At 46.2% G+C, this 121,896-nt stretch overlaps 1 protein-coding gene across 1 annotated transcript; it reads right to left on the reverse strand.

Annotated features, from left to right (window-relative positions):
• Positions 1–45,117: 45,117 nt before the first annotated feature.
• Positions 45,118–120,170, reverse strand: Plpp3 (phospholipid phosphatase 3). The gene is made up of 6 exons (XM_021160491.3): positions 119,493–120,170; positions 82,374–82,531; positions 68,876–69,156; positions 68,427–68,484; positions 58,264–58,440; positions 45,118–46,969 (listed from the first exon to the last, which is right to left on the reverse strand). The coding sequence occupies exons 1-6, from the start codon at positions 119,629–119,631 to the stop codon at positions 46,844–46,846; spliced, it is 939 nt and encodes a 312-aa protein (XP_021016150.1). The 5' UTR covers positions 119,632–120,170; the 3' UTR covers positions 45,118–46,843.
• Between the last annotated feature and the right edge of the window lie 1,726 nt (positions 120,171–121,896).

Genomic DNA, 121,896 nt, shown 5'->3' on the forward strand with positions numbered 1-121,896 from the left:
AGCATCGCCAACGCCATTGCTGGCCAATTGAGAGTCAATTGGCAATTGCAGCAATTGCCGGTAAAGTGCGAGCCAGGTATGGCAGCATAGAAAGAGAATGAAGATGGCTGCTCCATACCCCCACCTCTCTTTCTCTCTAACCTCCCACACACACTCTGTGTTCCCACAAAGTCTCTCTCTCTCTCCCTTCTCTCCCTTTCCCTTTCCCTCTCTCTCTTTCTCTCTCCCTCCGTCTGTGTCCCACCTTTCTCTGCCCTCCCTCCTCTGCCTCTACCCCCTTTCCAGGTCCCTGTTCCTTTCCCTTCCCCCACGATAAACTTCCTTATATCAGGTCTGTCGTGTGGTGTGATTTCTCAGAGGGACACCTTGGCTTGGGCACACCAAGTACTCCCGTAACCCCTCCTCTGTTGCCGCAGTTTTCTATTCCAAAAGGTAACTGAAAGCGATGAGTGCTAGATGCTGAGATGGCACTTTGACTCCCCACACCCCCAAGTAATGCTTAAAGACAGAGATAAAGGATTTTAAAGAGCATTAATTGCTCTCTAGGCCAATGAGGAGTTCCTTGCGCCCCTTTATGAGTGCCATATTTTTGCATTAATTTTCAAAACAACTCCTGCTCGTTATGGAATTGGGAAGTGGAAAGACAAACTGTGTGTGCTACTGGTGCTGGCTTGCTTTCCTCCAGTCTTCCTTCTTGGGAATCTGGGAGCATGCTAGAGTTAAAGTTTTTTTGTTTTTTTGTTTTTTTGTTTTTTTTTTTAATATTTTTATTACATATTTTCCTCAATTACATTTCCAATGCTATCCCAAAAGTCCCCCATAGCGCCCCCCACTTCCCTACCCACCCATTCCCATTCTTTTGGCCCTGGCATTCCCCTATATTGGGGCATATAAAGTTTGCAAGTCCAATGGGCCTCTCTTTCCATTGATGGCCGACTAGGCCATCTTTCGATACATATGCAGCTAGAGACAAGAGCTCCGGGGTTCTGGTTAGTACATCATGTTGTTCCAACAATAGGGTTGCAGATCCCTTTAGCTCCTTGGGTACTTTCTCTAGCTTCTCCATTGGCAGCCCTGTGATACATCCAATAGCTGACTGTGAGCATCCACTCCTGTGTTTGCTAGGCAGAGTTAAAGTTTTATATCTTTATTATCTGCATGGCATTCCGTTAAACTGATGTGCCTCCGTTAACTTAGCCATCCTGCCACTGTTAACTAAGCCATCCCCCTGTCACAGAAGCCTGCTGCTTCTGTTTTCTCTTTTGCTGTCGATATCTTTTGTATTTGCCTTATTTAATGTGCACTGTCCGGCCTGAGTCCTCGGCAAAGCTATTTCTGACACCCCGCTACTTTACCCACCTTTTACAATCTCATCCTTAGTGTCAGATGCTATCGTCTTAAAACAATGTGAGAGTAAAGGAGTCACCTTCAGTGAGAAGCGAGGACCGGCATGAGCCACCGCCATAAAGAGCTGAAGCACAGCCTGCTTGGCTTTGCCTGTTTGTCTGCAGCACTGGCGGTTGGACCTGGAGTCTTGTGTGTGCTAAGCCAGTGCTCTACCACTGAGCTACGTCTCCAAGCCCTCTTCTTGATTCTTTTATTTTTGAGATGGAACCTTGCTAGCTTGTCCAGTTTTGACCCCAAACCTGTGATTTTTTTTCTGCCACATCTCCCAGAACAGGCTGATATTACAGGCAGGAACCCACTTCTTCAGGTTCTAAGGCCCTTGCTCTTCCTGTCCATCTGTGCTCTGAGTTAGGAGGCAGGTGACAGGAGCTAGCACCATTTTCCAGCTGGGAACTCACCCATTGGACAAAGTTAGAAATGTTGTACCTTTCAAAACAAGACGTAGAGAGCACAAATGCCTCCCGGCATCTGCTGTGCTGACAAATGTGTGGAATGAAAATAAACAGATGTGCCGTGCACCGTCAGGGGGTGAGAATCGTAACATCTACACACAAACTAGAGTGGATTCCCACTCAACATAGAAAGCACCTGTTAAGGGCTTGGTAGGCACAGGAGATCCAATGTACCACAGACTTGAGTTAGATCCTTGCCCGACTGCTTACTGGCTGTGTGACCTTGGGGAAATCATGCGTGCCCTCGGGAATTCATTCCCTACAAATTCAAAGTTTTCCAAGTTGATCTGAAGATCAGAGCCCATGACTACTTAGCATATGAAGGAGTCAGTTAGCAAGTGTGCTCACAGAAAGACCTTGTGGGGTTTTTGTTTGTTTGTTTGTTTGTTTTAGTGCTAGATTACAGCAGTCTTACCCTGGCTGCACAGAATGAGCCAAGCTGGGAGGCTCACATGCCCAATAAGTGGAGGAGGCAGATTGAGAACAAAGATCCGCGATGCCTTTGAGGAAAGGGGGAAGGAGAGTTAGAGCTGCAGAAGACTTTGCCGGCCAGGGCTTATCTTCAGAGCAGTTATCAGCAAAGCTGCTTTGAACCGCCATCTGCTTTATCCACCTTGATTCATTAATTTGGATTCTCATTCAGTTCCTCAGCGAGATGACTCTCCTGGGAGCACGCGTACAAAATAAACGGTGCTTCTGATAAAATGGCTGTCATCAGCCTCTGCTGCCCTTAACAAGGGTCCCTGGAGTGTATGGTGTTTGAGAAGAGAGGCAGCCCGGATGGCAGGGCACTCTTGCGGCTCTCGGGGCTTAGGATACCATCTGTGGAATTAGCTTCCCTTCCCCAGGAATGTCCACAGTATTTACAGAGTAGGCTGCCTTGTCTCCAGGATGGTTTGTGAGCTAGGAGGGCCCTTCCCTGGCCCCCTCACCTCCAGCTATGGGACAGTCACGGGTTTCAGACAGTTGGCCATTGCGGTTGGAATGTTAGGAGTGCAGCTTGACACATCCTCCATCAACTTCCTTGAAAAGAAAGATCCCAGAAAAGCAGCCCGCCCTCCTCCTTTGACCTCATCAGCCCAGCATCTTAGGGACTTATCTCTTCATTGATCTCAACTCTGACTAGTGCCCTTCACTTGAATGCCAGTTACAACAGGCACACATTCCTAGTCTTCACTGAGCAGACTCCATTCCGCATGAAAGAAAGGACAGAATTGCTTTCAGGAGGAGGGGTGGCTTGAAGCAGCTTCACCTCGTAAATTCTGACTTGGGGATGTCTCAGCCAACTTTCCTTTTCCTCCACTGAACATTTCTGACTTGAGTTTCCTGAAAGTAGAACCAGGCAAATAATAGCTCTGAAGCTAGATAGCCCAGATCTGGCATTTATTATATACCTTAAAGGTCATGATATGTCAAAACCTTGTCCCATGCCCATGCCCAAGTGAACACGCTGCTAAAGTTAGCTGTCTGCATAACTGCATGACTGTAGGCAAGTTCCCTTTGCCTTTCTGGAGCCATTTCCTCATCTGGGAGAGGAGACAGCTATAAACGGTGCACGGGAAGAAAGCAAAATGTCTTTCCACTCACAGTGAGCCGGGCTCAGGCCTTACTTCTTTCACTTTATAAAACATGTGTCCTTAGCGTGTTATTTAATTGCTGCCCAGTTCAGAGCTAAAAAAAAAAAAAAAAAAAAAAAAACAAACAAAAAAAACATTCAAATAAAAATATCCATCTTCCAAAGATGCAGGGTGAAATAGAGATAACACCCAGAGAGTACCTAGCATGAAAAGCAGTGTGACCTTCACTGACAGTGCAACTGCCACCGTAAGTTTCCATGCCAGCCATATGTGTCATTATCAAGAGACATCTCCCTCTTCCCAGGTAGATAATCACTAGCCAACTCCGTCCCTGCCTGAGGCAGGCGTTGTGAGTATGACAGATGAGCTCCTCTCGTGAGATCAGAATCCGATTCCAGCCCCAGGAGCATCACTCCAAGCTCTTCAAATGCCGCTGTCCACCCGCCCAAGCATGCCTGCTCCCCGCCATGGATCAGGGTTTGATATTCCTCTCAAGTGGAATTCATAGATAGACTCCATGCTCTGGGTTTCTACCCCTCCCTACCTCTCTGCTTTCTCTGTGTCACATTATTACTCTTGCTGCCCAAAGTGCTTAACAAATTTCTAATCTTCAAAGCATATCATGAGGTCTTCTAGAATTCTCCACAGTTCATCCTGATAAGCAATCATGGCAAACTAGGAGCCGGGGCCTCCAGACTGGGTCTCATACACTCTCATTCAAGCCTGCTCCATGCTGTCTGCCTCCGGAGTACAGAGAACTCCAAGAAAAAGGGAGTTGAGGGCTAGTGGGATGGCTTAGTGGGTAAAGATGTTTGCCACCAAGAGTGACACCCTAAGTTTGACCCTCAGGACCCACATGGTGGGAGCAGAGAAAAGTGTTAAGTTGCGACCTCCATGTGTGCAACATGGCGTGTGTGCAGGCAAATACACACAAACACACCATACACACAAAATAAATTAGGTAGGTCACAATAATTCTTTTTAGTCCTCAAGCACTACAGAACAGAGCATGAGGCTGGGCACATCCACTTGTCATTTCCGTTCCTTCCCACAGCAAGCTCCCTGAAGGGGAAGCTCCTATCTTCTATGCTTTGTAGGAGAGAGACAGAGCCATGATCAAGCAGCCCAGGCCATCTTTGGGCTGCCTTTCTGCTTGTTCACTGAGGATGCTGAGCAGGCTCCTCCAGAAGTTTGAGGATCCCTCCTATTGTGAGCTTCAAGGTATTCCTGTATCACCGAAACTACGGTAGTACAGGCTACTACAAGTGGCCTCTTCATGCTTTCTTACAGGAAAGCCCCAGAGACCAGCATGGTGCCTGGATATAGCCCAGATTTGATAAAAATTTGCAAAGATTTTTGGAGCTGGGGACCCTCACATCACAGTAGAGTTCCATTGGTTCTGGGTGGGACGTGGCTTGATCGGTTACCTAATAGCTTCTAGATGGGAGGGTCAGTCTGCCATGTGGAATGTTGGGAAGCTGGGTGCCCTCATATGAGGTAAGGACTCAAGGTCACTGGGGTATGCTCTCAGAAGAGATTGCAGGACCCCTGTCTCTCTCTGGCTCCTTTCGCAGTGTGAGCTCCTCGTCCCACATGACTGTGGCGTCATTTGTCTCTGTTCCCTCACTGGGGGAAAAAACAAGATTCCCTTCCACTAAAGTACAATCCAGATGAACATTTTTTTCCCCTCTCTGATGTTCATTAGCCACAAGTATTTCACTGCGGTGATAAAATAAATGAGTGAATCTGTCACAGTGTGGTCATGGACTGGACACTTCCACCCAGCCTCCTTATTTCCCAAATGCATTTATTTCTCAACTCACGTATTAACACAGGTTAGGGGGGCAGGGGAGAGGGGGCGGGGAGAAAGACTGCAAAAATTGTCATGATGGTAAATACCATATCTCCTTAGCTCATCACCATCTCTTCTGCATTCTCTGAGGGAATAAAAGAATGACTAAGGCCACATTGCCTGGCAACAGTGCACACACCTGACTCCCAGTCAGAAAGAACAGCTGAGAAACATTAGCTTGGTACCCATGGATGAACTCAGGACCTGCTGTCCAGGATTTATCAAGTCAAGTAGCAACAAGCCTAAGATAAGATCAGGTACATTCTGGAGAGAAGACAAAGGTCTGAGTTCAAGTCCCACCTCTATCCCAACTCACACTGTCTGGCCTCACAGGAAGCGATCTTCTTCTGGAGACTCACACAAGCCAATGAGATAATTTATCTGGTCAGAGAAGAAAGGAAGCCATGATAGGGGGTGGGTTAGGAGCAAGGCTGTCATTTACTATTGTGTCTACTTGTCTACTGCCTGCTCTCTGGAGGCTGGATGCTTCTTTGGTCTAGCCTGGTCCACCTAAGTACAAAACATGGCTTCCTCAAACTCACTCAAGAGACCAATCATATCAGGTCTGTTAAATGCACATTTTCCAGCTTCCCCGTTGCCCTAGTTCCATGTCTGATGCTATGATAAAAGAGCCTGACCAAAATAATACTCGGAGAATGAAAGATTTATTCAGCTTACAACTCCATCATTGAGAGAAGTCAAGGCAAAAACATCAAGAGTATCCTGATTGCCATTCCACATAGCCAAGGAAGTACAGAGTGTCCTAGTTTGCTTTTATTGCTGTGTTAAACACCATGACAAGCTACCTGGGGAGGAAAAGGTTTATGTGTCTCATAGGTTACAGTCCATTGTGAGGGGAAGCCAAGGCAGGAACCTGCAAGAATGCTGCTTACTGGCTTGCTCCCCATGGCCTCTTCAACCTGCTTTCTCTTAACAGCTCTCTTAATGCTCTTAACAGCTAAGCCATTGATTCAGGCTATTGGCTAGGTTTTTGGTTTGTTTGTTTGTTTTTGGTTTTTGGGTTTTTTTTGGTTTTTTTTTTTTTTTTTTTTTTTTTGGTTTTTTGAGACAGGGTTTCTCTGTATAGCCCTGGCTGTCCTGGAACTCACTCTGTAGACCAGGCTGGCCTCGAACTCAGAAATCCGCCTGCCTCTGCCTCCCGAGTGCTGGGATTAAAGGCGTGTGCCACCACACCCGGCATTGGCTAGTTTTTACATAGCTCAGGTTCGCTATTGAGGGATGGTACCATAGGCTGGGCCCTCCTATATCAATTAATAATCAATAACCCTCTTATGTGTCCATAGGCCAGTCCGATTTAGACAATTCTTCAACCAAGTCTTTTGTCTGAGATAACTCTAGGTAGTGTCAAGTTGACAAGCAAAGCAGATAGACGTCCACAAAGCTGCTGAATGAGACCTTTTCACCCAGCTCTCACCATGCCAACCATTCCCTGTGTTTCATAACGTTTGAGGGACACTAAAATATGGCTCAATTTAGAACCTCTCCAACTAGGCTAGGCCTCTAGCGGCACAAAGAACCATATGAGATTTCTAGTAATCGAACCTTGGAGCCTCAATAATAGAGATTTCAGTGGCTCAACCTAATTCATCAAGTGCTTACTTTGAACCTCATCCCCACCTTCGAGGTGATATGATAGTTCAAATTTTACAGTAAAAAGACGAGGTTTCCAGGGCTTAGGCCGCTTGTGTGGGATACACACTTATTAAGAAACAGGTCATTTGAAGTGCCTGGTACGTACCGCCTTTGTCTGATTCCAAACAAGCAGCTGTATTCCTCAGGGGAGACAGGACAAATGGGTGTCATCTCAGGCAGGTCTGTGCCCTGGAGTCAGCCTCTGACTCCACACGGGGTCCTGAAGGTCTCTGGAGGCCTGAACTGTGTACAACAAGCTTCCCAAACGTTTCATTTCTTGTTGAAAACGGGTGTTTTTCCTGGAAGGGCTGTCAGGAGGCTGTTGGTTTGAAGAAAGTGCCTTAAACCTAAGTGTCTTTCTGAATTACGTCATGCTTACTCCTGCTCAGGAAGGCGTTGCCAAGGGCCCGCCTGGTTTAGCTATGACTTTCGCATAGCCTTTGGGCCTGATACCCCCAAGGGATCCGTGTCCTCAAGTGGCCTGAGGGCTGAGAGGGAGTGTCTCTGCCCCTAAAGTCCTTAGCTCTTCAGACTCACTCTTGGAGAGAGTCTCCATTCTGGGGCAGAAAAGGAGGCTGAACACAGATTCTTACTGGTGGCTGCTTAGCCAGCAGGGTGGGCCCTAGAGGAGAGAAGAGAAGGTCAGCACTGTCCAGAAGGTCTACGACACCAAGCCTGTGATCTCGTTGGCTTCCTCAAGGCACCCTTGATGTGCTCCTTCTTGTATAGAGACCATGAGTTTTCTATTTTGTCTGAAATATATTCTTGTGCTGCATCCTGAGCTGGCCTTGAACTTAGAACCTTCTTTGCTTCATTCTTTTGAATGCTGAAGTTATAGGCACGTGGCAGCCTGTCCAGCCATCACGACTTTATAAGTATGGAAACCAGGATGAAGTTAATGTTTCCTCCCAAGTTCTTAGAAGATTTGAGCCCAAGCCTGTCTGGTTCAGGAGTTCATTCTGTGAAAGGTGGGAGACAAAGGAAGGAAGCTTAGCTTTAGCCCAGAGCTGGCCTAGGCTCCTCCTTCTCCAATGTCTTTACTTGTTCTGCTTCCTATGGAGAAGGTATCATTATACCCATTGCACAGGTAAGAAAATTGAGGTCCAGACCATCAGGGGCTTGCCCAGCATCACTCAGGTAATAAGTGGCAGAATCAGACTGTAGCCCCGTCTAGTATATGGGTGCCACTCCTCAGGGTGCTTCTTGAACACCACATCCCAACGTCTGGGTCTTTCTCTTGCAGTGCCACTTCCCCGTGTGTGTGTGATTTGGAACAAATTTGTTATCCCTGTCCACTCCAGCTTCTCCTGTATTATCAAAGGTTTCAAGTAACCTCCAGGAGCCCATCTTCCTCCTGCTCCCCTTGAAGTAAATATTCCATTTACCAGCTGTAGAGACGCACATCCTAACAGACACCAGGGAGTTAACATCATTAAGAAGAGTTGAGGGAGGGCTGTAGGAATGAGGGTGTGTGGGAGAGGGACAAGAAGTCTGGAGAAATCCTTGAACCAGCCCTGAAGTGCAGTGACAGAGCAGTTAGGGTGCAGGGAGCTGGGGTCTGAGGTTGGCTCTGGGCTTCCTTCTCTCCACTGCCTGTAACAACTGTTCCCCCCCCCCCCCACCACCCCACCCCCCCCCCCCCCGTCTCCTCCTGTAACAACTGTTCCCCACCCCCAGTCTCCTCCCTGTTTGTTTTCTCTTCTCTTTCTCCTAGCTCTATGTCAGGGATGGGCCCAAAGTGTTGCACACGGGGGCCAGCATTTCCACTGCTGAGCTGCATCCTCTGGCTTCCCTTTTCTTTCTTCATTTCTCTCACATCGGCAAGAGTCCCCACTCTGTGAACCCTTTGCAGAACCTGGGGCAGCAGTGAGAACAGAGGTCAGACTAGACTATCCATCAGGAAAAGGGGAAAGCATCTGTGTGTCGGCCCCACTATGCGCCAGGCATATATGCAATAAAGAAACACACCGCAGCCTGGTTTTGTACACAATAATAAGAAAACAGCCAGGTGGTGGTGGTGGTGGTGGTGGTGGTGGTGGTGGTGGTGGTGGTGGTGGTAGTGGTGGTAGTGGTGGTACACAGCTTTAATCCCAGCACTTGGGAAACAGAGGTTGGAGGACCTCTGTAAGTTTGAAGCCAGCCTAATCTATAGATCAACTTCTAAGACAACTAAATTTACACAAAGAGACTCTGTCTCGAAAGAAAGAAAGAAAGAAAGAAAGAAAGAAAGAAAGAAAGAAAGAAAGAAAGAAAGAAAGAAGGAAGGAAGGAAGGAAGGAAGGAAGGAAGGAAGGAAGGAAGGAAGGAAGGAAGGAAGAGAGAGAGAAAGAAAGACAGACAAAAAGAAAACAAGACTAAGACCAACGTAGCTGCACATGAAGATGTTTTTGGTTGGTGCCCTGGTCTTGTCTTCATTGTAGTGATTGTTACAACTGCATAAGACATTTGCTATTACTGTACCTGGCAGGACAGTTTCTCAGGCACAGAGTAGTGGAGTAACACACAGGAAACCACCCAGCAAGTAGCTTGCAGATTGGGCTTATTAACCTGGGTCTGTTTGACTTGAACAGTTTGGCTCTTTATCTTTAAAATAGGAGACCTCTGGGAGGACTGGGTCCCTGAGCAGCATCTTGGTCAAGGTGCTTAGATGCTCTGAAACTTCTCATCCTCTTTTCTAAAGTAGAGTTGTGTGAGGACCAAAGCAGATCCATGCATGTCAGTGGGCAGCCAATCCATACCTTGGGGTAAGCATCCTTTGATGTGTCAGGCCCAAAGCTAAGTGAAACTCTGCACTGACCAGGACAAAAGGTAGGGATGTCCCATGAGAGGCCTCCAGGGCATGTCTGTCCGGACATCCAGAAGCCCTTGTGGTTTTTACAAACCTTGTGTAAATGGTTATTAGGGCTACTTTGTGCAACACGAAGGGCTCATTTCCCTTGGTACACTCACTTCCTGATGTCCCCCTCAGCCCCCTCATTCCTCACAGGGATGCCTGAGCCGATGGAACAATAATTTTGCTTTCTGAACTTGCAACATATTGGACTTTCTTTTTCTTTTAATCCTGCAGGAGTGTTGGCCTTGGAAAATCCCAAAGGTGACTCAGATTGTCAGGGAAAGTGGCCAAAGCTGAGACCATTGAGTCTCTGGGGCCAGCACACTCCAGCCTCTCGTGAACAGGGAGCCTAGTGAGGGGTCTTGGCTATTTGCCCTTGGGTACATACAGGGTTAGTCCAGGATGGGTCTCTTCAGCTTTGATGGTCTTTGTTTGTTTGTTTGTTTGTTTGTTTGTTTGAAGTGTGGGTAGAATTTTTCCCCTTGCTTCCTGCCAAAGCTGCTATAAACACAGAAAAAGGGAAGTGCAGCGTTGACAACGATTACCTACATAACAGAAGTCATTCATTCTCTATCAGCTGTTTGCTTTGTCTAAAAAACTAACAAGGTTGTGTTGGGGAGATGGCTCAGCAGTCATAAAGCACCTGCCACGGAAGCCTGACAACATGAGCTCAAAGTCCAGCACTGACACAAAGGTAGAAGGTGACAAGGAACTCCACAGAGCTATCCTCTGGCCTCCACACGCACACCATGGCATGCAGGCTCCCACTCACACTTCATGCATACACACATACACACAATAATAAGAACAACAAATTATCATTAGTTAAATTTAAATATATATACATAGGTATATATGTCAATATATTTAAGTATCTATAAATATATTTAATATATATTATATATGTGTATATACATACACAGAGAGAGAGAGAGAGACAGGTACACAGAGAGACACAGTACACACACACATACAGAGAGAAACAGTTACACACAGAGACAGACAGAGACAGTTATACACACATACAGAGAGAGACAGGTATACACGGGTACACACAGATACAAACACACAGAGAGATAGGTACACACACACACTCACACAGAGAGAGTGACAGGTACACACATACAGGCATAGAAAAACAGTTGCACACACATACAGACACAGACACAGACAGGTACACACACATACACATACAGAGAGACAGGTACACACATACAGACAGACAAAGAGAAACAGTTACACACACAGACAGAGAAACAGGTATACACACAAACACACACAGACAGAGAGAAACAGTTACACAGAGACAGAGACAGGTACACACATATACGGAGACAGGTATACACACAGACACAGAGAGAAACAGTTACATACACATACAGAGAGGGACAGGTTCACATACACATACAGAGAGAAACAGGTACACACACACACACACACACACACAAGCACCAACCAAATGATACCACCACCATTACCACCAATACAGTAACAGCAGTGGCTGACCTGACTGCCCTGGGCTGTCACAGGTTCCGTTGTTGTGATTCTGATCCAGCTAACTGCTCCTGAGTGATGACATGGAGACAGGTACAATGTCACTCACATTCTGCCTAGATCTGGGATGTGGTGCACTGGCTACTCTTATGTCAACTTGACAGAAGCTAGAGTCATCTGAAAGGAGGGAACCTCAAGTGAGAAAATGCCTCCATAAAACCTGGCTACCAAGCACTTTCTTAATTAATGATTAGTGGGTGACAACCCAGACCATTGTGGGTGATGCCATCCCTGGAATGATGACCATGGGTTCTAAAAGAAAACAGGAAGAGCAAGCCAGTAAGTAGCATGGCTTCCACATCAGCTCCTGCCTTCAGAGTCCTGCTCTGTTTGAGTTCCTGTCCTGAACTTCCTTCAGTGATGGACTTTGATGTAGAACTATAAGCCAAATAAAACCTTTCCTGCCCCAACTTGCATTTGATTGTGATCATGGTGTTTCGTCATAGCAACTGTAACCAACTAAGACACCTGGGCATTGTATTTTCATCTTTCCCAGAAGTGATGTGTAGGTCAGATGATTTAAGAGACTTAGCCCGTGTTCCTACAGCAAGGAGGCAACCCAGCCCAGTGCTACTCCATTTTCTGTTGCCGTATCAAAATACCTGAGGTTGGGCATAGCTTGTAAAGACAAGTAGTTTATGGGAGCTCACAGTGTTGAAAGTAGTGTGGCACTAGCTGTGACAACAGCTTCCTTATCTGTGTTACATCTTGGCAAATGACTTGGTGATGGGGCCAAATGTAAAACTGGGATTAGAAATTAGGGACTGGGGCAGAACTGATATGTGCTTTTTATACCAAACCTTTCTTGAGCGCTATCCAGGGTCTTTGGTGAACTCTTTAGCCTCTGGCAAGGGTGACATCCCAAAGAACCAAATCACTTTCCACTGGGCTCTACCCATTAAAGGTCAACCACACTGAGGACTCAGAGGGTCACATTCCAGCCACAGAAGCAAGTGTTTGCAGGTCTGCCAGGCCCTGACTGTTCTAAATGGCATCTTAGGTGTGTGTGAAGCTGGCCACCTCCTCTCCCTCCTTTTGTTCAGCATCTCCCTTCCCTGCCACCAGGGTTCCTAATCTTGGATTTTTAACAACCCCAGACCAGTTTCCTGAACTCAGGCATGTCAGGCATGTCCTGTGGGTGTTCCGTAAGCCAGGTTGAACATTAAAGCATCTTTCTACTCTACAGTAAGTTGGGGATACTTCTGGAGCCAGGGAACCTATACTTTTTCTCTAGGGCCCTGGGGGACACAGTCTGCTGTGGAATGGTTACCCTCAGAGCAAGCTGTCACTATACAGTTACCATGATGGCATAGACTTGTAGACTGACCTTTCTACCAGGCCCTGTTTTAATCGCATTCTGCCGAACTGTCACAAAACCCCACAACTTAAAGACTATTAGCACACACACACACACAACCCCTCAGTGAGCCTGGGGCTGGGCAGCAGCCCTAGTGTGCTTTAACCTCCTCAGATGCTCTTTGTCTGTACTGGAAAGCCCCCAAACACATCCAACACTGTCCTCATTTTAAATGTGAGGGAGAGGTGGTTGGTCTATCAGAAACAGGGGTAAGGCTGTGGAGCTAAAGGCACAGCTGGGCCCAAGCCTCCCTATCACCCCACTCAACTCTGCCCACAGCCTGAGTCTCTCACAGCTCCAGCATGCTGGGGTGAGCACTCCCCTCCAGGAAGCCAATTTGCAGGCCCTTTATGTGTCTTGCTGTTGACCTATATTCTCCTAATCCAAACTGGAGCTTGGCCACACTGCAAGCAGCTTCTCATCCGTGTCTCAAAGCTTTGGCTGGGAAACAAGCAAAGCCAACACCATTTCCAGAGGCAGGAAAGCCCCCGAGGGTTCCATTCCCTACTTCCCTTCAGCCCACAAGAAGTTTGCTCTAAAGCCAGTGAAAACTCTTGCCTTCCCTCCGACCGTCAGTATGAACCCTGGCTAGTCTAGGATTATGGCCGCCCCAATGAACCCTACCTTCATTCATTCATTCATTCATTCATTCATTTAACAGATTTTAAAATGGTTTGGGATGAGAAATTTAGTATGGGAGAGGCAGAGTGGAACTAGCTATATAAAACGGGAGTAACTTTAAACAGCTAATCCTCTTGCTCTACCTCCCCAATGCTGAGTGCTGGTGTGAGCCACTGTGTCCAATTTACATGTGCAAGAGACCAAGCCCAGGGTCCATAAAAGCTATGCAAGGAACTCTCCCAGCTGAGTTACCTCTGCATCCCAAGGGGGAAATAGCTTTCAAAACCATTCCTTGAACCACTGGGGAAAGGGGAAGCTTGGGAGGAAAGCAAGCCATGCTCTGAGCTGTGCAGTGGGGAGAGTCGGAGGTCACCACAGACAGGCAGGAAGCCAGGCCTGTCCAGTGAGCTCTAGTTCTCTCTAGCACACTTTGCACTTTAGTTTTCCTGACTAAATATCTTTCCAAAAGTGTTTCATATTATTCTCAAGATTCTGAGCACGTGGGGCCAGCGAGATGGTACATGATTGAAAGGTTCTTTGTGGGAGCCTGGTGACTTGAGTTCAAATCCTGGAGCCTAAAGTAGGAAGGAGAAAACCGACTCCATGGGTTGTCCTCTGGCCTCCATGTATGTGCTGTGATACACGTGTGCGCGCGCGCGCACACACACACACACACACTCTCGCGCGCGCACGCGCTCGCAATAATAATGAATAAAGTTTAAAACGAATTCTAAGTAACTATAGCTATCCTTTCAAAAACACATCTGTAGAAATCTTTTTTTTTTTTTTTTTTGGTTTTTCGAGACAGGGTTTCTCTGTATAGTCCTGGCTGTCCTGGCACTCACTCTGTAGACCAGGCTGGCCTCAAACTCAGAAATCCGCCTGCCTCTGCCTCCCAAGTGCTGAGATTAAAGGCGTGCGCCACCACGCCCTGCTTGTAGAAATCTTTTTTTAAAAAATCAACAGAGAATTACATGTCCACTTCTTTCATTACTTAATGTGTTTTACTGCTTAATCTGGTTTTCCTCAGAATGGCCTGGCCAAATCTAGCTTTCTCCTTCCCCTTGGGGGCTCGACAGAGGCATGCTTAGGACATAAAGGTTTCGTGAGCTGGTGGGTTCGGTGAGCTGGCGTGTGTGAATTGTGTCAGTTCACAGAGTATTTTCCATTACATGTGACAAGGGCAGTGTGAGGTAAACTACACCTGTGGGAGGGGCCAGGTAGCCTAGCTGTGATGCTGTTTGACCAGATACAGTGAGAGAATCCCAGAGCGGGATCTGGCCCCAGCACACACAAACTGAACTCAGTGCTGCCTCCTTTCTCCAAGCCTCAGTTTCCTTAGGCATACAGTGGGTATCACACAACTAAGGAGCCTAGCGCGCTACGACTCTCAGTATATGTCACTGGAAGTTATCGTTGTCTTCCTCCTGTCAGGGACTGCATTAGAAAAAGGGGAGCTCACCCCTGGGGTCTGTTATCCTACCACAGGGGACGCTGTGTCAGGAGTGGCTCGATAGATTTCAGATGACATATTCATAGTAGAAGCTAGGTACATTCATGCTACTGGCTAATTTAGTCAAAGGTCTTGTGGGGGAGCTACTAGGAAGATGTGTGATGTGTTTCTCTTGGATGTGAGCCGGCAGACTGCAGGCCTAGAGTTAGCGGGCATCATCTTACCATGAGATGGATATTCAGAAGGAAGCCAGTGTGAAGAAAGGGGCCTGGATGGGAGGGGCAGGTATCGTACATAATGACATACTGGAGCCCCAATCTCCTATACTACCCTCCCTGCTTCCCCCATCCTACCCCAGGTCATTGAAACCATGTGAAGTGACTCATTCCTTCACAGAGCATGGTCTATCTCGTGGTTTGTCATAGTTAATGAAGAAATCCCAATTACCACACAGTTGTTGAGAGGGCAGAAGTGAAACTGGAGTTTGGTCAGGATGGTGGAAAGATGCACTGGTGAGACCTACAGAGCAGCTCCTCGGGGCAGGGCAAGCTTCAACTTCTTTATTCAGACGATGGGTATTGAGTCATAGTTGAAAATACTTCTTATGCCTGGAAAGGGTTCACAGCGTATCTGTGACTGCGACCTAAAGAGCGTAGTGGGTATGTCCCTATGAGTAAAGAGTCAAGTCTAGAATAATGGGCACATAAGAATAGTTCCGTCTAGAAAGTGGAATTAGAAGGCGGTCTTTCACTTTCTGCTTCAGATCATAGTGAACTAATGAAGCTATCATCACCAAGTGTGCTAACACTTAATCCCAGCATTAGGGAGAGTGTGAGGCAGGAGGATTCATCCACAGTTTGAGGCCAGGCTTATCATAAAGGAAAACCTTTATAAAGGAAAGAGAGAGGAGAGAGGTGAGAGGAGAGAGGAGAGAGGAGAGAGGAGAGAGAGAGAGAGAACAGCAGAGGGAAGGTAAGAAAAAGAGAGAAGGGAAGAGAGAAACGGAGAGAAAAAAAGTTATTTTCAACCAATTCATATTATTTGAAAAACCAGAGCAAAGGCTATCTGAATTTTAAAGAGTAGGGAGATGGCGGTGCTAAAGTCTTCGGATGCCACACTTCAGAGCACACTATATAATTCCCGCACAGTATTTGATGCAGGGTCTGAGTGCATAAACAATAGTCACCTACAGCTAGCAAACATGCCCCGAATCTGCCCAGTATCCCAGGCACTGCCTAAGGAAAAGGACAGCTTCGCAGACGTGAGAAACCTATTAAGATCTAAAGAAACTAGAGTGAGCCGAAGTCTTCTCCCCCTGCCTTGCTGAGAACTTTCTCTTACAAACATCTTATCCCCTCATCCCAAAGATTCAGTCAGTGAACAGTAGACACACGCCAGCTCAGGCCATCCCGTGCACAGGACTGGCTTCATGTTGTCTTTCTTATTCTTTAACAGAACCTCAGTCAGCAAATCCTATACGTGAGGAGATCTGAGGGTAAAGAAGGAGGCCTCTGGGCCCCGCCATTTCCGATTGCTTTCAGAGCTCACCATTCTCTACTCTCCCAGGGAAGTCTTCCAGCTGACTCCGCCCACCCCAGCTCCTTCTCTGGAGAACAGCGGGTGATAAATGATGGACAATTCTCACCCAAGTTTCCACATTTCTTACCCCAGGAGCCTCGGTGTCTGGGACTTTCTAAAATTAAGCCGCTCGCTTCCTTCCCTACCTTGAGCCAGTTTTAAATATAGGCTCTCCTATCATCTTCCGTGTTCCCTGATTTCCTCTGTGCTTCGCGGACCATCAGATCCAGCAGTACTTTTCCTATTGCCCCTCACCACTTCCTTTGAGGATCTCACTCATTACTCATTTTGGATCCGTGGTCTCATAGACGTTCTTCCCTGATGCACGTTAGAAGATGCTTCTTGGGGTTTTAGTCCACCCTGACGGTTGGACTCCAGGATATCTTGAGACCTGTACAACTTGACCTTGAGTAAATTTCTTAGAGGCAGTGAGATGCGGAGAAAGGATAAGTAAGCTGTCACTCTTCCTTCTCCTAACATCCATGAGATGCTTAATACATTTTCCCCAAGCCAAATGTAAGGGTTAATTGAACAGTTTCAGTATAAAAGTTCTGACCTTAGCCGGGCGTGGTGGCGCACGACTTTAATCCCAGCACTTGGGAGGCAGAGGCAGGCGGATTTCTAAGTTCGAGGCCAGCTTGGTCTACAAAGTGAGTGCCAGGACAACCAGGGCTATACAGAGAAACCCTGTCTCGAAAAACAAAAAAATAAAAAATAATAAAAAAATAAAAAAAGTTCTGACCCCTGGTACCTGGAAATTTTAAGATAACTTCTGTTTAAACAATTTTACATTTTTATTTATGTATTCTGTCTCATTATTCATACTTATGTATTATTAAAATTGTATTATTGTAATTATGCATATAATTATATATAGAAACAGTGGAAGCTGTGAGCTTCCAGGGCAATGTTAACACTACCAGTAATTGCTATATAACTTTATATTGTTTCTTTAACTCAAAGTGAGTTTTTAGATCATACTGACCTCATGGGTTAAGTCACTTAAAGTAATCCTTGCCCCCTTGAACAGGCAGTGTCTGTGAGCTATTATAATTGCTACATTGGTATGCACTGGGCTTTTCCACGTGTCAGTCTCTGTGCTAAACTCCCTGCATTCTCTCTCATATTCACAGTCCCATCACCTCCATCCCTTGAGCTGGGTGAAGGTGACTCACAGAGAGAAGATGAATTGCCCCAAATCCCACAACTAGTTAGTGACAGAGGCTGGGTTAGTGTCAAGGCAGTCAACACCAGAGCCCCCCTTTCACCCACCGTGAGCTTATCACCCCTGGATTCAGCTACTTCCCCAAGGAACTCCTTGGCTCCTTCCTACCCAGATACCTCAGGGACATAGCGACATTAATCTTTGTTTCCTTCTGCTATTTATGGTCTGTTACCTTGCTGATACCGTATCACAAGAGTTGATTCATCAGAAATTATGTCTCCGTGGTTATGACCCTAAAGCTCCCAGAACATTCCGGAACCTCCACCAATATGTCCCATGACTGATTTCAAGTCATGAATGATAGAGCACTTATCACGAGGCAGGAGGCAGCCTACTGTGGGAAGAGGAAAGGAGAATGACTAGGTTAGAAGGCCTATCATACGCACATCTCAAGGACCTGCTGAATAAGCTGTGTACACACAGCCTACCATAAACAGGAGGGGTCAGCCCAAGCTGCCGACAGGCAGGGGCACTGCCGCAGAGACAGTAAGCCAAAAAATTAAAGCCACAGGAGCTACCCTTCTCTACAGATAAGGGAGGGGCTATTCATGGTTTCAGACTCCCAGGTCATCATCCTTGTCCCCAAACTTGCTCTATTTCTTCAATTTCATCTGCCCCAAAGAAATGCCTTCCATGTTACTCTGTCCTCTGTCTGTAGAGCAGAATGCACCTGTCATGGAAAACAATATTAATAAACCAAAGCAATAGCGTAAGATAACCAATACTTAGACAGAGCCTTAAACATCATTTTTGTATCAGAACTGAACTTTCTTTGTCAAAGCCACTTTCCCTTTAAGACCACAAACTTTCTGAGCTGGAGGAAGGTAGAATGATGATAAATCTACCAAACACAGCAGCCCCTTCCATCAACCCTGTAATGAGAAACACATGGAGGCGGAGGGGGCTGAGGGTGGGGTGGGCAGAGTTCAGGAAGCCCCACCCACTTCTGGGGTACATGGGGATTTGTGGTATATTTCAAATATCCCAGCATTCCTAGGGGGAAGTGACAGATAGCAGAAGTCCCTCTATAGTTGGCAGATGCGGGTCAGCAAAGATAACAAAGGCCTCCTGTGAGGAAAAGCCACAATCTGATGTTTTCCCTGCTTTCTGTGCCACAGCACACAGTTTGTGATGAGCCGCTGTTCCATCTTCAGCCTCAGTGCCCTCCAGACCTGTCATGTTTACAGATCACTTCAGGGGTACAGTACCTCAATACAGATATACCGGCTGGGTGTATAGTTCACATGCTAAAGTGCTTACTTAGCATATATGAAACCCTGAGTTCAATATCCTGCACAGCATAAACATCAGGTGTGGTACACACCTCTAATCCCAGCAAGTTGGAGATGGAGGCAGGCGGATCAGAAGTACAAGGTCATCCTTGCCTTCGTACTGAGTTCAAGCAACGCCTGGCATCAAAAACAAACAAACAAGCAAACAAGCAAACAATACTGATCTGAAATAGAAGGCACTTGCTTCATCTCCTAAACCGTTTCCACTTTGTGTTCTCAGTAAACGCCAATAAGAATCACCCAGGGATTCTTCAATCAGCCAGGGAAAACAACGGTAGACCTTCATTCTGTCTCAGTCATTTCCACACACAAATGATAACGAGAGGCAAATGGCTGTGCTGAGGAACATCTCCCCAGCGTCACCTCCAGACCGAAAGCACGTGCTCAGACCTCTTCACCTCTCCCTTGACCTTCATGTTGCTGTGGCCTGCTCTCTCCTCTCCACTTCTCTACTATCTATGGACATAATCTTCCTGCAAACTCCCCTGCTTAAGCAGCCCACTGTTCTGTGAGTTATCATTTCCTTTGGACCAGTCCATGCTCTTTAACAGGGAGCACAGGACCCTGACTAACCTGTCTACCCACCCCCACCCCCATTTCTCTCCCTAGCTGCTCTGAAGGCTGATACCTAAACTCTACACACTACCACCCATCAGCCCAGTCACTTCCTCACATAAACTCCAGCCCTCACCAGCTCCCATCATCTTCCTGAGGAAGTTTTGTCTGACCTCCCTGACCCAACCCTTCCCCAAGCTCCCACACTCATCTATTGCTGCACAGGTAGCCAGTGTGACAGTCACTCGAGCATGTGACATCCTTCTCATTTGGTTCTTAAGGACTAAGATTGCTTCATCTCTAAATTACCCACTATTAGCCAAAGCCAGCCCCAGTGGGACAGAAAGAACTGAATAAATGTTGGATGGATGGATGGATGGATGGATGGATGGATGGATGGATGGATGGGGGAAAGAGCCTAGGAGGACTTCAAGTTTCAAGACACAGTAAGTGCCTAGATGTAGATGCCTTTTGTAAACATAAGAAATGCCTAAGAAAGGTTCCAGGAGCAGGAGGCTGGCTGCCTTAAACAGGTGGAGCTATTTGGGAAATACCGGGTCTCTACTCTTTTGAAACAGAGCTATGGATGGGATGTCATTTGGGGTATCATCCAAAATTTGGAGAAACTTAAGACATGGGGTCCAGAGTGAGGAAAAGAATAGAAGGCAGCAGGAGAGACACTGGCACTAAAGCCACATGAGTAACAGACAGGAGCAGTTCCTACAGGCAGTGTCACCCATACCAAAGGGATGTGCTCTGAGAAGAGAGCTACTAGTTTCTCTAAAGGTGGCAGGGACCTTTGACATCTAGTCCCTGCCTACTAACAGGAAGATGCAAGCCTGTCTACAGATCTCAGGTCTGCATATCCCACACAATGTCACCTCCACATATCTACCTGTGCTGAGCCAGTCAGTCCATCTATCTGCAAGGTCCACATGCAAGCATCACCAAACCCATTATCCATTCACTGACATCTAGTGCTTACCCTCCTGGAAATCCTTCCTGCCCTGTCTTGCTCACTAGGCTTCCACACTTTGGTGGACTTGGCTCTTATACATCATCTGTATTATATTTATATTCCCATGTAACCTTCCAGTCACATCTGAGCTCTATGGGCACAAGCTGGCTTTTTTACCTCTACATAAGGTCTGGCATCAAGTCAAGTGTATACGTCACTAAGTGACACAGAAAGAATGAAGGATTTTGCTCAGCAATGTCACTCAGAGCATGAATCAACACAAGCATGTGTCTTACAAAGGTCAGTGGAAGTTTCTCTTCTACTGAGTTCTGATTCAGCTTCCTTTGGAGACGCCTGGGTTAACATACAGGAGGAGAGAGAAAGGTTGTCCTAGCCTATGAGCTCTGCATTGAGGTTCAAATGAACTAATCTCAGTGGGAGGGATCAGCCTCTGAGTGGAGTTATGTAGAAACATCCGTTTGTGTTGAGACTGCCAAATTGCCTTCCCCTTGCCCTTGCTACATGAAGGGTGTCTCATAAATGCTAAGTAATCATAATGACCATACTCAAGGGGGTGTCAGTAGCCATAAGTGCAAGTTTTTATGGATACTTCCCGAGTCTCCTGGTGGGCGGTTAGAAACTGCGTAGGCCTGATGGCCAGAGGTCTCCATACAGGCTGCATCTGAGAGATCTATAAGCTTGGGTGGCAAGAAGGCACTCCAGTCACAAACAGAGACGCCCAACCATTGATTGATAGTGGAAGGCCACCCACACCGTGCCTTCTGGAATCTATTGGTGAGTCATGGGCCAAAGGATTATGTCTTCAATCTGGGCCATTGGGCCTGATATTGAGGCATTTCCTGCTCACAGCTTAGGGGAGTTGTCCTGAGTGAAGGTGGTGACCTCTAAATCCAAGAAACAACCACGTGAGAAAAAGCGTCATCTCATTTACCTCTCAGGATGTGGCTTCCTAGGCCCCTTTGCACCAGAGTCTACATTCTCTGGGACCTTGGTGTATATTCATTCCACATTTACCCATTGCATTTATTTATTCTGTGGCCATTAATTGAGCACCTGTGCTGGATGCTAGGTATATAAAAGTCAATAAGAAATGGATCCTGGGCTGGAAAGATGACTCAGCAGTTAAGAGCACTGACTGCTCTTCCAGAGGTCCTGAGTTCAAATCCCAGCAACCACATGGTGGTTCACAACCATCTGTAATGAGATCTGACACCCTCTTCTGGTGTATCTGAAGACAACTACAGTGTACTTACATATAATAAATAAATAAATCTTTAAAAAATTGTTCAAAAAAAGAAATGGATCCCACTTTTATTGGATCAATAATAGAGAGATAGGTATTCCTTTGTGATATGCGAAGTATATACATATATATATATATACACACATATATAAACAAATACACATATACATACATATATGCATATGTGCATACATATATACACATATGCATATTCATACATATATGCATATATATATATACACACACACATATACACATACATATTAGAGATGTACAAAACAGGAAGAGCAGGTGACCAGTGGCATGGCATTTGCACAGTTTTGATAGAAGCCCATCAGGCAGTAAGGTGGTTTAAATATGCTTGGCCCAGGGAGTGGCACTATTAGGAGCTGTGGCCTTGTTGAAGTAGGTGTGACCTTGTTGGAGGAAGTGTATCACTTTGTAGGTGGATTTTGGACCCTTCTAGCTGCCTGTGAGACAGTCTGCTCCTGGCTTCCTTTGGATGAAGATGTAGAACTCTCAGCTCCTCCAGCACTGTGTCTGCCTGGACCTTGCCATGCTTCCCTCCATGATGATAATGGACTGAACCTCAAAACCTGAGGGCCAGCCTCAATGAAATGTTGTCCCAATCTCCCAAGAGTTGCCTTGGCTATGGGGTCTCTTAATAGCAATGGAAACCCTAACTAAAACAGTCAGGTACAAGGAAAGAAACCCACATGACAGAGTTTGAGGCATGTGGAAAGTTTCTTCTACACAATTCCAGGGGCACTACTCATGTGTGTTTTTAGAAGTTTACGAGGGCACATACTTGGGACCCTGTGTCCTTGGCAGCCCTCATTAGGAGTCCTGGGTTCTATTCCTGGCTGTGCTTCCTAACTAGCTGAATAACCTTGGACCAAGCCCCTCTCATTTCTCAGTTTCCTCAAGTGTAGCGTAAAGAAGCTAGGCTGGATAGTTTCCAGATATGTGCTTTCCTCTAGAGTCATCTCTGAGTCTATGTGTCTAGGGTGAGATGAACGACTTGTGGTTAAAACAAGTTATTCCAACTGGAGTAGAAATGAGACCTTAAATCTTCCACCTATTCTTGATTTTCCATACTTCTTTTTTTTTCCATGAGATGGTCAATTGCATCCAATGCATAGAGCATTAGCATTGAAAGGACTGTCTAATTCAAGTGATTAATTTTTCATAAACAGAAGCTGAGGCCCAGAGAGAATAAATAATTTGCTCAAAGATACACAAGTCAACTGAGGTCCCAGACTAGGGTCAAGACCAAAATGTTCTTTCCTCGACAGGCATGGGACAAACCTTTAATGTCAGCACTTGGGAGGCAGAGACAAGTGGATCTTTGGAGTTCAAAGCCAGCCTGTTGTACATAGTTAAGTTCCAGGTCAGCTAAGGCTCCATAACAAGACCCTGTATCCAAAAGTCAAAAGCTGTTCCTTCCCCCAAGGAAGAAGTTATCAATTCAATATGTCCTCCTCTGAGGCACTGTAGCCCCAGGGCCCTAAAGTTTCAAGCCTATGAACAAAAGCAGTTAGGAGGAAGGATCAGCATCCTTCTGTGGAGTTGGATGCTGATGAAGACTTCAGCATCCATTCTTTCCCTGACTGAGACCATCCTGTTTCCCAATGGCTGACCACCAAATTATTGCATGCAGTTGTCAAGCCTGGGAATAAAGGAGTGGTACTTTTTGGAAATATGACCGTCTAAGCACTTTTCCACAAAAGCAGGTTAAACCCCCGGATGTATTCAAGTCACTTTGAGCATAGCCAGAATATGCAAAGCACCACCCAGTCCCCAAGGCACCCAAATGAACAAACCACGTGTAACCCTGTTTCCCCTGCCTCTTTCTGCCTTTCTGTTAGTCCAGCTTACAAAACAAACAAACAAACACACAACAAAGCCTGTCCCTCTCTCTGCATTAGGGTCACACTCCTTTTCACCTGGCTACTACATCAGTCATCTAGCTCCTCCCTGCCACTCTATAGCTCCTTGACTTTGACCCTCTCCTGCCCAGCGCACACATACCTCATATAGCTCAGACTCTGCATAGGTGCTCACACTCCACAAGAATTCATTGCTGTTATTCACAGTTGGACACATTCACTGCACTCTCTCAGGCCCACGTACTCTAGGGTTATTTTCTGTCATAGGAACACTTCTCATCCTCAAATCCACCTACCCAGCACGTCCTTTTTTATTTCTATTTGGCTGGCCATAACAAATCCCCAGTCTAGTTGATTTAAAAGCAACCCTTTAGCCGGGCTTGGTGGCGCACGCCTTTAATCCCAGCACTCGGGGGGCAGAGGCAGGCGGATTTCTGAGTTCGAGGCCAGCCTGGTCTACAGAGTGAGTTCCAGGACAGCCAGGGCTACACAGAGAAACCCTGTCTCGAAAAACCAAAAAAAAAAAAAAAAAAAAAAAAGCAACCCTTTATTTTCTCCAGGACCATGAGCTCCACCCCGGTGGTGGTGGTGGGAACTGGTTCCTTGAGAGCATTCTGCACCACCTTTCAGCGGCTGCCTCCTCTGTATCCTTCCATGGTCTTTCCTCTCTAGGACTACATCTTTGGGGCTTCTTCTTTTTTCTTTGAGCAGGATTAAGGGTCACCCTTCAAAATCTCATTCCACTTTAACTATCTAAAACCTCTATTGTAAAATATAGTTGCACTATGAACTGGGGCACGTGATGGTGCAGGGATCTTAAGCCCTAACTCTTCTACCATAGTTGTTCGCTCTCTGTGTTAAGATCATGTATTTTCACACCTGATTTCCCTCCAGTGGTTTCTGAAGGCCTTGAGCTACTTCTGTCCCCAAAGTTCCCTATGCAATACTCCAGGTTTCGTGAGACCCTGAAATTAGAATGTACAGTGGGCTCCCATTAAGAAAATTATTAAAAATTAAGTATGGAATGAAATAATAGGGGGGAAATAGTGTGAAAAGGAAGACATGTGCAAGCAAGGGACCCTGGACTTTCGGTTTCAGATCCTCCTGGTTCTGCCTCTTGGCTTTAGGCTCATGAAAGAGTAACACTCCTTAACACCAGCAGCCTGTTGTTTCTGTTTTCTCTCCCTCTCCAAGTAATTTAACCAGTAAAGTCAGTCTTGCTTGAAAAGAAGAACAAAAGAAAACATTATGGAAAAGTACTATGCCTGTATACTGCTAATCGACAATCATACTGTACATTTACAGGAATCAGAATCACCTAGGAACGCTTGTGCCAAGTGGACAATATGAAAACCTCCCTCCTTCTTCTCCAGGGAGTGGGGAGCTGCTGGGCTCTGAGGGCCCCTGGTCAGCTGTTGAAGAGTGGTGCTGTCACCAAACAACCTCAAATCATGTCAGGCTTCAGTCCCCTCCAGCTTAAAGCTGAAGAGCCGGTCCTCTAGCATAGCTTGAACTGCTCACCCCAATCAATTAAGAGCACTCCCATCATAAACCCCAAATAAGTTTGCTTGGCCTGACCTTGGCAATCTAGTTAAAGAAACATCACTCCTCTTGAAGGGATCTATCATGTTTTCATGGCTCACACCGGGGCAGAGGAATTTAGAGTTGGGCTGTACCACAGCTCTGGAATGCCAGCACTGAGAGTCCAACCTACATGAGTGATGAGAAAACCAGGGGTCAGAGGGATTTGTCTCCAGATCCTGACTTTGTTATGACACTGTTTAGAAGAAGCCCTAACACCAGTCTGTGCACTGCCTTCCCACCCGCGGCAGTGTTGGTGGCTGACTGCAGAGGTTCATCGGGAGCTTGACCAGTTTCGATTTCACTTCCTATCTAATGTGTAACCAGTGACTTCATCTACCTGAGCCTCAGTTAGCTTCCTCTGGGCAAGATTCTAGCCTTCAGGTGATACAGGGATAGCATTTACATCTCTGCGTGTCTCCGAGATAAAGTGAGATGGTACTTTTAATATTTAATAATCCTTCCTGCCTGCCTGCCTTTCCTCCTTCCTTCCTTCCCTACTTCCTTCCCCACTCCTTTTCTTCCTAAATACTGAATAGTGACTCTGGCAATGAAAAGAAGCAAGCTTGGCAAAAGGTTCTCACCAAAAGGAAGCTAACCTCCAAATATGCTTCAAGATTTTCCTTAAAACAAGGAGGTGGGAACAGGATTTCTCCAGTTGTACCCCCCTGATCCATTCATTTCTTTGCAGTCACAGGTCTTGCTAGTACAGATTATTAAGCACCCCCTCTTGATCAGGTTCTCAGCAACCCTGCCTGATATACAGATGTACTGTTTTGCCCCCAAGGGACCTGTAGAAAACTGCTGTAAAGGCAAGGAGGAAAACACCCACCGCAAGCATGAAATATATGTAAATAATTAAAGCATTCAGAACACAGATATTTTCCTGGGGGGGGGCAAGGGAGAATTAAGGGGTGGAAAAGAAAGGAGAGAACACATAGGAAGAAATATATGGGGAGGACTGAAGTATATTGCCTCCAGTTGACTTGTAAATCCCAGTCTGGGTTCCTTCACTGAGAATATTCCCTGAGAAAGAAAAGAGGGCAGGGGAGAAGAGAGGAAGACAGCAGCATGCAGAGGGGATGAAGGAGAGGAGGCGGGCAAGGAGAGATGGAGTAGGGGATGAAGAAAAGGGAAGGGAGAAAGAAGGAAGATACTCCAAGGATGGTAAATACCTAGAGGATGGAATCCTGCCAAATGGGACAGAATAAGATGCAGCATCAGGATCTACAGGCAGCTGTGTCTGACTGCAATGATGCCCCTGCAATGAGTCCTCATCACCAGCTGGGCATCATGGGAACATGCATTCAAAGAGCCAAGGGTCTTTCCAGGTGCCCAGTGAGTCCCACCAGTCTGTGGGGTTATCTGCTCTAGATTAACTTCTGTTACTGTTGACCACATCACCATGGACCAATCACACCCTGCCTCTGTGTCCCGCGTTGCTTCTTCTGCCTAATGGGTTCATCATATCTTCACCAAACAAAAGAGACTGGGTTATCTTGACCTTTGAGCTGCTGTTGAACTTTAAAATTTTGGATTCTACTCACAGCATGTAATTTTCTACCTGGAATGCTCTCAAGGAAAGCAGGTTTCCCAAGCCTGAGAGAAAACTAGGTCTCAGTGGAGGAATTCCTGCTGGACTCCTTTGTCTATGTTTAACAAGAATTTTTAACAGGTCATGAGACTATCCTACTGAAGAGATTGTCAGGGGCGGGGAGCTTGAGGCTTCCCTCATAGATAGGTAGGTGTGGCCATAGGCCAGCGTATGGGATTTGAAAATAATGTATACCACTTGTCCTTAACCTATAAGAAAATGGTCAGTTCTCCCATTCTTTGTTCATGGCGGATAGAATACAGATTCACTGGCAGGAGTGCCTTCAGCAAGCCTGGTGGTGGTGGTGCACGTCTTTAATCCCAGCATCCGGGAGGCAGAGGCAGGTGGATATCTTTGAGTTCAAGGCTAGCCAGGTCTACAGAGTGAGTTCCTGGACTGCCAAGACTACAACACAGAGAAACCTTGTCTTAAAAACCAAAACCAAAACCAAAACCAAACCAAACCAAACCAAACACACCCAAAACCAAACAAACAAAAAACTTGCAAAGCCACAGAAAAGTCCAGAGCAATAGATAATCACGGGGCTGTCATTTCGTCTATGAGCCACCTGAGGAACAAACTCCTGGCTTCTAAAAAAAACACACCTCTTGTAAGGAAAAAACAGAGTTTGGGAAACACACAGTATGTGAATTTTAATGCTAATATTCTCCATATTTCTACTCTGTTGCTACAGGCATGCATGTGGGTTCAAATGGGGCCACAGAAACTTTATGGTTGAGTGAAGAGGTTGAGGGTTGACTAGACAGATAATCCAGAATATGTTCAGAATGAATGGGAAGAGGACAGGTAGTGGAGGAATTCCTGCTGGACTCCTTTGTCTATGTTTAACAAAAATTTTTAACAGGTCATGAGACTATCCTACTGAAGAGATTGTCAGGGGCGGGGAGCTTGAGGCTTAAACAAACATAAACAAAACTTTAAAATGTCACCAAATTTTTCATTTTTTATTTTGCCCCCTCCCCCTGAACTTGGGGCCAGAAGTGCTGAGTTGAAGAAAAAAAAATAACATCAAGTTATTTCAAACTGAATTCTCTGTGCATCTGGGGCAGCACTGGGATTGTCTGAATCTTAGAGAGACAGAGGTAGGACATGGAGGGAGATGGAATAAGCCACACCCCAAGTTCCCAAACTTGTCTCCACCATAGTGTCCGTCTTGATCTAGTTTATCGTTTGGGTTGAAGAATGCAAAGAAGTCTGCTGTTGTAGTTGATTTTCTCCATCTTCTGATGAATAGAGGAAGGAACAACGATCCACAGTCACACGGTCAGGGTTAGCAAGTTCCCCAAGCCTCTGTCACCGCATTAGATCTACTGCTCTGGCAAACCCAGGTTCTGCCTGGGACCCACATGAGAGGTCCTCGTGGACCTGCAGGAGATTGTGTCCTTCAGACAGAGCTCACCCTTTGTCTGTGGCTCTAGGGAACTCTCCTGTTCACTCATTTTAGCCAGAGGAGTCTTGGACGATGGTATAGCATGGCCCTGGATGACAAACTCCTAATCAGGGCCCATGAAGTCATGACCCAATAGCCTTTTCAGCTAACCTTAAGCAATCATCTCCTTAAGCATCAACAAGTGGGGTCGGGCAAGTGTCTGGTGACAGGAATTCCAGGACACTGAGGCTGGCTACTTACTCAGGATTAAGGTGATTCTGGAAATAAGCCAGCTTTTCCCGGTGTCCATGGGGCATTTGCACGCACACACTCATTAAATGGCTCAGGCAGCATTAGAACGAAAATGGGACAGAAACTTACATGATTTTCTGGTATACTAACATAAAGCTGGAGGCACATCAGGATCACAGCGGATGGGGACCTCTCAAGGGAAGGGAATTTTCTTAGTTTGCTGCCCTGTTACTTATAATACTTCACTTGGAATGGTGCCCAATAAATCCTTGCTTAATGAGTGACTAAGAAATGGTACCTACCAACTTTCCTAACCTCGCTTGTCTTAGCCTGGTTTTGATTACTTTCAATAAAATATCTCAGACTGGGTACTTTCTAAAGAATGGCAGTTTATTTGGCCCACTGTGGTGGTATGTGTGGTGGTGGCTGGGAAGCTCAGGGTGATGGCATGTGGTTGAGGGTCCCATGCTGCATTTTAACACAATGAAGGGCATCACACTATGAGACAGATTGAGCCTGCCAGCTCAGGGCACTGCTCCTCTTCTTACAAAGCCATGAATGCCACTAACAAAGCCGGAGGTTGTTTTCACATACAAACCTTTGCAGGATACATTGAAACCACTGCACCATCTTTTTACAGTCTTTAATACACTCCCCAGCATGCATTCTGGTCACCTTGGAAGGAGCACAATTGTGCCTGTGTAGGAAACTTTTGCCTAACCCTGGGAAGCCCATACTCTCTCTCTTCTTGCAGCTAGGGGTGTATTCTTCCCCCTTGGCCTCGTATTGGGCCTTTCCATCTCAATCTGCTGTGGCCTGTTCAGTAGACAGGAATTGATTAGCCTAGGGCAAAACTTAAGGGTGAAAATAATTTGTGTTCAGTTTATCAAGCTAGAACTCTGGCACTGTAAACTGGTCCAGAAAAAGGAGAGACTTGTTTGTTTGTTTGTTTGTTTTCTACATAGGGTCTTCCAGCTAGGATCACCTGGTTGACCTGAAACTTGTGTCCTGATTGACTTCCAACTCACAGGGGTCCTCTGGCCTCTGACTTTTGAGTGCCAGGATTAACGGTAGACACCAAAGTGCTCAACCTAGACATAACTATTTAAGTGTTCATAACAACTTTAGAAGGGCTAACTATGGTCCTGGCGAGGGAATCTTTGTTTAGACCCCAGCATACACTCTTAGTGTGTCTACACACACAATCCGTTGGTGTGACTCTTTCCCTGTCGAGGCTGAGTTCTTCCACAGCAAGGGCCCTGTTGTCAGAAGTGTCTCATCCCTCAGGCTCACAGGAGTCAACCCATGTTTATTGCGTAACAAAGTGAATGATGACTAAGGCTCAGAGAGAAGTAACTTCTTCAGTCACAGAGCCAGTCAGTGGCAAGCCTGGCTTGAGCCCCTGACCTCATGAAATCTCATCTGTCCCCAGTGGCAGGTCTCCTCCCAAATGTGCTCTCTAGAAGCCAAGCCCTCAGAAACACCTTGTCAGTGGTGAAGACAAGCCAGAGAAATTTCATTAATTCTGACCACGCTCATGCATCTTATTTGCCAGGTCACTGAGGGTTTCTGGCACACAGAAAGATTTGGGGAGATTCCTTTTGCATCCCCAATTCACAATTCTGCCTACTCACTGCTCGATCTTCCTCTTATTTAAGAGGTGTTAAGCAAGTTCATGCAACCCCAGATTTTCACAGCAGTTTCTGACCCAGAATCACACTTCCCATTCTGCCCCTGCAAACCTACAGTGGCTTTACCAAGCAGATTCTCCTTAAAGCACTTCACCCTACAGCCTTTTGAGATGATACCTGGACTCTCTCAGGACGTGCTCCACAGGAGAAAAAGCTAGGGGATGGGTGGGATAGGAAATGACCACAGGGTCAGTAGGGAGACCCAGGTTCTGAGCCCTGCCTTGCCATGCACTAAGGCAGGCACACAGCAGATAATTCCTAGCTGCAGAAATGAGGTCTGACCCACATCGGACTTGGCCTGCAAAGGTCAAGATTCCAAAGACAGAGTTGTCTTTGGAATATTTGAAAGACTATCAAAGACTATCAAGGAGTGTAGTAGAGTATAGTGTGTGTGTGTTGATATTTGTGGTATCTCTGTCTCTCTCTGTGGCATGTATGTATATATATATATATATATATATATATATATACATATATATATATGTATATATATGTATGAATGTATGCATGTATGTATGATGTGTATGATGTGTATGTGGCATGTATGTATGTATGGTGTGTATGATGTGTCTGTGTGTATGATGTTTTGTGTTGAGTATGTGGTGTGTGTGTATGTGTGGAGTAGGGGGTAGGGATATCTGTGGGGGAGTAAGAGGGTGGGGGGGCTCTCTGTGTATATGTCTTTCTCTATATTACCTATCTAACTATGTGCAACAGAGAAACATGGTCTTCAATGCCAGGCCTACCATTCTCTTACTTTGACTATCGCTGGTCATCTACACCCAGTTCCTTAGGTGAATACTAGAATTCAGATTTCTGTGCCCAGTGTTCAGCAATCCCTTGCTTTGTGATCTTAAGTCCTAAACGCCCTCTGAGACCCTTCCTTTCTTCACTTCCTTGGCTCTATAGCAGAGCAGGAACGCACAAGCTCTAGGCTCCAACGTGCAGATGGAGCTTAGGAAAGATGCTTCTCTGTGTCTGTTTTCTCCTCTGTAAATAGTGCCTGTTTAGTTGACTTATTACCACAAAGGACAAAGGATTCTAAAATACACGAAGGCCCATTTTTAAGTGCTAAGGGAAAATCACTTTCATAGGGGTGGCCATTATTAGTTAAAAAAAAAAGGAAACTTCTATATTCCCAATTCTCTTACAATTTCACACACATATATAATGGACTTTGATCATACTCACCCTCATTTTCCTCTCTTAACCCTCTCCACCTTCGATTGAACTTCTCAACAAGTTTGGTGTGTGTGTGTGTGTGTGTGTGTGAGAGAGAGAGAGAGAGAGAGAGAGAGAGAGAGAGGGAGGAAGAGAGAGGGGGAGGAAGGGGTTATTTACTCAAGCAAAGACAACTTTAAAAATCGAAAATTTTTTAAATTTAAAAATATAGAAAGTCAAGTCTTAATGAGATATCAAAAAAACAAACAAACACCACCAGACAGAGCCCAGAGGAAAGGGCAGTACATCTGACGCCCGAGGTCCAGCACCAGTCTCACGACAATCTTATGCTGTGACCTTAAATAATTAGTAAGCCTCGCTGGACTCCACTTATTTCTTAGTAAAATGAAGAGGTGAGCCCTCCCCAAGGGCCTTCTAGTTCCTATATTCTGTGGGTACTGGGACCTCTGCCCCTTTGCACCTGTTCCTTTTGGGGTTGAACCACCTGAGGCCAGGGAAAGTCGATTTCCTTAGTGGATTTCTCCGAATCATATACATACTTACCTTCCTACTTTGAGCTATCCTTTGTTTGTCTTGCTGTCTCCCTAATCCTCCACACTGGGCACTTCTAGAGGGCATGGCATGGATGGATTAATAGAAAAGGTTACCAGTAAGGAAGGCAGATGGGGTCCATTTTGAACTTTGGTTCCCACTATCTTGGTGATGTTGGATAAGCCGCTTCAAGTCTCCAAGTCTCGATTGCTTCGACTAAAAAGAGACAGCAATATGTGAATCACGGGCATCTGAGGAGGAACATTAATCCGATTGCTGGAACAGACACAGGAAAGGGCTGGAAGTTGTCTTTCCAGAAACGTGAGGTGTGGCTGAAAATAAGAATACCGTGTTGGTAAAATGCATGCAACGGAGTCGATCTGCTTGGAAATGCCAAACTCCACGGACCAGGCATACCCCCATGATAAACTACCAGGCACAACGATATTAAGCTTCAACAATCCTGGCAGCGGTTGAGGGACACCACTAGCTACCCCCATGGCCTTGGGCGGAGCCTGTTCCGCCCGCCCACTAGGCGGTCTCCACGCCCTGCCTTTCTCAAGCTGTGAAAAGGAGGAGCTGGATGGAGCTCTTGTGCAAAATCCCCTCAGCTGTGATTGCACCCCAGACAAAGACACAGCTACAAAAGCAGACTGCATTTGCATTCTAAAGTCACGCGGCCGAACTCAGAAGCCCAGGATGAGATCCAAGCAGTCTAGGACAATAAAGGCTTCTCTGTCCACCTGGCAGCCTGGCAGGACACAGGCCTAGGACAGACAGGCACTCAGGGCAACGGGAGGATCCCTGCAGCCCAGGGATCCCAGCGGTCTTCCTAGGGAAAGAGAGGTTCTCTAGGTGGGAGCAGGCAGAGAGCCAAGGCGTCAGGAACTGCCCGAAACGCTGGGTCCTCACACAGTAAGAGGTGCCACCGGAGCCTACAGCAGGGAAAAGAAAACAAAAGGAAAGTCAGATGTTCTTGGGGGAATCTGTGTTTATTAAAACCGACGAGAGAGAAATAAGTACTCTGCCCAGGGCCTCAGAATCAGACCTGTCACCACCTCTTTCCATCCCTCCATCCCTCTCCTTTTGCAGCTTCAGGTCCACCCACTGCCACAATCTAATGGGCGAGTGTACCTGTCACACACAAAGCTGGTCAGTCCAGTTCCTCCATCCACTGTCACCTGAACCTGAAGGACAACGAGCAGGAGGCACACGGATTTGCCGACTATTACCAACAGATTCTCCATACCCACTGGTCCTCATGCTACCAAATAGTCTAACTTTACAGAGCTTTCTCTCTTGCTACTCAGGGCTACTGTGTTGTTCTCAACCTCCAAACCCACCCCTCTTCTCTGCCGTTGCCTCATCTTGTTCTTGTTTGATTGTAGACATGGATGCAATCAATTAGACCAGAACTTCAGACACTCTTCCTCACCCACTCCAAACCTGCCCTCCCCCCCACCCCACTCCTGGAACCCCCTGCTTTCCTCTGGTGCAATCTCAGCGTTATTTTCAAGGGTGGAATAGCCATAGGGCTTTTAAACATTACTTTCCCATCTCTGAGTCAGTTTGCTCAGCAGACAAATATTATCTCGTCCCCCTCGTCTTTAAGAGGAAATTGAAACAAGAAGGAAACCAAGGCGAACCGTCTCTTGACTCGCCATGTCTCTTTTCCCAGTGACTTCGCAGCTCTCAATCCCTGTGTTTTGGATAACCATGCCAATAATCTTCATCCACCTTCAGAGGAACAATTCTGTAAAAATGGTGCAATATTAGCCCATTCTTATGTTGGCCAAAGCCTTCATTATTAGTTTAAGTTATTGCAAAGAATGAATTCAGTGCCAACTGTGAGCGCTGTTTACAGCATTGCTTGTCCGCTATGTGGTTGGCACCATTCTAAGACATAAGGCAATAGCAAAGAATGAGAAAAGTGTGGTCTGTGTTTCTGGACACCTTATCTGGAGAGTAGGAGAAGCAACTGAGACCAGGAGAGGAACCCGGGGGGGGGGGGGGGGGCGGGGTGACTATAGAGCCAGTCTTATAGGCTAGGTCTCACACTGTGTTGGAACACAATGCATACTTCCTTGCCCTGCACCAGAATCAAAGGCGTCAGGACCTTATCAGTGATAAGGATTTTTCTCCATCTGTAAGCAAGCAAGAAGTCTGAAGCACCACTGGGAGTCCTTTAATTGAATTGTCTAGACACTGTCTTCCAACTCACAATGCCAGATCCAACAAATGGAGGGCTCGGTACCAACGATTATCGGCCTAAAGCCCCAGTCCCAAGTCCAGGACCTCCTGAGGAGCTGTTATGCAGGATCGCTGTTCCCACAGCCGCCTCCTCTGGTTGGATTAACTCGTCAAATGGCTCATAGAACTCAGGATAATACTTGTAGTTCTCTCTGGACGTGCCACCCTCCACAAACCTCCCATGTTCAGCAATCTGAAGGCCTTCAGGCACGTCCTTTGGTTTATTTTATGGAGGCCTTATTGCACAGGCGTGGCAGAAGCAGAGACAGCCCAGGCCAGATGTGACTGGACATGAACAACATCTAAAAGTAACAAGCAGAGGAGGGAGACCCAGCACGGCCTGGCTGCTTGAGCAATCTCTGGGTCTTATGCTGCATTCCTCCTTTCAGAGTATAGTGCAGAATCCATCTAGGGCAGTGGGTCTCAACCTTCCTAATACTGAGACCCTATAATATGGCGACCCCCTAACCATAAAATTATTTTCATTATTACTTTATATCTGTAATTTTGCTACTGTTATGAGTCATAATATAAATATTTGTATTTTCTGATGGTCTTAGACTATATCCCTGGGACAAGATTATTCCAACTCCCAAAGGGGTCAAGACCCAAAGTTTGAGAACGGCTGTTGTAGGTTGAGGGGGGAAGACTTCATGAGCTATTGCCACATTAGGTGGGTGTCTTAGTTAGGGTTTTACTGCTGTGAACAGACACCATGGTCAAGGCAAGTCTTATAAAGGACAACATTTAATTGGGGCTGACTTACAGGTTCAGAGGTTCAGTCCATTATCATTAAGCTGGGAGCTTGGCAGCATCCAGGCAGACATGGTGCAGGCAGAGATGAGAGTCCTACATCTTCATCTAGCAGAGTACTGACTTCCAGGCAGCTAGGATGAGGGTCTTAAAGTCCATACCCACAATGACACACCTACTCCAACAAGGCCACACCTACTCCAACAGGGCCACACCTACTCCAACAGGGCCACACCTTCTAATGGTGCCACTTCCTAGGCCAAGCATATACAAACCATCACAGTGGGCATGCATACATGTCCCCACACCTGTAGAGTTCAGATTTTCAGTGTTTTACTCAATGGCAATCTACGTTATTTTTTGAAGCAGAGTCTCTTGCTCAAGCTGGAGCTCGCTGATTGGCTAGACTAGATAGCTAGAGGGCTCCAGGTATCCTCTGGTCTCTGCACCCTGCACTGGGGCTGCACACACAGCTGCACCTGGCCTTCTATGTCAATATTGGAGATTTGAACTCAAGTTCTCACCTAGTTTGCCTTCTATGATGAAAACAAAGAAAACAAGACCCCACCGTGATCAAAAGCAACGTAGAGGAGGAGGAAAGGGTTGATGTATTCTTAGATTTTTATAGTTCACCATTAGGGAAAGCCAAGTCAGAGCTCAAGCAGGCTAGCAGCCCAGAGGCAGGAACTGAAGGAAAGATGGTGGAGGAACCAATCTCACTGGCTCGCTTCCCATGGCTTGCTCAGCCTGCTTTCTTACACAACCCAGTATCACTTACCCAGGAATGGCACTGCCCACAGTGAGCATCCCCTACCCCTCATCAATCACCAATCAAGATCATTCTCCCCCAGGTTTACCCACAGAGTAATCTGATGGAGGTATTTTCTCAACTGAAGTTCCTGCTTCTTAGATGACCCTACCTTATGACAAGTTGACCGAAAACGAACACAGCTTTATACCAGACGATCAAAGAATTCCTCCTTCAGAAGGGTGAGGTAAGCTGGGATCTTAATGACAAGGAGGATCAAGGACTGGAAGGACAGAGGGAAGAACATTCCAATCTCTGAGGAAGGAAAGAGATCAAAGCAGGTTAAAACTTCATCACCACTGTTTCGGAAAACCAAGTCCAGGAGAGGTACGGGGATCTGCCAGTCTCCCGGGGGGTTGGACAGAGTTAGAAAGTAATTATCATGGGTAAAAGCCATTTTCTGACAAGTGTCAGAGTAGTAAGGTTCTCTGCTCCACAGAAAAGCAATAGCCTTACTGAAGCAGCCCTTCTCCCCCTTCCTGCCTTACTCCGGAGCACGTCTCACTCACATCTCCCAGGGTTTCCACCCACCACCTCCAGGTGTTAAGTCCTAATGTTTATCTCCAGCACAGATGTCTATTGTAACCATCTCCTGCCTGTTGACTCTGGAAGTCTGCCTCCAGCCCAGATGTCTATACTGAGCTTAAAGCATCTAGTCCCCAACTGGAACAAAAGCTCTGCTTTGTTGTATATGTTGTTGTGTGTGTAAGCCAGACATTTGGGAGAACACTGTAGATGATCAGGAAGTAGGTACCAGTGAATTATACAACTGCATACACAACTTTCATTGACCGGACTTGTCCATCTCAGTATCCCATGAATAGCTCAAACAATGCCTCCCAGAGTGATCATTAAAAAAATATATTTCTAGGTTGTCAAAGCTAGTGTCCTTGCTAGGCTCGCTATCGCGGACCCCACGGAACCAACGTGGGACAGGCATAGGGCCTCATAGGCCACAGGACTCCACTGGGGGGGGGGGGGGAGGGGGAAGCGCAGTCTCAGCCTCGACTCATGAGCACCACAGAGGAGAGCCAGTTTTGGAGTCCCTGGGCCGTCCGGGGGCAGGGACGGACAACAGGTTCTCGTTCTTGGACATCCCAGACCACTGTATGTCTTGGAAGAGCTGAGAACAGAACCTCGGGCAGACTCTGGCCTGGAGGCGGAAGGGGAGGAGGTTACACGCTGGGCTCGGTACAGGGAAGCCTGTCCTATTGCTCCAGTAAGGTGGATCTTGATGAGCAGATACGGTCCATGGTTTGAAGGCATTTATTGTAGAAAGACAGAGAGAGAGAAGGGGAGAGAAGTAGAGGGCATGGCCACATGGAGAGAGGGGGAACGGGAAGGGGAGAAGGAGAGGAGAGCGAGAGGTAAGAGAGGAAGAGAGAGCAAAAGCTTAAGAGAGAGAGGAGGGGCCGAGCAGCCCCTTTTATTTGTGGGCTGGGCTACCTTGCTGTTGCCAGGTAACTGTGGGGCGGAGCTATAGCCAAAATACCAGGAGCTTGGGACATTGTCTACATGACTGATAGTCACAGGATTATGGAGTTGAAGAGTGGACGTTGTGTCAGGCGCTTGTGTCTGGGAGCATAGCTTAAGGTTCAGTCCCTTGTAGATTTTTCTACTGGGTCTCCCGAGTAAGCCTCATTCGACAAGAACACAGACTGCCTTTCGCAGTCCTACAGAGGCCTTTTTCTGAATTGAGATTCCCTCTTTTCAGATGACTCTAGCTTTTGCCATGTTGACATAAAATTAGCCAGCACAGCTATGAGTTCATTCTACATTTATGGAGACTATGTATGTGTGTGTATTATATATAGTATACACACACACACACATATATATACACATATATACATATATATAACATACTTTTATAATATAACACTAATATATATACACATATATACATATATATAATATACTTTTAATATATTTTAGGTTTTGACTTTTTTTGCTATTAGTAAAATAGACTATTGTAGAAAGGCAGAGAGAGAGAGAGAGAGAGAAGGGGAGAGAAGTAGAGGGCATGCCACATGAAGAGAGGGGGTAAGGCAAGGGGAGAAGGAGAGCACATATCTAGAAATTTTACAAATAAGCAACTGTATCATTAAAAAAGAGAACTTGGAAAAAAGGAAATTACTAATGCCCGCTATGCAAAAGTCAGTGCAGTTTGAATTTGAGGGGTCAGAGTTCAAGTTCTACTATTTAGTCTGCATCGTTCTCCTTTACTCTTAAAATAGAAACAATTCACTGCATTGCTGATTGTGATTTGTCTTGGTTTTGTTTTGTTTGAGACAGAATCTCATGTAGCCCATAGTAGCCTCCATGTATATAGTTGAAGCTGGCCTTGATCTCCTGGTTGGCTAGACACTATCTCCCAAGTTCTAGAACTATAGACATGTTTCACCATGTCCATGCAAATCACAGTTTTTAAAGTTTGAATTGTTTTTAGTTGAACTTTATTGTGAATGCTTTTGTGTACCTTTAAAGACACTTTGAAAATCCATATTTATTTTAGGGAGGGCTGACACAGCCTGCGTGCACCTGGAGGTCAGAGGACAGCTTTTGAGAGTTGGCTGAGGCACAGGATCTTTCATTTCTACTGCAGTGCTGGCCTCCAGGCTAGCTGGCCCATGAACTTCCCGGCCATTCTTCTGCCTCTTTCTCTCATCTCACTGCAAGAGTGCTGACATCACAGAGGAGGACCACTACGTCAGCCGGGTTCTAGGCTTGAACCTGGGGAGTCAGATATTCATGGCAAGCATTTTTAAGGGCTTGAGCCATCTCCCCAGTCCTTCCCTGTATCTTTAAATGTTATTGGATGCATTCATTTACAACAATCTAGCTGCTGAGCATATCATAATTTTTCTGATCATTGTTAATTACTTAGCATGTAGTGTCATAATGAACACACTTCAAAGTACAGTCTTGCACATACATAATTTTGTCTCTGATTATCCCTTTTAAAAATTTCTGCACTTAAAATTATTAGTTCAAACTACATAGGACTCCTTGATGTGCTTGCAAAGCCATGTCAACACTACTTATTTAAAAATATTCATCAAGCCGGGCAGTGCTGGTGCACACCTTTAATCCTAGCACTGTAAAGCAGAGGCAGGTAAATCTCCGTGAGTTCAGGGCATACCTGGTCTACAGAGAAGAGAGTTCCAGGACAGTTCCAGGATTTGGAGAAATCCTGTCTTGAAAAACCAATCCAAAACCAAACCAAACCAAAAAGCTAGTCAAATCATATTATTCTCTTTCTAAAGAAGCTCTAAAGATGGATTGTGGAGAACAGTTGCGATGTCTGAGGTGCGGCATTCTGCGGATTTATTCTCAGCTTACCTCTTTGTCTCCGGCTCCTGCTCCTGCACATGAGCCCCTTCCTCAACCCCTGCACATGAGCCCCTTCCTCAACCACATAAATTGAATTTGCCTGGAGATCTTGCTTCCTCTTCTGCAATCTGGCTGACTTTGTTCGCTTTGAAATTCAGCAGTAGTCATCACTCATAAAATACAGTAGGTCTTCCACTTAAGTGCTTGACGGGAGCCAGACTTGGCTTTTAAAATCATGTCATTTTAACCATAAGGTTTCTGCATAAGGCATGCCACGCCTGAATCTGGCTAAGTATATAAATGCTAATTAATGAGAGGCTTACATGGAGATTCAAGGCCAAAGTGTTCTGTTTTGTTTAAACTGTAAGCCCACATTCTTTATCAGTATTATTGGCTTCCTATATAATCTTCCTATCCTTTAGATTCCTCTTCTTTGGGCTTTCTGAAACATGTCGGCTTTTGTCTTTCTCTTTGTCCACAGTTTCAACGGCAGCTCCCTGACTTACGCAGCAGTGGACTGGATGGTGGATGGCAGGCAAACCTTGGTAGTGCTTTTCCAACTCTGCCTCAGTTTCCCTCATCTCCTCTACTGTCGCTGGCGGTGACTTCACAAGGCAGTCTCTCTTTGGGGACTGCCACTCATTTCCTAGGATGTCTTGATTCATTCTGGGGTCTTCCAACTGAGCAAGTGACATCGTGGTCCTGAAACCTCTCTACCGATAAATGTGGGCCCCAGACAGCATTCCCTGAAGCAAGTGCAAAGAGAACAAGACTGAAAGCGCCAGGAGAAAGCTTCTGCTTATGTGCGTGTGCTACAGAGTGAGAGGAATGGTACCTCAGGCACAAGACAGATGCTTGGTAAGATGGAAAGAACCAGTCTCAAATGAAAAAGAAAAGGAGAGCTGACACTTGGCATGCAAGCCCTACCTATGGGGACCGCTGCCCACTGAGGCTATCCTGTAAGGTGAGACTTACCTACCTCCTCCCAACACTCTGAACTCACAAAAAGCTTGCCATTCAATTGTTTTGATACATGGGACTCTACCCCTCCCCCTCCCCACCCCCACCTCCCGATACATAACAGGCACCTTCCCTAGCAAGACATTCTTACTGAGAACTGCCTGGACCACATATTTCACAACTTGCTATTCAAAATACTAGTTGCTTATTGTAGTCATTTAAATCATCTAACATTTATATCAATAAAGACAAGGGAGGCATGAACTGAGATAAAAACCTGGTAGCTCAGTCAGGTAACTTTATTTTCTTAACTATATACAAAATATCTATTTACAAGCCTGACTCTACAACTAAAGTGTCCTTGCTCTAGAAATCTCTTTCTCTCAGGCTATTGAGCTAGTCTACTTTTGTCTTGAGCTCCTCCAAACCCAAGAGGGCTCCTTCAGCTCTCTTTCCTAGAATACTGTGTCCTTGTTCCTGCAAGCCCAAAGAGAAAATCCCTACCTCCTACCAGGAATTCCTCCCATAAAGTTTTTTGCAAGACGAGGGAGAGAGAGAGGGAGAGAGAGAGAGCGAGCTCTATTAAAGGTCCAATACACCTTTGGCAGGAACTTTGTCACCATCATGGTGGGGGGCTCCAAGCCAAGTCAGTAGGTCCTGAAGGATTTCACCTTTATGGTGGGGTAGCTGAGTCCACCCAGATGACCTTGAGTCATAGAGCCAAGAACACAAGACCTTTCTCTCCCAAGCAACTTGCCTTAAGGAACTTCCCATTCTTCTGCATTCTTTTTTTTTTTTTTAAGATTTATTTATTATATGTAAGTACACTGTAGCTGTCTTCAGACACTCCAGAAGAGGGCGCCAGATCTCGTTGCGGATGGTTGTGAGCCACCATGTGGTTGCTGGGATTTGAACTCTGGACCTTCGGAAGAGCAGTCGGGTGCTCTTACCCACTGAGCCATCTCACCAGCCCTCTTCTGCATTCTTATCTCTGGAGGCTTTTAGAGGCACACTCAAATGGCATCTCTTCGGGACACACCCAACTGCATCTGACAAAGGCAGTACTTATTTGAGTTTTTATATTTTGCTCACAATTGGGTTCTCTATGTACAATAACCAAATATCTTGTAACGGTTTGTCTATTTTTTTTTTTTTTATTCCTGACTATTCTCAACTGCGAACACAGCAGCATCTTTACAAATCTCACCTAATGGTTTGTGTTACCCATGCTGGGGAAGTAGAATGAGCATGCCCATATCCAACCACACATTCAATCATACATGTGAAAACACATAAACTTACATACATATATATGTTGATGTACCCACATTAATACATATTCATCAAATAAAGACTGCAGCTCTATCCTAAGAAAAAGATTCAGCATCCCTCTCTAGGAGGCTTACTATCAATAGATGAGACAGTGGACACATAAGTAGTCACCTATAGAGAAAGGAGGCAAAGCCATCCAGCCTCGCAGCATCCGTAGCTTTCAAAATGAAGGTGGGGGGTGAATCTGCAAGGTGAATGCCAAGCCAAGGCAAAGTTTATTCAAAGAGGATAGTTTTATTTATTGTTTAAAAAGAACCCACCCCCGGGGCAGGTGGAGGTGAATCTCAGTACCTGTCTGGAGGAGGAAAATGGAGAAGGCCTGCTGTTTAAGGTCAGCCAGCATGGAGACCAGCAACATGGTACAGAGCTTTAGAGAAAGAATAATGAAGCTCAAAGTCCTAGAGAAATCATACTTTAGTTCTGGCCAGCACCTGAAAGAAAGAGACATAGGAGCCCGGCATGGTGGCGAACGCCTTTAATCCCAGCACTTGGGAGGCAGAGGCAGGCGGATTTCTGAGTTCGAGGCCAGCCTGGTCTACAGAGTGAGTTCCAGGACAGCCAGGGCTATACAGAGAAACCCTGTCTTGAAAAACCAGAAAAGAGAGAGAGAGAGAGAGAGAGAGAGAGAGAGAGAGAGAGAGGAGACAAAGCCAACAAAAGCAAACCAAAGAAAATAAATAAATAAATAAATAAATAAATAAAGGTTTCTGACTCAAGATGGAAAGGCAGACAGAGCAAGCTGACCCTCAGGACAGCATGTTGGGAAGGAGGTAGGGACCTTGACTTTGGGAAGGAAAAGTATAGCATCTCATATAAGGGAGAGAAATCCCTTAGCAAGACTCTTTAGCAAGGCTTGAGGTGAGCCTGCACTCCTAGAGGTGGCTCCCTAGCCAGGCGATTGACAAGCCCAACTGGATTAGTTCTTCCATTTGGAGTAGCTGGGAGGGTTAGTTCTCTGCTCAGGCTAGACATTCATCCTCTTGACCAGAAGGAACTAATTTTTCCTAATGAACCTTTATTGCTCCCGGGCCACATTGATGTCTTTATCTGGGATTTAGGAAGTAATTAGTAAATACTTAACCAGTGACTAACTGAAATAGTTTGAGTCTGAATCCCGGTTTTATCCCATGTTTGAGGTGTCAACTAAGAAAAGACTAACTGAGCCTCAGTTTCTCTCTCAGTAAAGTGAACCAGACTAACTTTAACAGCATTTGGAGGACTCCAATGGAGCTAACCAAATGAAATACTGTGGTTATTTTGGCTGTGGGAAGTATTTAGGACTAAGCTAATGAATACCGAAGCTCACTTAAACTGGGAGAAAGGGCACTCAGGCTCGGGGCTGGCAAAGTTTGTTGTCCGTACTTCAGAAAAACATGATGTCTTCAATAATTCCTAAAGCGAAGGGCCGTGTCTTAAGCTTTTCTGAATCTGAAACTTGTTTAATTGGTGGTTACCAATGGTCACGTGGCTTTGTTACCTGGATGCTTGGTTAACTGGTTCAACAGAGACTATGTAATCCCAGACAGGAAGGGAGGATGCAGGTAGGGTGAGGCACGCTTTTGACCCAAAGAATCCCAGACTTGTTACAGAGAGTCCCTTGGCTAGTTCTGGTTCATAAAGCTTTGAGGTTACTGATGTCTGGCCCAGCACGCACTGAAGTGAGCCTCAGAGAGACACAGTGGGGGCAGTGTACACAGCAGGATCTGGTTTAGGAGACAAAACTTGTTGTACAGATGAGTTACCTATAGGAAGAGTCCTATTCTATAGGTTAAGGTTAAGGGGCATCTTCTACCTCAGTATTTCTACCATGTTCCTCGAGGGTGCAGACATCGTAGCTCTATAGACTACACTTTGAGAAGCAGGGTCGAAGCCTGGGCTATTTCTTTAGTGCTGTTCAACACTTTGGGAGAGGAAATGAAGGTCTCGTCATCTCAGATGTCTTAGATTCTGGAAGCGCCAACTCTTCCCCTCCCCCACACCAGCGAGTTCTCTTGTCTCTCTGAACATTTGTTCTTCAGACTTGAAGTGAAAATTTGGACTGCATCCTAGGTACTAGGTTGCAAAAATATGTCAAAATGTTGCTGGCTCTTGGGGGTGGTGGTGGCTGAGGGCAGCAAATGGCAGACTGATCTTGGAGGCGCTGCAAGGTAGGAGCTGCAAGATACATGCATGCATGGGCATGTGTGTGTGTAGACACTAGGGGTTAAAACCATGTATGCGGGGCTGGAGAGATGGCTCAGCGGTTAAGAGCACTGACTGGTCTTCCAGAGGTTCTGAGTTCAATTCCCAGTACCCACATGGTGGCTCACAACCATCTGTAATGGGATCTGATGCCCTCTTCTGGTGTGTCTGAAGACAGTGACAGTGTACTCATATAAATAAGTAAATATTAAAAAAAAAAAAAAAACAAAACCCATGCATGCTAAGTGTTGTAACCCCGAGCCATCCCTAGGTTCCTCTTCCCTTTAATATAAATTCCTGTACTGCTTTCCTATGAGTACTGGCTAGTTTTGTGTCAACTTGACACAGCTGGAGTTATCACAGAGAAAGGAGCTTCAGTTGAGGAAATGCCTCCATGAGATCCAACTGTAAGGCATTTTCTCAATTAGTGATCAAGGGGGAAAGGCCCCTTGTGGGTGGGACCATCTCTGGGCAGGTAGTCTTGGGTTCTATAAGAGAGCAGGCTGAGCAAGCCAGGGGAAACAAGCCAGTAAAGAACATCCCTCCATGGCCTCTGCATCAGCTCCTGCTTCCTGACCTGTTTGAGTTCCAGTTCTGATTTCCTTGGTGATGAACAGCAATGTGGAAGTGTAAGCTGAATAAACCCTTTCCTCCCCAGTTTGCTTCTTGGTCATGATGTTTGTGCAGGAATAGAAACCCTGAGTAAGACACAATGCCTGTTCCCATCCCCAAGTTTTGGGTGCACACTGCATGAGTTGCATTGGGTCACAGATTGCTCAGGTCCCTGGAATCTGAATCAGGTCCCAGCATAGGGGAATGGAGTAGCAGATGGAATTAAGTTTTCTAATGAGTTAACTTTAACATAGGGAGGTTATTTAAGATTATCCAGGGTTCAGGCAATTACCAAGATGCCACCTATGGAGGAGGAATAGGAGAGAACAAGAAGATCATCTGAGAAGAGGGCCACAGTCAAGGAATGCAGGTGCCTCGGGAAACTAGAGAAGGCAAGTGCTCCTTAGAGCCTACTGCCCAGGAGGATAACAGATTCGTTGTTGTCTCAAGTCACCTAGTTGCAGTAATTTGTAATTATTTTTACAGCAGCAAAAATAAGCTAATGTAAGGCCTGTCCTACAACCTACTGACCGGCTCTGAGAAAAGTTACCTCGTCTGCATCCCACAGCATCCCTCCTTGCTCAAGCTGAGAACTGTGTTGGGATGTAAAGGAATATCCAGATAGAACTGTCTGGCACGCAGGTGCACAACTCTCCTGAGTTTCCAGCTTCCCTTCTCCTTCTAGGTGGTGGCAGTGGTGGTGGTGTGGAGGGTGGGGGTGGTCACACAAGGCAGGAGAGCAGGAACCCAGTGCCCTGTCAATACAGAAACCCCTTCCTTTGAATATAGGCTGTGGGAAAGACTCTCCCTCAAGTTCCCCAAGCCCACCTTATCTAGGGAAGTCTCCATATCTATCTTTGGGGACCCACAGCTCCCACCTCCCCCATGAAAACACTGCAGAGTACAAAAGACCCTTTTAAGAGGCTGGAGATGAGAGTCAGCCTCCAGGATCGCTCTGCAAACAGGCTTCAGAGATGAAAGGACAGCTTCTACATCCCACCTCCGTCATGGCCACTAAACAATCAGGAGCTGGTGCCCCATTAAGGTAAGCCCACTCAGGCTTACCTTACCGCGGCAATACCCCCACCCTCCTTTCCGCAGATCCCAAAGCAGCATCCTTTTAACAGCTCAGGCACCAGTGCCTTGGTTAGTTGTGTTATGAGCTTTTATTTAAAAAGCACATTTAATACATGTTTAGTTTCTCAGATACACATTTTTTTACTTTGTATGCCACAAAAGTGTTTGAATATTATTCTCTTTACAAAACGGAATCTTACAAAAATACTGACAATTTAATGTTTTTATACAGTTTTTTTTCTCTAGTTGCAGTTATTTCATTGTAAAACAATGGCTACCACAGAACTATATCTTTAGTTGAGATTAAAAAAAAAAAAAAACAACTCAATGCTCCTTTAAGCAGCTAATGTAAATAACACAGGTCGAGACACAGTTTATAATCATAGTGGATATAACTAAAACTGTTTCAGAAATAATATCTTACATAGTTAACTTTTAATGTTTTATACAATATTTATATAATATTTATATATAAAATCATAGCTTGCTATATGTTGAAATGAAAGGACGGAGTCTGGGAGGGTGTAGATGTGGTCGATCCAGATGGTTACATGTAGCCCTTTGAAAGATTTGAAAAGCACTTCTTCTTTTCCTTCTTCTTTTCCTTGGAGGTTCAGTAGAAGGGTCCTTGTCTACTGTCTAGAGGGGGACCTTGCTTGGAAGGACACTTGTGGATGGAGGATGAGGAAAACTCTCTACACAGATTTAACCCATGTGTTCTGCCCAGCAGAACCCACCAAGAACTGCCCCAGGGCTCAACCCCGGGACAATAGTGCTCTACACAGCAAGATCAACTCCTGCAAAGACCCTCAGGGCTCCCTTATCTTGAAGGGTAGCCTTTTGGGCATGAGACCGTCTGCTACTCTGGCTCTCTCTGATCCCAAGGAGCCAAAAATGTTGGTTCATTTTTTTTTTTCATTCTGCCCTTTCCCTCTCTCCTTGTCTCTTTACTGAGGCTCTTTCAATCAGCCAAAGATTGACCAGGCCTGTGCATCCCTGGCCCTCACATGAAATCCTGGTCGGCACCCAGCAAGGATCTCAAGGGGAATATAGCAGTAACCAAAGTCTATGGGTTTCTACATGTGCAAGTGCCTGGTGATTGACCCTGCAATGGCAGTTCCGCGTCACAGTGTGGTGTGTGAGAAGACATCCTCTGTGTCTTCTGAACTTGTGCTATTTGTGAAGTTCACTCTTCCACAAAGGGTCTCCTAATCTCTAAAAGTGAGGGGCTGTGGTTGTTAGCCTGGGGATGGGGAGATGACAGAGGCCTCAGGTCTTGGGGGTTGGGATTCAGGATCTGATCACGGGACTGAAAAATTGTGTGCCCATTCCCGGAATTTCGAGGCACAAAAAAAGAAAAACTTCCTTGAATCAAAGTCACAGTAGAGTGGGGTGGGTAGAGGGGCTGATTCAGTGCTGGTTCGAGCCTTGTGTGCTACATAAGAGCTCCAGCTGTTCTGGCCTGGGATTTCTCAGGTCACAAAAGATGACCCCAGCCTCTGCTCAATTATTCTAGTGTTTTGCTCCTGACAAGCCCGTGCTCACTAGAACATGAACACTTAACTGGCTGCACAGCCAGCACTCAGGACTCCGGCACTGTTGTCTCCACACAGGCAAACAACCTATTTTGGAAGGCCACAAGATAAGGCTTTTTTTTTTCTTTTTCTTTAAATGTTTTCAAAATCCATCGGGCAAAAAGCTTTTCCCTACATTCTACTGTCTGATGAGATCGGAGAGCAGCAGGAACGTGCCATCAAGCAGTCGCTTCAGAGAAAGCGCTCCGGAGGCCGCAGCACCTACACCATGTTATGGTGATTGTTCCTGTCGATGATGTCAACGGGAGACAGGATCTCCCTCCTGATCGCAGGGGCGGGCAGTGAGAGGGTCGTCTTAGTCTTGAAGAGGTCAGACACGAAGAACACCTAGGGCACGAATCAGAGATCCAAGTCAGTAGATGCCTAATGTGGCGCAGGAACAGGCGACGAACACAGACGGGTGGCAAAGAGGGCCCGAATCTCAGCTTTTTAACTGGGGGAGGTCATACAGCAATCACGGTGCAGATAGGGAAACTGAGGCAACGACTTGCCTGGGCTATGAAAGAGCAAACCCTACTTTTATAGACTTTTAGTCAGTGCTTCAAATCTGCAGCTTAACATTTCTGATTTCTCAAGGGCTACATGTCATGGCAGATAAATTCCGCAGAAGGGACATGCTCATAACTGCTCAGCTATTAATCCACACTCCTTTCCTTTTTCTGACAAAGAAATCCAGAGTGAGACCAAAGGTGGGATGGGCCAGTGCAAACTCTGACCAGCAGGAGCCAGAACAAGAAGAGGCACGGTGAGTATATTTTCCCGAAAGCCCTATGATATCAACCATTGGAGAAGAGGGACGGGGTGGGGGAGTCAAGAAGCCTGGGTCTTGACACTGAGAGTCAGCAACTTACTGGGGAGAGAGGTCAGTGGACAAACCTCCTGCCCTCATTCCCAGCATTCTTCTCCCTCCCCAGCATTGTGACCTTGCTGAGTCTTTCTCATAATGATTGGGAAACAGTCATGAAACACCCACTTACAAGATGGCTCAGATGGGGTTGCTGTCTGGGAGAAGCTTCTGATGAGAGTCAAGAACCTGATGAGCTACTGGAGCAAGACGGGTTGGCTTCCCATCGGGGAGCAAAGTAAATATGCAGAATCTGCCCGAGAGATTCGGCAACAGACAGGGGTTTATACGAAATAACCCATTGTGATTGGACAACTGGATTCATACTGGGATTGAAATATGAAATACATAAAGATCCTGGCTGGGGACACAGTTCACTGGTGCCTATCTAGCAGTCAGGAAGCCTAACAGCCTGATCTGTCACAGACAGACAGACTGACAGACGGTGACACACACACACACACACACACACACACACACACACACAGGTTTCTGTGTCCTTCAGCTTTCTGAGCGGGAACTGTTTTTGCACTGCCCACTGTGACACAGGCACTGTGACTTCATTCTGACCACTTACTATGAAAAAACAGTTCTTAATTAGAATTTGCTAAGCCGGGCCCTGGCAACAGTTAGGCCTTGGACTATTTGCTGAACTAATATCCTTCTTGTATTTCTACCCACCATGGGGCAAATACAGAAGAGAACAGTTCTTCTTCCCACAAATGGTCATCTTCTCAACCGATGGGGCTCATGCCCACTATGCACTAATATTTCTGTTTCCTGCATGGTCTCAAAAGGCTTGTACTGTCTGGAATAAAGTTCAATAAGATGTATCTTTTCTTTTCTTTTTTTTTTTTTAAGATTTATTTACTTATACGAACACACTGTTGCTGTCTTCAGACACACCAGAAGAGGGCATCAGATCCTATTACACATGGTTGTGAGTCACCATGTGGTTGCTGGGAATTGAACTCAGGACCTCTGGAAGAGCAGTCAGTGCTCTTAACCTCTGAGCCATCATCTCTCTAGCCCCAAGATGTATCTTTTCTTAGTGCTCTGGACTGGAGCATGGTTACTGGAGCTAGACTAAACCACGTGTTCTCATGTTTGCAAAGATTTGCTTCCTGTGGTTATTCCAGCTCCTTATTACATTGCCTATAGTACTTGGTTTCTGTGTAGACGTCAGGTACTCAATACGTGTGTGTTGTTGCTGAATTTATCAAATGCTCTCTACTTTCTGGGAAGCAAGCATTGTGGCTTTGGACCACAAGTGCATACGCGACTGAACACTGTGGGAGGTGGGGGTAGGAGCACATACTCAAAAGCCACAAACACCCAGTCAAATGATACCATGCCAACTTGAGCCAGACCCAGCAGCATCCTGCCTAGCGCTGCACTTTGCCTTGGGCGTGGCTTGAGGCTACACAAACACTTTTTTTGGGAATCAGGAAAGATGGTCTTGTCAAGACTCAAACAGGGTTCAATCTTCCTGATGTCTGAATAGTGGAACCCAAAAGAGAACCATTTAGAAGACTCTTGGCTTGGAGCATCCACTTCCTACTGAAGATTCTCCACCCAGAAAGGAAAGCAGAAGGGCCAGCTTGGGATGGCTCTGCTCAGATTCAGATCTGTGGCTGGACCACAAGGAAAACCCATTGCCAACGGATAGCCCTGCTCCAGTGCTCCTCTGCTGCCTCCAAGAATGAACAAGAAGTAAAGTCTCAACAAGTGAAAAAGTGAGATCCCCCACAAAGCCAACCCCCAAAGAAGGGTCTAGATCACACTGCCTAGAGCACTTGCTTTCAATTTCATTCTAATTCTTGGAATTTTATAAACTACCAATTTTGAGAGGGAAGAATGAATACAATCAATAAACACTCACTAAACTCATAGTATGTGTTGAGTCCCAGAAAATTAAGACAGAGGTCTTTGCTCTCCGGGAGTTCAGAGATCAATGGGGTAGGGTGGGGGTGTGAGATGAGCCAGGTAAATAGCCAACTATATAATACTGTGGTTAAAAACAAAATTAGAATGTACTTTATTTATTTACTCTGTGTCCACGTGTACAAGCATGTGCATACTGCAGCATACATGTTGAGGCCAATGGACAACTTGTAGGACTTGGTTCTCTCTGGGTCTCAGGTATCAAACTGAGCTCGTTAGGTTGGGTGGCAGGTTCCTCTATCAGCTGAGGAGCTCATGAGCTCCCACAGTGCTGTTTTAAGGACTATAATATAAGGAAGCACAGAGAATGCAGCGTTTAGCTCAGACATGATAGGCTGAGGATGGGCCTTGAATGCGGGCTCCATGGATGGATATTTGAGCTTGGCTTTGAAGGCTCAGGGGGTGGTGGCCAGGGGGTGAATGGCATCAAAGCTATCATAGGCAGAGATCACAGCCTGCAAAGACTCAGAAGTTAAAGCAAAATGTTTAGGAATTGGAGAAAGCTCAGTAGGGCTAAGGCAAGGAGGTCAATGAGGCTGGAAAGAAGAGGATCCTATCTTTGGGCATATTGAGACATCTTTTGACTCCAGAAATCACTGTTAAGTGAAGCATCATCACACTGGAAGACAGGGCATCTAAGATGCTAGTATGTTGGGCAGCATGACTGAAAAAGGATTGCAGTGTCTAGGAGGGGCAGTGAAGACAAGGAGGTGGATTCGGAGCTGCTGAGGGTGGAATTCCAGCCGACAGAGATGTGGGTGTGGACTTCGAGAGAAGCATTGGCTTTCTTCTAAGTTCTGTTTCAACTCCATCAACCTTAGCACCGGTTATCATGAGAACTCTTAAAACTGGCGTGATTCTGTTGGGCTCCAGCCTTCTAATATCTTGGCTCCCCAAGGTATTGTTTTAGGGAAGTGATTCTGACCTACTGCTAAGTCCCAATGTTTGGCCATTCTGTGATCGGATGCAAGGGCGGAAGATGGTTTACTTACACAAACACCCTGGACAATATCACCCTTCCTCCAGCAGCAAGACTACACACAAACAAGGAGGCTCTAGGAATCCCACTCACACGATGAGGAGATAAGAAGCTCACAGTGTGAGGCCCCTTGCAATGCCTGCTCTGTACTGCTCTCTGGCCACTGCCTACCTGTCTCCTACTTCCTCCTATCCAACCAGAGGTACTGGTCAGAAAGCTTTACTCTTTAAAGTAAATGGACTTGTGTCTCAAATCCAAGCCTTGCCATTACAGGGGACACAATACCTAGCTCGGGAGTTACAGGGTACAAATGTGGGACAGTGCAGGGAAAAACTAAGTGTCAGCCATCATCAATGGCTGGTGCATTCACTGCCTAGTTATATAAAAATTATTTTCTCTGTGGGAAGGCAAGTAAGAACTAGGAAAAGAAGAAAGGTAGGCACAGCGATATATGTCTTCAACCTCAACACTCAGAAGACTGAGGCAGGAGGATCACGTTTAAAGCCAGTTTCTGCTATGTATGTAACAAAACAATGTCTCGTGTATGTGTGTGTGAGTGTGTACATATACATACATATGAGACTCATATACACGTATGTATACAAATACATACACGAGAGAGAGAGCACACGTGAGTCTGCACGTGCAGACTCCAGCTGGTTACAGAGCCGAGTAGTCAGTCAGGAGCTTTCTGTAAGGTAGATAGGATCTACTTGCAAAGGCCTACAATTTCTAGAGCTATCTTGAGGAGTGAGTCAGCATAGTGGCAAAAGTCTGTTTTTGATGTCTCATCACAAATCTTCACCTGCTGTGGAAAGAGATGGCAGCCACCCCTAGGGCACACACAGCCCCATCCTGCTGGGATGTAGCCTAGCAAGAGATCAATAAGACCCATGCAGACCAGAAGCCAGAAGTCGGTCCTCAGCCCAGCTTCTGCTTGCTTCCACGGCAGTGGGTGGCTTAGTCAGCAAACGTTGCAGAGGCTTTTGGCTCGGAGCACATAGTGACAGCAAACTTGACTTGCAGTGCTCAGGAATCCTTGAGGGTTTCAACTCTGCAGACTACGTAAGTGAGCCCCTTGAAGATAGGAATCACACCGGTTACACACTGAGACTTTTAGAAACCTCACCACGTCTCCATACCAGCATGGGACGGATAACATAAAAGCAAGAGAATTTTAGAATCTCAGATGCAAAGGAAAACAAGAGCTGTCTGTCTGGTCAGGGATTTTGCCAAGTGCAGTCCTTTAACCCTCCTGTTTCAGAATCACTTTGCAAGAGAGCAGATGTCTGAGAATCTGCGGGTGGCTTGGAATGTGCACTTTACTCAACTTTGTGGCGATCTGTGGTATAGACTAAAGCTGAGAGAACAGCAGTGGACAGTATGGGAGGGCGATGGAGGAGCTCAAACCCTCTACCTGCCATCCTCAGGGCCTCGAGGCTTGTATCCTGGACATAGTAGCTCCTTCAACTCCACGCTGGGATCCACCACAATTTCTTTCACCTCTCATTGGTCCCTCAGTCTGTACAGTTAATAACCTTCCATTTTGCTGTTACAACACAGGCTTTGATGTGTGGTTCTCTAAATGCTCTATCATGCTTCCCTTTCTAGACTGTGAGCTACTCCAAGGCAAGGAGTTGTGTTGAGTCATTCTGGCCGCCTCCCGGATGACTGCAGACACCAGAGCTGCCTCTCTTCTGCCTACACTTGCAGAAGTGTGCCTTGGCCTAGGGATTTCCTTTCAGGTTTCTAGTGTTCCACACAGAGCTGTCTCTCAAACTGAGTAGAGAATCTTCTTTGGGGAAGAAAGCTCCAGGAACTGGCGCAGCCTCGTGGCCCAGTAACAGTAAGGACTGTATAATGAATGACAAAGTATCTTTGGCAGCCTAGTCTTTTGACTCCAGGGGAGTTACTCAATTCGCAGTCATTGCTTTTTAACCTCGATAAAAGGCTTTCGGTGGCTGCTGGCACCTGGGATTTGCTAGTGTCTGTGTTAGCCTGGTGCATCTGAGAGGGACCATGATGGGCTAGGAGCTTGCTGCTGTGTGATGCTCAGCCGGCAATTACAACCTGTTTCTCTTGATGCAGCACAGAATTGAACCTACTTGCCTTGCATTTGTGTACAACTAGTACTTAAACAACAACAACAACAACAACAAACAGGACTGGAGAGATGGCTCAACAGTTAAGAGCACTTGCTCTTTGTCTGGGGACCCAGGTTCAGTGCTCAGCATATATAAATTGCCCTCCAGTTCCAGGTGATCTGACACCTTCCCCTGTCCTCTCAGGGCATGAGGCACCCATGCAGTACACAACATACATGCAGGCAAAATACTCCTACACATAAAATAAAGCTTAAAAGTTAAGGATATCTATATCTATATCTATCTATCTATCTATCTATCTATCTATCTATCTATCTATCTGTAGCATGCACTTGCTCTCTCTTGCAAGAGAGCAGAGTTTGGTTTTCAGCCCTCATACCTGTGCCCACCTAGTGGACTCGCTCATGTCCAAGTCGGCTCCAACCATACCACTGTCTAGCCGTTAGTAAGTTACAAGAGCATCTATAGGTCACCAACAGCATTTAAAAAGATAAAATAGAAAACGTTAGACAGGACCTGCCAACATGCCAAATAGCAAGCAGCAAGATACAACTGCCTCCTCTGGGTTTCGATTTTCTCCCTCTCAGCAAAGGAACAAAAAAAAAAAAAGGAGATTCTTAATGAACTTTGCAAACTATGGAGTGCTGTAACGATACTGTTACCATCTCCTGATTTCTGCCTTGGCTTCCTTTCCCTGCCACATCTACGTTCCCGCCGACCTGATAGCGGAGAACTAGGTTGCGAGGTCAGCGCTGGGCATCACTGTCAGACTTCTGCTCAGGGGATGTGGGTGTCATTTCTTCCATCCCTCTTGACTCTGGCAACACTGGAATACACCCAGAGGGAGCAGGTAGGAATCTCCTACTACAAGAGGAAGAAGTCTTACAAATTCCAGGGTCAGAATGCAGTACCCTTGGTACTGCAGGTTTTACCCCTGAAACAACATAGTGACCTGGAATTGGTTCTGACTCTGTGTGGACTTGGGTGTGTCCTGGGCTCTCCTCACTGAGCTTCCTCTCACAAGGCTGCCGTGGCCCAGCTCTTCCTCACGTGAGCATTCTTGCCCCTCACTCTTCCCAAGGTCACTGCTCTGGGGCAGAGACAAAGAATGCCCTCGCCCTTCCCTGCATCCTGGAGGAAGATAGCAGGCACAAAAGAGCAACTGCTAGTGGGGGGCCACACCCCCAGGAAGAGAAAACCAGGAAAGACTGCTGTGTGTTTATAAAACTTGGGAGCAGCTGCTTCCTCTGCAGAACCCATAGCCATGGGGGCCTGGCCCTCCTCTGACCCCTCTCAGTGCCCCCCTAATTTACCATCTGTTAGAGGGTCAGTAAGGAGGTGACCAGATATGCAAGTTGTCACCAGACAGGAAACCAACCGATGTCCGCCCCTCTGTCCCACTGCCTGGCTGAATTCAGGTAGAGGTTTGAATCTTTGGTAGGGAGAGCTGTGCAGGTTGGAAGAACAAGGGTCTGTGCATTTGGCTCTGTCTGTCTGTCTGTCTGTTGTGTGCACCGGGAGGTCTAGTCTCTGCAAATGAAAGATAACGCGTGTGTCTGGCTCTGGGTGTGTCTGGGCTGTGGCCTTCGGCTTTGTTCTTCTGTTCACATCCTGCAAAGGTGTGCCTTGGTGTGCTGTCCTGCCTGAGTTCTAGCATCTGTACAAGTCCAAGGCACTGTGTAGACTGCGTTTCATTAGGTGCCAGAGTCCCTTTCTGGAAAGCCTTCAGTGAGCAAGCAAACTAAACCCACACTCCCTGTGCACGCCACTTTTGCCTAGACAAATCTGCTTGCTGTGAAAAAGCCAACCTCCTCAGACTTGGATGAAAGTGCTGGCTCTCAGCCTGCTGTCCAAGGCCATGCAGGAGCTGAACCATGAGTAGGGTAACACTGAACCACTGGTGGGCTTAAGGATGATCCCCAAATTTAGGACATGTTTAGGAAGATTGCTCCACCTGAAAGAGCAGGCCCAGCTTGGGTACACAAACACTGTCCCAGAGAATAACCTCTGTGCAAAAAGATGGACTGACAGATAAAGAGCCAAGGCTCAGAGGAGAAATCCCACCCAACGCCACACCCAATTCATCACTCATGATTGCCCCAAGGTTGATCAACCAACAATGAATGTCAGCTATGACACTAGGCACCCAGAATAACCACAAGACTGAGCTATGGATTCTGGTGTGAAGGCATTAGCAATCTAGTTGAGCAGACAGACACATGAGCAGGTAAAGAGCAGAAGAGGCCAAAGCCATGACAGCAAAGCATTGGGAACACTAAATGAAAGTTGGGCAGTTCTAGCTTTAGGGATGGGGAAGGTATGACGAGATGAACACTAGTCTCTCAAATGTATCCAGAAGCCACTCTCCCGACCTGACTAAATAGACTTTGCTGATGAGATTAAGGTATGGCCATGGAGATGAACGCATGACTCTGGGTTATAAATGCAATCACAGGACTGAGGAGGGGCGGGCAGGGAGAGAGGCCCTACACCAAGGAACACGGGTAGCTATAAAAGGCAAGAAAATGCTCCATTTGGCCTCTTCCTGGAACACAGCCTTTTCTACACCTTGATTATGGCCTAGAAAGACTCAGTTTTGATTCCTGAGTCCTGGGACTTAAACATCTGTACTGTAGATTAGGCTCACTTGTTACAGCAGCTATGAGTGACTCATACAAGAGGGTTCACCAGAGAAGAACTGGACTGTGCTCTGTCAGGAGTAGGAAGCTATCTAGAGCAAGGACTCTGTTGTAAAATAAGAAGCTTGGCATTTCTGCAGGTGAGAGGAAGGGGACGGGAGGTCTTCGAGTGTTGGCTTTGTGTCAGACTGTTAAGAGTCACCTCTGGCTTCTATATGTTTTCTCTGTGTGCCTTAATCCCTGACTCCTGTGTTTTCATCTTTAATAAAAACAATTGCTACAGTTAACAATCCACAGGTGTTAGCGAACCCACACCTCTGCTTGGGCCACCAGAGGCCACACAGGCTTGGCAGGAGAGGTTTTCTGGCAGAGGGGGAAATAGATTCTGAGCACCCTGTGGCCTAAGTGTTATTGCTGTATCTCTCTGGAACCTTCTGACCCAGGAAGATGTCACTGTGTGTTAAGAACCTTGACTACATGGTGGCACCCACCTGCAATCTCAGCACTCAGGAGACAGGGGCATGTGAGTCTCCATGAGTTTGAGTTTGAGGCCAGCCTGTTCTACATAATGAGTCCCAGGCCAGGTGTGGTTACATAGTGGGATCCTGTCTCAAAAATACAATAATATTAAAGAAATAGATATCACAAATGTACTGCATTCATAAGTGAGAAGAACACATGTTTTCCTCAGGACTTGCTGGACTTAAGGGACACCTCTAATCATATGACATAAGCAAAGCAGAGGTGGGACACCACAGCCCAGAACACTAAGGCTCCATTGCGTGTGAGAGCTGACAGAGCTGAAACCCTATCAGGCAAACAAATGCCCTCCATCCTCTCAAGCCAGTCTGGGGCCTAGACACTCAGTGCCCTCATCAGACACCACCTTGAAGACCAGCCTCTCTGAGTCAGCCCAGTAGCTGGAGTTCAGTGTCTGTCTCCCCTTGTAATCAAAACCAGTACCACACCATCGGGCGGGCATCTCTCAGTGGGAAAGAACATGCTGGCTTCCTTTGTCCCTGCTGTGCATTCCCAAACTCTCACACTGAGCAGCCGGCCACAGCTTCCAGAGACTTCTCTGCCTGGGCCTGTCAGATGGTTTAAGCAAAACAAATCCCTCAGTGCTGTGCTTCTAAGCTAGTGGGACCAGGAGGTCCTGGCTGTGTACCAGGTGGAGTTTGGTATCTAAAGAAAAGCAATCAATTAGACCGAGCCCCTGTCACCCCATGTTGACAGATAAAAGGGCAAAAGACAGGGTAAGATTTCTGTCACCCCTTCCCAAACTGTCCCCTTGGTGAAAAGAAAACTTCAGACTCAAGAGGCTAACCAGATCAGCACAAGGCTTGGGAAGGCCCCTACAAAACACTTAAATGACACTCTTTAAAACAGCTGGCTACACCATTTCTGCCTAAGGTAGCTCAGACTGGCCTAGTGTCTGGTGCCCCTTCCCCCAGTGCTAAGCACAGAGGGCATTGGCTGTGAGTCAGTCTCAGAGCAGCTCTTTGGCCTTGGGGGAGCGAAGTCATCTCTCCAAGCCTGGGTTGCTTCATCTCTGCAGTGGCGCCATGTGCCCAAAAGAAATCACAGGGCAAAGCATGCAGGGAGGTGCCAGGCAACAGTGGGCGCTCTACAGACTCTGGGTTCAACTTCTCAGGCCAGTGTGCCAGAGCCAAACAGGATAAAGGCAAACTCACAGATTTCCTTCTGGAAAAGCAGCTTTCATTCTCCCGAATTCTGTCTAATTGCTCACGGCCAGGGCCCCATAGTTATAGTATGAAAGAGAGGAAGGCTGGGAGTGATCCCCCACACCTTTTAATTGTTTAAGTTGGGGGGTAAGGGAGACTTCAATGAGGGCAGTGACCCACTCTCACAAGAAGATGCCCAGAAGCAGGTCCCATGGGCTGCCCTCCTGCTGAGAGCAAAGCCCAGGAAGGTACAGGCAGCAAAGAGTTACCCTTCTGTGCAAGTACCCACACTCCCACTATCATCACATATGAAATGGCCAGGCACCAGAGGACAAGCTGGAGGGTGACAGCTGTTCTGGGTAACAACACACACACACACACACACACACACACACACACACACACAGATTTTGAGAGAGAGAGAGAGAGAGAGAGAGAGAGAGAGAGAGAGAGAGAGAGAGATTGTAAGAGAGAATGAATAAGAGCACTGAAGATACCATCATCAAAACAGCCAGGTATCCTACACCTAAGCTAGCAGGTAGATCAGGTCCTTCTTTCACTAGTGTCTACACTGAGCACCCTTACTTCATCTCTGTGACGCTGACCATACTGTGTACAACCTTTGCTGAGCTGCCAAGGGTCCATATGTCCAATGCAGTCCTACATTGCCCTCGGGACTTCCTATGGGATTGGACTGGGCACCTCGAAGAAGGGCTCAAGAAAGCTCAATACCAAAGTTTGTACAGAGCAGCATCTAGAATACGGAAAAGAGGCAGGAAAGGCAGGGAGATGGAGGCTCAGAGAAATGGAAAGCCTGATCCTACCTTAATTGGCAATCAGGGTGAAACATGTAAAAAAGCAATCTCTCTGTGTTGGGGGAAACCAACATGTTCCCACACCAAGTCCAGTCTCTATGGAATTTTGATGATATGCAAGGGTCTGGGCCAGGGGCGGGCTCCTCCTTCAGCAAACCTTTGGTTCTCCAGTTGACACAGACCAAGGTTCCTGGCCATCACAGAAGAGTGTAGAGATTTCTCAAGAAGTGGAGAACAACCACTGACTAACTAGTGTCCCACCAAAGCAGGCTGCGTCAGGGGACTGTCATTCTGTAGGCACTCACATGCGTGCTTGTGCAACTTTCCAGTCTGCTGTGGTCACGTACACATACATAAGTGGACAATGTCTAAGCTGCCTTCTGATCACAGCATTCTACAAGACAAAACTTGTGCTCACAGAGAAGAGGATTCACAGAACCTATTAAACGATTGCCATCTACTGATGGGATCCTGGAGCCTGAGGCTCTTGGGACACTAAGAAGAGACTACTTGGAATGAAGATTCAACGGCTTTAGTCACTGGGCTGGAAACATTTAACAGGCATCAGTTCAGGGCTCTGTACGAGTGCCAAGGACAAAGGGGTACTTACTATGCAGCAGGCCACCAGAGCTCCTTGGGCAAATCCTGCCAGGACATCGCTAGGATGATGCTTGTAGTCAGATACCCGTGACAATCCCGTGTAGAAGGCCATCATGAGCAAAGTGAACTGCAGGAGGGGGCGGAGCAGTCGGGCCCCGCGCCAGGTGAAGCGGGCCTGGAGGTAGAGCTGAAGGAAAGAGAGAAAAGACACCCTCAATGACTTCTCATTCACAGACACTAGACCACTAGGCTAGTGTGCTCCACATTCCTGCCAAATGGAACCATCTAGATGTGGTGTGGTATACGGTGTACAGAGCACTTAACTCGGACACGATGCCCCACCGGGAAATGCTGATCTTCAGTTTTTATAGCATAAAATTTTGATTTTTCTTTTAAGAGATGAGCTATGGAGACTTGAGTAAGATAGTACCCATGAATGTTTTCTTTACATACTGCTGGGCACACAGTAAGCATTTAATAAATATGACTTTCCCCTTACCCTCTGGATCTATACTACTTATAGAACAGTATCCAAGGCCAGCAAAGGCTTTGTTGTGGGATTGATGTCAATTTACACATTTGTGAGTTTTCTCCGGGATTACAGCTGCCTAGTCCCTAGGGACCAGCCGGTCACTGCAACAGCAAGGACATACCAATGAGGCTGCTCTGATGCTCTCAACAAGGGCATGTTTCTGCTTTGAAAGAAAGCAACTCTATCCAAGAGAAGTTTCTAAGTCACCAGGAGGAACCTGGATTCTGAATGATCAAAAGGAAGAAATATAAAGCAGCCAAACAATGCCAGAGAACTTTCAAGGGAAGACTGAGAGATATTGCACTGGGTAGGGAAGAAGAGGAACCCTGAGGAGAAATGGAAGAAAATGACAAGGGGGAAAAAAAAATACAACTCAGACACCCCCTCTGGCCCAAGGAAAATTGAAATGACGTCAGCTGGGTATTGTCCCCTCGAGTTATCTCGCTAGAGCTTCCGCTTGAACCTCTGGGCACAACCTACTTCCCAGGTTCCTGTGGGAACTTGGGAAATGAGGGGGAAGAATCAAGAGGAACAAGGGGGAACTTCCGTCTACAAATCAAAGCAGGGGAGAGGCCGGGACAAGGAAGAGCAAGAAGGAGGGGCTGCTAGGCACAAGGCAGACCTGTGGTGGGGGCAAAGGCCGGACCTCCCTTCCAGAGACAATGGGACACTTTCCTTTTGGTGGTCAGGAAGGAGCATGCCAAGAACCAGGGAGCCAGACTGAGGGGATGGAGAAGGGAGGGACAATCCCAGAGCACTTGAGCTATGCAGGAGCAATGTCTAGGACAGAACCTTTAACTACCCACAGAAAACAGCAGGTGGCTCTACTATTATTTCAACCCAATGAGTGTAATAGGAAAAAAAAAATCTAAAAACTAGTAAAACTAGTAAGAGTATACACTGTTGTTGGCTGCTAGTTTTTTCTTTTTTAATCAATGGCTTTCTCATCTATCATCAATAACCAGTTAAAAATCTAAACGCAAAAATATTATAAAAATAACAACAATAAAAATTCCCACACACTACCACTCCAAAGGCAAAGACAATTAACACAAATGAATGTACCCAAAATTTCATGAAATAAAGGACACTTGGAATAGAGTTAGAATCTTTGTTTATAAGAACAATGAATGTATATAAATTCAAGTAGAATTTAATGCACATTCTAGAATACCTGAAAAATAAAACTAGAAATTTCATTCTCAAGAAAAAAAATCCCAGAGAACAGACCCATGGACGGGCATATGCTATGGCAGGTGTCAATGACAAAGAAATGGGAAGGCATCTCTACTCGGTGTACAATTATGGCCACAGTAAGTGTAGACTGATGTTTTGAACAGACACTGTTAAAGGAGGTAGAGGGTGGCTAGGGTCATTGCCAAAGGCAAAGGATGTTGGACTTGAACCATCAAGATAGAAGACATTTTAATGGAAGTTAAGGGAGACTGGTAGGGGCTGTGACTGCATAGGGTATATGGAGAAATATGGTTGAGAGGGCCTAGGGGGTCAGGCCAGGGAACCTGCCTTCTGCTAGGCAGACCACGTTCTCTTGAGCTGTATTCCATGCAATACTAAGGGTCTCACAAGACTGGAGAACGCACTAGACCAAGTCCTTAATATAAAATTACCAAAGGCTTTGAGTCCTTCGGGGGAAAGACCCACATAGCCTGAAATTACTCATTTTAGAGAATATCTTCCTATTAAAGGAAAAAAGCATTGGCAATTATGAAAATTGGTTTTAAGTAAAGCACTCAGTTTGATGAAAAACTAATCTAGATGCTTTGTAAGGAGTATAGGCAGGGTTGGGTTACCATAGGCACTGTAAATGTCAGAGCAAATCTAAAGCCTTTGGCCATGGGCTACTACATTTATGCTTCAATACTTTGATATGATGAACCAAAAGATCCTGCCCTTAGCCCAGCATGGTATCTATAGTCCAAGCAGACAGCCCAGGCAAGGGGATTATGAGTTTGAGGCCTGCCTGGACTATAGTGTCTCTCTCACTATGGGGGTGGGAATGGTCTCTCAGCAACTCAAAACAAGTTCAAGGAAGAATGGACATTCTGGGTACCCACTCAGGTTTGCCTTCTTCAGCTACTCTTGGTGATGGACAGGAGAGAGGTGGATAACAACAGAAAGAACACAGATTTTAATCAGAAAGCCCTCTGGAGCCTATGGTTCCTCTCAGGTGAAGGAGAATAATAACCATGGCCTGAGAGGCAGCAGTACGGATGGTGGACTACACAGAGGGCACAGACACGGAGGGCACAGCACAGCACACAACTCAGTAAGTACAAGCTTTGATTCTTACAAATAAAACACTTAATTAAAAAGAATAAATATTTAGAATGCAAAAAAAGTTTTTATTCTTGTTGGGCAGTGGTGGCGCAGGTCTTTAATCCTAGCACTTGGGAGATAGAGGCAGGTAGATTTCTGAGTTTGAGGCCAGCCTGGTCTACAGGGGTGGAGGGATAATTTTATTCTTTAACCACTTTTCTTTAAGTAGCTCTAAGAATTTTCAGTTTCCTTCACTGAAAAAAATCTACAGACCTTGGAAAGCGCTCGTGCAGAATCCCACCCTTTCCTTGCTTGCTGCCTGCCCACTTAGGTCACAGGCCTTGGAAGCCAGGGTGGGGCAGAGGAAGGGTGGGCTTCCCAACCGGACAAGGCTACATCTCCCCTGCCACTGACTCAGAGGCTTCAGGCTGGGGCTCCAGAAAAGAAAAATCTCTTAGAGGAGCGGAACTCAGGGAGGAGACAGGCATCAGAATAGCTCCAGGAAGAGAGGAAGGGAGTGCTTGTGAATGAGACCGAAGTGTTGGCCATGGGAAAAGAATTCCTCACAGGGACTGGGACTGACAGCCAGCAGACCGACAGTCAGCACTGCCTCCATATCCATCAGGAACTGGAACACTGTGGAGCAAAGGGCTTGTGGTCAGGGATGACCCTGATGACCACGATGGGGACACTCCTTTGCCTTGACACATGGGTTATTCAATGACCATGACAATCTTTCCAAAACCAATAAATTACTAAAGACCGACCTTGTGCAGCGACCTTCTACCCAGTGGCTGCTTTTGATCTGAAGTTAGTTAGGCAACGGCAGGAGGTAGGAGGCTTTGTGGCACCCCTACCAGCTCTACCACAAAATGGATGGGATCTTCCTGTTTAGCCTAGTTCACAAGCACCAACCCAGGACTGTGGTTCTGGTCTCGAGAGGTTCTCTAGCCTGGAGCTTAGGGGCAGCAAGGACTTCTGGAGGCTCCCCTCATTCCCAGTTCATGGTACAGGTCCAAGCTACCCAAGAGGAGGACAGTAAACCTTGCTGGCATGGCGCTGCCAAGTGTGCCTATGATCCTGAGCCAAAAGAGACTCTCCCAGTATCAGGGAGAGTCTGAAAGAGCTTCAGCAAGGACCTCGGCACTCCAAAACAGCAGCAACAACAACAGTAACAGTAAAAACAATCAAGTTGCATAGGAAAGGACTGAGGAGAGCTGAACAAAACCAGTTAGTTACCCTGATCACAACCAACCTGCTCCCGACATCTGATCCTGCCTGTGTTTGTTTCTCTTTGTGAAGGGTTCTGAGCTGAAGAACTTGGTGCTCAGAACCCAGGGGCTAAGCATTACTGGGACACTGTGATGGACACTGTGCAAGAGCACAGTTCTGCAGTGAGAGCGAGATTCCACATGTGAGCCTGGCTGGGTCATCCTGCTTTCCTGAAGTCCCATTTTTGTGTCAAGCCTGAGAGCTGCTCATTTTTTTTTTTTAATGCTGCAAGTGTGCATCATGTTCCAAAACTGGAAAGACGTATCAGTGAAATCTGGTTTGTTTCAAAAAGTAACAGAAATAACGATACCCCTGCATCCTAACAATTTTTCTTGCTGGTGCTAAGATTGTGCGTCTAGTTGCTAAGACAGAACTGGGGTTGTGGGAAGGATAATAGTAAAGGTGTGTGTCTGCCTCCCTTCCCCACGGGAATGCACATGGAACCTTGGCATCTATATCATACTCCAAAAATGGAGTTCTTGCCCTGGTCCTAGCTTCAAAACTGGGATCCTGCAGAGCTGGAATTCCTTATACAAGACCTCCTTATACCGAGTTCTGTCTACCTGGGTGCTGCCTACCTGGGTGTGAGCCCTGCTCTCGGCCTCTCTAATTCTTGCTAAGTCATTGGTGGTGACTTTCGGCACTGTGATCTGCATACTGGAGAAACAGGTCCGTACAGTCCTCTCCCTTCCTTTCCACTGCTCTTGGGACAGGTGGCTTAAGAGAGAAAAGGCAGTTTGTCCTCCTGGGGTTCCTAACTAACCTTTTTCTGAGAGGCAGGATAGGTCAGCCACACCCAGAGTGAGAAACTTTCCTGCTCTCCAGTCTCCTCCTTGGCTACCTCCTGGCCCTGACTCCTGTGCTTGGCAGAAGGCCACATGATACAAACCAGAGCTTCCCTCTGGAGAGTTATTATTCAACTGCTTGGAAGACAAAAGATTTTTTTTTTTTACCTGACCCTTTCTTCCTTTCCAGGAAATCAAATCTCATTTTCCATCATTATCAAGGGGAAGGAAAGGAAGTGAGTGTTCTGCCAAGCACTGAGTTAGACAGTGAGGTAGACGTTTAATAACCTACAACCACCACCATCATCATGACAGGTGGACACCAGGGTGCTATGGCACAGATGAAGAGACCCACACAGAAGAGGCCATGTTGCTCAAGGCAATAGGGAGCTCCAAATTAAAAAAAAAAAAAGCCTTTCTGAATCTGTGATCTAACCCAAGGGCTGTTGGTTTCTGTAAGAAATTACTACTTTACACCAAGTCTTGACTTTCTTAAACTTATCTCTTCAGTGGAGAGAGAGAGAGTGAGAGAGAGAGAGAGAGAGAGAGAGAGAGAGCGAGCATCCCAAGGAGTGATCCAGTTGTCGTCTGGGACAAGTCCCGGGAGTTCCAGGTTCCTCTACCTCACTGTCTCATGCTGATACACACTCACGTCTCAAAGGCAGACACACGGTCTGTCTAAATGAGTAGAAGGCACAGGCCTGGGCGTCTCTGAGTTCACTTCATCAGCAGAGCTTACGGCCCTTTCCTCTGTGTTCCATCCACCCCCAGCCTGAATCAGGGAGCTTCGTCGACTCTGTCACAACTATATGGTTTTATGGTTTTTCTCCACAAAATTACGAGCATTTTTGGTGGTTCCAGGTGCTTGCACAGGTCCTGGCTCACAACAAGTGCTCACAAATGGGTAGATGAATAGACAGATGGAATGAAGAGGAAAGGAAAAACATCTGGTACAGTGGTTTGTGTACCCCGCCCCCCCCCCCCAAAAAAAAAACCCCAGCAATCATGTTCCAATGAGAGGTTGGAATATGTTCTCCCAGGATCTGTGGGAATGCCTCATGGGCACCCCAGACCCTATGCTCTGGGATTCCCAACACTGAACAAAACCTCAATGACTAATAGCCACAGCCTGGAGAATGTGGCCGTCAGAGGTCAGCCACTTCCCTGTTTCCTTGGTACCCAAGAGATCCTGTGACATATAAACAGTTCTCATGGGCAGTACAGAGAAAGCCAATGGGTAAAGAGTTCAGCAAAGAGGTTGAAGCCTCATCCCTAGGCCACAGGCGCTCTTGATAATCTAATAAGTCCATAAGTAAGATGCATTGGAATAGAAAAGACTATTGAACTGTGACTATCAAATGACCTGAGGGTCATCCAACACTCCTTCATTCATCAACCATTCACTGAACTCTAGTTAAGGAAGTGAAGGAACACAAGAGGGGCCAGGAATGGTGGATGAAGTTGTCTATTTTAAGCAGGGTAGTCAGGGAGGGCTTCTCTGAGAAGGAGACTGGACTTGCAGGGAAGAGCTTGGATATAAACCTGCTGCAGCCTGTATGCACTGCAGAAGGGAAAGGTGGGGCTCGTGATCCCAGAGGTTAGTGATCGGCTATCACCTGTGCTCTCTAACCCCTGCTGCAGGACTGCAAGGGACACCTGATACTCTGGAGGCAGGAGGCATAGTGTGTGCTTCCAAGTACTGTGGGTTTTTCTGGTTCCTCCTGATCTCACCGGATCAACCCCACCATGATTCCAAACCTTAATAAACCACTCATCTCCCCAGCCCAACGGGCCATGCTATCACCTCTGTCTTCCTAGCCCTCTGTCTGAACTGTGTGATCAAGCCTAATGGAGTTCCATCTTCCCACTCCTATCATGGCACTTGGTGCATGACAGGAGCTCACTAAATATTTGCCAAATGCTGAATGGGAAATGATCTCTGTCTGAGCCCTCAGAGGAGCCCTAGAGGGTATCAAAGAATCTGCTACCACAGTGGAGATACCAGGTGAGCTACAAATGTTGGTGTCTGTCCTCCTAGTGTTGCTGTTTTATCCAGATAGCTACAATGTCCTCATACCCCGATGATGGAGGCAAAGGGCCAATCTAGATGTGGTCCCTTGGGACACGGCCAAGGCCCAGAGGTATGTGCTGTTGCTTTGTTTGTTTATTAGCATCTGCATCAATCTCTAACAATTCTTAACTGCGTCCTTAAGCTTCTGTGCCCAGAGATAATTTGGGGTTTGGGCCATGGTTTTTTCTTAGCCATCCATTTTGCAAATCCAAATGCAATTTGGAGTGCCCTTCAAAGCTACGGAAGCTGCAGTGGATGGCTGAAGCTGACAGGCCCACAGTGGGGATGCTTGGTGTGTCTTGTCAGCCCCTGTCTGTGAACGCCATGATTACACAGGCACAAGTTTGGCTCCCATGACTGCCCTTCCTCTTTCTTAGCACACCGAGGACTTTAAAATTCTTTAAAATATGTAGACCGAGAAAGTGGTGAACAGCACTGATGCCCACTCTTGCTTTCCTTTCATTTATCAGATGGAGAAAGTTGGGCCAGATCAGAATGGTGGCAACCAAGATACATGTGACAGTCTCCATTTTACAGATGAGTACACTGAGGCAAGTATCTCACAGTTCACAACTCGTGATGGGCATCTGTGTGACTCTAGAGGCAAAAGCATTCGAGTACTGAGCTCAGCTGGCTCACAAATGATTCTCCCCAGTGCTTCGGGAAAGCCGTGGATCACAGGTTCTTAGAAAAGTTCAGGGTATACAGGGGTAGGTCAGGATCCATGCCCAACTCTGGCACTTCCTGAAGTCCACCATAAAAGCACTGGGAGAGGGCTGAAGGGCTTGTCTGGCTGATCTCGGGATTTCCATCCACCCTCAGGTATCGAGCTTCAAACTGCCTTGGGAAAGTTTTGCTTTCAGCCTTTTTTGCTTCTGAGGTTGCTTTAAGGCAGATAACTTGGTGTGTAGGGGTGTCTGTGTCCATGTGTGTTGTGTGTTTCTGCATGTATGGTGTCTTCAAGGAATGAACATTGAATGTGTGTATTCTTGCACTTGTTCCTAAAATCCTGTGGTGTGCATGTAATCAGGTGGGGTGCATGTGTGTATGTGTGTGTGTTCACGCACGTGGGCGCCTGCATGCACATACATGAAAATATACCAGGAGACAAGGGCTTAGCATCAATTTATCCATCCATCCCTCACTCTCCTTTCTCTGTCTCTTTTTCTCTTATTTTCAGCTTCTTTCACTCCCTTCTTCCAGCAGTGTGAAGGCACAAATTTTCCCCTCCCTCAGAGAGATACAAATAGATCTTCAAGGACAACAAATCCCTCACTCAGTCATCCTCTGTACAGACTCCCTTCTGTAACCACAGCTCCTGAAGGACCAAGGAGTGAATAATCACATTAAAGCAGACAGGAAGTGTTGGTGTCTTCCCCTTCAGGTGGGATTGAAATGCCATCCAACGCTCACATGCCATAGGCTACTTTCCGTAAAGGTTTGGTTTCAGATTTTTTGTAGCTAGCACAATGACAAGGGGCCACAGCGCCCACTGGGGATGGCTATCCTTCAAGTGCCTTCTCTGTTATACTGGCTGCACAATGTCCTTATTAACTTCTCAGATTCAAGCCTGTTTCACAAACAAGATAATCAAAGTCAAGCCCCTAAGCTGCAGAGAGAAGCGGATGTTTTGTTGTAAGCTACAGACATGGTGCCTGGCACACAGCAGGACCCCCAAACCCATGCCCCAAACATGTCAGCGCACACCTTCTGGGTCACTGCAGAGGATACTCTATCCAGTACTGGCTTCAAAAGAATTCGGTATTTTTCTCTTGGAATAAAATGAAGGGACATCAAGGGGCAAATGAACACATACAATTCTCCTAAGCACTTTTACAAAATACTGAAATTACATTTGTGAAATTGCTTCCAGCCCTGGTAAAATACACACAGGGACCAGAAACTCTAAATATCTGCTAAATTATCCTTTCTAAGAGCAAAACAAAAACAAGCAAAGGAAGAGCGGAGGGGAGTGCTGTGTGTGAATAAGTGAGATCCAGGTCGAATGATTTTATAGGTCGGGGCCCACCCTGTAGCACTGCATCCTGGGTAATGGGGAGCCAGAGGCCTCCTAACTTGGAAGGGAGAAGGGGGAAAGCAAAACAAATTCTGTTGTTTTTTCCAATTCCTAATTATGCTTCTTAAGAAAGTTGAAATCGAAATGTTCTTTTTCCAAACAGCTTACACTCTCCACGGCTATGTCTGACCTCTCTGCACCTTCTCGTGCTGAACTCCACTGGGCTAGCGGAGTGCAGGAAGTGTTTTTGCTCTGGACCTGGCTCATAGAGTGAGGAAAGGCAGGGAAGGCCATGTCTAACTGATGAAGGGGAGCAGAGCAGCCTGCTGTCCCCCAGGCAGCTAGAGGAGAGGAGGCTGTCCACCCACACTGTCGGGGCGTGTCCAAGGAGGCCAGCTGCCCGGGAAGAGCATCGGGTGAACCCAAATCACATCTCTACCCCCAAGGCAAATGAACTCAGACACACTTCTTACTGTCTCTGGATCCAGGAAATAGGAATATTGCACTTCACACACGTCCTCCTGGACGCACAAGTAGTTTGTAAAAGCCAAATTGCTCTCAGCAAGGGAGATAAGGAAGACCAGTGAGATGGGTCAGAGGGTAAAGGGACTAGATACTTGGCAACGGAAGCAACCCTGCTGACCCGGGTCCAGTCCCTGAAAGCTAGGTAAGGGTGGAAGAGAACTGACTCTGACCCCCATAGGCACGCCACAGTGTGTGTGCTATCGATACAGTATGGACACAGACCATTCGGTGAAGCATCACTGGGGATCAGAACCCCTGAATCTGAATGGCACTGCTGGTGCTTTTGTCAATTTGACAGTTGACCTGGATTCTCTGGGTCTAATAACCTCCTCCCGCTCCAGGGCGCTATCTATCTGTAACAAAGGTGTCCTTGGCCTTCCAGAAAGCAGCGCTTGCACCGTAAACACTACGCAGGTACCTTCTAGCGCTCTATAGTTTCAAAATGGACGCACAGTCCCTACCTCACAGCAGGGTGAACAGAGGTTTTTAACCTGAAAATTAGAAAAAGCTGAGAGAGTAATGGCACTTCTGTTAAGGTAGAGTTGAGCTCTGATGAAACATAATGCTCCCAGCTCACCCCTACTCCCACACCCCTCCTCTGCCCCACAAGGATTTCACATGAACTATGTCCTCAGAGATGGTAAGGGGATAAGCTAGGGTTGAGCTCTGCTCCTGTTGGAGGATAGAAACTTACCACCAGGTACAGCATAGTGAACATGGAGAAGGAGGCGTGGCCCGAGAAGAAGGACTTCCTGCAAGGACAAGAGAAGGCCATGAAAGGACTGTATTCACAGGGATTCACATCCCCAGTGTTCGCTCATCTGTCTTTCCTTTCTAGACTCTGACCTTGACAGCAGACACTGGATCTCGTTCATTTTTGCATCCCAGGGAGTGCTTTGGATACATAGAGCATAGCAGGCACACATTAATAAACAAGAGGTTTACCACCGCTGTACCATAATGACTTATTTACACATCTCTCTCAATCATTTGGCCTATGAGTTCTTCGAGAGTAGGCAATATATCTTCTCCCTCATCTACACCAGAGCCCAGCACCTGAGGGTGTTCAGTAGGTGTTCTCCAATCTGCATTGTATCGAGATGGAGACCTGCCATGTCGTTGTGTGTGGTGGCAGTGCCCTACCTGGCCTCCTGTACTTTGCTGTCTTCTCCTCTGCACCTGTAGTTCTGAATGTAGCCCTCGGAGCAATTGATCTGACTGAAATCAGGGTCACAGACGCTCAGGAAGTGAGGCCTCAGGCGCCCGATGGACACTTTGGCGATGTCGGTGAAGGACTGGCTAATGGCACAGCCGAAAAGGAAGCATCCCACTTGCTTATAGAGAGCCGCCACATACGGGTTCTGAATGGTGGAGCGGGACTTCTCCTTGAGGTAATAGATCCGGTAGAATTCCCCTGTAATGATCTGAAAGGAAACCAATGAGGGAGTTAGGGAGGCGCGAGGCATCCTTGAAGACCACGTTTAGTGAGTGACACAGGAGAACAGATTCAGTAACTGTAAGGTACAATCTACAAAATCCCAATTCCCCACTTAAGTAAGCATATTCACATAGACACATAAGGGGAAGATTCAAAATGCGAACATGGCTGCCATTTCCTTCTTTAAAAAGATCCTTACCTCACCATAGTATCTCCATACCAACAGTAGAACCCACCCACAAAATAAGTAGATGTATCTACACCTTTATAAGACTAACCTATATGTGTATATATAGTCATCAATAAAGGACTCAGCTACAGAAAACAGAAGAAAATTAAGCCTCAAGGGCATGACTAAGGGTGGTTGCATGTCAGGGGAACCACGTAGGCACATCTTAGGGTTCTGGGATGTGGTGAAATACCACTGACTCTGGTGAAGGTCCCATCTTGGCACTAGCATTGATAAGTGTTTCCACAGTGACTACCCCAGTGGGTCCTGAGTGAATCCAGCCTCTGCCACCTACTCCACACATTTGGGCTCTAAACCCCTCAAGCCTCACACGCTTCAGCCTCCTTCCCCATAAAAGGAGGCTGCTCGCCTTTGCAGAATGGCTGGTTTATATGAAAGAACACTGGTGGAAAAGTGCTGAGTCATGGAAAGACAGGCTTTTTATTTCTTATATTTATTAACATTTATTTAGTTAGTTTTCTAGACTGAGGACTGAACCTAAGGCCCCACACTGACTGATATCTCTAGTCCTATTTTATTTTTCACATATGTAGCATGATGAACAAACAAAACACTGGTCTAACCTGGGCACCATGGCATACACCTACAATCCCAGCACTGGAAGGCCTAGGCAGGAAGATGAAAGATTCAAGGCCAGACTGGGCTCCACAGTGAGGCTCTGTCTCAAAACAAACAGAAACACCTAAATAAAAGCCAAGAATTATTCAACACGGTGCTTTTAGGAGTCTGAATTCCTCAATCAAGCTGGGTTTTCTCCTTGGGTTTGAGAGTCAAAGGAGAAAGAGCTGGTTCACATGCTCTTCCCACAATGTCTTCCTGCTGCTCAAACTGCCTGGCTTTTCAGCAAGCATGGGCCAGCTGTCACTCTGTAAGGTTACTGTGGACAGCATCTTTTTGTCATTAGATCAAATTGCCTTTGGTGAAACACATGTGGATAGTGTCTCCCTGACTCGGCCGAAAACACAACCGTGCAGTGCCCCCTCCCCCCTTTCTTAACTCCACAGCACAGCTGTGGCCACTTCCTGGTTGCAACTCCAGGCCAGGAGCAGGGATGGCCGGCTCATCACTCACCACAAAAGTCCCTTTCACACTTCCTCCCATGAAGGATTATGGACCACACTTGCCCTTTCGGTGAGCACAACCACAAGGGAAGCAATAGACTGGCATATCCAGGGCACTCCTTTGCAGAGGTCCTTTGTAAAGGAATAACTTTACAGTGGGGAAAGGCATTAAAGCACAAGTCTAATCTGGGTCCTCAAAGGCCCCAAAGTGTGGGGAAGGATGGTGTGTAGGATAAACGTGGCAGCTGGGCCCAGCGACAAGCAGGGGCAGGAGAGGGAGCAAGGCACGCTGACACAAGAGCCCTGGTTGACTGTGTTTATAAGTGCCACACTTTTTCCAGATCACATTGTGGATGATTCTATAGGGACAGGGGTGGTCAAAGGCCGGCCCAGTCAGCATGCCTGCCTAGCTATTCCCTGAGAAAGCAGAATATTTAGCTTTTCATAGGTCTTCAGAAATGCTCACTAAAGAAACAGACAAATGTCAGGGAGCAGGAGGAGTCAATCCTTGAAGACATATGGCCTGGCAATGTCCCCTAATCCTCTGATAACATATAAGAGATAAAATCTGAGTGTCACGGCAGGTCAGAAATGAAGGCAACCATTCTGTGCTGAAGAGACTGGGGTCCAAATGAAACGTGTGCCCAAAGATCCCACCCAGGCACACTCAGTCTTTGCCCAATGCTCTCTACCCCCATCCTCAACCCATTTCCCTCTTCCAACCTATTTACACTTTTACCCTATGGAATCTTATAGGCTAACAAGTTCCAGATGTCCACTGTCACAGCCCTGATTGCTGACTCCTTCTGATTATTTATAAATCACACTCAGGTGTGTTTACGTGCAAGGAGTGGGGGTGGCCACTGAATAAGTATCAAGTACCCATGATGGGAGTCCTCCACTCACAGGGTGAATCTGGAGCAGGTCAGCTTCTCTATCTGCAGAATCGTGACTTAGTACTTCCTAAGAGCGATGTCATTAACTCTCTCCAGCTTCTGACCCAGCTTCCTAACCAAGCAGAGGCAACTGGTCAGACAACAGTATAGGAAGGCTTCTTGTAAGAACCACCTATAAGCTGGGAGCAGAACCAAGGCCCTGAGCACAATACCTGCCCTCCGATTGCTCCTGAGTTGCCAGGACCAGGTCACTGAATTAGACAAAGAAATCCTGGCTCGAGCCTCATGCAGTGTGATTTTCTGTGACAAGGCAAGTCCGTTGTACAGATGGGGATTCTGGGGCTCTCTGAAGGATAAGGTCTGGGAGATGACCGAGGAGTAAAGTCCACTGTCTCTCAGTTCCAAGACGTGGGCAGGCTACCAGCTTGTTAGTGCCATTGTTATCAAAACCATTTCCTATGGTGGAGGAGCAGTTGTGTCTCCAGGACAGCCTTGCTGAAGCCATTTAGCAGACGCAAGGCTCCGGGACCACATGGCTTCTGGAGCCACCCTGACAGATTGCACAGTTAATGAGCAGCAAATTATGTATTTTCTCCATCCCTTGTACAGAAGGGTCGCGGAGTCGACAACACAGCCATAAATCATCATTATGAACCAGGGGACTGGGCTTCTTGTAATCCTAACCCTTAAAGGCTATTTAATGAAACTTGGGCCGCACCTCTGCAGGAGGGGCGAAGGCTTAAACCGCTCCCTGACATGTTACTCGCCTTCTCTGGAGTCTCAGATTTACTACTTTCGGACTTTATTCATTATTCACAATGTTTTCATTCCTGGGTCATAAAATGAGCACCACCACCCCACCCCTCCTCCAAAGGCTTGGTCCCCACCCCCAGGGCCTTCATTCCTGCCGCAGTCAGCAAAGTTCTGATAAGTTTCACTTTGGGAAAAAATAATGTCTTCTATGTTGATCTCTCTCTGAAGCAGCTAGCAGCGGATCTGAGGGGTGTGGGGGGGATGGCTGGCTGCCAGGCCGGCAGAGAACTCTCCCCTACCTGCCTTTTAAGGAGCTTGGCCCAGAGTCTGGAAACTCATACAGAGGAAGGCATGGCAATTAAGCCACAAGGGGACAGAAAGGGACGGGTCCTAGCCAGCAAGCCAGTGGTTGGGAGGTTGTCTCCAACTGTAAGAGAGAGTCTCTTCCTGTCTTTTGTGGTGAAAAAGAACCCAGCTACCCACATCTTTACAGATGTTCCATTCAGGAGGGGAAATGGAGAGGGTCCTTAGGCTAGCCCTACTGGGGAGGAAGGAGCAGTAACCTGGGAGCCAGTAAGTCTTAGTCTCCTCATCTATTCCTTTGCAGTCACATGACTTCACCTGTCTGGGCTTAGGTGTTCCCTTATAGAATATAGCATTAATAATATCCACCTGGCAAGGCTGGCAAGGAATTCAATGGGTGATATGTCAAATGCCTGGCACTTTGAAAGGCTCATTTTGGTTTTGGTTGTTCTTTTTCTTCTTCTTGCACGATTAGGATGTGGGAAATATGCCCTGCTAGGTCAGAAGCAGAAAATACGTTGTGTGGTGGTTTTGATTTTGATCTTTCCAGGAAACAAGATAGAAGAAAAGAAGCCCATTGCAGAAGGACCCCACCACCGCTGCCGCCGCCATCGCCGCCACCACTCAGCTGCTGTGTTGTTTTAAACATTTTGCTCTATTTATAAATCACCCCAAGAAAAAGTCATATTTTTACACAGTATGTCCTAACAATTCCTCTTCTAGAAACTGAGACGTCTTCCCCGGGTGACTCTGAAGGGCTAACGTCCCGATACTCGGTTCTGCTTTAATAATATTTACATAGAACTTTACAGCTTACAAAGCGCTTTTCCCTCTGTCGAGCTGTCTGTTTCTCACAGAGCCCTGCAGGTCATTCTGGGATTACTGACGCTTTCTAAGTGAGAGTGGTGAAGGCCAGAGAGGCCATGAGTCACTCTGAATTAAAGGAGGAGAAGGGCAGGACAGCTTGGCAGCCCCATCGCTGACACCTGCCCTTTCCCTCACTCCTGGGTTCTTTCTAATGGTACCAAGATAGCCGTTTCCTTGAAGTCCCAGAAGATAGCTGGTCTTTGAGTGCCAAATACAAAGGCATACAAGTAAGGTCTCTTGTAGTGGATCCATTGCAACCAGATCTTGGGAGCCAGTATTTAGCATTTAATAACAAGCAGCACCAGACCAACCCATACAGGTCTTCTACTCTGAGTTTATTTGTATGTTTACTTCCTTGTTAGCTTTACCCTAACCCCCAGACCTCGTGCATGTGTATGTGGGTTAATGAACTTCTTTGCGCCAGAAGAGATTCATTCAACAAACATTTGGTGATGGAGAATTGTTTTTTTTTGTTTGTTTGTTTGTTTTTTTGTTTTTCTCAGTCTCAAGGCTAAAGAAAAATATAATAAATAGGCTTGGGTTCTGCCTTTCAAGATGGAATCAGGAATGGAGCTGGATTTTCTCTGAAGCCAAATGTTCCATCTGTTAGAAGGAAACGGCCAGATCTTTACTTGAGTAGAATTAAGTGATTGGAAAATTCCCACTCAGCTGTCTCCAGCATTATGGCACTTCAGTGCCATGCTGCCTGAGAAAGGCTATAACGTCACAGACATTTCTCAGGCTACAGTGGCGGGTGTGACAACTCTGACTTCTAACACACAGATGACAAAGAGGCCAGAGAGAGAAACCTCAGAAGCCAATTATGGCTGCAACCATCAGTGGCTGCCCTGTCCCCACAGGTCTCCTGAAGAACATGGTTTGAAGTACAGTTATTTTCCCAAATGGCAAGCGCTCCCAGCCAAAGGCCTCCTGGAAGAGATACTTTGCCAGTTCATGCCAGTCTCCTGGCAGCTCTTTCCAGAGTGTTGCAGGCTGCCAACTTCACAGTCCTCTTTCATGTTGAATTTGTCAGGTTTCCTTGATACTGTACCACTATTTCCAATTTCCTATTTCCAAGCTACGTTCTCCGTTTCCAATGTCTCCACACCTGGCTTTTACTCAATAAATGTAAGTCTTTCGTAGAGTGGTATCCCTGGCTCTCTGCTGTGATTTTAGCTGCTTCAACAGCTCTGTGAAGATGAAATGATCTCCTAAGAACGAATGAGCCCCCTCCCATCAATCCTGCCCCTGGCCCCTGATAATTCACCCAAACGGATACAAAACTGATGCTAGTAGATCAGAGTTTAAGATTTAACCCATCCCCACCTTCCCCGCAAGACAACTTTCACCACCCCTGTATTTCTAGTCTATATGCCCCTAAACCTAACTACAAAAACCCAGACCCTTAAGACCCCTCCATTTCCCTACTCACCACCATCAGCAACTATCCACAGGTCCCTTGTGTCATCTTTTTTCGCCCTCTAGTTCCTTTCATATTGCCACCACGAGGGTTCAGGCTTCATTCTTACCATAGTTAAAAAACTGACCCTGCTAACTTAGAACAATATTCTTGTTGCTCTCTAGCAATTAACTGAAGTGAAAATTCCTCACCACCAGAGACCTTGACAGTCATGCCCTGGTCTTCTTTGTCTACCTGAACTTCGTCCTCACCCTTTTCCCTGTTTCTCCAGCCAAACAGGTCTGCTTTGCAGTTCCTGCCAGTGCCCTAGAATTGCAAAATCTCCTCCATTGTTACAGAAATCCCCCTTCTCCTGCAAGTCAGGATCTCTGATGAAAATCCCATCCTTCCCCTTCAAGGAGGACTTCAAGTGCCAGCTGGTCTTGGCACCAAATTCAGGCATTTTCACCTGTGTACCCGGAGTAACAGGCACACTAAACCTGGCTCCCTATGTTACACCTGGCTCCTTATCCACAAACAGGGTGGTGCTAGCATCAGCAGCTTGAGAGCCTGCTGATCATCAGATAGGATACATGCTCATTAAAAACTATCAATTCTTTTTGTGTGAAAAGATCCCAAAGTCCTCTTTCTCTGAGATCCCAGGGACTGCAGACCTCACAGCCTCTACTCTTGGTCACCGAGAAGCAGAAGGGGAGAATAGTAGATTTCCTCAGTTTATTTCTCAGTTCCAAGTAGAAGGAAAATTTGACATGCATTTTCCTTAAAGCACTCTCATCCCTAGAGCCCATGATCTTTGTTTGTTTTTTGCCTTAATTCTTCTCCCTCCTTGAGCTTTAACAGCACTGGTGGTGTACCCTCTTGCCTCTCCTTTAGACCACATGCTTCAAGGGCAAAATCACATCTTATACCTCAGCCACAGTGTCTACCACAATGACTGTGTGGTTTGAGGGAAGAACCCAATAAACATCTTCCACACACAGTAGGTAGTTGTCACCATCTTCCTCCTCCTGTTCTTCCTCTTCTTTTTCTCTCATACTGGGGGTTGAGTCTAGGGCCTTGCACTTAGCTTGTCTCCTCTCTTCTAATCATCTCACACAAACCACTACTACCTGCTCTCACCTGTGATCACTTGCCTGTTGGCCTGGGTGTTTGGACTTCACACACGTAACTTTCTAAGACTAAGAACTCAAAGTTTTTATAGTTGACCAAAGACAGACAACAACAACAACAACAAAAAAAAACCTCTACATACATAACTCCAAATACATTGGAGGTTAAAAAAAATTGTTTTTTCATTAGAATACTTGGGCTTTTAAGCAAACCCAAGTTTTAATTCCCACTTTCACTTTTGTTCAGCACAGTAACCTTGGATGAAGAAGTCACTCTCTATGAACACTTCAATGTCTTCACTCACTCATAAAATGGGGAAAATAATGCCTACTTCGTATAGCTGCTGAAGAGCATTTAAGATAAGGCAAATTAGTTTCTAGTCCCTCAGCTCATAAAAGGATCGGACTCTGTCCCCGCCTGCTACACGCTGACTTACACAGACTCTATCCCTCAGACTCCTAAGTGCTGTTATTTAAACTGGAGACTTGTCAGCTTCATCCTAGATACTGATTTCAAATAGTCATGAACCCCTAGGTCTGTGCGTAGCTAGAAGGGAACTGCTGCCAGCCTCATCTCTTTCCAGGCAGTTGGGAGTGACACAGGCGGGCGGTGGAGAGGGAACAAACGAAACCCTAGACAGAGGCGGTCAATGCCTGTTTGTTAAATCACAAATAGATGCCCCCTCCCACCAGCCCCAAGGGATAAGAGGGTCTCCGAAGAACTCTGCAGCCATTTGATCAGGGGACAACATAACTGAAGGATTAATGTGGCCTCTCTGTTGGTGGTCTTGGTAATTGCACAGATGGAGTGGATTGTAAACTGGGGGACTTGGGTCTCCCACTAAACTCACTGCTGGGCCAGCACAAGCTTCAGCCTTTTTTTTTTTTTTTTTTTTTTCAGTTGAAAACTCAACTAACCTTTAATGAGGAGTAATGTTGGGGAACCTTGTTTTCTTGGCAGACCTCTTACAGATAAAGGGAGGTTGGGGTGGGGGTGAGGAGACCTAATGAAGTCCAGATGTGGACCAACTGAAGCCTAATCCTGAATAAACAAGTCCTGGAGGTATTAAGCTCTTCTTCTTGTCTCTTCAGCGAGACATTTGCATGTGGCACAGAGCATGCTCCCATGTTCCACACGGAGCATATTTGAGGCTTTTGGGAAATAAACAAGATCCTTGGGCATCTCAGGACCAATGCTTTTGATTTTCTGTCCATGATTGAAAGCATACTTGGTCATTTTTATACATGTATACAAAGTTCCATAGTCTGAGTCTTGAACTAACAATATTAGGTCATATTGAATCAATCCCTACCTTGTGCAGCTAATAGAACATGAATGTTGTAAACAGGGGAACCAGCACACTAACTACTGGACTAGAGGTAGGCAGGCTGGGCATCCTCAGGGATTTTTGGAAGGTAGGGGAGGAGGTAGCCAAAACGATACTTCCTAGTGATACCTGCTTGAGGTTTTTACTCAGTGCCTCTCATGTTCCATCAGAGGAGAAGACCTGGCATCTGTCTCCCAGGAACCTGTCACCCAGCAGGAGGGACCAAACCTAGACAGGAATCCCACGACAAGGCAATGAGCAGCGAAGGCACTGTTGACTTGTTTGAGGTGGGGCACTTGTTGGCTGTCCCCTGAAACTGTGCACACTTCACCATCAATACCCCACACCTGGTACACTAGAGGCCTGCTAAATAGCTGTGGAAGAGGGGCAGATTGCAGAGGCCAGCGGAGGTGTTACGACTTTGAAAGCCTTGGTTGTAGGATCAAGACGATTGCTCTGACTTAGCCAGTTTCACGGAAGTCACTGATTATCCTTAGCCTCAGTTGTCTCGGCTCTTAATGTTCATTCTCCCAGGATGACTACCAGGGACTAAGAGAATACACACAGAAAAGCTAACCCACAGACAACGTAGCACCGCAGAAAAGAAAGCGTGGATCGCAGTGGCCACACATGGGAGATCACTTGATGTAAAGGCCAAAATAAGCCCAGGGAGTTAATGACTGGCTACCTCACTTTTACAGCCAGATGGTGCGGTGCCAAAGTCAGAGTTTCTTTGGGACGAATACTTTTGCACAGCTGGGTCTCCCAGGGGAAGTAGCTTGCTTAAGGCCTGTAGGGAAGGGAGGATGACCTATGACATTCCCGTGCGTCGATTCCTAGATAAAAACAATCTATGCGAACCCATTTTGGGGTACGAGCTTGGCAAGCACTGAGCCTATGATTATTGAACAGAACAACGAACATTCTGGGGCCATGTTAAGACCCTTCCCCATATTACACTTGATTGGGCAGTGCAAGGCGCAGCTGAAGGAGAGAAAGCTAGATAGGACATGGGGTTTTTCTGGTTGCTCCTACCCTGGCTTCTGCTAGAGTCATTAAGCCTTTTTAAGGCAGAATAGCGACTGTTGCTGTGCGGACCTGGAAGGAATTCTTATTATGCTATAATTCCAAGAATCTGATACACATCTGAAAAAGAGGTCAAGATGACGAGAGTTTTTCCATAGCTTCTGCCTCAGAAAGGTGTCTGCTTTCTCTACAACCTCTGACAACTTGCATCTCGAAATCACCCTGATCTCCTCCTCCACCACCATTCCACTCCTCTGTGTGGCATCTGGGCAGACTGGATCGAGGGCATCCAAAGCAGTCAAGGCTTCTCTTACAGTTTGCAACAGACCTGACATTGAGTAGCAGGTCCAGGGCGGTTATGCAGCAAGCTGATTTTTCAGTTCTGCAACCTGTTCCCTTGGCATGACTGTCCCTCAGGCTCTCTGGTCACAAGCCCGATGCTTAGTGAAGACATCCAGGCTCATGGGGCAGTCAAGCAGGGAGAGTGGGCAATGCAGCCTGCTGCTGCTGTCTGTAGCTTGTATAGCTTTTCCAGAACCGAGCATACTGATCAAAGCCAGTCACTCATCTGCCTCTGAGGTCTTCACGGAACTTTTTTCCAGGAGCACTCTTGGCATGACAGCAAGCAAGCAGGCAGGCAGGCAGGAAGGCTAGCAGACCACGATAGGTGACAGGAGCACATATGTCACATGTGCCTCTGGCTTAAATGCATTGGCAGCTGGAGCAGAAGGTAGAAGTCCTATTGCAAAGAGGACTGAGAAGCAAGTGGCCTCAGATCTAATTAGTGACACGAAGAGAGTGGAAATTCTTTTCCAGACTCCATGTTGGCTAAGTCATGTCACCACACTTTGAAACTGTGTCCTCATTTGTAATAAAGGCAGCTAACATTTATTGGGTAAACTTTACTATGTCTGGCATTGAGTTACTCTGAGTGTGTGTGTGTGTGTGTATGCATGCTGATCTCATTTCAAAACCTTAGCAAACATGACTACTTACATAATCTTTCCATTTAACAGATGAATCTACTGAGGCACATCAACTTGCAACCTGCCCCGCAGCAGAGGAGCACGGATGTGAACCAGAGCTTATACCCTTATGTAGCTCTTGGTGTTTCTTTAAGGGTGACCTTTATCATCAGTCTCCATGTTTCCCTGGAACACAGTAGTTCTTGACCAGGACAGCTGTTATTGCTATGTATTTTTTTCTAGAATTTTTTTTACATTATTATTTTACTATTGGCAGAGGAGTTTTGCAACATACACCACATTGACCAGGCCAAAGGAAAACTTTCTGGGGTTGATTCTTTCCTTCAACCTTTAGGTGGGTCCCAGGAATCAAATTCACATTGCACAGCAAGCCCTTCCACTTGTTGACCCATCTCATCTGCCCTGCTGTGTGTGCTGTGCATCTTTCTTGGTGTATCTCTGAACCATACAATGGCTTGATTGAAATCTATTTTTGCTGACACCATTGCTTATCCTCTATCGAAGAGCCCAGCACAGGACTGTTTCAAGAAAAGTAGGTATCGAGGTGACATTAGTAAAGGGACAGAATGAGGAAGCACCCAAGAGCAGGTGTGAAAAGAAACTAAGAATGTTGGAACCTCTGGGGGAGGCATTCAGCAGGAGCAGACCTGCTAAGCAGGACTGGGACTTCGACAGGAAGGAGGGAACAGCCTCCAGACAAGTTGCTTTAACATTTCCTTTGCCCATCCTGGGGCCTGGGAGAAGCCAGGGGCTGCGCCTATGTACAAGGCTGTGCACACTTCATCTAGAGATCTTTACAGGTGTTTGACTTTAGTGACAATCCTTTTGAGGAACTGTGAACACTGTTTTGATTTTATAGACGAGGAAACTGAGGGTTACTGATACCAATCTTTCACTTGATTCACATCGGAAAGATGTTTAATTCACTTTCTACTGTGTGCCTGCCAGCAGCCCCGTGACACACTGGGGATAACACCTGGTAGAAGGCCTGAACAGCATGTGATGTACCTGTCCTGGACCTGTTCTTATCACAAGACTCCTGGATTATAGCGTGTTCTCGCAAAGCATTCAATTAGCCAATCCCCGGGCTGTCACGAACACCTGTTCAAACCCCAGCAAGAGAGACTCTGTAATTATCTGCCTTCCACAACAAATGCCCTTTTCAGGAAAAGCCATTCTTCCAGAAGAACTCACTCCCACAACCATCAATTTGGAGCAATAGTAAATTGGACCTTTTATTTTTCAGCTTTTGAACAGAGATCCTTAGTGCACCCTCCCAAGCAACTAGTCTGCCAAATGGGCTGGGTTTTTTTAATTTTTTTTTTAATTTTTATTTTTAAAGATTGGAAAGAATTCTACAAGCTCTCCTTGCTATTGCTCAAATTCAAACTGTTGATTGTGTGCCTGGCTTATGGTGTGTGTGTGTGTGTGTGTGTGTGTGTGTGAGAGAGAGAGAGAGAGAGAGAGAGAGAGAGAGAGAGAGCAGGGGGGGGGTGTCTCAGAGTTTATAACCAGAACTGCAAGTCACAAGAAAAACTTGTGTTACCAGTATCTTACCTGTCACAACCCAAACCAGGCCAGATAAGCTAACTGCCTATTCTCTGGAGCAGTTCATCTGGAAAGGTTAGCCATTCTGAAATGTATGTCTGAAAGTCCGGAAAGGGGTTTTCAAATCAACCAGGCACAGTGAACCCCAGGTCTTATTAGCTATAGACTCTGAGTTTGTCTATTATTGAATCACTCTGGGCTATAGATTTTCCATCTGCACAACGGGGATAGCAGCCCAAAGCGCCATCTCTAAGCTAAGTGCCACAGAAGAGCCATTTGAGGATCTACAGGGTTTATGCAGATGTGTAGCCTCTCCTTTTCACCCCACTGCAGGAGTTCAAGGGCAGAGAACGAACACAGACAACGCTGGAGGCGTAGACAGTTGTAAACATGTAAACCTCACAAATCATTCTGCAGGCTTTCAAAGAATGACCCTCCCTGTCCCGACTCAAACGGACAGATGCACTAAAAGAGGGTAGGGCCCAGGTAGGTCACACCCAAATTCCCAGGAGCTAGTTAGTACTGCTCGAAAGAATTCTGGACCTGGTCACAGTTCATGGGCGGCACGTTTCTGCAGTGTTGTTCATGGGGGCTCTCCTTAAGGGAAGCATAGCATAATAGAGTTTTTAATAATTCGGCAATTAGTATTTTAATACTCACTGTGCTGCTAGTTCTATGTTAACATGACACAAGCTAGAGTCATTTGAGAAAAGGAAACCTCAACGGGCCTGTGGGCACTTTATAAGTTGATGATACATGTGGGGGGGCTTGGCTCACTATGAGCAGTGCTGCCACTGGGCTGGTGGTCCTAGGTGCTAAAAGCAAGCAAGCTGAACAAGCCAGCAAGCAGCATTTCTTCATGGTCTCTGCTTCCGTTTCTGCCTCCAGGTTTCTGCTCTGACCTTCCTAGATACTGGACTGCTACCTGGAAATGTAAACTGAAATTAACCCTTTCCTCCCCAAGTTGCTTTTGGTCATGGTGTTTTCCACAGCAAATAGACCCTCTAGGTCTTTCATACTCTATTGTGATGTCGTGAAAACAACCTGCATGCTTTGTTATAAAAGATGCGGGCTTGCTAGCCAAGGGTGGGGTCCGGATCAAATGCTCGGAATTCCAAGTCCTATTTATCTTACCGCCATAGCCTTGGGGCCAGAAAACTAAACAGTAGGCAGGAGAATGGCAAGGACATTCATTGCCACTGCTACAGTAGCTCAGCAAAGGTTAGGCAAGACCACAGAAAACACCTTGGCCAGAGGACAAGGATGGCTCTCAGTCTTCTAGCACAGTGACTTAGAGATCAGACGGTGACGTAAGGGATGTCTCTGCACTAATCTCAACTCTACCACTTAGATTAACCAAGTCTTACTCTATGGACATTAGAGGAGAAAAACCAATTATCTAAACTCCACGAGGTTGATGGAAGATAACACATATTAAATAGTATAGAAAAGACGTTGCTAAATGTTCATATGTTTATCTCCCAGTAGATGTGGACTTTTGGAAATAGTATTAACTGCAAGAGACAAACCAATACTGAAGTTCTCTTTGGTGGCCATCTGTTTTGGTTGGCTGCAAACGTCAGTTGGCTTGGATATTTTGCCGTACAACACAGGAAGAAGTCCGGATCAGTATGGCAGAGGCAAGGGGACACTTACCGCCAGGATGGCGATGACGATCCCCACCGCACAGAGCACAGCGTCGTTTATAGTCTCACTGACTTTCAGGGGATACTTGATGCTCTCGTCATTGCAGTAAAACCCTCGACGGTAAGGCTTAATGGTGCTTGTCTCGATGATAAGGAAGGGCAGAGCCGCTGGGAATACACACATGGGGGGAGGGGAGAGAAAAGAGAAGCTATCAGTGCAAAGGAGCCAAAGGGGAACACCTTACAGCAAAGGCTAGCCCAAGTATCAGATGGAAATACTAATGAAATTTTTACATTTGTGGTGTTGTTTGCGGAACTCTGTGGCGTCTGTGGCGCTTTCACTACAGGAGTCCCCATCTCCCCTTTCTTCGGCTCAGAGAAAATGGCATTGTTCTCTTATTTGTTTTTTTACCAAAGCACTCAGGTAGTGAAAGAGTAGGGAATGGGGTCTTCCATAGCTCTACCAAACCCTGATACAAATTAATACCAGATCTTTAAGAGTAATTAACACAACCCAAGGCTAACGATATTCAGTTAGGTGTCCGGAGTGACCTCTCTGGGGCCCTCATCTCTGCTCTGAGAAGCTCGTCTGAAGACCATGCTCCATGCAGTTGCGCAGCCATCAGAGTCAGACAACTTGGAGTTGAATCCCAGGTCCACCAGCTCCCAGCCATAGTTCCTGGTCTCAGTCCAACTCCCCCATCTCAGGCACCTCACAGGAAAGATGCGTGATGGCCAGTACTTTCCCATATATAAAGCCTCATTTAAAGGGTCTGGCTCAACAGATGCCATTTCCAAGTCTTTCCCCTCACTATTCAGTCATAGACTTGAATTGAGCTCAGCCCTTCCATCGGATATCCCAGGTCAGAGCCCAAGGGCACAGGAAGTACCAGGCAGATCTTAAAGCAGTGACCGGTTATCAATGGCCTGCTAGTTCCACTCTCTCAGAAGTCATTGCTATTAGATTTACCACCTGCCCAGACATTCCTCAAAGCCTGGAAGCAAAGAGCAAATGTCCACTGGAAGTCTTGCATAGATACTATAGTCATCTCCTACTAGGGAACTTCTTGCTTCCAAACAGAGTCCCATTACATAGCCCTGGCTGTTCTGAAACTCACAGAGATCCACCTGCTTCTGCCTCCCAAGTGCTGGGATCAAAGGCGTGCACCATCACACCTGGCTGATTTACTTCTTGAAAGGCTCTGGCATGAGCATGTTATTGCCCTGCTAAAGTGCCACTAAAGGCTCTCCCTTGAGAGAGAGAGAGAGAGAGAGAGAGAGAGAACCATAAAGCCTCTCACCCTGCCCAAGGCATGTCCCAGATCAGAACCTTGCTCCTCCAGCCTCTGCGAGTCCTCGACACGAAGGAGATACGTACAGGGTCTGGCTCACACAAATCCCGAGACTGACAAAGGACTGTCTCTGTGTTTGTGCTTATAATAAACCAGAGAGGTCACTCTGAAGCATCCTTTAAGCACCACACCCCCCTTCTTCAAGGGGAAAATCAAGAGGAACCTTTCACTCGCTTAACGTCGTCAACCACTCTAAGGGCCTACATCCTTAATTTAACACTGCCAATTGGTTTCATCCAAATGTGAAATTCATTTGTGTAGTGGGGAGGGAAATATGGAAGGGGGGGTGAACCAAAATAAGCAGTTTCATTTTTTTAAAAAATTATATTCATGTCACATGGCTCAAAGCCCCAGGCTGCCTCTGAAAACGAAAAGAGTTCCATGAGCTGCACAATTTTTCAATTACTTTGGTCCAGAGCAGCAGTGATAAAAACACGAGCTTTCCAAAAAAAAAAAAAAGTATATTTATGTATCACAGTGCATACACACACGGATTTATTTGGTTTTATTCTTTGGATTTATTTGAATTCTACGGCTATTTATTTTGTGACCCCTAACTGCTTCCTGCTAGAACAACAATTTACTTTATCAAATTCATACTAGTGCTTTGAAAAGAAGAACAGCAACACACCACAGCATCGGGTCTGACCTTCTCAAAGTAAACACAGAGGGGCCTCTGAAAGGCAAGAACCATTAACTCTTAAAATTCTCCCTGCTTTGGAGTGGAGGGGGTGAGGAGGCAGTGGATAAAGTGTGCAGGCATAGTAGTGACAGAACTCAGCTGATGTTCTGGGGTTGGTCCTGGGAGAGATATCATATGGGGCTCGGCCCATTTTTACTCTCTGGCCTAGAGATTTTGAAATAGGACCAAGTTGTCCATGAAGAGGGGCTGAGAAGCCAGAAACTGGTATTATTGCAGAGTGCTGTGATGAGATGCTGCTAGGCTGAGCTGTGGCCTCTGAGATGCTCAGCAGTCAGAATGTTGCTAAGAAAACCCCTCAGTATAGGAACAGACTCTAGGTGCCTGACATTTGTGGCTCTAGCATCTATATTCAATAGTTTTCACATGATAGGCCTGTAAAACATACGTTTCTGAGGACAAGACATTTCTAAGAGAGCTCTGGAGTTAGACAGAGCTAGGCTCATGATCTCGGGGTTGCTGTTCTATTTGAGCAGGTTTTTTTCACATCTTCAAAATTCCCCTTCCCATCTGCTGAATGAAAAGAACGAAATCTAACTTCAGTTTTCCTGGGATGACGGAATAAATCAATGTGTTCCTTCATTCACTCAACAAGTATGTATTGATTTCTAACTATGTTTGTTTGGTCTAGAAATACAAGAATAGCCAGACACTGCCCTCAGGGAGTTTCCAATCCAGTCAGGGAAGACACACACACACACACACACACACACACACACACGTTATATCAGTCTAGGAACACTTGGTAGAAAGAAATTCAAAGCAATACACTGGACAATAACAGCGCAGAGTCTAAGACACACTGCAGACAAGTTATGTCAAAAGGAGAAGGGGGCCAAGGAGATGGCTCAGAAAGGAAAAACATCTGAGGAGTTCTTTTGCCCTCTGTTTGGCTGGGAACAACACAGATAGATGCTTTATTTGCCTGTGGCTTGGGGTGGGTTTCCGGTTCTGATTATACGGGTGCTGACTAGAAACAGACAAGAAGTTTAGATTCTGTTTATTTTCTTGAAAGGCGTGGAGATATCATTTAGAAAACCCAATGGCCTTTTCTATCTCCCTTACAAACTTGTGGTATTTACCGAGGGTGATGCCAGTCAAATCTTGACTTTGCTCCAGAAAGAGTTGACGGAAACTGAATAATACTCCCCCAGCCAGACAAGCTAGCTCTTGAGGCAGGAGACCATGCTTTGCAGCAGGAAAGCAATGAGAGGAAGAGAAGGAGGTGTCCTTTCCAAAGCAGGGCAGTCTGTTCCCTTCACTGCCACTATTTTTATTATCTTTTATTGTCTTCATTTAGCCTCCAGCAGACAAAGTCCCAGCACCAGAGGGCAAGATGCTAGACAGACTCTGCCCTGGCGAGTTCATGTGATTCAGGAGTCACAAACCCAAGAGTGCCAAAAAGTTAAGAGTGCCATGGCTGAGGCTTGGGTAGAAAGGCACTGAGAGAACAAAACTCCTCTACTGAGCATTAAAAGTGTCCCGCAAGGGATGGAGACTTGAGCTGAGCTTGCAGGAGTTGGAGAAGCTTTTGGATCCATGGACCGTGTACACCTATAAAGACACACTGCAAATTAAAGATTCCAGTCCCGGTAATTACAAAACCTGGCAATTACAATTAGTGCAGAATACAATGTCCAACTTTGCTAGAGTCAGGAAAAGCTAGCCAAACAATGAACAGAAGAAAGGGAAACAGAGCAGCACAAAGGGTAATAATGATAGTTAACTTTTCCTGAGCAAGCACTATGTGCCCACACCTGAGGATTCCCACACACACTATTGTGGTCTAACAACCTAGTTACTTACTGACTGAGCTATGGAGATAAAAGAGGCTAAGTCTCAACCTCCAAGGGGCCCAAAGGCCAATCACAGAGAAGGAGCTAGAGAAGCCACTCTGTAGTTCAAAGAGATTAAAGTGATTTAGCGGAGTCACTCTGTAAGTTAATGGTGAAGCTGGATGGAGTTCAAATGACCTACCTAAATCTTGGGTGCTTTCTAGAGTGAGTCACTAAAAACAGAAGCACCCGTATGTATGAACAAGTGAATCGAAGCTCCCCCAGGAACTCCCATGCCTCTGTAAGGGGGGGTGGGGGGGGAGAATAAAAGAAAGAAACACTTTAGAGCAGTCAAGACAGCCCTCCTAGCTAATGCTCTCCTAGCTACCACATGCCACACACGCACACTAATTAGATACACACATGTCTAATTCAATCAAAGATCTGAAGCCAATATCCCAGAATTTAGATTTATTGATAATAAAATGCGTATTATGAGCTCTCGGCAGCAAATGAGAGCCAGAAGAGAGAGAATAATCTAAAGTGTCTAGACTCAGGCTCAAGCCTCACTTCTCCTTTTAATCAAGGATCAATTAACTTCCCCTACCTCTAGGGGCTTCGTGGGATGTGTAGGCTGCAGAGGAGGCGAAATCTGAACTCAGTGACAAACACTTAATGGGCAGAAAATCAAAGCACGAAGAAAGGCCGCTGTGTTGGGTTCAGGCCTTTGAAACTTCACTGGCTTTGAAAAACTAACACTTGGTCAGGTTGGGTGGTTTGGGGGTGGGGTGTAAAAAAACACAGGGTAAGTTTTCATGGCCCACCCATTGATCAAGTCATGTGGGAAGTGTTACCAGAGTGACCCAACCCCAAAGCCAACTCCCCGCAGTCATGGCTTCATATCTGCACAAAATTAAACACAGCCACTTCTCTCAAAGTGCTTTTTAGAAGCCCTTGGTGAGGAAGGGTGAGCGGAGCAGAAGGAGAAAGGTGAAGAGACTGCACTTCGCTTCAGAACCAAAAATTACAATCCGAGGACAGTTTTGTCCTTGAGATGCCTCTCCTGAGACCCGCCCAGTTTTCCCCAGGACCTAATCTGTACTTATCTTTACTTGATCTTAGTCAAAAGGCTAAGAAGCTGTTGGAGTTATCTTCAATTAAGCAAAATCTACAATCTGCGGGAGTAATAATTAAAGCAACATCCGCTGAGTGCCTACATGCTTACCAGCAAAATAATATAGGACACACGACACAGGACACACAACACAGGCATTGGCATAGGCATTGCCAAAGCCTAGCTGCTGAGGGCAGGCAGTTACCAGGACTCTCTGGTGGGAGCTTTGTGAACCTTATTGATAGGATAGAGTTCTGAGTAGGCGCTATTCAAATCATTTACAAATAAAACCACTGAGGATCAGAGAGGCCAAGCAACCTCACCCAAGTGCAGAACAAAGGACACTCCTTTGGACCAGATATCAGAGCTACAGCAGAAGGCACTGAGTTCCCCTTGAAAGGGTTTAGAGTCCAGTTTGCAATTTACTTAATGTTTACAATAACTGTGAAAGTGTGTGTGTTGTTATTTTCCTTTGTACTCAACAGAAAATTGAAGACAGAAGTTTTCTATTCTCCAAGGTCTTTGAGTGCATCAATAGGTCACTGGGATTAGAACCCAGCTCTCTCTTCTGGTTTATATTTTCTTCCTCCCTGGCCTGACCCTTCTTTATAAATGTACTCCCTGTTAAAATATGACTAAGTAAAATCACTTAAGGTCAGAATGGTCAACCCAACAACTACTTAGAGGTTCAAAATACAAATATTTATGTTGCCAGTAAGTGACAGTATTTCTATTTAAAGTAATTAATTGCTACTGGTCTTAGAAGTGCGCAAACGTTCTTTGGTTTCTAATGTTTGTCCAGATTTTTAGACTGGACACAATCCAGACGAGCAGAATCTAAGTTTACTATGAAGGCGTTTCTTCAGCTTTGAAACAAGCTCCATAGAAAACACTCAGTTGGCTGGCGTGAACAGGCAGTATTCGGGGGTCAGAGACTCCCCTTGACAAATGCCCATTCTTCGGGGCTGGAGAAAGTTCAGGCCTAAATGGAGAAACTCACGGCAGGTAGAGTCCTGCTGCTTATTTCCTGAGCTCAAGTCCAAAGTCTCTTGCTTAGGTAAACAGAAAAGAAAGGGTAGTTCCCTGAGAACTGGACACTGTGTTAGGACCTGGGGCTACTGGAGTGAGTAACGGCTTACACTGTTTTCCAGTTTCCCACCCTCAGGAAGTCTGGGGTCCCATGGCAAAGAGAAACCTGTCTGTGGTCTAATCCTGGATATTAAAGGGAACTTTGGCTGGCCTTATTCAAAAGTGCTGAGAATGAAATCTAGACTAGTTCAATAGGCATTCAATGCTCCAGATGGAACTCAGGGCCTGGAACATGGTAAGCAAGCACTTGCTACAAAGTATCAGGCTTCCCACCATAGAATAATTAATATCAGTCTTCAAAGATTCAACTCTGGCTGTTTGGCCTTTCTTGATAGATTCTTTGCAAAACTTGTATTATTATTATTTTATTTTAATTTAATTTTTAGAGTGTCTGCTGTACAAGTAGACTTCCCTGTGCCACAGCATGCATGTCAGAGGACAAACATGGGTCAGGTCTCTCCTTTCACCATAGGTTATGGGGTTAGAAAGAACTCAAGTCAACCGGCTCATGAGGCAAATGCCATCTCACGAGCCCCTTGAAAAAGCTGCCACATTCACCTAGAAATAAAACATACCAGCAGCCGTAGTCTGCACCTTTCATGGAAAGAGCTGGAGAGCTTCTGCCAACATTATATATTCCAAGAACAAGATCCTTCTCTGTAGTAAAATGCAATGGCCAGCACCTATAGGTCTTACCATCTGTTCACCTTGGGTGAAAGAGTCCTTTCTCAAGGCCGCTTTCTTTCTCTTTTAGCCCCCTTTAAATATGAACAAGGATAAATCTGCATTCACTGGGAATCTGCTATGTTCCAGGAGCTTCGGATATATTAACAGATTGAAGTTTCAAAACAATCCCTTCGATCGCTAGTACACAGCCATCACAGTCAAGGGTCACAGAGGCTACAATTTGTCCCTGTCCACTTGACTGATAAGAGAAATAAGCAGGACACGAGGCAGAACCATCCAGTCCAAAGCCCATGTGAAGATGGGGCCATATAGACTTTCTTGCTAAACATGACATGAACAACACCCCGGCAGACATTTGTGTGCTAGAAAGTCAACTACAAAGCTGTCCAAAGTATATTTAGCCTGAACAAGGACAAAAACCAGGTACTATACAGATCCAGCCTCTCTGCATTGGCCTCCAGTATGCTTCAACAGTTTGGCTGCAGGAGCTAGGAACTATGCATCAGGCTCCTCTCTGCAACCACACCTAACAATACTGTTTTAAGTTCCTGTAATAAAACCCCAGTGGGGAATCAGTCACTTCTTTCTTCTTCCAGTCTGTTCATGAAGGGTTTTTTTTTTTTTTCATTTTGATGTCTATTTAATGCATATGTTTTGCTTGCATGTGTGCCTACACACAATGTGTGCGCCTGGTACCTATGGCAGTCAGAGAGGGCATTGGATCCCCAGGATCTGTAGTTACAGTGTACTTTGAGCCAGCACGTGGGCATTGGGTGTAGAACCCCCCAGTCCTTGGGAAGAATAGCCAGTGGTCTTAACTGCTGAGCCATCTCCAGACCCCATTCAGAAACTCAGGTACATAGGATTGATAGGATTTCATCTCTTACCACTTCTCGGGACTGGGTCTGACCCTGGGTAGGTCACTTTACCTCATCTTTTTTTAACATCATACAACAGGACTTTGTATAATTGTTCCCAGTTTACAGAACTGTGGGGGCTGAGATGCGATTTATAAAGTATATCATCACTGCCGGGCTTGGTGAATAATGGTTCTTACTCCCTTATGTCCCAGGGAGCCAACAGACACAAAGCTTTAGTGTCAGGAACCCTTATAAGGAAGAGCAAGATAGTCTATCCATAATCAACTGAAGCATTCATGGGCTTATCCAGCCGTTTGCCAAAGGTAGTCTGAACCCAAGAGAAAGAAAGACCTGCTTGTAAAACCCTAAAATTCTAGGGACTTCTGAGAAGTGGGCAAACAGACTGGGCCGCTGACAGGACCCGCTCCCCTGATGTCAGGGCCACAGCTGGAGCCCTGCCATACATTCTCAAAGCATAAAGGTCAGCAAGTCCAAAATAAAAGAAAAAACACGGCTTCTTATTTATCCAGTGGCGAAACACGCTCTCGTCAGCATGTGTGTGTCCATCTAAGCACCGATGCCCAGGTGTACAAAAACATCACACTCACGTGGCGCTAAAATAAATACCGTGGACTGGCAGGACATCAGACACACCTGGAAGGAGTTCGATAGTCAAAAGTTAAAAGGCAAGCCCACAGGCAGATGGGAGGGAAGAAGGTTGGGGCAGAACCACCACTGGAGCCCCGTAGGAGCAAAGCTGTGCTGGTCGGCAAGCCAGGGCAGCAGTGGACTCCTAGGCTCCTCAGGGTAGAGGGGCTAAGTTTAAGGTCACACTTTGGCAGTCCGCATCAAATCTGCTCGGCAGAGATTATTCTATTTGGCCCACCAAACGCTTAAAATTAGTGTTACCCTTTAGTAACAGGCAGTCTCAAATCACATCCAGATTCCCAGTGTCGACGTAAGCCTGTATTCTCTAGGGTCCACTGGCACTCACCATCGCTCTGACTGACACTGGGGCTGTGCATCCCCTGCCATACTCATCTCACTCGGGCTGTGGATTTTCTTAGGCTTACTTGCTCTCTTTAGTGATTTAAGTTAACTGCCAAGCTCTGTAGAGTCCTGGCTTTCCTATCTCTGCATTAAAGAATAAAGGTGTTCTTATAATATTGAACCTAACACCAACAGAAACAGCCCTGCTTCAACAATGTCTTCCATAGTGAGCACTGGCCATAGCCCACGCGTGAGGGTGGGCACTGGTACATGTGTACACATCTCAGCCTTAAACCAAGATGACCTTCCTAGGTTTTAAGTTGCCCTCTTTAGGATTACGTAGCGCAGAACACAAGGCAGGTAGTTTTTGCAGTTTCAATGCAAGAAAAGAGAGGGACCAGTGGAAGACCAGCCATTGTTGAACTCTGAAGCCATCAGCTAGATTCCTCTGTAAGTCTGGTGGTGTAGCATGTAGGAGCACCTCCCTTATTAGCCAGGTAAACAAGGTGTGTCACAATAAATTACATGGCTCTGCAGCAGAAGATATGAGCTAACCTAACCTATACCTCTCTAGGTGATCCTAAATGGTATCATCACAGAGTTCTATTTTTAAAGGCAGTAGTTATCTGGAATAAAAACAAACCAGCCTTCACATGCTAGAAGCTTACTAGCCCTAAAGAGCAACTAAAGGCCAAGTGAGAAGAGACCTATCAGATACTTTGGTATTACCAATCTTGCTCAAAATGGAGCTAGGCGCATACCAGGAATACAAGAGAAGTCTAAAAGCACAGTGACCTTACACATCACTATTCCATTTACCAGGTGGAGAGACTGAGAACCATCATGCTGACATAGGAATGAATTATTCTCCTGTACAAGCCAAGAGTCACTTCAGAAAAGAATCCATTTCGGTATCCCTTGGAACTGAGAGCACTCCTCCCCAGGACTTAGTGGGAGCTAACCAAAGTTTGGAAGAGCTGCCTTGTCACCAAATCCACCCTAGGGCTTGAAGCTCTTTCACCTTCCTTCCAAACTTTAATCTCCTACGGATCACAGCCAAACCCAGTTCTCTGAACCTAATCACCCCCAAAGAACACATTTCCACAGTGAAGAAGAGACTCGATTCCATTAAGAATTATTCATGAGGAACCTAACCAGTTTCAGGTGTGGGATGAGTGGCTTCCAGGCTGCATCACTTTAAACTTGCGCTTCAGTTCTTCAGGCTTTTCCACAAAGTGAAATTACTGTAGGTACTTTTTGACCTCTTAGGGGAAGGCTGTGGAATCGCAGTGATTCAGCTGTCACGCCCCACCCCACCCCAGCTATCCCATGAGCTAAGGGATCACTTTCAGCACATCCCTAAGGTCCTCTTAGGGAATCAAGTGAGAGACGCTCACGGATCCCCAGAAGGTAGGTTAGACCCAGCCTTGAAACTAGCTTTGCCACTCCACAATCTATGTGATCTTCAGCGAGTTGCTTAATTTCTCCGAACCGCCCCAGTAAAAGGAGGATGCCAATACCAGTCTGAGGAGGAGACATGGTATGGTAGGCATTTAACAATGAGTTCTCTTCCCTCCTATATCTAATAACCTCCTAGCCCTGTTTACAAGATGCCAGTCAACTAGATTGAACGGCTTCCTCACTAAAGCAGCTGTACTAACAGGGACAGGGGTTCTGTCACCTTGAACTAGGACTGCCACTTGCCTTGAGCAAGACTGGAGCGGTTCCAGGGTGCTGTGGATAAGACAACTCTCACTCCAGGAGCACACTCCCTGTTCCCAGGCCTGTCAATGTTCTTTTCGTAAAAGGCAGAAACCTTCAAATCTGACAGCTGCCACCTGCACAAATAATTCACAGATGTAACTTTGTAACCGAATACAGGCCCTGAAATGCAAAAAGTCTGATGTCCCAAATAATCGCTTTGACCTTCTGCCTAAATGCTCACTAATCACACATGAATTTCCAGTTGATTTCCTCTCTGTGTGATGTCTTTACGGGTTACATTGTCATTTTAGAAGTATCCAGGGAGTACAGGGCATCACCAAACACCTGATCAAAATACAACCCCAACTTCTTCTCCAGGCATCTGAGGCTTGGTCCATGCTTCACCAAGTCCACAGAATGGCACTAGGTAGGCAGAGAGATAGGGGAGAAAAGAAAGAAATGCCTTACAAAGAAAATTATGGGCCACCGAAATTAATAAGCCATTATCCCTGCCCTATGAGAATGCACTTGTAGCCAGTGACAGGAAGACCCATGAAGGCACTGGTAAAACGGAGACATGGTAAAATGTCCATGAGGACACCGGCCAGCACAGGCCCACACATAGGAGACATGCAACTCCTGTTTACTGACTAGCCCCAAAATGTACAAAGACTTCTTGCTGTTGTTTCAATTCCAGAGATGTATTTGAGGCCATGCTAAAACAAACAAACAAACAATAAAACCACAGCAAAATAAACCCAAATTGCTATTGCACGCTCATGTCCTTCTCAACTTTTGTCCGGAAGAAAAACAAAAGAAAAGATAGAGGGAAGCCTATCTTTCCCTAAAACCTAGATTTCGAGAAGTTTCTGCTAATAAGGAGATAAAACCACCACTTAAAATGTTAACCCAGAATTATCTTATTTGGGGAAAAGATTTCTAGTTGAATCATCCGTGGGATAACTACAAAATGAAGTAAGTTGAAACCCAACAGAACCATGAAAGACATTTGTTCTGCTCTTCATTTGGTCTAGCCAATTTATCTTTTGCCTTCTTGGGGCGGGGTGGGGGTCTGGTCGGGTCTGAGCCTATCTAGTAGGCAAAATAAACTCATTACTAGTTTCTGGCTCAGAAATATCCCATATCCCTAAGATGCCACAAGTAAGTTTGGGAGAGCTAGCTAAGTTTCTGTTGCCAATGTGGTTTTTAACAATCCCAAGTAGACAGCAGTCATTGACACGTGTTTTTGAGTCTTGGCTCTTCAGGGAACTGACAGCAGTTCCCTGAAGCCAAGAACTGGTTCCTTTTCTTCATGTGCAGCATGAGTAGAGGGTGGTTTGGCCTAAGGGTCTCATCACCTAAGTTTAGGGATTAAGGGCTTTACCTAAAAAGTATGGAGCCATTTCCAAAGAAGAAAGCGCTGCTTCCAGGGTCCCTCTCTGGGACACATGGGCTTTACCAGTGACTCTTACCTCAGCTGAGGAAACCGAGGTTCCCACTGCTCTTCAGTGTGTGAAGGAAGATGCCAGAGCAGCTCCAAAAGCAGGCCCAACTCTGATGGTCTTCAGGTAATGTGCAACAAGTTGGTAGCTCTTGGCTCAGTTGTGCCAAAATGGTGTTGGGGGCAGCCAAGTGGTTTTTTTTTTGGTTGTTGTTGTTGTTGTTGGTTTTTTTGTTTTGGCTGTGGCCATTCTCTTTCCAAATACTCCTTCTCAAAAGAGATGCTCAGGAGCAAGTCCCAGAGCAGCACAACAGGGGACAGCAGAGGTCACCAGACTTGCTGTGGATGGACAGCTGTCTCTTAGACTAGAACTGTCAGGAGTGTGTCTCACATAAATAGAAATCCAGGTGCTCTGAGGTCCCCCCTTAGTGGCCTCCTCCCCAACCCCTCCAGCACGGGTACCACAAAATATAGGCATTTCCACACCCTAGGGAGAGCTGGCTGGAGTAGCTAACTCCTAGGTGGCTTGCTATAGGAACCCCATTGTTCCAAGAAGGCTTCCCAGCCAAGACTCTCCAGGAGGCCCAAACCCTGTGGTGCATGTTTCAGCTGCTGAGAGAAAGGGTTCTTCCTGGGATGGTTCTTCAGTGGTTCTGGAAGCCAGGTCCTTAATCCTTGCAAAGCATCATGGAGCCAGTTTCCCTCAGAGGGACACAATAATGTCTAGAGTCTTTCTTGCAAACCAAAACAAAACAATTCCCTATTTTCTCCTTTACAACCTCCCTCAGAGCAGGGAGGGGAAGGGGATAGCAAAGCCCAGGGGAAGGAAGGTTCCAGGCTTCTCTAACTCCCTCCTCCTCCCTCATGACCTTACCCACCTGACCCTCTGCTGAAGTTACAAAGCCCGCACTGTTCTTTTGTCCTATCTGTCCCCTCCCACAAGACTTCCCTCCCCAAACACACACACACACACACACACACACACACACACTTTTTGGAAGGGCAAAACGCCAAATAACATTATTCCCCTTCACCATGGCATTGCCATGAGAGCTGCCTGGTATGTTTGCTGAAGAAATGGAAGGTTTTTTTTTTTTTGTGGAGATCACGCCATCCTCCACTCCTGTTCCTCCCTTTGTTGGAAATGGACTTGAAAAGAAGGGAAAGGATTCCCAAGTGGAATCTAATTGGTGAGACAAGAAGGAAACACAAGGCCGCTAGATCAGGGACTGGGCGATGATGGCGCTATGCTTCTGGGAGCCGACATGCTCATGTAAATGCTGACAAAGCCACAGACTCCAGCCTCTCTTTGTCCCCCAAGCACAGGGTTACATTCTATCTGCCATGGGTAGCCAGGTCAGAAGGGGAGAGCTTATAGGTAACCCCCTATGTATCACTCAATCAAAGAACAGTGTGTCTTAGCCACTGTAAGTCACTGAAAAAAGCAAACACCAACGGTCTTGGGGAGGTGATACTGATTTGGTTTTGTGCTTGAGGAATAAGGTATAATCCTTCTCCCTCTGGACAGGTCAAGGCAATGTGACACCAGACTGGTGAATTCTCTGGACTCAAAGCATCCTCAGCTGCAAAACAGGTCCTGCAGTCTTGAAAGGCTACAGTGGGGATTTCCTGAGGAGCAGAGCTTTGCAGCCAGCCACAGAGCAGGTGCGCTGCTGGGGCTTCTTCCTTCCCTTCCCCTGGAAGCACAAAAGGGAAGGGGAGCGATGCCTAGGAAGGGGGTAGCTTCGTGAGAAATAATCCACCGCCCGCCCGCTGGTGCAGCCCGAGAACAAGCTGCATCTGCGGCCGGCCCGAGGCTTGTCCATCAAAATGACAGAATGGGTCTCAGGGAATTAATTATTCAACAAGCTCGCCCTTCACAAACCCTGTCCAAAGGAATGGTTTGATTCCTCTCAGTACACTGACTATACAAAATACTGAGAGTCCAGTCCACTTCAAAAACCTCACAGAAACCCAGGCCTGGCCTTGGCAGGCGTTCCTCGGCCACTGGGTTTTTCTGTGTGTGGTTTATAATAACATGCAAGCCTGATGCCAAGTCCTAATCTATTAAGGGACTGCCAATTAGCAGGGGGCTTAGAGAACTGGGGAGTGGGCCTAATTAGGCTTGCAGACCATTTCTCCCCATTGCCTCTCACAATCTGACACAAGCTATACTGGGCAATTGTTTGAGATTGAACCTCTCTGTAGCCCTGCGCACACACACTGTCTTGTTTGTGTTAAGACTCTAGACCTGAAAGCTAAGTGCTCATGTTCCTGTCCACATGTAGATGGCAGAGGTGGGATTGAGAAAGGCTATAACTGACTCTCAGAGGCAGACAGTCACTATCAGGAGCACTTAATAAAAAACAATAGTGAGATTCTGTGCTCTGCCTAGACCCATTCAAGCACTTAAAATAGCAACCAGAAGATGAGAATGAATTAATATTCTCTTCCATCCTTCCCTCTCTCCTTTTTTCCTTTCCCCCTTCCCTTCTTTTCTCCTTCCCTTCCTCCAACTCTCTTAGTGCTGGGAACAAATCCAGGTAAGCAAGTGTTCTGCCACTGAGCTGCATCCCCAGACCAAGAATTCTTTTTTCTAATGCAATTCCATCTCAAGGTGACTTGGCAGTAGCTGCTTCTAAAATATGTCAACCATGGCTAGAAAAAGCTATATTAAAAAAACTAACACACACACACACAAATAGTATAGTGTAAATAACAGTATGCACACACTATATAAAAATTTAGACTATATTGAATAACAAATATTTACTGAGCAGCTATTGTGTGCTGGAGCTGAGGGGGTTGAAACGGGTGCGTTAGCCTTCAAGAGCTGCCGTTCTCAGCAGATCACTTGGAAGAACCCCATAAGGACTCAAACCTGCAGTCTCCATCTTCTCTTCTGCCTAGGTAGGAACTAAGCTTTCAAACACTTTGCCAAAATATCTTCCAGGAAGAAATAGAATGACTCCAGAACCAGACATCAGATGCTAATTTTGAAGAGGAGAACCCTGAGAAATGCATGGCTATAAGACATATGTGACTTCTCATGGCCTGGTCTCTAGACAGAGCGAAGAATGGAGTTAGAAGGTGTCTGTGTCAGAGCCAGGGCTGGGAGGCCCAAGTCCTCGGGAACTTAAGGAAGTCTCTTTTCCTCTTTGAGCCTTTTTATCTAGTGAAGAGAGGAGAGGCAAAACTAGCTAGTCAGCAGGAACCTGGCACCCAGAACCTCAGTCAAGTTCTCTGTTACACCTTACAACCCAGAAGGATATGGGCTAACTGAGGATTTCTTAAGACATGCCCGCCTCATCTTTCAACAATCATCTCTCACCGTTCTAAGCTGTTTGATCCATGCAGTTTTCAAAATAAGACTGAGTTTCCCCACTCAGGCCTCATGTTTAACCCGTGTCTTCTCTACAATGCTGGATACTCAGCAACCACATCAAGGGAAGGATGTAGTTAGGCAGGCTGGGTTTAGAAAGTCACTCTGGTGGGCAATGCTCTATCACAAGGCGAGGAAGAGTCAGCTAGCTCCAGCCAACTGATGTGTGACTAACCATCTGTGAAAAGCCTGGGCATTTCAAGCAGAATGAGATATGGGAAGACCTATGTCACCACACTGCCACTCCAGATCCTAGACAGTAGAACTCACACACCTCTAGACTGACTGCTCACATCCCTTACATAGACACCTTCAGGTGACCTTCAGGAACCAGTGCAGTTCCTTCCATGGTACACCCGGGTCTACATTAGATGTGAACAGCTAAGAGACAAATCTATCTGCTGGCAAGGAATCCAGAAAGGCAAACACTGGTACAGGGACCCGAGAATTGGAGGATTCTGCAATCACACACCTGGGGTCTGGCCTTCACCTTTAACAGGGCCTTGGCCTCTTGGTAATGGGAGGAATGTGGGTATGGTCTGACAGCCTGGCTCACAGAAGGCTCACGAACTGTTTCTTCTGGGAATGCAGGGTAGTGAACCTTCCATAAGACAAACAAGTGCTAGTTAGTATAGAAGTGGGACCACTATTTATTACAAATGGAGATACTAAATATGCATAATGAAGCCTACAAGCTCTTTGGTTATTTTTCTTGTTTTATGAAATCTGAGTGACTGAAGACATCTAAACAAAGTATAGGCTAAACATCTAAACAAAGAGGGCAGAATAAATTTGGTGTTTTGATCCACCATTAAGTGAGCTATATAAACCTTTAGACCAACTGTAAAATTAGGACAATACGACTCATCTCAAGAGTTGCCAAAGGTTATTATGGAATCCCGAGACACTAAGGTGGTCTGTGTGTGCCTGTACACCCTTAATTCATGGTGACAGCTGCTGTTTCTCATGGTTTTCACCACAAAATACAGTAGGAAGAACAAAGATGACCCAGGAGGCTCTTTGTCCCTATGACTTAAATAGAACCTTTAAAGCAAGAGCAATAGCATATATAAAGTAATAAAACAAAACATACAGGCTGCCAATGCTCATTTCAATGCTAAAGGAAGATGGGGGGGGGCTAACACTTGATGCAGATTTGAGTGGGGAATATTCCCCAGCTTCCTTATTCTGATAGCCCCATCTCTGCCCCATAATGCATTTGGTCATCATCCATTCACGTCTAATAAATCTTAAGCATGTACATTGAACAAAGCACAAGGGGGAATCCCAGGCATCCTGATTCAGGCCCTCCATTTCCATCAGGGAGCAGTGATTTGCTAGAGAGCGGTCAATGGAAAAGGGCATAGGTGTTTAAGCACCGCACAACCACAGGAGACACCACTTAAAGCTTTCATTAGAGTTGGGGCTGAAACTAAGCTGGTGCCATTGCAGCTCCTCCAGAAGGGAGCTGGCTGGGCAGGCCCCATCAGCACCTTCTCTGCCCACCAGCTCTGGCAGGAGTTTCCATCTCCTTGTGAACTGGACGCCCCAAGGACCAGGGATGACTGGGAACATGCATGGCTTATTGCTATACGATTTCCCAGCCTTTCCTTGGAACAGACCTATGTATATCTACAGCATGTATACAGTCTACTAAAATCCTTTATGCAAGAAAAAGAAACAAAAAACCGGAGAAAGAAAAGGAAGAAGGAAGGAGGGGGAAAGATGACAGGAGCGGGAGGCAGGGGAGGAGGAGGGTGAGCGGGGAAGAGGAAAGAGCAAGGGTCTGCTGGAAATAACAGTTTTTCCTTGAAATGTGGTCCAATCAACAGAGAGGTATTAGGATGCCAGATGGTCTATAGGTTGCTGTGTTCATTGGAACTTTCAAAGGAATGGATCTAGCTGGCCAACAGGCTTCATAGATACATGACTGTAATTAAGTCTCTGCCACGCCGAGGACGCTGCATTTGACCTGGTTTTTAAATAGCATCACAGTGCAGGTCAAAATAGGTTCCAGTTAAATTAATAATCATTAAATACGTCTCACATCAATAGAATTAGAATCAAAGGAGATACCAGTTTCTCCTTGCTCATGGCCTTTCAATTCATCCGTAGGATGCAGATAAAAATATCACGTCAGAGGCAGTCACAACTAAAGTCAATCAGAGGCTATTTCCCTGGCTCCAACTTCCTAACATATATGTGAGGAGAGGTTACAGGTTGAAGTGTATTCCTACCTAGAACTCCTACACTGAAGTGCTTAGAGTGTGAATAGAGTCTCTCGAGACAGTCAAGTTACAGTGACATCACTGGGGTGTGTCCTGATGCAGGAAAATCGGTGTCCTTAGCAAGGAGAAATTTGTACAGGGGATATGCTTACAGGTCATAAAGGAAGGATCACATGACATGGGAACAGCCATAGACAAGACAATGCCATATGCTGAGGACAGCAGACCCTCCCCTCACAGCCCCAGAACGAACCACCGCACACCTTCCCTCACATCCAGAGCTGTGAGACAACACACTTCTGCCACTTAAACTGCTTGATTTGTTCCTTAGTACAGCAGCCCTAGTGATCTTTAGAGGGAGCAAAGAATCTAGCCCAGGAGTTTGTCTGGGTATCACAGGAAAGAACTGAACATGGCAGGGGAAAGACCTGCGTACAGCTGATGGCGAAGCTCAACTCCAAGGCTATGTGCACTTAATGGTGACACTCAGGTCCAATACTGTCAAGTGATTTGATGAAGTAAAGATCGTTTTAATCACTAACATAGAAAAACAAGGGCACGTGTGCTTAATTAATTGAAAAGAAATTAAATAAAAAGGAAATATGCCAAAATGCCAGGATTGTATTGAATAGCAAACTATATGTGACCTTTTTTTTTTTTTTTCCTAAAGATTGGCCAATATCATTTAAAGCACCAAAAAATGTAAAATAAGTTTAGATGAAAGGTTGAAAATACATGTTGGTGGCAGGAAAAAAAAAATTTTATTGAGCAACTCATGTAGGCAAGACCTTGTATTTAGGAATTGAGTGAGTCGCTTCCCTCAGACTTACCTGACAGGGTTCTATAGAACCCGATGTTTCTTATGAATGCTTCTCTATTTATACACAGAACTATAGCTTTTTCTCTACATTTTGCTGTCACACAAATACTGTAGTTAAGTTCTGTGCATAACCTCTAAACACAGACACAGTAGAAAACCCTTCATGAGTATCCTTCAGTTAAGCACCCAGTCAGCCGCTGGAGCATCTCTGCTCAGGTGCAACGGTTCCTGTGCGCCCTGTGGCATTATCAATCCCCACCGTGGAACAATGCAGCCCTGTGTCTCACAGCCACACCTTTCTCATGCTGGGGACCTGTTGGCAGATTCTAGGTTCCCGTACCTCCAGCCTTGGACGCTTTCAGTCTGAGAACTCTGACACACATTTGCTTAGATTAACAGATACACATTTGGAGAGCGAAGGAAACACATGAGAAGTCTTCACTTAAGAAAATGTGTACCCTCTCACCTGGGCCCCGGCAGAATCGGTTTTCCAATGTGTAATGGAAGAAAGTCATTGCTCCTCTTTGGAGTAGTGGTTTAGTTGAGTCAGGTCCTCTGGGTATTATCCTACTGCTAGTGCTTCGGACAAACCTACCTACACACACACACACACACACACACACACACACACGCACGCACATACACATACACACACACACACACGCACACGCACACGCACACGCACACACACACACACACACGCGCACACGCACACGCACACCACACGGGAAGAGGTTGGGGTAGTAGCACTCCTCATGGAGTTTGTCTCAGTGTGCTGGCTGTCCCTGCTAGTATCTCTGTTGGTTGGCTTGCTGCCAGTTAGGATGTCTGTGGTGATGAGCATTCGAAGTCTTATTTTCAGGAAGACTAGATGTAAAACCCAGTTAGGATGCAGGAAGGAGCTGGCTGGCTGGGGGGTGTGAACACTTGAACTGGGGAGTGCTATTCCGGAACTCTGTCTGCATAGCTTCTGGTCTTCACCACCCTGCTCCACTCCCCACCCCCGCCCATGAGTGGGAATTGTGTTTTGTAAGTTTTGCAGTCACATCAGCCTAGCCTAAAGCAGGCAGCCAACAAACACTGAGTGATACGGTGGTGAGATGAATGCACTGATCACAGTGATGGCTTTGGGCCTTCTGAGGTAATCTCTGATCTCCCGGTGAGATGCCGGTGAGGCAATATCCACAGGCCTTCATGGATCGCTCCCCTTTCTGGTCAAAGACAGAGAGTGCTGTCAAGTCCGGGTTTTACAGACTGTCCAGACTTGGCTGGTAGACGACAGGTAGCCTCGGAAACCAACTTTCCAGGGTTTCAGCAGAACCCCTCACTGTATGGGGAAACTTTATACTTCCTCTCTCGATCGCCCGGGTCCCTCTTCTCGGCAAGTCCCAGGGCACTCTTCCAATCCCACAGTGCTCTGTGCTGAAGCCAAGCCCCAGTTTCCAGCCTCAAAGGGCCCTTTGTTTAGGCTCGCTTTCCCAATCAGCGTATCCTGAGCTTGAACCCCTAGCTTTTGAGAACTCTGAAGCCTTGGCAGTGGAGGGCTTGCCAGCAGGTTTGCGGCCCTTAACAGCTCTCACAAGCCTCAATGTGAGGGAATGTCTCTAGCTAAGAAACGCTTTTCATGGGAGGGAGGGAGGGGAGGGAGTATTATTTTAAGAGTTGCAAAAACAACTTCAAATCTACTCTTTAGTCTTTAATTGCTACCAGAAGACTGAGAACTTCTTGTTCTCTCATACTTAATTAAGATGATAGTTTTAATCAACTTTAAATGATATTGGTTAATATGCTCTGCTCAATCTCTCAGGCAGGTTTTGCATCAGAACACTGGAATGCATTAAAGACAAATTTCCAACATGGTCTCCCCACCTGGAGAACACCTTCAGCCAGGGCAGATGGAAGGGGGTTACATCTGCACAGCTGCCGCTCCACTCTCTGGGAGGCTCCAGAGCACTTTGCAGAGGGCAGACAGGCCGAACCCAACGCGCATGCTCGGAGTGGACAAGCTGCAGATTCAGGAGGCACTCTCTGCCACACTTACTTCTTCTAAAGCTTGCCAATCCTCTATGACACCCAGCAGTACTCAAACACTTCTGGTGGTCCTAGGCATCTTTCAATCTCCCGACAGCCTGTGAAATAGAAATTACTGTCCTATTTCACAGATGGAAACAATAGTTTGGAAAGGCCATTTATAAACTATCAATTGAACCCAAAACAGCCTGACTCTATGACATAGCTTCCTATTGGGGCTCATAGCCTCTTAAAGTTTAAAACTTCCAGACTAGGGGAACTATGATGGGAAATTGTATCATCTGTCCTCTTCGGTGACAATGTCTATAGATTCAGCCATCAAGATCTCCAGTGAACCAACAGTATCTTGGGATACAAGCCTTTTTGTCCCCGAGGGCTTCTGCATATATTACAGACCCCAAGGCAAGGAAACGTAGCCATGATTGTGAATGATTTGTTTTAGGGTCACTAACTAACATTAGGGCAGTTATGGCTTCAAGTCATGATGCTTAAGTATCCAAGTTGAATGGTGATGGCGCTGGGTGTGGGTAGAAAGCAGCTTTCAGAATGGGTTCTCCTTCTACAGCCGATGAGAAGGAAAAAAGCATGGGAACAAAGGGCAGACGCAGAGTTGCATGTTGTTTCTTTAGAAGGAGTAAGACCAAGCCGGGCGTGGTGGCGCACGCCTTTAATTCCAACACTCGGGAGGCAGAAGCAGGCGGATTTCTGAGTTCGAGGCCAGCCTGGTCTACAGAGTGAGTTCCAGGATAGCCAGGGCTATACAGAGAAACCCTGTCTCGAAAAAACAAAACAAAACAAAACAAACAAACAAAAAACAAAACCAAAAAAAGTAAGACCAACACATGAAGGTAGACCTCAACTAGAACAGTCAAAACAAGGCTCATAACAGCCCAGACTCCTGGGTGTGGGTGTGTTGGTTGGGGAAGCAGAATATGAAGAGATGGTGAATTCAGGACGTTCCTCTTTGAAACTAATTTTATTTGGGGGATTTCTTTAACAGTATTACTGTGCATTGGGTCAAGGTTTCCAGGGCTTTGTAGACCACTGACACATGAGATCAATATCTAATTTACAAAATAACCAAATCTAGAGTTTAAAGAGATGTTTAAAACTATGTTTCCCTCTATGGATTTGACCTTAAATCTGTTTGTAGAAGATTTTTTTTTCCTCTAGTGTCTACCTATTTTCTGAGCCCTCTAAGTTCTCAAGAGTGTAGTTTCCCCATCTATAAATAAGGGTGGGAGAGGAAGAATTCTTGATGCTTCAATCCTCTATCTTAGACATCCTAAGACTATCCTAAAGAGTGGCCATTGAGCTGGGTGGTTGTGGCAGCGCATACCTTTAATCCCAGCACTTGGGAGGCAGAGGCAGACAGATTTCTGAGTTCAAGGCCAGCCTGGTCTACAGAGTGAGTTCCAGGACAACCAGGGCTACAGAGAGAAACCCTGTCTTGAAAACAATAAAAAAGAGTGGCCATCCATACTGGGCTGATCAGGGACAGCACTGTGCTAAGATGGCTTCATCAAGGTGGCCCTCTCCTTGATAAATAGTAGCAATGTTACTTACTGTCTTTAGCATTCTTCCTTCAACCCCTCTTTCTAACATAGGGGTATAAACCCATTGTGTCTGTTACTTTTACACAGAGGACATGGTCTATTCCTGTCACCACACCTGCCCAGCATCTGCTCCAGAAGACACAAGAGGCAGGGGCCACACCCCATTCATGATTAGATCATTAAATCTCCAAAGCTAGTGTAGTCCCAGACATATTCACCGAAAGGACTTATCTTGCATTGTTTAATAGAACAGTTTCCCAGAGGAAGTACCCAGATGAAGCAGAAAAGGAACCAGAGGATGCCTCACACTGGGAAAGTTAGCAGTCAAGAGCAAGGGAAAGTGACTTGGTCATAGTGGCCCAGTAAGTTAGCCACAGTCAGGACATAAACCGAGATCTGGCTGTCTCCCAGCTCAGGTATCATTTCTCTACTGTTTTGGTTGCCCATATGTGTGAGGCCCTGGGTTGAATACCTGCAGTACAAGAAAAATTCATTCATTCATTCATTCATTCATCCATTTTTCTGGTTCTTTCTTGCTTTTCCTCTTCCTGTTAGAAGCCTTCTGTAAGGTAGGGGTAGTATGAAGTAGGTTAAACTTTTTTTAAAAAAAGAAACCATCATGGTTAGCGCAAATTCACTTTTGTGGATCAAGTTTACAACACCATAAGATAATATAAAAGCTAAGTTTAAAACCTAAGCTGTCTTAATTTAGGGGCACGCTCCCACTCTCAGATTTCTTAGACTATTATAGGTTGTTACCAACTCTAGCCAGTTGTTTTTTTTTTTTTTGTTTTTTTTTTTTTTTTTTTTTTTTTCCATTTCATCACAATGACTTACAGGAAGCAGGCTTTAAGCGGTACTTAGCTTTATAATTACACTTAATAACACATCTATTTATAGAAAAAAAGATACCTTGAGATTGTGGAATTATCTGAAACAAAACTTTGATTGTCCTCTTTGGCTTTATGTTCTTACTGTCTAGAATACCTTTTTTACTTATATATTTTTCAATAAAATTCGTAAGCTGTATTATAAAAGAAACTCCAAATATAATAAGATGGTACAATGGTACAAGGCAAACCCATTTTTAAAAATTTATGTTACTTTTTATCATTAGAAAGATTTACCCAAAATGGCATGGGGGGTAAACTCTGCTCAGAGAAAAATCAAGGAATGCCTGAGATCTTGCCTACCGAGAACGGGGTAGCACATTCCTAACTAGGAAGAAGAGTGACAAGGTTTGAGGAAGGCTGGAAAAGCCATCAAATGTATGTGTCTGAGGCCCAAGTGTGCAACAAAGGAGGGCAGAGATGGGAAGGCAGGACCAGCAGAGAAAGGGAAGGCAAAGGCCATGGTAGAACCAAATCCTGAAGGGTCTCAAGCATGGTGAGAGCTGAACTCTGCAGACATCGGAATGCTGTTCTGAGGAAAAGAACCCAGGTGTTCAGAACTGTCATTCAGAAGAGCATCTCTTGGGTACATACTGCCCAAGGACAACTACGGACTGCCACCTGGAGATACAATCCGCAGGGACATTTCCCCTTCTCTGGTAATAGCAGGTACTCAATGCACAGTCTTACAAATGAGGACAGTAGAGAGAAAAGGGAACATTTCAGACAAAACTGCATTCACATCACAAGTATTAATTACAAGTTTCAAAGTATTTCCTGCTCACATGGCATGCCATCTGTCGCAAGAATTCACCCTCATTTTATCCATTCACCAAATGACAGCAATGCATCCAAGCTTCCCCAGCAAATACCACAAGGATTGAGCCCAAACAGCAAGAAGCTTCCTGTCAGACCTTTATTCTTATCATTTCACTAAAGTATCACACCAAAACACCTGGCTGCACTTCTCCACCAACTGCTGTGCGTCTGTCTGTCTTCTTACTTGCTGCTTCAAGGCAGGCTCCACCCTCTCAGTGTATTCCCCTGGATCTTCCACTGCACACTGTCTTTATCTCAGTAAACAAAAGGAAAAGAGAAGATAGCTGGCTGGTCAAACTCAGAAGCATTCTCTGTGGTGGCTCTCGGACAATGGAGAATGGTGGATGAGCCAGGGACTCCCTTCCCCAGTTTACTTGTGGGTATTTCCTGCTCGCCCATTACTGGTGCAGGAAGAACCCTGCCATGGTTCCTAAGGAGTCCATCACCAGTGAGGCTGCTCTGCATTCTAAGTGGGAAGGACGTGTGCAAATGGGACCGCTCGCAGCCCTATTTAACTTTACCATGGGTCTGTGTTTGTCAAAGCTCTATGCCAACCCCCTCAGAAAGAAATGCCACAAAACTTCTTTAAGGGAGGGTAAAAAGACCTACTTTATACACTTGGTCTCATGCTAATCAGGGCACCATTGAAATCCCAGCTGAATAGGAGCCCTACAATAGCCTGGGAAACACGAGGTGGTCTTTCCACAGCGCAGGCTGCTCCAGTCAAAGCATCTCACTCCCTGGCTTTTTAACTCCTTTGGAGAAGATGGATAAGAAGGGGAATTAACACTGGGATCAGAAACTGCTATTCCTGTGCAGAAAAGTCACCCCACTTCTGCGTGACACTTGTCGGCTTCTCTGACCATTTTTCCTAAGGCGTCTGATGCCGCTGCTCTCCTTGGTAGATGTGTAATGGAAGGGGACACAGGGTTCAGCAGTCAGCTAAAGGGAGATTCTAAAACAGCACTTTGCTGGGAATCTTAGTAAATAATTTCTGTTAGAGATTAACTGGTTGAATTATTAATGCAGCGTGTCACCAGCCTCCAATAAGAATTGAGACTGGCCCTGCTTTCTGGGGAAAAAAAAAAAAAGAAACCCACTGAAATGAGTGCCAGCCTCCTCCACAGGGTTGTTGTGAAATTCAAGTAAGTTAATAATGCATGAAGTGCCTTAGTGCACAGCTTGTCACCTAATGAGGATCCAGTCAAGTCCATGCCCTTCCAGCCTGGAGTTCAGAGTCTCACCTCTATTCTCTTAGGAATTTACACAGGAACAGGAAATACTGACATGGGTAAAAGGTTTTAAACCCCAAATCAAACTTAACTACTTCATAGGGCCCGATAATTTTAAGGCATTCTGACGGGTTCGCTTTACTCACATGCTTGTTAGTGAAAATCTAAATGCCAGTCTTTACTCTCGGAGGAAGAAAAGGTAGGCTGTTGGTTGGTTCATGGCCGAGAGTACCACCATTCTCTATCCCAAGGCCTGCCACTCAATCTCTCTGAACAGCTGCCTCACCCATCCCAGCACAGCATCAATTAGAGGAAGGTGGCTCCTTCCAGGCCTTAAGACCTGGTGGGATGGTGATGTGGCTGACTACAGGGTAGGTATTCAAAAACATCTGCTGCCCTAGCCTCTTCCAGCTGACAGAGGACAATGCTACTCCAGGTGTCAAGGTTGGATTTTGTTGTTTGTTGGGGGGGCGGAGCAGGGCGGGGTAGAGCTCTACAATGAGAAAAACTGACTGAATATCTAAATACAGATTCTCAGATTTACATGTTGTCATCTGGAAGAATCCATCAGTGAAAGATTGCTAATTGATAATAAATGACCAATTTCACAGTTGTGACAAGCACAACTGCACACGATCAGTGTTAAAGCAAACTCAGAGTTTCTTAGCCCCATCAATGGACTTGGGAAAATTGAATCTAAAATTCATGACAGCTTATTTCCCCCAGGAAAGGAGAGCCCTGTCCTTGGAATGCTTTGACCCAAGATGTATATTTTATCTTCCCAGCCAGTCCCTAGGAGCTCAGCACTCCTACAATGCCTCAAGCTCAGGCCTTTCCAAGGAGTCCTTCACAAAGGTGCTAGGAGCCCACCAGCCCCACTGCCACGCCATTGGAATTGCTCTCTAAATAGATTTCAATGAGAAGTCCCGAACAAAAGACTCTCTAGTAAGTTGGTAACACCTTTGGAAATATTTTTAAAGTCCCAGCTTCCTAGCGGTTCCTCCTCCTGTGCGCTGTGTGTGCAGTTGGTGCAGAACAAAGAGCCACGCATTTAATCAAAACAGCCGCTAAGGGCAAGATGTCAGCAAATGCAAAGATGAGAAATGATGTGTTAGGCTGTTCCTCCCTAGAAGCCTACAGAGGCCAAATTGACCAAAACAGCCCCTTTGGGCAAGTGTCTAATGAAATGGGCTGTGCGGCTGAGAAACATTTCTGCCACTTCCTGTCGGTGGTTGCTAACTTTGTAACAATGTGGGTCATTTGTGGGGAAGAGGCCAAGCGGAGAAGTTCTATTTACTATGTTTAATGAACGAGCTGCATCCGCAGACACTAACCAGAGAAGCTCAAAATTTACCACCACAGCAGATTGAACCCAGGCACAAAAAAGGGTCCACTAACAGAGTGGCCATTATTGCTGCCTCGTGAGGCTACATAGGGGCTCTAGTTCAAGGTCCTCCCACCCCTTCCTGAGCCTCCTGGTAGGACTGTCCAGGATCCAGTATGCTCTTCTCTTCAGTACCCGGCTTTTGCACCCCTTCAAGCTATGAGCATTTCCAGCAGATCTCTGGACACTCCTTCTTACCCTTCTCCCCCATTACTTCTAGAAATATTTTCAATCATTCTCTACATTTGTTAGGCTAAGCCCGGAGAGTACCGGTTGCATCTCCTAGTAAGACAAAATTAAGGAGAAAGCCCACAGGGAACTGATAGGTGTCACTCAAATTGTGAATTTTGAATGCTGACGCATGGGCTAGTCTAGGTAGACGGTGAGGCTTAAAGACAAACCAAGTTAAATTATTTTTCTATTGATCCATGCTTTAACTGCATGTATGTGCACCATACTGGCTCCCAGAGGCCAGAAGAGGGCACTGGACCCCCCCCCCCCCGCCCTGCCCCGACTCCCATGACTGGAGTCACAGACAGTGAGCCACCATGCTGGTGCTAGGAACTGAACATAATAAACTATCTCTCTAGCCTTGGATGCTAAAACTGTAAGTTAGTCTTTACAAGTCCGTTTGTTAGTGAAAGTACAGTATATGCATTTGTTATTTTTGAGGTATCCAAACAACCACAGGACATAGCATGGTTGCCTTTAATGACCTTAATGGGTTCAGGGTGAGAATCACAAATCTACCTTCCTTTGGACAACTTGGTCTTCCCAGCCTGCTGACTGATAGAAGAACAGGCTTGGGGTAGGAGGGGGAAGACAGGGTTTTAGCCATGCATAAGCAGGAGAACAGAGCAGAGAAAACCAGCCTCACCAGTCAGATTCTCATCCCACTCTTACTGGAACACTCTTACTGCACCATCGGAGGGGAGTTATGCTCAACTTCTCTGAACCTCAGCTCCGTAAAGCTGAGATGAAGGTGATTGGGATTTTACAGGCTCCTTGGAGAACCTATCAGAAGGCATGTGCAGCGTTTAACATGGTGAGAAGCCCACAGCTAATGCCCGATGCATGGAAGCCACTGTCATCACTGCAGGCTCCTGGCCAAATTCCCATAAATACTAGCTGCGCGCACTGTGCATCCACTCACCCTCTCTGAGCTGAGACCCTGTGATCAGCATTTGCTTTACTGTGGACACATTGAGGCACCAGGGAAAGCAGCTAACAGTAGTGAGGATTCTCTCCCCTTCGCCTTCCTAAAACATCTGGACTTTCCTGTCCCACACACTGACCACTTTAAGCTTTTAGCATGATGTGCCATCTAATTCATAAAGCCTTCGATTATCTTGTCCTTTTTGATTTTAATACTATGCTGATGTCCAGCCTGAAAGTCTGAGAGATAGGAAATGATTTAAATTCTGAGATGGTAATTTAAACTTACTAGGAACTAAACACATTTATATGATGTGGCCTTAAAATTGTACTGACTAAGTTCCAGGTATGTGAAGGTCTCGATATTTGTACCTCTACATAGTTTTTAAGATACTCTGAAGTGTTTTTTTGTTTGTTTGTTTCCACTTTAAAAGTCCACAGTCTGTAAACTCCACCCAGTTCTGTAGGTGTTATTCAGCACTTGGGTGTAACTGACCACCCAGCCTCTAATTCTCAGTCAGAGTACTGCTCTCTGCTCGATCACCTAAAACCTATGACACCACTTAAAAGATCAAAAATCTTTTTTTTTTTTTTTTTGGTGGAAAATGTCCTTAAGAACAAAATAATCCTACAGTGATTTCATGAATATCCTAATTCCTAAGACATTGTATTTTTTCTTATATGTTTTAATTAATGTGGCACAGGCATGCTGGAAATAATTTGGCAGTTCCTCAAAAAGTTAACCATCTGATATATGGTCAAGCAATTTCACTCTTAAATGTAGAGATCCAAGAGAACTGAAAACACAAGGGCCGCCTTCCTATTCATAGTAACTCAAAATGGGAACAATCCAGGGAGCCATTAAATAATAAGTGTATAAACAAAATGTGGTACATCCATACAGTGGGAGATTATCTGGCAATAAAAATAAATGAAGTACTTCTGATACATGTTACAATATGGATGGGACTTTAAAACTTGAAGGAGGAGGGGAAGGAGGGGGAGAAGGAAATGGAGAGGAAGAGGAGGAAGAAAGAAGAAAGAGGAAAGAAGAAAGAAGGCGGCGGCACAACTACAAACGACCAAACAACCACATGGCACATGGCATATTGTTGGCTTATGTAACATGACGAGATTCTCTATGGGAGAAAAAAAGTGATTAGTGGTCATTAAGAATACATAGAGATTGATTTCCATTCTGTGACTATAATAAAACCCAGTGAATTGGGTGCCTTAAATGGCTGCCTCACATGGTATTGTAAATTTTAATCTCAACAAGGTTGTTTCTAAAATGTCTTTTTTTTTTTTTTTTTTTTTTTTTTTGGTTTTTCAAGACAGGGTTTCTTTGTGTAGCCCTGGCTGTCCTGGAACTCACTTTGTAGACCAGGCTGGCCTCGAACCCAGAAATCCTCTGCCTCTGCCTCCCAAGTGCTGGGGGGATTAAAGGCATGTGCCATCACCACCCGGCTCTAAAATGTCTTTATAACCCAAGAAATACCTGAACATAAAACCAAGACAATTTTCAGTTAACTCCTTTAAATGGCTTCTAAGGACATTTCAAGTCCTAGGCAGAACAAGTAGATGACTGACTGTCTCAGTTTTACTGTGCATGATACATCTGAAGAAGCACTGACTAGTCAGACCACAAGGCTTTCTTCTGTAGGTGCTGCATGGAGGGGGGCTGACCTCCCTCCCTCTCTCTCTCTCCCTCCCTCATGTCCCCAAGGACCCTTGGTCAGAGCACTCACTCATCTCAGTTCCCCTAACCCTCCAAGCCAGAGATCTTTTTCCCCAAGCCTGAATTAGATTAATTTTCATTAATGGTCAGTTAATAATAGCTTAATTTATTTAAGCTATAAACTTAATATAGAATATAAAGTTAAAATTTATACTAATTTTAAAGACCTCTGTAGAACTCTTCTAACTTTTCCTTCCATCCTAAAGGGACCTTACATTTGTAAAACAGTGTAGCTGCCACAAAAAAAAGTAGTTCTTCCCCCAAATTTGGAGTTACTCTAGGACCTAGCAGTTCCTTAAGGATACAGTGGCTAGCTATACGGAAATTTCCATAATAAAAGGCAAGCTAACACTCCCTTGGTTCTATTGGTCTGTCCTCTATAATAATGTCAGAGCCCACCCCCCACCCCCCCACCCCCAGCTGTCTGCCATTTTCAGCTCCTTTTCTCAGTCTGGTATTAACCCTGTTTCTAGCCTCTTCTCTCACAACATAAATGGACCACATTACACCCTAGCTTCCACCAAAGGGCTTCCCAAACACATTTCGATTCCCCTGAGCTAGTGTCTGCGGTTCCCTCCCCTCTACAGCCCCTTGTCCCCTTCTTGGCTTCTGGGCTATTATTTCTCCCCTGGGACCCAGCTTCTTACCTTTCCCTCCATCTTGCCCCACTGTGTTTACATTAGCCCTCCTTTAAGGGTCCCATGTCATCATTAAGCAAAGGCTGTTTTCCCTTCCCCGGCCAGGGAATTCCTTTTAGGTAAACCTAGTGCACTTTGCCCACAGAAGTTGCTCCGGGAACATCTGTAGAAGAGAAGATTTGAAAGGCAGGTGCAAACACATACTTGATCAAATCCCCTCTCTAGAAATTATACAGATTTACTCGGCAAACTAATTGGGGTGGGGGTGGGGCAGCTGTAAAGACAGCATCAGTGAGAATGGCTTCCTTCATGCAGTGTAATTGCACAGTCTGAACTTTAGGGGCACATACACAGGAACCAACACATACTGCTTGTTATCACAAAGCACTTATGCCGATTTGCATTTCTCTGCAAAACTCCCCAGGCATATAATTTTGTTAATTTGTGACAAACCTCAAAAACACACCATCAATACCCTGATTATAATATGTACTTTGAAAGTGCACACACAAGAAAATCAACTGTATCTTTCAAAGACCTGCCGGTGGGGACCACCCTTACCCATATTGTTTGCTGTGTTTTACCTTTGCGGATATCAGTGCAGATCCTAACTCATGCATTCGCCTGGCCCTAAGTGAAGAATAGCACCAAGAGGACAGTCAGAGATACAGCCTCCCTTGGTTTTGAGTGTGAGCACTTCCATTCAGCATATGATCTTCAGAAAGACATTCAGTCCCAGACTCCGTTTCACCCATCAGCTGTGGGGAATGACTTCTACCTCAGGAACCGCTCAGAGGCATTTAAAAAAGCACGAGCTTTGAAGATGTGAGCCCCTCTTCTGTCCTCCTGGGGTACGTCATAAAAGGTGATGTCTGGCTGGGCAGTGGTGGCGCACGCCTTTAATCCCAGCACTTGGGAGGCAGAGGCAGGTGGATTTCTGAGTTAGAGGCCAGCCGGGTCTACAGAGTCAGTTCCAGGAACAGACAGGGCTACACAGAGAAACCCTGTCTCAGGGAAAAAAAAAAAAAAAGGTGATGTCTGTTCAAACTCAAATCACTCAGCAGTGAGCTGAGGTAGAGCCGGGCCTTCTAGACCCAGTACCAGTCTTAAGGAAGGGACTAGAACAAAAACTGCTTAGTCCTCCAAACTCACACCAGGAGTCTCTGGCCTCACAGTGATTTGGACTAAAAGTGAAACCTGTTTGTCTTGTTCCTCTTTTGACTGACATACGCAAGGGAAATAGTAGAAGACTCTCGGAGCAGTGCCACATGAAACGGATCCAGTTTCATACACCAATATCAGAAAGGCACGACCTTGTTTCTCCTCCTGCTCTTTCATGACCCCTTGGCAATTACTAGCCAGCCCAGGCCTCTGGCGGCCACAGTGAACAGTGCATTGGGCTCCCATGGCCATACTATCCCAGTTTGTATGGATGAGAAATGAGGCCTCAGGAGTTAGATCACATAGTGTGACGAAGCTCTCATCACTGGGAGGGAGGGGGCAGGGGGGAGCTCACATTCCCAGTGGCTCTCCCCTAAGTGCTCGCTCCTTCAGAGAGAGCTGTTTTTCTGACAAGGACTAAACATATAATGTTGGTACTGCTCATAACAAAATCCTAGAGTTCATGAATCTAGCTGGATAACTAAGAATTGTTTCATTAACCATCCATAGAGAGGCTGAGGCCACCTTAAACTGATACACAGTTCAGGTTCAGTTCGGTTCAATTGCCTTCTCTACTGTCAAGTATGGTCTTCAAGGCTCCTGAGCTTCAACGGAGTCCATAGGACAGGTCACACACATTCAGACTTTAATAAAATTGATGCCAATGAGATGGGACTGAAGAGTGTATCTTCCCTGGGCTGCAGTGAAGAGTGGGCAGTGAGGGAGGATGAACAGCCCCAGGGCAGTGTGCTGAGCAACAGGAACTACCTAGGGCCACAGCCTCCCCAGCTTAGCATCACTGTCTAACCCACAAGATCAGCCTGGATCATAGCACAGGACACCCTTCCTTAACAAGCAAAGAGCACCCAGGAAAAAAGCATTTTACTTATTTCCAAGGACAGGTACTCTGTTCAGTCAGGCTTTGTCCAAATCCCCCGTACCCTTCCTAGGAGAGCTGTGGGTGGGGGTGGAGGGTAGGGTTGTTGTTGTTGTTGTTTGGTTGGTTGCTTGTTTGTTTTCTTCCCACTCCCATGCTATGGACCATCTCTTTTCCAAAGGAAGAGACATCAGCCTAAGGTGACCAAGGCGCCTGCCCTCTGCCCTCCCCAGACAGGTCAGCTACTCTTTCTTCAGCTAATGGAAACCATTTGTGCCCACTCTGCAAGCTTTTCTTCCTCAGATATTCTCCCTTTAATAAGGAAGAAAGAGAGAAAGGAAGGAAGGAAGGGAGGGAGGGAGGGAGGGAGGGAGGGAGGGAGGGAGGAAGGAAGGAAGGAAGGAAGGAAGGAAGGAAGGAAGGAAGGAAGGAAGGAAGGAAGGAAGGAGAAAAAAGAAGGGCTTTGTCACAGAACCCTGGGAGACAAGGAAGGAGGAGATGAGGATGCTGTCATTACTAATAAAGACAGTGGCAACTGGCCTCTGACAGCAAGGACACACTTGTGAACTTTGCACATGCAATCTCTCACCTCAGCTGCAGGCCACAGGCCACAGGCTGTCACTGCTTCCCTGATTTTACAAATGAGGAAGGAAGCTGAAGCCTGGAGAGGTCAAACGCCATTTGTCCAACTCACACCTATGGGTGTTAGCTTTCCGTTCCCTGCAGTCCCAACCCAAGAGACACCACAACCTGTATCATTCTCCCAAGACTTTGATCTGCTTAAGCCCCCACTTAGCAATCCAGTGTATTCCAGTTTCACCTCTCAGAAGAGACAGAGATGTGAGACCAACAACAAGCCACAGACTTGCGACAAGAGCTGGAACATTCAGTACAGGGACAAAAAAGCCCACTACATAATTCAATTGCCCTGAAGACATCAAGCGCTACACAATATAGTGATTCTAAAACAGGCCTGATTAAAAAAAAAAAAAAAATCAGCCAAAGGTTTTTATGAAAATACAGAATGCCAGGTTCTGCCCCAAGCTCCTGGGGGAAACTTGGAACCTGTCATTTGCCCCAGATGGATGCTTCTTCGTCAGGTGAGAGTTTATTAAACATGGACATGAGAGGCACTCTCCACAGCAAAGGTTACTCCTCAAGTGCTGTGCAGAATTGAACTGACACACGAGGTAGGGTTTCTCCGAAAATATTACTGCCCACAAGAGGGAGAAGCCCTTGACTACAGTTTCATCAGCACCACGCTGTGACCAGCTGGGCTTTGCCAGCCCAGACAACTGCACAGGAAGGGGTAAAGAAGCTCAAATTGACAGGGCTAAAAATGGAAGGGCCAACCAATTCTGGTTTTGGTATTCTCCCACCTAGGCGCTACCTCCAAGATATCTATTAGGACTTTAAGGGGGGAAAAAAAAGAAAGAAAAAAAAAGATGAGATAGAAATTCTGGACAGTAAGGAAACGGAGTTTGTCTACTATCCTAGAAAAAAACGTACTAAGTGCAGGCTACCTTCGTGTTCCTTACAATGCCCTCAGGAGAGGTGGCCGGGTCACTCAACAGTGGACTCATGAAAATCTGTCTCTATATTGTGCAGCTCAACACAGTACCTTAAGTTATCGAAAGCATCACTGCTTCACCGAGTTACTTAAAACACACAGTAAATGCAATAACCAAGCGACAGGAACATGGGAGGCACCTCCTGAACTTGTGCAGTTGTTTGGGTTTGATTGCTATAAGTTTCAGAGAGAAAGTCAAAGGAAATATTCAGCCAAGGGTATGCGGCTGCCCAGTTGCCACCAACTTAGGCTAATTTTCATCATTATGTCTTTGGTCAAACCTGAGTGCCTATGGCACATTTGCCAGCACATTCACAAGACTGTGCAAGATGATCTGGTCTCTCTCATTGTTGCCATACCAAGAAATCTATGCCCAGAAAATAAATTCATCCAAATCACACAGCGAGCAGTCAGTACAAGATCAGAACTCACATCTCTGGGGGCTCTTCATTTTTGCTGTAGTTTCTAGGGAAAAAAATACAGAAATGTTTTCTTTTTCTCTATGAGAGTTGGGTCCCAGTGTTTTGGATAGTGGCCTGGGATTTTAGACAGAATCTCCATTTTGCAGTGGAAAGAATATAAAGCCCATAGGAAAAAAATCAATGTGCCCACAAACATGTAAGTAGATTTAGAGTCAGCCAGTCACCAACTAAGGAACCTTAGTTTCTGTGTGTAAGGGCTCCATTCCGGTCTCTCTATCCCACTGCCCCTCCCATCTCAAATAGTACAAAGCAATGAGGAATAATGCACAAATAATAACTATGACCCTTCCAGTACCATGTATGGGACCAGCTGTAAGGTTATCACCATTACTATTTAATCACAAATAAAAACCATCAATGTTTTAGAGCAACCAGACAGAATGGTGTGGTTGTTAGCCACCTACATTGTGTACCTCCGATGAGAAGAATTAGAACTTGTTTATCCTCCTGCTTTGGTCCAGTGGATGCCTGGGGGAAGTGAAGAGGCAGGCAGCTCTGTGGCTGAGCTCTAGGATTTGTCGTAAGGTCAGAGCTTTAGGAGTCTCCAAATGGGATACAGGACTCCACTGATGCTGAGAATCAGGGGAGAACTGAAGTTGGCTTCTTTGAAAGGAACCTTTTCTATACCATGGAGATGGCTTTATAAGTGGTACAGTGGAACATACACTAAATGACTTATATCTTTAAAGGCAGCTAATAGAGTTTAAGACAACCGGAGATCTCTGGGGTTCTCATGGCACTCCACACCCCAGAACTAATGTGAGGAGAAAGTGAGAAGGGGTACCCTACTAAAAGAGGAGTAAAAAGGGTTTCAGAAAACCTACGAGGCAAAGACTTGTAATTGTATTTAAAAGCAATCAGTGGAGAAAGGTAACTGTGGATAGCAGGTAAGCTCCCAACAGGGTTCTCTCATCCCGGATTCTCTTGGCCTTCAAACAAGAGTGGGTTTTTTGTTTTTCACCCAGTATTTAACACTCCCAAAAGGTATGTGAAGCAAGTTACACCACTCGCATATTTCCACTTACATAACAGGCACATCGCAACATCAGCTTTTAGTTTTTCCAGATACTAAGAGATGAAGTTTGGTCTATATTCCTATGGGAGAATAAATAGAAAACTGTCTCTCTTCCTAATATATTAGTACCCTGTAATGCGGACCATATGATCAATAAACTGTAGAAAAATTAAATCATACTGACAGTCTCAGGCAAAAACTGAACCAAGTAGAAACATTTTTTTTTTTAGGACGGCAGTGCGTAGAATATTAAAATCACATGTTGCATTATTAAATCTTCTTTTGGAAGCCAAACGGAGTTATGTTGCATAACTACCTCAAGATACACGCTAATCTTACAGATAGTTTTTCCAATTAAAGGTATCAGGGGGTATTTAATCAGTAATACTGTCCTATAGTCTGTGCTTATGCCGAAGTTTGACAACTGGTTTTAGAATTTTCACTCTGGAGAGGCACTTGCTGCAAATGAAGAGTTGAAGTGTGTACATATGTACCACACCCCTACATTCCACCCTGAACACACAGAAAAACATCTCGGGGTGTCATCGTCCCTGCTAACACTATAGTTAAACAGGTATTACTCTCTGCACATGGCTGAACACCACTTTCTTCTAATAAGAATACAACGTTTCTAAGTGCACCCCACCTCCCATCAGAAGAATGTCTAGAAGGGAGAGTGATGGGTGCAAAGGCTGTCGTCGGAAATCCAACTCTTGCTCAACCCTGAGTGAAGGAGTCAGGGGGCTTACCAGCACAGGCATCAGAGAAAGTGCTGATCCCACCCACCAAGGAGACACTCAAACCCTGGGAGGCCTCAGCCAAGATAGCTGCTGTGCGGGCTTCTATGCTTCTACGGATTTAGTGGTCCCCTCGTCCTCCCCCTCACCCCAGGACCTGGAAGGATCTTTTAAAAATTCAACAACTTGATTATAAAACCTTAAGTCATCTGGCTCACTACGCATGATAATAAGCCTGCCGCCACCAGGAAGGCAGGCCCCCCAGTGACAAGTCCTCTGAATAGCATCCTAAGGTTGAGCGCCTGGGATCTGAGCAGAGAAAGGGATCTCCGCAACTACTGTAAGCCCCCTGGCCTTTCACAGCCCGTAATCTTCCCTCCAACTGTCCCTATCACAAGAGGGCCATTCTTAATTTTAAATTCTAAGAAACCCATCGTCTCACAGAATTCTAAAGAAGGTAGTCCGGCAAGAACAAGAGGCCACTGCCTAAGAGTCCTCAATGAAGGAAGTTAAGCCAGGTCGCCACAGCCTGCCCTGACTAACCCCCTTCCAAAAGGATGAAGCCTCCGTGCAGGAGTTCTATTTTGGGGGAACTTAACAGGGAACACAGATGTTTCTTCCGTTAGCCGTGTTGGCAGAGCGGCTCCTGGACGGCATCCGAGTTCTTAATGCAGGAAGGGGCCTCACAGACCATCTACTTGAATCCACTCATTCAACTGAGGTGGATACTGAGGCCAAGGGGGTAGTTAGGTGGCACACCCAGCTGGTGGCAGAGGGGCAATTGCTTTGGTGACAAGTTTTCCACACGTTTACATCAAAAGTCGCTTTAAAGGAAAAAGTCCTATTTTTTTTTTTTAACTTCAACCCTGGATGTATGTCAATTGCTTCTCCTCCCCCCCCACCCCCCAGTTCAATAAATCCTTTTCTCCCACTTCAATTCCTTAGCCTCCCACCGCTCTTTCAGCTGAAACTTGCATCTGTTCTAATAAACAGACGTGCGCTAGCGCCTCAACTTTGAGGGAGTGTAGCTCCACTGTGGCCCCCAAGCAAGACTGTGGCAGGCAGCCTTTCTTTCAGTGGCCTCCCGGCACAAGTCAGGGAGTGAGCTAGTTTAAAACTGATGCCCGCGAAGCGGCCTATCATCTGGCACACAGTAGGCGCTCAACAAGTGATGTGCTCCTCGCTGCCCAGCACCTGGCCGGGTAGAGCCGCGTTCCACCCTCTGGGGCTTTCAGCCAAGCGCACAGCGAGTGACAAGGCCGGCTAACGCGACTGGCCCTGCAAGGCAGCGCGACGGAAGGGGTGGATGTTTACATGCAGCCCGGACGAGCAGCGCCACTCCGGTAGGAGCCTGCCTTGCTCGGAGACCGAGATGGGTCTCACTCGCATCTGACTCGGATACAGAGCAGAGAGCCACAGGTTTCCTCCATATCTTGGAGCTCGAACTCACACCTTCCGAGGTGCTGGGCCGGACTCCCAGCTGGAGATCACCCCTAAGGAGGTGGTTCCAGCTGCCGCGAAAGCACAAGCACGCCCCAACTTGAATTGCAGGCCGGGGATTGGGGGTCCGGGAGGGCGGGGAGCTCGTGGCCAGCACGGCGCCCGGGGGTGGGGGAGATGGCTGCGGGACCCTGGGGGCTGACAGCGCAGCGGGGCCCGGGGCCCGGAAGGGGTTGGGTGGGACCCGTGGGACTGCGCTCACCCATGAAGAGGCAGAAGAGGTCCAGGCAGATGAGCAGCACCCGCTTGCTGCCGCCCTTCCTCGGGTTGTTGTTGAGCGCCGGGCTGCCGCCGTTCTTACTCTCAGGGACGATCGCCTTGTCGTACTTGTAGCTTTGCATGGCGCTGGCTGCGGGGAGCCTCCCGGGGCGATGCGGGCCGCCGCTGCTCAGGAGCGGGTCTGCGGGCTCTGGACGCGGCGGCGAGAGTGCAGCCCGGCGGAGTAGTTCCAACTGCAGACGCGGGTAGGTTTCCCCTCTGGGCGCCTCTGCTTTCCTCTCAACCCCAAACTGTTCGCTAGTCCAAGGGGAAGAGAGCCAAATCCCGAGCAGGAACTTTTGCCGAACTGTGCTGCTCCGGACGCGTCCGGCTGGCGTGCGTCTGCGTGCTGGAGTTTGCGAGTGGGCAGCGTCGGCGTCCCGCCACGATCCTCCGCAGCTACTTAATGAATGGAGCTGCGCGGAGCCCTGCAACTCCGCAGCGTCCTGCAGCTAGCTCTCCTCAGCGTCTGCCCAACTCCAACTCTGCCTCCTCCTCCTGCTCCTCCTCCTCCTGCTGCTGCCGCCCGGGCTGCCGCTGTGATCGCTCGGTTTGTTTTCTGAGCTTATATTTCACGAGCGCCTTTAAAAAGCGAGGGGGGAGGAGAAGGACCTCCTTACTTGGCTCCAACAAGATTCTGAAAGCACAGCCCCTTCCTTAAGCTGCCTAAAACGTAGGATAATTAAGGCCACATTTCCCCCACCCCCTTTCCAAAAAAAAAAAAATCCTAAAAGAAAAAGTTGTTCTCAAACCAGAGAATCAGGGAGCCCCTAGCGTTCAGAAACTCCAAAGCATCACAAAAGGGGAGGAAAAAAAAAACATATAAATAAAAAAATGTTTTTTCTTGCTGGCCTTTGATTAGAGGTGGGGAGAGGATCGGTGGGAGGTCTACAATACTAAAATGCTTTCTTTATTTACTTGTTTATTTATTTACAAATTTCAGCCTTGAATTGGATTATCCTAAAAATTCAATTTTCAAGGAAAGCTAGGTTGGTTGTTGTTTTGGTTTTAACGCTCAGCACCGGATAATTGTGCTAGATTCCGAAGATCCTACCGTGTAAAAGACTCCGGGCTGGGCGGTGTTGGCACACGCCTTTAATCCCAGCACTTTAGAGGCAGAGGCAGGTGGATTTCTGAGTTCAAGGTCAAGCTAGTCTACAGAGTGATTTCCAGGACAGCCAGGACTACACAGAGAAACCCTATCTCGAACCTTCCCCCCACCCCACCCCCAAAATGACTCCGGAGCCAGACCCTCTGTTCTAGAATCCTATGTCTCTGTGCCTTAATTTCCCCATGAGTAAACTGCAGACACCAAAATATTTCTCCCCAGGCAGTCATGGTGGAGATATAATTGATTATTTCTCATGAGCTTCTGCAGCAGAGCTTGCACAACAGAGGAGCTCAGTGAGTTGAGCCAATACTACTAGTTCTGAATGTGGGAAACCAAAGCCAAGCCTGCCAGCCTCTTTCCTAGTCCAGCGGGCCTCTGGCATACCTGAGCATTATTGGCCTTGACTTTCAAGGAATCTGATGTTTCCCTTTGAATACTTTTTATATGATTTTATATGATTTTTAAAAGTTGATTACTTTTATATGAGTTGATTTTTTTTTTCCTTCAAAAGAATCAACACCCTCCCTTACATTTTCCTTAGTATCAAGCTTGGAGCACAGTACACAGTGTACAAATGAACATTTCTTCCAAGGGTCTTTATAATACAGAGGTGGAAATGGCTCAATAGTTCTAGCATTGTTGTTTGTTTGTTTGTTTGAAACAAGGTCTCTCTATATTTCTCTATAGCCCTAGATGTCTTAGAACTCACTATGTAAACCAGGCTGGCCTCAGTCAGACTCACAGAGATCTGCCTGCCTCTGCCTCTCGAGAGCTGGAATTAGATGCAACTGGTTCTAGTTTTTATAAAAAGATTATTCTATCTAGTATTCTATATCAGTCTATACGGACTAGTGTTTTGCCTGCATGTATGTCTGTGTGCCATATGCCCAAAGCACTCACAAAGGCCAAGGAGGGCTGTTAGATCCCTACAACTGGAGTTACAGATGACTGGGAGCCACTGTGTGGGTTCTGGGAACCCAATCTGGGTCCTCTGCAAGAACACAAGTTGCTCTTAATCACTGAGCCGTCTCCCCAGCTCCAAGTTCTAGCTTTTGGATAGATAGTACAAATGATATCTGACTGCCCTAGTGGGCCACTCCATAACTCTATATCCCACCGTCAGCCCTCTTGAGTATCCATTTCACTGCATACCGCTTCGGTCCCACCCCTCTGCCTACATCATAAACCTTCCTCCCCCAGCTAGCACACTGTTTCTCCTCCGGTGCATCCCGATCTT

Source organism: Mus caroli, unplaced genomic scaffold (assembly GCF_978045245.1).
Source record: "Mus caroli unplaced genomic scaffold, Mus_caroli_1 scaffold_6, whole genome shotgun sequence".
NCBI lineage: Eukaryota > Metazoa > Chordata > Mammalia > Rodentia > Muridae > Mus > Mus caroli.

Excerpts from the sequence above, each read along its gene's own strand:
- Plpp3 (XM_021160491.3), bottom strand. The coding sequence starts at position 119,631 with ATGCAAAGCTACAAGTACGACAAGGCGATCGTCCCTGAGAGTAAGAAC. Across the intron at positions 82,532-119,492 it reads CCTCTTCTGCCTCTTCATGG|CGGCTCTGCCCTTCCTTATC; the intron begins GTGAGCGCAGTC and ends GTGTATTCCCAG. Across the intron at positions 68,485-68,875 it reads AGCAAAGTACAGGAGGCCAG|GAAGTCCTTCTTCTCGGGCC; the intron begins GTAGGGCACTGC and ends TTGTCCTTGCAG.